Source organism: Oryza glaberrima, chromosome 2 (assembly GCF_000147395.1).
Source record: "Oryza glaberrima chromosome 2, OglaRS2, whole genome shotgun sequence".
Classification (NCBI taxonomy): Eukaryota; Viridiplantae; Streptophyta; class Magnoliopsida; order Poales; family Poaceae; genus Oryza; species Oryza glaberrima.
Window position 1 is genome coordinate 20962504 of NC_068327.1, and position 101220 is coordinate 21063723.

The 101220-nt window shown below is 42.1% G+C and overlaps 11 protein-coding genes across 16 annotated transcripts; 4 read left to right on the plus strand and 7 right to left on the minus strand.

Annotated features, from left to right (window-relative positions):
* Positions 1-1048: 1048 nt before the first annotated feature.
* Positions 1049-2186, minus strand: LOC127762584 (ethylene-responsive transcription factor ERF027-like). Its single transcript, XM_052287076.1, has one exon. The coding sequence runs from the start codon at positions 2184-2186 to the stop codon at positions 1674-1676; it is 513 nt and encodes a 170-aa protein (XP_052143036.1). The 3' UTR covers positions 1049-1673.
* A 23657-nt stretch (positions 2187-25843) lies between these two features.
* Positions 25844-29056, plus strand: LOC127763530 (probable serine/threonine-protein kinase At1g54610). 2 transcript variants are annotated; one of them, XR_008015726.1, is made up of 6 exons: positions 25844-26926; positions 27010-27237; positions 27329-27547; positions 27646-28089; positions 28532-28807; positions 28882-29056. XR_008015726.1 is itself a non-coding variant. In XM_052288263.1 (6 exons), the coding sequence occupies exons 1-6, from the start codon at positions 25844-25846 to the stop codon at positions 28910-28912; spliced, it is 2184 nt and encodes a 727-aa protein (XP_052144223.1). In that variant the 3' UTR covers positions 28913-29056. The 2 variants fall into 2 exon arrangements, 1 of the variants encoding a protein (XP_052144223.1); XM_052288263.1 differs by having other exon boundaries at positions 28532-28710.
* A 4-nt stretch (positions 29057-29060) lies between these two features.
* Positions 29061-31843, minus strand: LOC127763531 (putative 12-oxophytodienoate reductase 8). 2 transcript variants are annotated; one of them, XM_052288264.1, is made up of 4 exons: positions 31637-31843; positions 31034-31305; positions 30332-30505; positions 29063-30130 (listed from the first exon to the last, which is right to left on the minus strand). In XM_052288264.1, the coding sequence occupies exons 1-4, from the start codon at positions 31819-31821 to the stop codon at positions 29541-29543; spliced, it is 1221 nt and encodes a 406-aa protein (XP_052144224.1). In that variant the 5' UTR covers positions 31822-31843; the 3' UTR covers positions 29063-29540. The 2 variants fall into 2 exon arrangements, with proteins under 2 accessions (XP_052144225.1, XP_052144224.1); XM_052288265.1 differs by lacking the exon at positions 31637-31843 and having other exon boundaries at positions 29061-30130; positions 30332-30530; positions 31034-31152.
* Positions 31844-34860: 3017 nt separating this feature from the next.
* Positions 34861-36520, minus strand: LOC127763731 (uncharacterized). 2 transcript variants are annotated; one of them, XM_052288517.1, is made up of 4 exons: positions 36368-36520; positions 35614-35684; positions 35431-35535; positions 34861-35319 (listed from the first exon to the last, which is right to left on the minus strand). In XM_052288517.1, exons 2-4 carry the CDS (start codon positions 35656-35658, stop codon positions 35221-35223), a joined length of 249 nt encoding a protein of 82 aa, XP_052144477.1. In that variant the 5' UTR covers positions 35659-35684; positions 36368-36520; the 3' UTR covers positions 34861-35220. The 2 variants fall into 2 exon arrangements, with proteins under 2 accessions (XP_052144477.1, XP_052144475.1); XM_052288515.1 differs by having other exon boundaries at positions 36364-36520.
* Positions 36521-43600: 7080 nt separating this feature from the next.
* On the plus strand, positions 43601-47220 carry LOC127761872 (monooxygenase 1-like). The gene is made up of 6 exons (XM_052286208.1): positions 43601-43790; positions 43887-44033; positions 44136-44192; positions 44314-44479; positions 45681-45906; positions 46449-47220. Exons 1-6 carry the CDS (start codon positions 43681-43683, stop codon positions 46976-46978), a joined length of 1236 nt encoding a protein of 411 aa, XP_052142168.1. The 5' UTR covers positions 43601-43680; the 3' UTR covers positions 46979-47220.
* Positions 47221-50515: 3295 nt separating this feature from the next.
* On the minus strand, positions 50516-51651 carry LOC127763856 (E3 ubiquitin-protein ligase EL5). Its single transcript, XM_052288654.1, has one exon. It carries the CDS (start codon positions 51634-51636, stop codon positions 50650-50652), a length of 987 nt encoding a protein of 328 aa, XP_052144614.1. The 5' UTR covers positions 51637-51651; the 3' UTR covers positions 50516-50649.
* Positions 51652-59330: 7679 nt separating this feature from the next.
* On the minus strand, positions 59331-59915 carry LOC127764738 (E3 ubiquitin-protein ligase EL5-like). The gene has a single exon (XM_052289653.1). The coding sequence runs from the start codon at positions 59913-59915 to the stop codon at positions 59331-59333; it is 585 nt and encodes a 194-aa protein (XP_052145613.1).
* A 7434-nt stretch (positions 59916-67349) lies between these two features.
* LOC127764165 (DNA repair protein XRCC3 homolog) lies at positions 67350-71582 on the plus strand. Its single transcript, XM_052289002.1, has 2 exons — positions 67350-68259; positions 70870-71582. Exons 1-2 carry the CDS (start codon positions 67391-67393, stop codon positions 70877-70879), a joined length of 879 nt encoding a protein of 292 aa, XP_052144962.1. The 5' UTR covers positions 67350-67390; the 3' UTR covers positions 70880-71582.
* Positions 71583-75320: 3738 nt separating this feature from the next.
* On the plus strand, positions 75321-80514 carry LOC127764163 (calmodulin-binding protein 60 D-like). 3 transcript variants are annotated; one of them, XM_052289000.1, is made up of 9 exons: positions 75321-75499; positions 75606-75807; positions 76905-76980; positions 77085-77143; positions 77280-77773; positions 77861-78021; positions 78101-78304; positions 78736-78967; positions 79633-80514. In XM_052289000.1, the coding sequence occupies exons 2-9, from the start codon at positions 75683-75685 to the stop codon at positions 80238-80240; spliced, it is 1959 nt and encodes a 652-aa protein (XP_052144960.1). In that variant the 5' UTR covers positions 75321-75499; positions 75606-75682; the 3' UTR covers positions 80241-80514. The 3 variants fall into 3 exon arrangements, with proteins under 3 accessions (XP_052144960.1, XP_052144958.1, XP_052144959.1); XM_052288998.1 differs by having other exon boundaries at positions 75322-75499; positions 79630-80514; XM_052288999.1 differs by having other exon boundaries at positions 75322-75460; positions 79630-80514.
* Positions 80515-80841: 327 nt separating this feature from the next.
* On the minus strand, positions 80842-85125 carry LOC127764164 (ankyrin repeat protein SKIP35-like). Its single transcript, XM_052289001.1, has 4 exons — positions 84902-85125; positions 83603-84226; positions 83082-83517; positions 80842-81892 (listed from the first exon to the last, which is right to left on the minus strand). Exons 2-4 carry the CDS (start codon positions 84160-84162, stop codon positions 81101-81103), a joined length of 1788 nt encoding a protein of 595 aa, XP_052144961.1. The 5' UTR covers positions 84163-84226; positions 84902-85125; the 3' UTR covers positions 80842-81100.
* Positions 85126-85866: 741 nt separating this feature from the next.
* LOC127761459 (MLO-like protein 1) lies at positions 85867-90832 on the minus strand. Its single transcript, XM_052285751.1, has 14 exons — positions 90412-90832; positions 90239-90296; positions 89910-90127; positions 88848-88964; positions 88714-88765; positions 88533-88624; positions 88260-88334; positions 88080-88168; positions 87919-87968; positions 87680-87720; positions 87269-87478; positions 86829-86896; positions 86538-86598; positions 85867-86263 (listed from the first exon to the last, which is right to left on the minus strand). Exons 1-14 carry the CDS (start codon positions 90562-90564, stop codon positions 86054-86056), a joined length of 1494 nt encoding a protein of 497 aa, XP_052141711.1. The 5' UTR covers positions 90565-90832; the 3' UTR covers positions 85867-86053.
* Between the last annotated feature and the right edge of the window lie 10388 nt (positions 90833-101220).

Here is a 101220-nt window from a genome sequence, read left to right on the forward strand (position 1 = left end):
AAATGTAATAATTCAAGCAAAGTCCATCCAACATTATATTTACCCGTCCAAATCCAATCCATTTTCATCCTTTTTTAGGTGCTGCCATGGTACTTTACTTGGTTGTTTTCTACTAACGTATGCCATGTTGTTGTCTACTTTTATAATGTCAATCCTATTTCGTTGTTAAACAACACTACCTCTGTTCCCGAATAGGGCAAAGGATACGCAAACAAAAAGAACAATGTAAAATGGTGCAAACTATAAAAATGACGTATTTTCACAAATTATTTGGGTCTTCTCTCCTGAGAGCGGAAGGCCGCAGCGGCAGGGTACCCAAAGCCATCGAAATGTTCCCTTATTTGGACCGTTTTTTCTGCGAAGAACTTATTTGGACAAATATGACCAAACACTGTTCCGATATGTGGATTGAGATCAACAAGGACTAAAAATTAATCAGCACAAAAGAAAATAGTTCAATGGATGATAAAAATAAAAAATAAACAGTAGCTCATGACCCAACCTTTTATTCCCTCCATGTTTCGATTACAAGTTCAAAAGTAGCTTCTAATGATCCAATTAAAAAAATATTATTTTACATAGGCCATGGTTGAAATAACTAAAAATTTCTCATGGTTTTCCAAATGTTCCAAACGGGCCCTTTCATTTCTCCTCATTTTTCAATACCAACTTATGTTCTTATCAAAATTGCATGTCCGTACACCTAGTCTGAATTACTTTTACAACCACAATATCAAGAAAAAAGTATGAATTACCCCCTAACCACAAAATCAAATATCCATCACCCTTAACTATGGAACTGGACAAATACCCCCCCCCCAAAGCTCAATCTGTAGTGGTTTTGGTCTTACGTGGTAGTCCAGTCAATAATTTTTTTATTAAAAAAATCGATGGATCCTAATAATTTCTCACCCTCTCTATCTCTCTATTCTATCTCATTCTCCAATCCCTCCTCTCTCTCTCTCTCGTCCCTCCTCTCACCAGTTCACCTCCATCACTCATCGGCACCGAGGAGGGCGATGGAGAGGGAGCCAAGCACAATGGCGGGTGGGGGCGGCGGGGAGGCGGAGGTCGCTCCGGGGATAATTATTCATGCTTTTTTTTTCATATATGAACTCAATCAAGATCAATGGCGGAGTTTGATACTAATCGAATTATGCAAGTATGCATAGGCCATCTGATATCAACTTAATCAATATAGTAACATCTACTACCTCCATCTCAAAATGTTTGACGCCGTTGACTTTTTTAAAAATGTTTGACCGTTCGTCTTATTTAAAAAATTTAAGTAATTGTTAATTCTTTTTCTATCATTTGATTTATTGTTAAATATACTTTTATGTATACATATAGTTTTACACATATCACAGAAAGTTTTTAATAAAACGAACGGTCAAACATGTTTAAAAAAGTCAACGGTGTCAAATATTTAGGGAAGGAGGGAGTATATTGGTTTTAATTTGCATGTTGAAGGAGCTAAAGGGGGACCATATATATGCCCCGATTAAATATGTCATATTATTTTTAGGAAAAAACATGTCATATTAGTAGCTTTATATGCTTTCATCAAACTAATTAACCATCAAAATAATTAAAAACGAGAATTAGACGCATATAATAGTACTACGAGCTGGTTGATTAACCAGCCGTCTAATTAAGCTTAACATAATTAACTAGCATCCGTCCCAGAGTGAGCCGTGGGCCCAGCTCTGGGATGAGCCGTCGGCCCCGTCGCTGCCATCTGGGCCCCACTTCGGTGGGTCCAGCAGCATGGCCTCCGCCATCTCGGCCCACAGCCTCGGCGACTCCATCTCGTCGAACTCGCCGTCGCCGCCGCCCAGCTCCAGCCGCCGCGGCGCCGCGGAGGCGGCGGCGGACACAAGCGCCGGCTCGCGGCGCACCCGCTCGGCCGCCTCGGCGGCGGCGGCGCGGATGTCGACGGGGTCGGTGGTGGCCGGCTGGGGGAGCCAGCCGACGGAGCCCGGGAAGTTGAGCTGCGCGCCGTCCCTCCCGCGCAGCCGCAGCGCCGCGACGTCGTGCGCCACCGCCGCCATCTCCGCAGAGTCGAAGCTCCCCAGCCAGATGCGGACCTTGGTCCCGGGCTGCCTGATCTCCGACACCCACTTCCCCCACTTCCGCCGCCTCACCCCCCTGTACTGCGGCCCGCCGCCTCCGCCCGCCGCCATGGCCGGCGCCGCCGCTTGCTGCTGCTGCGGCTGCTGCTCCATGACCGATCGACCGATCAAGCTAGCTAGCTAGCAGCGTAGAAGCATGGTGCAATCAATGCGGATTAATTTCGGAGATGATCGATCTTGGTGTGTGGTTATATAGGCAATGGGTGGAGAGAGGTTGCTGTGCATGGAAGTGACAGATGACCATTTAGCCAATCAGCAATGGAGATAATGATGATAAAACAGACGTGATTAAGGTATACATTGTACTACTCCTACTAGTTAAGTACTATGAGTCAAATGACTGATCGATCGATCTCTGTTTATTTGGCTGTTTGTCACTAGCAAAATGATGCTGTAGTAGAAGCAAAACTGACTAGCTGAGACGATTTGACACTACATTGCTAATATAATTAAGATGAGAAGTGATTGATGATCACTCGTCACACGTGGTGACGTAATTGGTTTATGATTGGGTCCATGGAAGGCAGCAAAGCTATACGGAAAAGAGTTTGATTGCCAAGAAGAAGCAGTGGTGGAGATAGTGATGCATGCATCGTGAAGCCGCTCGGGTTGGTTCTTTGTGTGGTTAAATTACACTACTAGAAAAAGCATTTTTTCCCGATGTAGGGGTCTCATTTTCGCAGGCGGATATAACCCTTAGAGCCAAATAACCGCCTACAAAAATATAAATCGGGGTGAATGTGCCGGTCCGCCTGCGAAAATCGCAGGCGGGCCTGCGCCGCTTAAGAGGTCCGCCTGCGAAAATAGACTTGACTATAAATAGACTTTGGATAGACTTAGATTTTTTCTAAGTCTCAAAACGCACCCCTCCCTCTCACCTCTCCTCCCCTCGGCCGGCCTCTCCCACGGCGGCTACAGCGCGGGGCGGCGCAGAAGGCGGCAGGGCAGCGCGCGGCGTCCGGCGGTGCAGGGCGGCGGCGGCAGGGCAGCGCGCGGCGTTCGGCGGCGCAGGGCGGCGGCGGCAGCGGCGACGGTGCGGGGCCGCGGCGACGACGACGCGCGGGGGCCGCGGCGGCGGCTCCCCTCCCCCCTCCCTCCCAGATTTGGCCGGAGGAGGGAGGGGGGAGGCCGGCGGCAGCGGCGGCGGCTCCCCTCCCCCCTCCCTCCCAGATCTGGCTGGAGGAGGGAGGGGGAGGCCGCCGGCGGCGGCTACGGCGCGGGGCGGTGGCGGCGACGACGCGCGTGCGGGGGCCGCGGCGACAGCTCCCCTCCCCCCTCCCTCCCAGATCTGGCCGGAGGAGGGAGGGGGGAGGCCGGCGGCGGCGGCGACGACAACGGCGCGGGGCGGCGGCGGCGGCGACGACGACGACGACAACGCGGGGCGACGGCGACAACGACGCCTGGCGCGGCTCCCCTCCCCTCCCCTCCTGCCCGGCGCGCCGACGCCGGAGGTGGGCGGCGGCGGCGACCGCCACCCGTGATTTTTTTTTTGTTTTTTTGAATGTATTTTCGCAAGCGGGCTGTTGCCCCGACTACGAAAATAGATAATTTTCGCAGTCGTTGACCTACAGACGGTCCAACCCTCCGCCTGTAAAAATTACTTTTTGCCGCTTCCTTCTAGTCTAGCTCATCTACTAAGAGAATATATATGCACAGTTATTTGGTTGTTTGTTACCTGTACGAGAGAGATACAAATCAAAAGTGAATTTGTTTGGTTGGTTGTACAAACAGTAGGTACGAGGGCTTTTTTTTTTTCTCTACGGTGAGATTACCGATTACAACTCATTGAAGCAAATTCCTACTAGTATTTAAAGTTTAGGCAAACCTGACTTTTTTCTTTGTCATTTTTTTTCTGGTAAAACAATTCATTAATTGAACTAATATCGTATACAGTAAATAAATATTGTGTTTTTATTAGTATATTAGTGGCTAATTACCGGGGGAGAAAGGAAAGAGAAAGAAAACAAAAAAAAATTCGATTTCTCACCCCCTCGCACTCCTCATCGCCGAGCACAACCACTTGTCTCTAGCCACCAGCTCCGCCGCTCCTCTAGTTGCACTTCTCGTGCTCTCTCATCAGAGCTGCTAGATCCAACAATCACGGGCTCAAGGTTGTCGGATCTGGTGGCTTCAAGCCCATAGCCACCGGATCCGACGGTCCAACGGGTTGTGAGGGGGTTCATCGACGAGCTAGAGTTTGGTGAGGATGACGGGAACGATTGTGGCCACCGGCGAGCAAGGAAGACTACGACAATGATAGAAGACGATGATGTCGAGCTCGATCACTCCAACTTAGTCGCACATCAGATCTAGCGTCGATGAGCTCGGCTACTCCAACTGGTCACCATCCTGGATTTGAAGGCGGTGAGCTTGTCAGCAAAAAAAATCTAACAGCAGCAAACTTGCGGTCCTAGTTGTCACTGCTGAAGAAGGGGAGGAGACGGTAGCCGATCTTCGTCAAGCTTTTCTCTCCTTTCGTCGTGCCGCTAATGAGCAGAGGGGAAACCCTAGTTTAGGTCTTGTGGGGGAGAAATTAGGAGGTTGGGCAATGACCCATTGCCCGCCCTTGCATGCACTGCTGCCTAGTGGAGCGCACTGCATGTGTTGGACCTAGCCAAGATGCGAAGCTCGAATCGAGCTTTTCCCCTCGGCATAGTTGGGGGTCTGTTTTTGCACGGGCATGGCTAGGCTGGGAAAGCCACCCAAGCAACCAAATAAGGAGAAAATGTATTCATAGATGCCGGCCAAGCCGGCCGGATACAAGCAACCAAACACGTGTGTGTGTGTGTGTGTATATATATATATATATATATACATCGCCATACAGGACAGAACTTGAAGAACAATAAATGTTTTACGGTGTTTGCGAGGTACTTAGAGGTATTTGGAGGTGGAACAACGTGAACCATTGATCGAGAGAGGGGCAAGGTACGGATCAAAAAACTTGTAACATAATGGCAGTGGAGTAATTAACATGTAAAACATAGACATTATACGTTAATAGAATACTAACATCCATCTGTCAGTATTCAGATCGGTACGCCATCAGAAAAAAGAGTAAATCACGGAAATCAATCCGATCGATCTGTAACATATCGCATCTCTATTCTTCTTTCCCTTGGCTTCGTTCTTGTTCTAGGGTTTGGATGTTTCACCGGAAGGAAACAGAGGGTAAAGTGTTGGCATGGTTGAGGGTTGAAGAGGAGACTAGATCGCCTGGTCGACACCAACCTAGCACATCTGTAAGTTATCCTATCCTTATTTACACAGTTGATTAGTTATTTATGTAGTTCATAAACTCCTTATATAAGGGATTGGAATTTTTGCCAATTTGTGGTATAGTAAACGAGATCTTCTCGAATGGTGTTCTTCTAGTGTTTTAATGGGTGCACCCACGAGGAGACATGGTCGAGGAAGAAGCTCTAGCATGGTTGAGCGTTTGAACATAATGTAAATCTAGAGAAATCTACGCAAAAGAGAACATAAAAGAACACCGCGGTAAACGACTTAACTCGAATACAACGTAAATCTTCGAGAAACCACGCAAAAGAGACGTTGATACCGTGTACATGTTAATGCGTACGGTTGTACCTATGCGGTACCTATTATAATTTGAAGGACAATTGTACCATTTTCACTCTACTAACAAAATTATGTTTTTACCCTTAGTACCTAAATACCTGTATCAATACTTAAATACCTTTAACATGGTACCTGTGATTGAGGAGCGTTAGATCTTTACCCTTTTTGGAAAGCAAACACTGTACATAAAATCATCCCTGTGGAAGGTGAAGGTACTGAAGTCAACGAGCTATTCTTCAAAAGAAAGCATACAGTAGTAATATTTGACAACCGGATCGGAGGGAGTATCTGGTATCACTGCGCTTCTACTACCGAAGCAGTAATTTTTATGCGTCAATAGTTAAGAAACTTAATTTTGCATGTAACTCGATCAATTAATATATATAAATTGTGTGATCTGATAGATATTACTGATAATTTAGGGTAACAAACAACTTAATTAGGGCCGATCGAGTAGGGGAAAAAAATCAGGGAGAGGAACGTTTGCATATAGGTCCCCGTATTGGCGTATTACAACACGACACGCGTCCACTTGAAGACCGTACACCGGCGGACCATGCATGCATGAGAAGTCCCTCGCCCAACCATCCCCTGCCGTACAAATGTTCCATAGATTTTAATTTTAGAAATGGACGACAAATTGACAACCTAGTTCTTAGAAAAGGAAAGGGCAAATATATTCTCCCGCTTTAATATATGATTTTATAAGTGCATGCTCAAGTAACTTTTTTTTAAGGGACTACCTATTAATGTTTAGATAGATTTGGAAGTTCATCTTACAGAACTTTTAACCAATGGATATAGTTCGTTTTGAATGAAATAAAAAAAAGGAAAAGGAAGAAACATGTCAAAATCTTAAATATAGAGAAAAAGTTGTTGTAAAATATAATTTTGATGTATTATAGCTGAGTGCAAGTAAACTATAACTGAGTGCAAGTGCTCTTTAACCAAGTATAAGTACTCTGTTACTTAGTATAACTGAAAGTTGGATCTACTGGATCACGAATCTTGATACAAGATTCTATGAGCAAAGATCGAAAGACGGGAGCCCAAAAATTTATCGTGAGTGAAATAGCAAAACCGTTTTTTCAAATAAGAAATAAACCAGCCAAGTGTCAAAGACACACGAAATCTAAGTGGTTCTGATCAAGAAATTTCTTTCGTTTTGGAGGGTTCTTCCTTGTACAAAGACAGATGCTACGTATATTCATCCTACGAACATACACATGTACTTTCTCTATCTTTTTTGAAACAGAGAGAGTAGACCTATCTCTATAAGCATCTCCAGAAAACTAGGCTGGTGAACAAACATATCTTGAGTCCTGAGATTGACGAAGTCATTACGGGCATCCAACTGAGACAATATTTAGCAGTAAATGCGAGCACACGAGTTAAGTTTACAACTTGAATATGAGTAAACAAGTTTCTCTACAGGGAACCTAACCAATTTCACATCAATGGCAGTCGAAATTAAGATTAATTTTTGTCCTTTTAAGATCGAATTCTATTTTAGATTTCCCACACATTTCTTCCAAGTCAAATAATGGCCCAGAAGGTCGGTACGTTAAAACTATATATATCAGCTGCATATGACTAGAATGTAGTTGAGCAGTGCAGCAATCATATGAGTAGAATGTAGCTAGTTGGGCAGCTAGCTTGTGGCTCGGAGCGATCTTGCATGTTTGCCGACAACGAGATGTGATGCGTACACTGTGCCCAGCGTGAAAACGGCGGACGTGGTTACCTCTTGCAACAGATGATCAGAGAAAAAGCAACAGCAGGAGGAAGGCATCAAGGAGTGTCGCTCTCTCTCGATGCAAATTGTAATTAACTCCTATACATCTCAACATGAAGGGAAATTATAATAAGTAAGCTAGATCAGGATGAATAATGTATATGGTCAATGTGTCATCGTCGTCTCTCTGAAAATCAACGAATGTCGTTGTGGATCTGATCAAGATCAGGTTGGTGATGATGATGATGATTAGCCTGAATGCATGCATAATGCACGGACTTCACAAACAATGGTGGGCTACAAGTTTCCTGCATAATTGCAGGATTTAAGGCCTCAGTCACCTTCAACCCTCTATAGATCAGGCGAGGTAAGAAGAGAGGAGAAAAGAGGGAGGTGGCAGCTAGAGATTACCGATGACGATAATGGGTCGGTGCCTCAACAGTCTCTTCTTACTGGTGCGGATGGATTTAGAAGGGTGGTCGGGGAGGTGGAAGTGTAGTGGTAGATAGAAGAGACGAGCATGTCGGTGAGGGTGCTAATAGAACTACGGAGATGGAGGCCAGTGGTACGCGGGGTTGGTAGCGAGGTCAACAACGACAAGTGTGGTTAAGAGGAAGATCAGATGACACAAGCTACCGAAGACGAGGAAGGATCGATGGACCGAGGGCTTCACTTCGTCGGAGTTGGAGAGGAAGAAAGTGGAGGGTGGGGACTGAGGAGGCCAATCCAGCGGGGCTGGCATAGCCGAGGGAAGGGAAGGGGGTGCGTGCTAGGGCGCCACGGAGATGGCAGAACTCATGTTATGGGGAAGCAGAAGTGGAAGGGTTAAGATTCCTATTCCTCATGTAGCTGCACAAATCATGGCGCAATCAACAACCTAAAAATGACCGAAATTTATAGCTTTTTTCAAATGGCTAAGAAGATACATATTCTTATAATGGAAATTAATTAATCCCGTCTCTATATCAAGATGTTTCCAACCAACCGTGGGTTACATATTAGTAATTACTAATCAGTAATTCAATACTCTCTCCCTTTTAAATTTTATATCAAAATATATTATCAAAATATATTACTAATCAGTAATTCAATACTCGAATCAGTAATTCAATACTTGTCATTGTCACTCTAGCATTCAAATTTTATATCAAAATATTTATCGTTCTCATATTCCAAAGCACATTTAGAGATGATCTTTCCTTGCTACCATATATTCATCGATGCAATGATACATTAATAGAGTCAAAATTCTCACTGGCTTACCTGCTTTGAAAAAAAAATTATAATGTATTTAATGAGAGAAACCATGTAATCTACCACATCTTCTTAGTTAATTTGAGTGAGAACGGAAGGAGTGCGTGTATACGTGTGGGAGCTAGCACTGTACGGCAAACCCTTTTGACCTTTCTATCTACTATATATATGCAGTTTTGGAGCACGTAAGTAAATCAAGATCGCCGGATACTGTGTGTCGGCTGGATCATAGTACAGAGCACACGGCGCTACTCATCATTGATGATTGCATTGCCTTCGGATTTTTGTGGCCAGCAGCAACACACCCCAGTAGTGCTATATCGAAACAAGATTTCAGCAATATTAAAAGAGGGTGGCTATCAAGCTATAAAAGTAAATGGGTTTAAAGACAAGGAATTTTATACAGGTTTAGGCCTTCTTAATTAAGAAGTAATACCCTACTCCTGTCCGGGGATTGATCCGCCGAGTGTATTATTGATCATATGATCTGGAGAAAATCGTGCCCCTAAAGGCACCCGGACCCCTCCTTATATAGGGGAAGGGGTCCGTATTACAAAATACAGTCCATATCCCTAACGGAATAAGTAGTTACAAATAAAATACAATCGTAACCGACTAGGATCTTGGGTATTTCCTTGACATACAAGTCTTAGAATTTAACCCGAGTCCCTCTAAAGATATTCTATCTATACATGGCACCCCATACCCAGTCGGCCTATACATGCCGTGTAGGTATGGGGTATCCATAATCTCCACAGTAGCCCCTGAGACCTTTACAGTCGACGAAATAGCCTTCTCTCGGAGCACAAAATGACAATCCTAGTACTCCGACTTCTTCTGCCCTGATCTCCCGAGTACCAAAATCAAAGACTGTGAAGGTCTAAAAATAGAAAAAACCGGGTGCATCGACTAGATGCACCTAATTAGGTGTAGCCCCCGACTATATGATTAGTTAAAAAACTAAACATATAGTCAAGATGCAAACAACATCCAACCGAGTGGTTTGACAACCGAATATCATACAGCAAAGCATATGCGGCGTTCAATAAAACATCCAGCCGACTGCTTTTAGCCTTAATATACCAAAAACGAAGATATGAAGAGGCCTGAGTGAAAAACACTCTAAAGATCTATAAATCCACACATTTGATAAGAATCCGAGTAAAAACTCTCAAAAAGATCCATCAAACGTGATATAAATGTAATAACATAACAAGTGATGAGTCTAAATAACCTAGGCTATGACTCACACCAGAATCAAAATAAGCATATAACATGCCGAGTGAATAAATGTATTAAAACCAGTCATCTCAATAAAACCCAAACAGCCTTTGCAGCCTAAAAAGCCAACAAGATTAGTATAACAGTTTTCTGTTGGGCACCTTTTTATTTGCATCGTAGTAATTCCAAAGAATTATCTAACTGCGTCAAAAAGGATTTTAACAGCATTGGGCTATACTGTCGTGAGCGAGTATTGCCGAAGCAAAACGCCTAAGTCCCTAAGGATCACAACTTAGCCACGCTGATAGAAAGAAATGGGCTGAAGCACTGTTCCGGGTCTAGGCCCATTAGTACTCCCGATACCCTAACAATACTAAAAACCAAACGCTGCTTCGTCTTACCCGCCGAGACTCTCGCCACTTTCCCCATTCCCCGCTACAGTGCAAAACCGCACCGGCCGAACTAGGGTTCACCGATTCGCTCAAATCTGCCTTCCAAAACTCCACAGAAATCTTCCGCGCATCCACCGCACTGATCCCCCATCCATTCCCAGCCATTTCCAAAGCAAATCGCATCATCCAATTCACATCCATGGCGGAGGAGAGAGAAAGCTTCGAGAGCCAATGGGCGCCCTCCGACGTCACGGAGGAGAGCTTGAAGGAAATGGTAGTACATGGTGTTCTTCCGGCGAAGGAGATCATTGGATGGCGTCCGGCGTACGGCGAAGCATTTCCGACCCCGGACACACACGAGGTCGTGGTGTTCTCCCATTTCTTTTACGGTGGGTTCTCTCTTCCAACCTCAAGATTCTTTCAGGGGATTTTGGATTTCTGTGGGATTAGTTTGCATCACCTAAACCCGAATTCCATAGTTCATATCGCCAACTTCATACATGCCTGCGAAGCTTTTTTGGGCGTCAGGCCACATTTTGCCCTATTTCGCTGCATCTTCTTCCTCAAGCCCCAACCGAACAAGAGCAAACCATGTGTTGTCGGGGGGGAGGGGGGGCGGCTTCCAACTTAGGGGAACCTTGAGCCAGAAATATATTTCCATGCCCTTCAAAACCTCAAACAAGGGCTGGCATGCAAATTGGTTTTATGTACAAAACCCCGAGCCTGCACTCCCCGAGTACTCCTGTCTTCCTCCAGTTTATCAGGATACTTGGAACTCACTTCCAATGGGAGAGGAAGCCGCTCAGGCGCTTGCCCTGATGGACCATATGCTGAAACTGAAAGAGCAAGGTCTGCAAGGGGAACAGATCACCCGGCATTTTATCAAGAGCCGGCTGGCCCCAATCAAAGAAAGATCTCGCACAGCTTTTGAATTCGACGGCAAGCATGACCCTAACCGTGAAGATCCTGAATCTCTTGAATTCAAAGTTATGAAGGAGAGAATGTATAAAATCTTCTCAAATGCAATCGTAGTCAGCTATTCACACTTGCTGCCAGTGGTGCCGTACAACGCTTTCAACCCCCCTCCACCAGTATGTATTTAAAATCTCAGCCTTTCTCAAAAGCATGCTTTTAACATCTACAAAATTGATTGAAAACTTGAATCATCATGCCCAGGAATTCTCCTTGATGAAATCAGACCCTCCAACTGCTCAACGCCGCTCACCCCGTCGGCAAACTGGTCAAGCTGGCGGAGGACCAAAAATCCGGTGTGATTCTCAACCCAGCACCACTCAATCGGCCAACCAATCAGACTTCCGCAAGAGGAAATTGGTTCTGAGCGACAATGAAAATGATAACTCTGAAAAAGCTGGCAGCAAGGGGGTGACTGGAAAACCAGCAAGGCAAGCTAACCCGAAGAAGAAAACATCCAGTCGTCCCATGCCGAAAATCAGGAAATCCTCTAGGTACAAATCATTTAGCCATCTTCCTTGTATTGCTGCTTACTCACTATTGAAATAGCACTGATAGCATAACTTAAATTTGTAGGAAGCCATCTGACATAGATCCTTCTGGAAAAGACCCTGAGCCGACTAACATAGAGACGGGCCCTTCAAAGGAAACCGGGCCGACCGCCGAAGATCGCCCGAGTGATAATCAACCAACAACCGACAATGTAGAGACCAACGACGAGCCCCCGACTGGAAATCAGTTGACCGAAGCTGGAGTTGGTGCTAATCAGGAGCCCCCGACTGGAAATTAGTCGGGCACAAGGCAAAGTAATGACATCCCGGAGGTAGAGACCCAGGCTGATAGCCCTCCCAAGACAAGCGCTGGCGCCAACTCTGGAACTAATTCCCCTATTAGGGTGCAAGGTCCTTCTCGTCCCCGACCGGAAATCATAACAGGTAAGCAAATCCTCCAAATCTATTTTGATCCGACAGACTTTCTTCAATTGTTTCACCATTATTCATGAATGCCTAAGGCCCGATGATCGGCGACGAAGAAGAGGTCCTCCGGATACAATCAGCTGAAGATTCTCGCCCACCCATATTAGTCAAGTGGTGGGATGACGAAATGCAGCCACAGGGGATTGTAATAAATAAACAAAAAGAGGGCGAGGAATTATGTTTGCTGAAAAAGACACTCAGCCAAGCTACTCGCCTCGTAAATGTAAGTCTTCTTATACACAGCTTCAATCATCCTGTCTGCCACTTTGCTCAAATATGGATAAATTTGTGTCACAGAGAATCCATCTCAGGAATGAGGCGAAGACTGCAACTCTTGAAAAATTAGTTCCCCATCTTGGAACCCTTGAGGCCACTAGAAAACAGCTGCACGAAGCTAAAGAGCTCGCCAGGAAGACTGAGCATTATCAGAGAGACTGGATCGCCGAGCTCCAAGATTCTAACTTTGAGCTGAGCGGTTCGTCAAAAGGTAAATACCGTCTTTGTTTGACTTATTTATACTGCTATCCATGTGAAACCAACAAGAAGCAATACAGTGCAAGCTGCCAAGATATCTGAGCTGGAAAAGCGGATCCAAGCTCTAGAGAAAGACTCCTAGGGCTCAAATTAAAGGCTAATAACTATCCATATCAATTTGTACTTGGAAGTGCAGTACAAGTACGAAAAAAAATGCAAGACTGAAATACAATTTCTAAATATGCACCAAGTACAGTAAAAGTGTAGAAAAAGTACAAGACTAGACTAAAATTTTATTAGAATACCTAATGCGACGTATATTCATGATTTTCACTCTTCATCAACAGAAGGTAGAGAACCTGAAGCTGAATATAGAAAATGATATTACATAATGTAAGTGATGCAAATTATGAGAACTTAATTATTTGTAGACAAAGCAATGCATGACATACCTCTAGGTAATTTGTGCTTGCGCGTCCTCAAAGCACGATAATGTTGTATAATCTGACGATCTTCAATGCTAGTAAAAACATCCCGCTCAATATAGCATATCATGCAGTGATTCATCCATTCATCATTCATCTTGTTCCGCATGTCAGTTTTCATAATGTTCATAGCTGAGAAGGCTTTTTCAACAGGCAAAATTAAGGTTAATTCAATTAAGTGATACACCAATGGAAAAATTCTCTATCACTTTGAACCATCTTAACAGCAAGTTACCAAGGTCAGAGCAACTTGAGAAATCCAAATCAGATCTCACATCAGAGATAAATGTGTTAAGTTGGTCTCTAAGGACTATACAATCATATTCAAAGTAATGCCTAAGCATAAAAACGATGAAGATGTTCAATATTCCAAGAGTTGTCGATATGAGTACCGTCTTCACGCTTGAGTCGGTAAGAACCTAGCCGAGTGACTTCAGAAATTATGAACGGCCCTTCCTACAAGGGAGACAATTTGGGCTGATCCCGTGTAGTTTGAATTTTTCTCAGAACCAGGTCGCCGACTAAAAAAGCCCGAGATCGAACATTATGATTGTGATAACGGCGCATCCCTTGTAAGTACCGAGCCGACTGAATTAAGGCTGCTTCACGGGATTCTTCCAGTTGGTTGAGATCATCTACTCGGTCTTCTCCGTAGCGCTCCTCGCTGAAGTTACGAAATCGCAGAGATTCAAATTCCATCTCACTTGGCAACATCGCTTCCGCTCCATAGACTAGGAAAAAAGACGATTGGCCCGTAGCCCGACTGGGAGTGGTGCGCAAGGACCAAAGTACGGATGGCAGCAATTCTACCCACTTGCCGGCATAGGGATGCAGTCGGTCAAAAACTCGCGCTTTTATTCCTTGAAGTACCATGCCATTGGCACGTTCGACTTGTCCATTACTCATGGGGTGCGCTACTGAGGCATAACAAATTTTGATGCCGAAGTCCTCACAGAAATCTTTAAATACTCCGCCCGTGAATTGAGTGCCGTTATCAGTAATGATCCTGTTGGGTACCCCAAACCGGTGCACAATGTTGGTGAAGAAATCTCTAGCCTTGTCTGCCATGATTGTGATGACCGGTTTGGCTTCAATCCACTTGGAAAATTTGTCAACAACCACAAAGAAATGAGTATAACCACCGACTGCCTTTTTAAACGGGCCGACCATGTCGAGCCCCCAAACCGCAAACGGCCAAGACAACAGGATGGTTTGCAACTCCTGAGCTGGTAGATGAGTTTGTCGGGCGAAAAATTGACAACCCTCACATGTTCGCACAATTTTGTCAGCGTCGGACACGGCTGTAGGCCAGAAAAACCTTGCCGGTAAGCCTTTCCAATGATGGTTCGTGCGGCAGCGTGATTGCCACAGATACCTGAATGTATATCCTTTAGCAATTGTCTTCCTTCCTCCAAAGAAACACAGCGTTGCAGGATTCCCGATGGACTTCTCTTGTACAACTCAGTCTCATGAATGACATAAAGTCTGCAGGGCCTGGAGATCCGCTCGGCTTCATCTTTATCTTGAGGAAGTTCTTGTTTTGTCAAAAATCTTATGAGGCGCTCTCTCCAGTCGGCTTCAATCATGCTTACGTCTTGAGTGTCCGCGGCCTCGATTGTTTCTTTCCTTGGTACGGTTGGCTCGTAAAGATGTTCAACAAACACGTCGGAAGGGGCTGCTTCCCGTTTTGAACCAAAATTAGCCAATATGTCGGCTGCCTCATTGTTGTGTCGAAGAACATGGGTGAGCTCAAGTCCATCGAATTTGTCTTCCAACTTGCGCACCTCCTGTCGGTAAGCGGTCATGTTATCATCAAGGCAGGGCCATTCTTTCATAACATGATTAACAACCAACTGAGAATCTCCACGAACTATCAAACGCCGAATTCCCAAAGAGATTGCAATCCTTAGTCCGTGAAGAAGCGCTTCGTATTCTGCCACGTTGTGAGACGCAGAAAAATGTATCCACAATACGTAGCTCAGCCTCTCTCCAGTCGGGGAGATTAGAACAACTCCCGCTCTAGTGCCTGAAAGCCTCTTTGACCCGTCAAAATGCATAGTCCAATACTCCATCTTCTCTGCAGGCGTGTCTTCTTGGCACTCGGTCCACTCGGCGATGAAGTCGGCTAAAGCTTGGGACTTGATCGAAGTTCGCGGCTTGAAGGATATATCCAAAGACATCAACTCTAAGGCCCACTTTGCGATCAGCCCATTTGCTTCGCGATTATGAAGTATATCCCCGAGTGGGAACGATGTGACCACTGTGACCGAGTGTCCTTGGAAGTAGTGAGATAATTTCGTGACGGTAATTAAAACGCCATATAGTAGCTTTTGAACCTGAGGGTATCTTGTCTTGGAGTCAGCCAAAACCTTGCTAACGAAGTAGATTGGTCGTTGGACTTTTTGAACATGGCCTTCTTCTTCACGCTCAACAACCAGGACTGTGCTTACAACCTGGAAAGTTGCCCACACGTATAACAACAGCGGCTCTTGCGGATGTGGTGAAGCTAAAACTGGTGGAGTAGTGAAAAGTTTTTTGAAGTCTTCAAAGGCTTTTTGTGCTTCGGGTCCCCATTGGAAATTGTCAGTTTTCTTTAACAGCTTGAAAAAAGGCATCCCCCGCTCGCCGAGTCGTGAGACGAACCGGCTGAGCGCCGCCATGCAGCCAGTTAACTTTTGAACATCTTTCTAGGAGCTCGGCGGTTTCATGTTGAGGATGGCGTTGATTTTCTCTGGGTTGGCTTGTGTGCCTCTTTGGGACACCATAAATCCAAGCAGCTTCCCTGAAGGTACTCCGAAGATGCACTTTTCAGGGTTTAATTTCATCCTGAAAGCACGGATGCTCACAAAGGTCTCTTCTAGATCCATAATCAAATCATCCTTCTGCTTGGTCTTGATGACTACGTCATCCACGTAAGCTTCAACGTTGCGGCCGATCTGAGTTGAAAAACATCTCTGGATCATGCGTTGATAAGTTGTTCCTGCGTTCTTCAATCCAAAAGGCATGGTGATGTAGCAGTAGGCCCCGAAGGGTGTGATGAATGAAGTCTTCAAGTAGTCAGATTCCTTTAGTCGGATCTGATGATATCCTGAGTAGCAATCCAAAAAACTAAGTAGCTCGCAGCCGGCCGTTGAGTCAACTACCTGGTCAATGCAACGCAACCCAAAGGGGTCTTTAGGACAAGACTTGTTGAGGTCGGTATAATCGACACACATGCGCCATTGCCTCATCTTCTTCCGAACCAGGACTGGGTTGGCCATCCAGTTGGGATGAAGGACTTCCTTGATGAAGCCTGCTGCTAACAGCTTGGTCAATTCCTCCTTGATCGCATCCTTCCTATCCTGTGCGAAACGGCAGAGTCGTTGCTTGATTGGTTTAGCATCTTCCTTAACATATAAAGAGTGCTCAATCACCTCTCTAGGAATACCAGGCATATCAGATGGTTTCCACGCAAAGATATCTTTATTATTTTGAAGAAAGGTGATGAGCGCGCTTTCCTATTTACAATCTAACTCAGCGCCTATTACAGCTGTCTTAGTAGGATCAGAGGGATCTAGGGGGATCTTCTTGGTCTTGGCGTCACTTTCTCCGCACTTTGACATCTTGGTTGCAGGCACTTCTCCTTCGCTTGATGTGGACGCAGCCAGTCGGATTTTTTCTTGGGCGAGCGTGATCTCGCGGGTCTAGGCCATCTCGCAGCTTTCATTGTCGCATGTGACGGCTTGCTTGATGTCACTCCGTAGGGATATGACTCCTCGAGGACCAGGCATCTTCATCATCATGCAGGTATAGTGCGGGATAGCCATGAACTTGGCTAACGCCGGGTGTCCGAGTATGGCATGATATGCTGTCTCGAAATCAGCGACCTCAAAACAAATGTTCTCTGTACGGAAGTTCTCCCGAGTGCCGAAAGTAACCGGAAGAGTGATCTGGCCGAGTGGTGTAGCAGATAGCCCCAGGATGACTCCGTGAAAGGGCGCGTTACTCGGCTTTAATTCTGTCCGAGGGATCTGCATGTTGTCCAGAGTCTTAGCAAAAAGGATGTTGAGTGAACTGCCACCATCGATGAGGGATCTGCGAAGCTTGACGTTGCGAACCACTGGGTCTAGTACCAGGGGGTACCACCCCAGGTGGACCACTTAGTCAAGATGATCCGAGCGGTCAAACTTAATCGTTGTCTCTAACCACCGAAGATATTGGGGCGTGTCGGGCTGAACAATGTTGATCTCCCGTTCGGTCAGTTTTTGCTTTCTCTTGGATTCATAAGCCAGGGGTCCGCCAAAGATATGGTTGAGTTCCTTCTGGTGGTCTTGAAAACCAGTCGGGGCATCATCTTCGTCATCATTTTTCTTTGACGTGCTTTGATCTCCGTCAAAAGTTTTGCATGTGTTCTTGGCGTATTGTTCTGTAAACTGTTTGTAGACGAAGCAATCTTTGGCCGCGTGATTGGAATTGGGACGATGCGGACATTGGGAGTTCATGATTTTGTCAAAAGTGTTGACGCACGAACGTTGTCGGGAGGATAGTTTAGTAGTTGCCACAAGTTCCTCGGGCTTACGCTTGCGATCCTTGTGATTGGTACTTCCACTCCCCCCTGTAGTTGGCGTATCTTTCTTCGGCTTCTAAGTGGTGCCCGACTGCTTGGACGCGGTAATGGCATCTTCGGCTTTGGCATACTCATTGGCTTTTTCGAACATCTGCTTGACCGTCCTGGGGGGCTTGCGCCCGAACTTGCCGACTAGGTCATCGTGGCGAATTCCCTTGGTGAAGGCGGCAATGATGACGTCGTCGGTGATGTCGGAGATCTTGTTGTGTTGCTCGGAAAAGCGTCGGATGTAATCTCGAAGGGATTCTCCAGACTTCTGAATGACGTTGTAGAGATCAAACTGTGTACCAGGGCGTTCAAAGGTACCTTGGAAGTTGACGATGAAGTGGTCGCGAAGTTCCCCCCATGATCCGATTGTGCCACGAGGTAACCCGTGAAGCCAGGACCGGGCAGAATCCGCTAGGGCCACAGGCAAATAATTCGCCATGGCTTTGCTGTCTCCCCCCGCTGCGCGAATTGCGAGACCGTAGACGGTGAGCCAAGACTATGGGTTAATGGTGCCGTCATACTTCTTGATTCCAGTCGGCTTGAAGCCGGCCGGCCAATCCACTCGACGCAGGTCGCTTGTGAAGGCAGCAACTCCATCCACGTCGTCATCGTAGCGATCTGGTGAATGGTGGGGAGAGTAGCCTCTTGCCGCGAGGCGCTAGTTGATAGTATCGCGAAGATCGACGGGGCGCCTGCGATGTGGGGAGCGTGGTCGTTCAACTCGACGCTCCCTGTGTCGCTCCGGAGGCAAGTGGACAGATCGCTCGTCGTGACCCCTGCTCCTGCGACTAGATCCCGCGCCGACGACGCTGAGGCTTGGTTGGTGATAGTCTTGAGATCGAAGAGGGGGAACTCGGCTGCCAGTCGGCGTGCGGACGCTTGCAGAGTTAACCGGGACCGAGGCGGCGATCATGGTCTTGGTCTGGTTCAAGATGTTGACGACGTGATTGGCTTGATTGAGCGCATCTTCCTTGAGGAGGGTGTCGAGGAGGGTGATCGCTGCAACCGCGTTCTGTTGGGGGGTGTGGAAAACCGCTGTTCCCTCAACGTCTTGTTGCCCGATAAGTTCCCGTGCTCATCGCCCGGCATCCAAGGCACGTTGTCGCCGGTCCTCAGCCTCTTTTGCAGCCCATTCGCGTTCCTGTTGCCCACGCTGTAGCCATTCTTGCTCTTGTGCTTGGCGCTCCTCTTCCAGTCGGCGTCTTTCGGCTTCCTGTTGTACGTGTAATTCTTCTGCTTCTCGGGCTTTACGCTGTTCTTCCGTCTCGTTGTCAGCCATGAAGATGCCGAAGTAGAAAGGCGTGTAGTTGTCTTCAAAGCCTTCGTCGAAGTCGTCGAGGTTGCGGTAGTCGTAGAGATAGCCGAAGTCGTCATACTCCATGATCTCCGTTGGTCGTGAGTCGACGCCGGGGGAGCTGAGGTAGCCGTCCAGTTGTTCCGTCGAAACCATGCCGAGAGGCTGGAGTATGACGCCGACTTCCCTGGAGCTAGGCTGGGCCGGGGCTGAAGCCGGATCCCGCCTAGGCTTGCGGGGAAAAGATGCCCTTGTGGTGAAGACAGCAGCCAAATCATCGGGGAGTTTCATCAGGATTGGTGGATAGGCCCCATCGTCTTGATCGGGTCGTGTTGAAGTATATTGGATCTCGTCCGAGTGGTTTGAAGCCAACTCGGTGGAGATGATCTTGGGGTAGACCTCGGCCGAGTTCGGGATACCGAACGGGGCGGAGATCTGGCCTCTTCCCGACTGGTTCGAATCCGAGTCGAGGAGAGAAATCTTGCCGAAGTCGTTGGTGATGAAGTCGAGGCTGCCGAACCGGAACGCCTGCCCGGGAGGGAAGACGAAGTCGTCGATGCCGGAAACGAAACCCATCGCACTAGTCGGCGAAGAACTTGACGCTACTCCTACCTGGCGCGCCAACTGTCGAAACAAAATTTCGGCAATACTAAAAGAGGGTGGCTATCAAGCTGGAAAAGTGGATGAGTTTAAAGACAAGAAATTTTATACAGGTTCAGGCCTTCTTAATCAAGAAGTAATACCCTACTCTTGTCCGGGGATTGATCCGCCGAGTGTATTATTGATCGTATGATGTGGAGAAAATCGTGCCCCTAAAGGGACCCCTCCTTATATAGAGGAAGGGGTCCGTATTACAAAATACAGTTCATATCCTAACGGAATAAGTAGTTACAAATAAAATACAATCGTAACCGACTAGGATCTCGGGTATTTCCTTGACATACAAGTTTAGAATTTAACCCGAGTCCCTCTAAAGATATTCTATCTATACATGGCACCCCATACCCAGTTGGCCTATACATACCGTATAGGTATGGGGTATCCATAATCTCCACATGGTAGAAGAAGGCCACTGCATTTGCCTTGACGCACAGGTTAATCATCTGGACTACTACACTATCAATTTAACCGTCTCTCGCCATAGTACTAGCTAGCTACTCCCTTTTTCCATAAGCAACCAAATATTAATTGGATTGGACACACGAATATACTCCCTGATCCGTCTCGTAATATAAGTATTTGGGTGGGTGTGACATATCCTGTGTCTGTCCAAATTCATTGTACTAGGATATGTCACATCCACCAAATCCTTTAGGGTGTGTTTGGATAATGGGTTAGAAGAGGTGGGATTGGGAAATAGAAATGAATGGACGGATAGAATAAAATGGAGTGAGAAGAATGCATGACTAGGATTGAAACTTACCCTTTGAGGGGTGGGAAATTATATCCCAAACCCATTATCCAAATATAGCCTTATATTATGGGATGGAAGAAATAGATATGCTAGACCTTCTTTTGTGCGCCTATAGTTTATTATAACCATCTACTGACTTAGTCCTAAAATAAATAAATCTAGGATAGTAGGATAGTACGTGATATTACCTAGCACAATAAATTTGAATAAAAACCTATCCACATTCGTTGTACTATAAATAATACCCCATCGTATCTTAAATTGATTTATTTTGAGAAGGATGTGGAGTATACATATAAATATATGTATATGCACAGTAGCTAGCTTAGGCAGGGCGAGATGAGGCAAGTTAACTTACAAAATGCATGCATCGATCCCATCCATCAGCACATGCACATGTACCACTGCACTGCACAGCTCGCCCGCTCGCAGGCGACAGGTGAGTTTAATCAACACCAAGAATCGAAAGAGAGAATTTCATGAAGAAGTAATTCAGCGCAAGCGGCCGGCCAGGCTAGCTAGGCGTCCGTCCGGCCCTGCTTGAGCTGTCGTCCTTTGTGCGGTTCCAATCATTAGCGCTAGCTAGCTACTCCAGCTTGCAGCGACGGCGACGGCGATGGCCGGTGTACTACGTGCGGCCACCGAGGCTAGCAGCTGGGACGCTTGCAATGCACACATGTGGACGGTGGACCAGCCACAGCCGCGCTAGCTTGCTTTCGATCCGTACGCCGTCGGGTCAAATCCTGGAAAGGAAGACCACTACTGGAACATCTCCATCTCCATCGATCTCGATCGAGATGTGCAGGTGCAGGTGGGGGGTGGATCGATCGTATTCATGGATGGATCGATGAGCCGTGGGCGAATCGTGGGGGGGATGATTCGCCGTACGCTCGCTCGATTGACCGGATATCGACCGATCGATCGATGGGATGGATATTGGATCGACCTGACATGCATCATAGTATGCTGTTGTGCCGACACCTGATGAAGGACGGCGGCAAAGCAAGGAAGCTGACAGTGAAGGAGTACTCCTCACTATAGTACGCGTCGTGCTAAATTCAAATTGAAGACCAATCACGAGCTGTTACTGTACCCAATTAATCACCCGTGCTAAAATATACTACTTCCGGAGTAACTTTACTTCTCTCTTGGGTTGACATATTTTCAGACAAGAGAATACTTAGTTAATTACTCATCGATTCCTCCGGTAAAAACAAAAATGTAAGTTGCGAACTGCTCAATTTTCTATGCAAAAATGTATGTCCATTTACAACGCAAATACTCCCTCCAAACTCAATCTCTTTCCAGTTTCTAAACTAGATCAAGGTTGTCAACATCTCGATTATCATACGGTTTTACAACTTTACTATCTTAATTTACTATCCTAATTAAGATGCCTGATTCTACGATTTTACAATTTTATATATACAGTACTTATATTGTGATCCTACATAGAACTTCTGATTTTGATTTAGGATCATGAATTTAACAACATGTTGAAGGGTTAGACTGGAAAACGGTATTTTAGAAACATAGGGTCGAAGGGTTACATCATGATTTTAACAACATGTCGAAAGGAAGATATGTATTTTTATGCTGGTTCAGGCTCCCAAGCTAGATAATAGCCATTCTAATTTATATGTATATATGACTCTTAGGGCATCTACAATGTGTGCAAAAAGTAGTCCATAAGCAATACAATATTTCATTCAGCTACCTATCAACATTGTAGAACTAGTCCATAACAAAGAAATAACAAAAGCTACCCATAAGCATATGGGCTGCCCATAGAGAATAAAATATGTTATTTGTCTCTACTTCCTCTTTCCTCCTAATACTATTTGATATCTATATACATTGTGAAGGTTATAATAGTTAAAGCTCATATATGTGGGTCCCATCTATATAGACTAGTTTTACTATATACATTGGTGTTGCCCTTAGGGCAAGTCACACCCATTACAAAAGGGAGCAAGTTATGCTAGTCTAGCCTACCAAAACTAATCTCGATGAGAATTGATTCGGCAACTTGGAGTAGGTGGCTAGATATAGGGCTTCCTTGATCTCGATGAGGTTCTTTCTATGGCTTATGATTTGATGTCATTCCCTCTTGTATTTATACAGGTAGGTAACCCCTTTTGCAAGTAGAACTAGGGGAGTCCAAGTAAGCTATGAGCAGATAAGACCTTAGTATCCAGATCGAAGTTCAACATCTACAATAGCTGCCGCTAACATGTGGGATCAGGTCTACCTGTCAGCCACTGCTACTGCAAGTGTGGTATTGTAGAGGATATGTGTTCATGTGTAATGCTCATGTAAGGGAATGTATGGAAGGAGTGCAGACGTATATGACCTTATATATAAAACTGGATATAACGCCTTTTGTATAAAACTGGGTATACGGTATTCTCGACGGTTACGAATACAAGTATTGGAGATATATTGTATCCGTAACATTAACACAATCTTGGCTAGGATTGTGCTTTTATCCCGACGGAGGGTATACGTGTGTAGTTACACCCCTATAAGATTTGCTTTAAGATTCACTCGTCACACATATTTCTATAAATAATAATATTGTATTCCTCTTTAACTCAATAACTCCCTATTAAAAAATCAACTTACAGCTGGTTTTGGCCAACCAAACCAAACTGAGGCCTCCTAGAGAGGCTGCCACTAGTTCTCCCTGACGAGATATTTAAGTATTTGCCGCTCTTTGATGCGACGTTTAACAATCTCTGTTACTATGGTGTATTAGCAAACTAGAACCCACCTCACCTCTGCTAACTCCTAACCATTTTGCTCCCTTCTTGTGCTTCCCAACCCAATCCAGCATGGTTGTCCGACGCCCTTATTCTAAGGTTGAGATGGCACCATAGTTGATTCACGCCTTCACCACCCCTTGCGGTCGCTAAGTGAAGCCAACATCCTTCTAACCTTGATCCACTCAATCGAACCCTCTTTCTACCCTAACCACAAACCAACCTACATTTAGAATTCATCCAATCAGAAGAAACCCTTGAAGTGTCTATAAGTTTCTAAACAACTTATATTTAGAAAAAAAAAACTATCAGTATGCCAGGGTTATGACTAGTAATATGTATATGATTTACAGGACATGGCCCATATAATTGAGCATGGTTTTCTTTTTTTTTAATAATGAAATATAATCCTGGCCTTTGCTCAAAGAGCTGCAACCAATTATTATACCAATTCAATTATAATGGAATATAATTGAGGAGGGTTGTGTGATGGGTGGATTGATGATAAAGCGCGTGTTTAGGCCCATAAAATTGGGATTGGTTGGGTAAGGTGGATTGAAGAGAAAGTACACGATCTCTTTTAAAGTATAAGAGATTTACTGACACATAAATTGTTTGCATGCTTGAAAAAAGAGAGTAAATTTCACAAAACTACATATACTTTGACCAAATTATCACAAAACAACATATTTAAGGTCATATATCATAGAACTACAGATTTAACAACAAATTTATTACGAAACTACAGGTTTAAAACTTATAACAAAACTACATATTTAATAATAAAATAATCACAAAACTACAAATTTTGAGGTTTAAATCCTTTGCATTAATATTATGCTTGAGTTATAAATATCCTAGTTTTGTGATTAAATTAATATTAAACTTGTAGTTTTGTGATGTTTTATGATATTTTACCTTAAAAATGTAGTTTTGTGATAAAATTAGTGTTAAATCTGTAGTTTTGAGATACGTCGTGTTAAATATGTAGTTTTCTGATAATTTAACCGAAGTATATGTAGTTTTATGAAATTTGCTATAAAAGAATGACTCGAACTACTAGAAGCTAGCTGAGGCTGTTCTCGGGCAGGCACCCGGCAAATAATCACAAGAATCTCAAGTAGTCAGGTTTGATTAGGCTAGCATAGGCCTTATGGGCCTCGTCTGTTTATGTGGACATCAAGATGCGGGCCTGCTGGGCCTATACCAGAAGGTGTCTAAGTCCGGCCCGTGAGCCGGCACGTGTACCGTGTACGAGTACGTGACAACCAGATAATCTTGTGTTTTCCAGGTGATGGGCAGCATGTCTTCCCACCATTTTTTTATTGAAAAAATAATTAAAATTGGCTACAACTACTGGTGAACGTCATCATTGGTACCTTACGTCCTTGTTGCCATGTCAGTGCGAAGCTCCAGAAGCCATTGCTATATTTTTTTCTTAAAAAAAAATCACAAACCTATGCAAAATGTCAATCTTGTGTTTCTTTGCATGTTCTAGATGTACCATAAATAAATAGTACTGGTAATGTTTTATTTTCCTAATATTATAACACATTTATTTACATGGATCAATAGATAAGGTGAGTGTAGCTTAACTGGTGAAGTCCGCTGTGATAGAATCAACCTATATATCCAGATTAAATCCTAGAGTTAACACATATGCTTGTATTTTAACTAATTATTCTTGTAGTGGTCGGTGATGTACTCGCCAACATAGAGACCTATGGTGACTTCGTAAATTTCAAGATGTACAAATTCAGTCTTACAAAAATGCTCATATAGATAGGCTGTGTGTGTGCAGTGTGTTTATAAGAGGTGAGTATGTACACGTTGTAAACATCTATAACTCTACATTTATATTGTGTTTTTTTAAAGAAAAGATATTATTTCATCTCTATCATTATGCATTTTTTACACAGGTCAAAGAGAATCTCAGGATCTCAGGACAGGTGGGGGTCAAGCCTCACCATCCGGTTTTCTTCCTTGGTTCCCGCACGAAACGCTTGCGCATCGGGCGTCGACGTGTCGGCCAGGTTCCAGCGTGGCAGCCGTCTATACGTGCGCGCACGTTGAGCCAGTCGTGCGCGCCACTACTACTGTATATCTGCTACCTCAACATTTTTCTCACCCGCCGACCAGTGGGCCCCACCCCGTCCGAGTCAGCGGCAACGGCCGGCCCCGCGCGAAGCGCGCGCGCGCCAAAACCAAAAGAGAGACTCCTCGCCTCGCCTCGCCTCGCGCATGGCGAGCCGAGACCCCGCCGCCGCCTTCGTCTCTTCTCCTCCCGTTTGCTCCCCCGCCACCAACGGCCGACCTTAACCCCGCGCCCGCGCCCAACCACCCCGACCGCGTTCCGGCGGTTGCTGCAACCTCCCCGCCGCCGCCGCCGCCGCCGCCATTCCTCCCCCCGCCCGCCGGAACCACCGCCGCCGCGCCATGCCCATCTCCTCCTTGTTCATCTTCTTCCTCCTCCTGCAACAGGAGGACCCCTACTAGATTCTTCTTCTCCCTCTTTTGTCTTCTTTCTTGGTGCGGCGGCGGAGGAGGAGCCGATGGGCAGCCTTTGCTCCAAGGACAGCGTCGCCGAGGAGCTCACGCCGCAGCCGCCGCCGGCTGCGGCAGCGGCGGCGGCGCCCGTGGGGAGGCTGCAGAAGACGGAGAGCCAGTCGTTGAAGCAGCTCATCACGCTCACCGCCAAGGAGGACGCCGCGGTGGTCGCCCCCGTCGTGCACGCCGTCATCACCCGGGCGGAGTCCAACGCCAAGGCCAAGTCCGCCGCCGCCGCCGCCGTGCCGCCGGTCGTCGTGATCACGTCGCTCAACAAGTCGTACAGCACCGCGGGTGCGCCCGCACACCACCACCGGCTGTCGACCGTCGACGTCCCGCAGGTGGTCCCCGGCGGCGTGCCGCAGGGGTTCTCCGGCGAGCACGTGATCGCCGGGTGGCCGTCGTGGCTGACCTCCGTCGCCGGCGAGGTGGTGCAGGGGTGGCTGCCGCGGCGCGCCGACACGTTCGAGCGGCTGGACAAGATCGGGCAGGGCACGTACAGCAACGTGTACAAGGCCCGGGACCTGGAGACCGGCAAGGTCGTGGCGCTCAAGCGCGTCCGCTTCGTCAACATGGACCCGGAGAGCGTGCGGTTCATGGCGCGGGAGATCCACGTCCTCCGCCGCCTCGACGGCCACCCCAACGTCGTCCGCCTCGAGGGCATCGTCACGTCGCGCCTCTCCCACAGCCTCTACCTCGTCTTCGAGTACATGGACCACGACCTCGCCGGCCTCGCCGCCACGCCGGGGCTGCGCTTCACGGAGCCGCAGGTGAAGTGCCTCATGGCGCAGATCCTCGCCGGGCTGCGCCACTGCCACGACCGGGGCGTGCTCCACCGCGACATCAAGGGCGCCAACCTGCTGATCGGCGGCGACGGCGCGCTCAAGATCGCCGACTTCGGCCTCGCCACCTTCTTCGACGCCGCCAGGCCACAGCCGCTCACCAGCCGCGTCGTCACGCTCTGGTACCGGCCGCCGGAGCTCCTCCTCGGCGCCACCGAGTACGGCGTCGCCGTCGACCTCTGGAGCACCGGCTGCATCCTCGCCGAGCTTCTCGCCGGCAAGCCCATCTTGCCCGGCCAAACCGAGGTGAATATATATATCATCTATCTATGGATGGATGAAATGGGATCGGGCATCTGATTCGGCGCCATTGCTTATCATCGACGCAGATCGAGCAGCTGCACAAGATCTTCAAGCTGTGCGGGTCGCCGTCGGAGGAGTACTGGGCGAAGGCGAAGCTGCCGGACGTGACGCTGTTCAAGCCGCAGCGGCCGTACCGGCGGAAGATCGCCGAGACGTTCAGGGACTTCTCGCCGCCGGCGCTCGACCTCCTCGACACGCTGCTCGCCATCGAGCCGTCCGACCGGGGCACCGCCGCCGCCGCCCTCGACAGCGACGTAAGCATGCACCCCCTTCTCCTCCCCTCCCTCTCCTCTCCTCGCTCGCATGGATCTTTGACACGTACTCGTGTCCTCTGCTGCTGCTCAGTTCTTCAGGAGCAAGCCGCTGGCGTGCGACCCGGCGAGCTTGCCCAAGCTGCCGCCGAGCAAGGAGTACGACGCCAAGCTCCGCGGCAAGGAGGCCGCCATGAGGCAAAACGCGACGGCGGCCATCGGAGGCAAGGGCTCCATGTCCGTCAAGCCGGGGAGGAACGAGCAGTCCAAGGCGGCGGCGCCGGCGCAGGACGCCGTTGGAGGAGATCACCAGGTACGTAGCTCTTTCATTCCGAATTCATCGTCTTCTTCCCCTCCGGCGTCGTCGTCGTCGTCGTCGTCAAATTTCTTTGTGGGTGCGTACGTGTGCAGAGGAGGCAGGCGGCGGCGGCGGCGCGCGTGGTGAACCCGAGGAGCGCGAGCCACCACTACAGCTCGCTGGAGGACAGCGTGCCGGGGTTCCGCATGGAGCCGCCGGTGGCCGCGGGGCCGCCGGCGGCGATGCAGAGCGGCGGGTTTGGGTCGACGTGGTACAGGAAGGACCACGCCGCCGCCGGCGACCCGCGCGCCACAACGTCACGCGCGGCCAGCGCCTCCGTCAGGGTGTCCAACTCCGTCGCCGGCGGCGCGCAGCTAACGTCGCAGCGGTCGTACGCACATTCCCGTGGCACCGACCTCCACCCGAGCTCGTCGGCGGCGAGGCACGCCAACTCCCGCTACAACCGCCTCGACGTCGCCGAGCCCGCCAACGCGCTCGACCGGCCGGGCTCCAGCTCCACCCACCAAAAGGACCTCTCCGCCGCCGCTCCGGCCACCGTGAGTACCGTACCGTACCATCCACACCACCACCATTCTTACATTCTTGCCTGTTGCTGTTGCTGTTGCACCAGAGTAGTTTTCAAGGGGATGCTTACTTTTTTCTTTCATGTCGCTTAAAAAGTTATCAAAAATTTTGAAAAAAAAAAAGAGTAAGATATATCAATATGTGATATGTCACTTTATAAACATGCATGTTTAAATTTGACTCATACAAATAGAAAAGAAAAACAAATTTTTGTTTTGAATTGTATAAGTCAAAATTCAACTTGCATGTTTGTGGAAAGATATATCATATATTGATTTATCTTGATAAATTTTTTTTAATTTTTTATGACTTTTGAAACATCATGCACAAATCGAGGGATACCTCCTCGAGCGACAAAAATCCACTTACTAATCAAATTCTTGCTAACATGGTGATGAACTCTAACGCCATTAGGGGTTCGGAGGGAGGAACAAGAGGATCCACTACTCCGGCCCGCTGGTGCCGCCGGGCGGCAACATGGAGGACACGCTCCGGGAGCACGAGCGGCAGATCCAGCAGGCGGTGCGCAAGGCGCGGGTCGACAAGGAGAGGACGAATCACAACGGCAACAGCAGCAGCAGTAACAACAACAGGCAATACTACTGAGCTACTTGCTGACTACTTTGGCTGGCTCACACAAAGCTAAAGGAAGAAGACGATCGATCGAGCTGGTGGCCATGGCCATGGAAGGTGCAGATCATCTTCCATGGCCATCTCAGACCACGGGCCTGACTGTCTGATGAGAAGATTGCAATGCAATGCAGGGAGATGATCTTCATGGATGGAGGAGAGTAGAAAGAAGACCTGATGAGGTGAAGATCTCTGATGGAGGGTGCAGGCAGGCAGACGGCGACAGCGACGGCGGCGCGGAACTCGGGGTATAGATATCTGCAATTGAAGAGCTGGGGGGCTTTTCTTGATCCATGTGTATAAATAGCACACTGTTAGAGAGGGTTTTGGGAAGTCTGATGAGGAGGAACAAGCCCTGTAAAAACACGGATTGTAAAAGGCCAAATGGAAAACTGTGTATATCTTGCTGATCGAAGTGATGCAACAGACTTCAATGACCTAGTTTGAAAAACAAGAAAAAGGGATCATCCATGGCCGATTTTTTTTTCCCATAAAATGGAACAAAATGCAGTAACATAGCGATACTATGTTCAGAAGCTTCTGAACATATGAGAAAGGATTGACAAGGAAAGGTAAGCAACCGTAGGGGAGAAAGAATTGGATTCAGCACAATACTGATGCATGACATGAACAATAAAATTCTTGTAAACTCTTTCAGACCTATCAGTTGGTAGCAATTGAGGATAACTTACTATGTACTGTTACCAAATCAATTTAATTTTATTGTGATTCCAAGTCAAGAGCTCTGAGGAATGGATTGCAATTTCTCGCTTAATTAAAACAAATGCAATACTCACAGAGGACTGAGAAAAGGGTAATCGGTGTACCCGATAACTGGATCAGAAGTGTAGAATGTCGATCTGTCATACTTGTTCAGAGGTGCATTCAGCTCAAACCGCCTAGGCAGATCCGGGTTTGCCAAGAACCATTTACCATATGCTACCAGGTCTGTGTAACCCTGAGACACTGCTCTATTGCCTTCTTCTCTGTTGTATCCTCCAGCGACGATGAAAGTGCCAGCAAACACTTTCCTGAAGTGCCATAGCTTGTAAGGAATCTGCACCTTGCCGTCTACTTTGACCACCTCAGGCTCAACCATGCTGCAGTAGAGAACGCCCAGCTTGCTCATGGCTTGGATCATGTAGAGGCCAAGTGCATCTGGGTCTGAGTCCCAACAGTCCAGGCAGTTTGAGTATGGCGAGAGACGGACACCTACTCTGTCCGATCCGATCTCATCGATGGCTGCTTGGATTACCTCTAGAGCAAAGCGGCAACGGTTTGCGATGCTTCCTCCGTACTTGTCAGTTCTGTCGTTGACACCATCTTTCATGAACTGTTCAATTAGGTACCCAAATGCGCAGTGGATTTCAACTCCGTCAAAGCCTATAATATCATGGATGTAACAAATTAAAACTTCTAGTTGGATGGTACCGTGAAGTTCATCAAAAGGTAAATTACTGCTAGCCAAAAGCAGGATTTGGACTCCAAATTCTTGCAAGTTACAACTATGATGGTACAATGCTACAGTTTAGCCAACAAAATATTGGGAATGGTTATATGAAGATGCATAGATTATGGAAGTACCTGCTTCAATGCAATTCCTAGCAGCAATTCGGAAATCATCAACAATTTGGGGGATCTCATCTTCTCTTAGCCTCCTTGGGGCAGAGAATTCCTCGACAGTTCCATCTTTGAGAACTGTAGGAGTGATTTTCTTGTCTGTACAAGAAATTGGTGTTTGTCCATTGGGCTGATAATCTGCAAATGTTGCTGTCAGAGGAACCTGACAATCACGCAAAATGCAACTCATATGAAAGTTTGACTGTTTTGCTTCACATAAAAACATTACAGACCTTGATAGACTAAACTCAGAGAAAGAAGCACCATGCCGTAGTTTGATTTTTTTTTTTTTTGTGGAAACAGAGGGAATGGCTTCATATAAAGAAACCAGAATTCAGCCATGTCAATTTGATATGTGGTGTTTGATGATACTGTGACCTCTGTAACGATCCGATTCTAGACTTATTTGAACAGTTGACACTATTTTCACATGCAAACAACCTGATATTCTAAATATTCCAATGTCCTATCCTACAAGATGAAATGCCACAACTGCTTTTGAAAGGATTAAAGTCAAGCAGGCTCAGAAAACTTCAGTTTATTGATCCCATATGAAATTTACCATTGCAATAACCAAGTTAAGAGTGAAATTCATCAAGCAACCGCATTCATAAAAATTTCAATATATCCAAACTTGTAGGAAGATAATGATATGGATAATAATACCATTGGTAGATGCCCTCCCTACATGCCAGATTTGGCAGAAGAAAACACCACCCTTCTGATGCACTGCATCCACAACCGTCCTCCAAGCTTCCACCTGCTCCTTTGTCCATATACCCGGTGTGTTTGGATACCCTTGAGCAGTCTCCGAGACCCCGGTGGCTTCAGCAATCAGAAGGCCGCCATTTGTGGCCCTCTGCGAGTAGTACAGCTGAACATGTTCTTGAGGAAGATTATTGTAGCACCTCGATCTGGTCAGCGGCGCATGGACAACCCTAAGACCAAGAGGAACACACACACACACACACACACACAGAAATTTCTTGAGGTTAGCTAGCTCCAAACATCAAGATTCGCCCAGGCAGCCACCCCCCAGGCTCAGAGGCAATCCATCAAACACCTTGAGGGCACTAAACCTTAACAGCTGAAACCGCAGTGCAGTAGGCAGTAGCCAGACACTACCTTAACTATGAGGAAGAATTGTTATCTAGATAATCGATTGATCGATTAACGTCATCCAGTTCGAGGGCTGAAGAATCCTAGCAAGTAGGGAGCGATTGCTATTACAAAACCAAAGGCGATGGATGGACATATAGCAGCACATACCTGTGGGCGAGGTGGAATCTCCCCATGGTGTGAGGAGTGTGGAGGGGAATTTTCGCTTCCATGGGTAACAAACAGGGTACGGGAGCTGATTCCGGTCTTCTGCTCGAGTGGAGAAGAATCGAGAGGCGAGGGCAAGAACCGCTGACGTCATGTAGGCAGTGTGGGGAGGCTTTTTTGCGAATCATGCATTGCTGTGATTTGATTTGCACGACGAGTACACACCGAAAAATAAAAGAAAATAATAGTTGCAATGTACTATAGTACTCCATTTCCCTCCATTTCGGGATAGACGTTTTGCTTTTGGTCAACTACTTTAAATTTAACTAACTCTATATAGAAAAAATATAATATTTACAACAGCAGCATAGTTTCGTTAAATTAATAAATGAATAAATTTTCATAATATATTAGTCTTGAGTTAAAAATATTACTACTTTGTTCTACCAAATTAATTAAACTTAGAAGTCAAAACATTTAATAACCTGAAACGGAGGGAGTACTGTATTACTAATTACTAAGTATATATTGCTATCCTCCTTTATAAGTCGTTTTGATTTTTTTATCAAACTTATTTAAACTTGACTAAATTTATAGAAAAATTAAACAACATCTATAACATTTTATCAAATAAAACATTGAATATAATTTGACAATATATTTATTTGTGTTAAAAATGTTGGTATATCATTTTTTCTAAATTTGACTAGACAAAATTAAAACAACTAATAATATGAAACAGGAGAAGACTTTGATTTTTTTTCCAAACTTAAATAAGTATGATTAAATTTATAGAAAAATATAACAATATTATTAAAGATATATTCAATCAATGTTAGGTCTAATAAAACTTAATTTGACATTATAAAAGTGGTTATATTCCTCTATAAACCTCATTAAATTAATACAAGTTTAAATCTCTACTACTTAAAAAATAAGAGGTGCTTCCATCGTCCGTCAAAAAAATTGGACAAAAAAAACCAAATTTATCCGTAAAAAAACCAGGCGAAAAAAAAGAAAAAAACCAAACTGTCCAATAAAAAAGGGCGAAAAAACGAAAAACCAGCCTAAAAAACCAAATCTATCCGATCCAGAAAAAACCGAGGAAAAAAAACTAAACCTGTCCGATCAAAAAAAGAGGGGCGAAAAAAAAGAAAAAAAATCGGATCTGAAACGAATCCGACTCCGGGTAAAAAGAAGGACGAAAAAAATTAAAAAAAAAAAGAATCTGTCTGATTCTCTATCTCTAAAAAAAAATCCAACTCTACGTCCGATTCCCCCTTAAAAACGAAAAATAAAAGGCACCTCTCCTCCAGGCGGATTGGAGATCTGTTTGCAAAAACGGAACCTACATGTCGAGAGCATTATATTTTTATATGATTTTAATTTTTGGGTATGTACTTTTGCATTTGAGTCTCTGTAATTTTTATATTTACATTTAAGTCCCTATAATCTTGCAATAAGGTATTTGAGGTCATTTTTATTAAAAAAAATAATAATAAAAGGGAGATAACAAAGGCAGGAAAGTGCATAAAAAGAAAAAGAAAAGCCACAAAAAAATAAATGAAAAAAAGAGAAACAACAACAACAACAAAATGTCTGTTTCCCCTAAGTGGCCAAAAAACCATAGATCCGAAAAAAAAATAAAAAGCTGGTTCGTATGAATTAAAAAATGCACGCGAGAAAAAAAATAGAATGGGTGAAACAAAGTTAGAAATCAGTATATTCTCTTCTCTATCTCTAATCTAATCTAACTATTTAAAAGAGAAAATGCATGAGAAAATAAAAACGGTTCAAAAAAACGCGTGAGAAAAATGTCAGAAAAAAGCGCAAAAAAACACTCTAAAAAGGTTTTCCATCTTCCATAAAAAAATAAAAAAAAGTGCGAGAAAAGTTATTTCCATCGTCGGTAAACCTTTTTAAAAAAAAACATGCGAGGAAAAAACTGCCAAAAAAACGTGTCATTTCTAAAAAATGGTTTGAGAAAACCTCGCAAGAAAAAAACACCGTCTATTAAAAAACAAATCGCTCTGAAAAAACTATCAGAAAATGCTAAATTGATGGACGCTTGTGTCAGATATAATCCATCAAATTTTTGCCATCTACTACACGGCTTTTATTTCGTCATATATTCTCCTGTATTGGAAAAAAGAAAAAAGAACAATCAATTTGAAAACAATCATCCAAACAAAACTTGTAGCTGTTTTTTTTCCCTTCATTAACTTGTACAGTAATGTGATCCAGGTAAAAACATAATCATCCAAACAGAACAGAATGCAAGGAGATGATGATACTTTTTATTGTTATACTCTACTATGATTATATTGAATTTTTTTTGCCTCACCGTACGCTTTTGAAAGGCTTCAAAAATCGGCCGGTCATGTTGGAAACTCAAGCAAGACTAGCCATGCCAGTTTTGAAGTGTGGCCTCTGTGGTATAGACTTGTTTAAACAGTTTATCCCAATTTTCGCATGCCAACAAACATTCAATTCTGCACAATCCAATGGCCTATCCTGCAACAGTTCTGAACGATTGAAAGGCTCAGAAAACTTCAGTGAACCGGTCTGTATGAATTTTACTGATCATCATACGATAATTAGGTCATGTTTGGGGGAACTTCTAGGTGCTGCAGCTTCTCCCAGAATCTCCAGCTCTCCTAAATAGTACAGATTGTCACCCAGATTATGAGAATCTATAGTTGTAGAATCCAGAAAATGAACTAGAACCTATAAGCTGGAAAACCCAACTTCTCTAGATTCTCAGAAGCTGGCTACCAACCAGCAGATTCTCATAATCTTAAGCTCCCCCAAACAGGGCCTTAGCCAATTTAAGAGTGAGATCCATCGAGCATGGCACATGCATAACATTCTCAATACATCCAAACTATGATCAACTAATTAGTACTACCTCCGTTTTTTAATATATGACGTTGTTAACTTTTTGACAAGCATTTGACCATTCGCCTTATCAAAATTTTTGTACAAATATAAAAATATTTTAGTCATGCTTAAAGAACATTTGATGATAAATTAAGTCAAAATAAAATAAATGATAATTACATATATTTTTTGAATAAGAAGAATGGTCAAATGTATCTCAAAAAGTCAGCGACGCCATATATTAAAAAAAAGGATGGAGTATATCGTTTCTGGAGTTTTGAGACAATTTTGACCAGCAGCTATGGTTAGCAGCATTTCCAGGAAAGGAAGACTGGAAGAGGCACACAGCAGCAGAGAAGTATTTCACATTATTGGATTCATGTAAAGAGTTGTTATCTCAACAACAGATCACACAAGCACAGAACAATACTTGTATCTGTCTACAACTCTACAACCGGTTCAGAGCTTCAATTCTACAGAAGCATCATCCATGAACAATAGGGCAGCATAACCCAAGAATCCAAGATCAATAGAGAATTCAACAACTATTTAGCGCCGATCATTAGATGCCAATCGGCCAACTGTGCTCCTGAGTATTACTGTAGCATTTATAAGATCACATACAGAACCAAAAAAAGGGAACACTTCTTTTCTTTCACAAGATTGAGGTCATATTGTCACGAACAAGGAGCATAAGCGTTAAGAGCTCATTCCTGGTTTGTCTCTGCAATCTCCCTCTTGTAGGCAAGTAGCTGTTCTTTGAATTTCTTGCTCTCTTCGAAGTTAGCCTTCCTCTTCAAAGCTTTCTGAATTTCGTAAGTCCAAAATGCGGTATTCAGGAAAAGGATTTCATCTTAGAAAATCGCAAGTCGGTCATATGAATGAGTAAAAGAGGGCAAGCAGAGATAAGCTATAACCTCTTGTCGGAAACAGCGATCTAGCTTGATTTTAAGGTCTGTACACTCTCCGAAGAACTTCTTCACAGGGTGATCCAGATGGCACTTTTGGAACTCCTCGATAATCTGGAAGAACAAATTCTACAATTAGTTTTTGCCTACATAGTAACCACTAACCAGTTTCGAGAAAATTACACAAGGTACCTCAGCGCACATAGGATGCCTGTGCAATGTCAGAGGGGGATGCATTTCCAGAGATAGATGGAAAACTTAAACTGCAAAAATTGTCAAACGCATTAGTGGTGAAATGTCCCATAATTCTATATGCACCCAAATGGAATAAATACAGCAAAAGGCATTGCATTCATGACTTATACGCACGCTTATCAAGAAATTTCCATGGCACAACCATGGGCCTCTCTAATCAAGCTGAAAATCTCACAGCCACACGCCTCAAGCAAATTTCCCAGCTCCAGATGGCCGGTGACATACGGTTTTACAGTATAAATTAATGCCATCTGTTGCAGTGAACCATCTCATTAAACATCTGAAGAATCATTCTTCCCAACATGTGGACAGCTCTCTATTTGAAACAGAGAAGCATAAATCTCTCTACATAATTCACCTTAGATCAAATTGAATGGGCCCAAAAAAAAATGTTTCTCCCCTTTTGGTGTGGCAGTGCTACGAAGCATTTGATTGATTGACTGCGCAACTAATGAGGAATCTACAAGTGATCTTTGAGATAGCACAAGCAAGATTACACAAGCAAAGGGAAATTATTTGCTCTTTTGCCCCAAGCACAGCGCACAGATCCGGACCTTAGCCGCAATCAGACATCCCTCAAGAACGACCAAATCACCTCAACTAGTCAACTCAAGTACTCAGCACGCACATATGCAATCACGCGCTGGAAACGAACCGGATTTCGGAGAGAGGGAGAAAAGAAAGAACCTACTACGCGTCGTCGATGTCGTCGGTGGCAGCGGCGGGCGGCGGGCGCGGCGGCGGCGATGGGGGTGGGCAGGAGGCGGTGGGGAGCGGAAGAGAAGAGTGAAGCGCTGTGGGGTTTGGCTCGTCTCTCGGCGTCCAAATTGTCCTCCGTTGGGGAAAAAAAATGAAGGGTCTGTTTGGTTATTTACCCCACAAATTCATTGGTAATGCCAAATTCTAGATAAGCTTTAGCACTACTAAAATATTGGTAGAGTAAAATTATTTGGCTGACATTTGGATTGCTATTAATATAAAGTCAAATTATCATAATATAGTGAAGAAACTTATAGAATATAACCAAATAGGATAGGGGCATTACCAAATATTTGGTCTCAATTCAAATTAACACATAAACTACTGCATTTACTAATAAATTGGTAGGGCATGTTTTCTTAATCAAACCAAAACTGCCCGAAAATCCTGGCCCAGTTTATCCTGGCGGGGATTCTTGCACTTTCTTTTTGAACTCCCAGGCAAAATAACCTAACTTTTTTACACGGTTTTCTTTAAAATTTATAAATAGATGCATAAGGATTTTAAAAAATCAAACCTTCTCATCTTCATCTTCAGGTTTTTAATTTTATATTTTTAAAAATCACACCGGTCATCACTCATTACTTATTTGACGTGCTTTGTTTACTTCTCTGACCTGCCATGGTATCTTTTTATCCTCCTCAGGATTTTTAAAAATAAGATTAGAGTTTATTTCCTTATCGAATTATGTCTTTATAAATTTTAGAAATTTCATCAAAATGCTGTCACTATATTCATTCACGATCCTCCCGTTGCACTCCTCTTTATTATCATTTTAGGATTTTAAATATCAATGATCATTTTTTTTCTTTTTATACTTTCTAGAAATTCTGCCAACCATCGTGACCTTACTCCTTCACGGTCTGCATGCCCCCCTTTTCTTACTCGTCGTTAGGATTCTAAAAATCGAATCTAATCATCATTAGGGTTTCGTTTTATAGTTTTTGATACCCATCAACCGCTGTGGATTTTTCACATTCTAAACCTTTCTGAAAACTTATTTTATAAATAAACCCTAAAAAACTTATTTAAAAAATAGACCATTTTCACCGCGCCAACGTTATTGGCACCGTGGTCCAATGGGTGTCATCCTCCTACCCTCTCCGTGAAGGCTAAGTCACTGACGTGAAGGGAGACGACGCCAATGTAATTGCGCCGAAGACCTATATATTAAAAATAAATAAAAAGTACATGTTTATAATAAATAGGCCCTATGTATAATAAAACTATATTCACAAATAGGCCCTTGGTACAAATGGCGCTAGTGCCAAAGACCTATTTGTAAAAAAAAAATATTATAAGTCGTTATTTTTTGAAAAAAGATTACATATAGGTCCTTGGCGCCAATAACATAGACGTTGTTCCCCTTCACAAAAGTGACTTAGCTTATCCGAGGAGGCTAGGGAAATGGCGTTGGCGCCGGAAAAGGGTCCTTTGTAAGGGGTATATTTGTAAAAAAGAAAATCAAAAATGACAAAAAGTGAAAAATCAAGTCAACCGCTAGCATCATATATCTTTACTATTCGCCTAATGTCTTCCCCTCTCTTTATGTCATTTGCCGCTGGTATGTTCTAGATGAACTACTTTTAATATTTCTTTTTTATTCCATTTTTTCTATTATTTCTAAATTGTGTTTCCACTTGAACTCTTGTTTTTTAACTTCGCAATTTATTTTATTTTTTATTTATTTTATTTTATTTTTAAAATTTATTTTACTTTTATTTTTGAATTTTAATTAATTTTTCTAGTGCACATTTTAATTTTTCATGGATTTTTTAAATATTCCTTTCTTTATTTTAACTTTTAGTTATTTTATTAAATATTATTCATATAACACTTATCTTTATTTTTCAAATTTCTTATTTTTTTTATTTTATATTCCAAATTTTAATTGATTTTGTGTTGTGTTTTAGATGATCCTTCATTCAATATTCTTTTTTTATTCTAAATTTTAGTTATTCCTAAATTGTTTTTTCGCATGAACTATCATTTTTATTTTTCCAATTTTGGAATTCATTTAGTTTTTATTTCAAATTTAATCTCGTCCTATGTTATAGATCGACATATTTTCAATATTCCTTATTTTTATTCCGAATTTTGGTTATTTCTGAATTATATTCCTACCCCATTCATGTTTTGTCATCTAATAACAATAAAAAAAATTCAACTAATATGGGCGGTCAAATGTTGAACACAAAACCCACAACTTCACTTAAAATGCGATAGAAGGATAGTTTCTAGGTGGTTCAATGTGTGCACGAGACCTGTTGGCTAGCGCGTGGGCCATAAGACGGTAAGAGCACAGTGAGCAGCCACTATTTGGGACTATTTTATTTATATATTAATTTAGTTTTAAATTTAAAAATTATATTACTTTTTTGAACATTGATAAAAAAAATATACTCTTCTCGCCCTCTATTCGGACGAATTTTAAAAATTATTAGAGCGATTCATGTGATGTGGCAGTACGGGGTTCAGAAATATTTGCATTTAGGTCTAAATATAGTTTTTTTTTCTACACATAACACATAGTATTTGTACGATTTGTAAAATTCTCATATGATGTCGGATGAAGTTAAAGTCTATATGACAATTGTAGAGCTCGATGTGATCTGTAACTTTGTAGTTTTGTAGTTGATATCTTTTCTATTAAAATAATTTATGGGTCCAAATATTCCTTAGAATATCTCAGTTTTTTTTTTTGCAAATTATGAGATCTACATTTTTATTGACATCCTATGGAAACAATCTCTATATCAAAGTTGTAGATCTCGTTGAGATCTATAACCTTGTACTTGACCACTCATTCATCCAAAACTATTTAGAGTGTCAAATAATAAATAGTAATTTTCAGACTAGTGAAAACCAACGAGAGGGGGCTAAAGGAAAATATAAACATTTTTTGAAGAACACTATAAATATAAAATTAGTCATGCTTGTTTGACACTCTAAATAGTTTTTGGTCAACTTCTAAATAGTTTTTGGTCAACTACAGAGTTATAGATCATGTCGAACTATACAGTTTTGATATAGATTTTATCTTCATCGGAGGCCATTTCAAATGTATATCCGAGAATTTGTAAAAGTAGATCTGAGACATTCTAAGTAATATTTGGTCCCATAAATTATTTTGAATAGAAAAATTATGTAGATATCGTCGAGCTCTACAATTTTTATATAAACTTTAACTTTATCTAATATCATATGAGAATTTTACAAATCGTGCAAGTACTACGTGTTATGTGTTGCTCTAAATTTTACATTTAGAGAGTGAGAAGGACCTAAATGCAAATATTTCTGAACCCCGTGCTGCCACGTCACATAAATCGCTCTCTATTAGAGCAATTTTTAAAAATCATATATTTTTGTTAATGTTAAAAACAGTAATATAATTTTGTAAGTTACAAAATACAAAATATATAAATAAAAAATTCCCGTATTTGGTGCTCTATCTCGTTTCTCGTAGTATGTCTGCCCCCCCCCCCCCCCCCCCCCCCCACACCACCAAATCTTTCTTTCTGCGCATCTAGGAATGCAAGTGAATGAATCCAATCCCATTTCAGTGAATGAATCCAATCCCATTCCCTATGCCAGGTAATAACTTATTGAAGTAGGTGTGCTACGATAACACTGGACTGACACGGTGGGGGCAGGAGTAATGGCTGGCAGCGGCATTCACTCTATTGCTCTATGTGTATTCTCCGTCCTATTTTAAGTGTAATTGTGAGTTTACATATCTAATGTTTGACAATCCGTGTTATTTAAAAAATTTATAAAAAATAAGTCGCGCATAAAATATTGTTCATATTTTATCATCTAATAATAATAAAAATACTAATCATAAAAAATTTTAATAAAACGGACGATCAAACGTTAGGCACAGAAACCCATAAATGAGACGGAGAAAATACTTTTTTCATGTCTTTCTTCATCTTCTCCATAAGGACATGGAAAGTAAGCACGGAGTAGTAGAAGACATTTTTCCTCTGATTTTGAGCTTGGCAATATTGTTATAGTTGTACAGTGCACTACAATTGTCCGTGCATGGATATATTTTTCCTGACGAGCACGGACAATTTCTAGTGAGCAAAGTCTCGGAGCACAAGGTGGATAGAAATAACGTAACTATTATGGCTCTGTTTAGTTATAGGGGTGAAAAATTTTAGCGTGCCACATCAAATATACGGACACACATTTTACATTTTATCAGTGTTATGGATGCCACATACTTAATAGTAGTTGACTAAATTTCGGCAGGACCCACCACATACCATATTTTATACGGAAACAACCTTCGGATATAGGAGGAGTTCCGGATAAGGAAAAACAATTAGAGTTCTACATGGAAACGACAAGTACTACTCGGATTGTATCCATATTGGTTTCCATAGTTCTACTTGGACAAGGGGACACGATACCTATGGGTATAAATACAAAGCCCCTAGGAGAAGAGGGCACACGAAGCAACATACAAGCCAACATACGCCAAGACAAAACGCTAGATATCGACTTCAGAGATAAGCATGGCTAGTCCCCTACGGTGCCTACGGATACCGTCAGTAGAGATATAGCGCTGTCTTTTGATCTCGCCGGATGCGGATTCGAGAAGGAAGACTACCCGTCGTCGACTACGTGTCAATACTTCAGACCGCCAAGTCGACAACAGTTAGATAAACTACCCCAAATATTGTACTGGTATGATTATTGGATTCGAGAAGGAAGACTACCCTGTTGTCGACTACGTGTCAACACTTCAAACCGCCAAGTCGACAACAGTTAGATAAACTACCCCAAATATTGTACTAGTGTGATTATTGGATTCGAGAAGGAAGACTACCCTGTTGTCGACTACGTGTCAACACTTCAGACCGCCAAGTCGACAACAGTTAGATAGACTACCCCAAATATTGTACTGGTGTGATTATGGTGAATAAGAGCAACGACCGACTTCGGCCAACAGAATGTAGGGCTATTACCGGTAAGATAAGGGGTCCGAACCTATATAAAAATCATCGTCCCCATCTTTTTTACTACAATCTTGCATATACTCTGGTACCAACGATCACCATACTATGCAAATACCGGAATCACGACATCAAACATCGACACATTTAAAGTATTAAACACAGACTAATAACAAAATAAATTACAAATTTAGTTCCCAAAACAAAATCTTTTCACCCATCACATCGAATATTTGAACATATGCATGGAGTATTAAATGTCGGAAAAAAACCAATTACACAGTTCGTGTAAATTGCGAGACGAATCTTTTAAGCCTAATTGCGCCACGATTTGACAATGTGGTGCTACAATAAACATTTGCTAATAACAGATTAATTAGGCTTAATAAATTCGTCTCGCAGTTTTCTAACGGAATATAATTTATTTAGTTATTAGATTACTTTTAATACTCCAAATATCTGTCCGTATATTCGATGTGACATCCCAAAACAAAAATTTTCGCCATCTAAACCGGGCCACCGATCACACAATCCCTGCAATTTTGTCAACTCCTCTCGATCACACAATCCTCCTCTGACGTACGTCGTACTTGCACTACGGAGCCGAAATCCCAATTCGATCGCCGTACGCATGTACGTATACATGCGCGTACACCCTGGCTAGTCATTGCGGATGATGGATCAGGGTCATTGCGGATGAGACATAACTGCCGTACGTTGTGCATGCAGATGTGTGCATCCTCCTAGATCGACGACCCAGCCCTCTGCTTGCCAGCTAATTAAGCAAGCTAAAAGTAAGAATTACCCTTCTAAATTATTATGGTCGACTAAATTATCCCGCTGAACTCGAAAACCAAACATTACTCACACTAAACTTTTAATACCGAATGAATTACCCCTCTCGATCTAATCCAGAACGATTTTGTCCTGCATGTGTGCGCGTGACAATTCAATCGGTATTTTCTTTTAAAAAAAATTAGAGGGACAGACATGTCATACCTACTCTTCACATGTTCCTAATTAATCTTTCTATCGCGGCGCAGGTGCGCATGGCGGCGTGCAGAGGCGGGCGGTGGGCACACCGAATTCAAGTACTAGACTTAATACAAGTACTCACATTTATGGTTAGCAAGATGCTCGTGGTGACTTCATTAATTTCAAAATATGATAGTTTAGTTTTGTTTCATATATGCTCATAGAGTAGGGTATGCATGTGTGTCCATATGAAGGAATTTTTACGAGTTGTGAGTGCATGCGTTTTAAAAGAATATAACATTTAATTTACTTATTGTATCCTGGAATAATTATCGCACTACGTACAACCATTGAAATCACACCCTGAGACGGTGCTCTTTTGAGTGGTTCGGAATTTTTTTTCTTCTGCACGTATGAAAATCCTTACTAAAACGAGATATTAGAAGTTACGATCGAAAGTGTAACGAGATAAGTCAATTTGCAAACGGTGCTACACTGCCGTTTTGCCGCTTTGCCCTGTATCAAAGAGGGAAAATACTCCGTGAAAGAACGGAAGAAATTAGTAATGCGATCCACGATTTGTCCTATCCACCGTCGTCGAGGCGGCTAGTTCTAGTATAGCTAGCGACGTTAGAGTGCCATGACGTTTCTCATCGTGAGAGATGATCGGTACTGCGGTAGTATTATACTATCAATATTATTAAAAATAAATTAATAATATCATAATTAATTATAAGTAACTATTATTTATATTTTTTTCCCGGCTAAATTAGTAGTTCATTATTCATTGCACTGGCATAGTTCAAATTCCATGAAAAAAATAAAAAAGAAGAAAAAATTTTATTCACTATTAAATTTGAACGACTTAGTCACTACTAAATGACGATTATATTCCTCCGCACTTTTTTTTGTTGCAATAATGCTCTTTCATTTTTCTACTACTGCTAACTGAGGTAATATTATAAATAAATCTAAACCATTCGATCAAATAAGATGAATAATTCAGATTACTTTCTACTACCACTAGAATGAGATAAATGATTCAGGCTACTTTCTACTAATTACAAAACACCATAGTGGGGCTCATCGTGAGCACAATTTCGTGTAGAACCTATGAGTCGAGTAAATATTATATATTTATTTATTTATTTATTTGTCACTGGCCTAGTGGCCTCTCCGGCTATCGCACTACTAGCAGCCACAGCCATATATAGCTCGCAAAGAAGAAATCCAGTGGCTGTGTACATGTTCCGTGGCTAACTGACGACCAAACCACTGCCTTACTGTCTTACTCCCTTCCTCGTCGATGGATGTCGTCAAGAAGGCGACGGCGGCGGCGGAAGAGGAGGAGGTCCACGGCGTGGTCATCGTCGGCGGCGGCCTCTGCGGCCTCGCCACCGCGCTCGCCCTCCACCGGTACGCCGTCGTTTCATGCTTGTTCTGGAATTAATTAACTCTGAACACGCCGTATATATAGAAATAAATTGTGTATCTGCTGTTAATTGGATGCAGCAAAGGGATGGGGAGCCTCGTGGTGGAGAGGTCGGAGGCGCTGCGTGTCGGCGGCGTGGCGCTCAACGTCCACGCCAACGGGTGGCGCGCCCTCGAGGAGCTCGGCCTCGCCGACGGCCTCCGGAAAACCGCCAACCTCATCACCTCGTAAGCATAAATCGATCACTTCTTACGGTGGCCTCTATGGCGAGGACGGTGCAATTCATCTGTGTGTGTCGTTTCTTCTTCGCTGGGGCTTTTATTTCTCAGGGTTCGCATGGTGCGGCAGATCCAGGGCAAGAACCAGACCACCGTCTCATCTCCCAGGTGACGCGTGATCATCGATCAGTTCTGCCATATCATCCATCAGTTTATTACTAGTTCCATTTTGTTGTTTTTTTATATTAAAAAAAAACTAGCTTATCAGTTACAACTATGCGAGATGTAGGAAGGAGATCCGATGCTTGAGAAGGAAGGACGTGATGGAGGCACTGGCCAAGAGCGTCCCCGCGCACACGATCCGCTACGGCTGCCGCATCGTGGCCGTCGATGAAGACCCCGGCACCGACTGCACCGTCCTCACCATGGCCGACGGCAGCACCATCAAGGCCAAGGTCAACAAATGCTACTAGCTCTGTCCTGAAATATACTTTCTCCGTCTTAAAATATAAGCATTTTAAGATCCTGACACAGTTTATGAGATACTACTTTGACAAACAATATTTATAAAAGTAAGATGATTTAAATAAAAAAGAGTTACATATTATGATAGTTTGTTTAATGATAAATCTAGCAACATCAATTTTACATGATTGATCTTTTTTTCTATTAATGGTCAAAGTTAAAAATATTTGATTTATCACTGTACTAAATATAAATATTTATATTTTAGGATGGAGAAAATAGTAACTTACTCTATTTATATTCGTAGTAATAGAATGTGTATATATTTTAAAACGATCCATCATCGGTCGATTAATTAGAAGTGGATTAATAAGTGTGATTAATCGATTCTATGGGTTAATAATGAGGACTTTTACGGTACATTCTACTGTTAGTATATACTACCATAATATTTGATCTAATGGTGTAAATTTATCTGATCTTCCTCCCAAATATCATGCAGTATAAATTGTTTAGGGTATATTTATCTTTTTATCTATTTGCGTAGGGGTAATTTTTAAAATTCGCGTTTCCTCATTTGGTCAGATCCGATCGATAGCTGCCCACCCAGTCGAAGCCCTTTTTTTTCTCGATGCTGCGCGCATGGGCGATCGTCGCCGCTAATTTCTTCTGCGAGCTGCCGACGACCACAATCGGTGCCGCCGCGCCGCCGTTCTTTCTTAATTAAGTTCAATGAATTAAGGACTTGGTATGTGTTAGGGATTCAGACACTTAGAAACTGATCGAACCAAGAATGTATGAGATAATCCACTTCATTGCTGAGAACATATCAAATCTATTTACACTATTATGTGGTTTTATCCCTGACCAGTTTTTCCCTAGTGTTTTTATGCAAATCATGCCCATTGCAAACTCAATCTACTAGATTAAATCCAATCGTCGAAGGAATCGCTACGCCTCCACTCACGCCGTCGCCACGCGCGATGGGAGCGCTACAACGCCCGGACGACGAGATTCAGGAACTCCCGATTGAATTAAATCACAAGAAATAAATCTCAATTTCAAATTACTAAACAACCCTTTTCAGAGTTTTAACAGATACCAAATCTACCCTTTCACATACTGCTAATACCAAATCTACCATTTCACATACTAGCTGTACTGTAAAAGTCCTCAAATAATGTTATACAGGTGGTGATTGGTTGCGACGGGTGGAACTCGGTGGTGGCCAGGTACGTGGGGCTAGGCGCGCCGTCGCAGCTCCCTCGTTTCATCGTCCTCGGCTTCGCGAGCTACCCAGAGGGGCACCCGTTTGGGACCGAGTTCTCGCAAATCATAGCGGATGATTTTGCCGTCGGACGGGTGCCCATTAACGAAAATCTGTTGCATTTCTTCGTAAGCAGGAGTCCCTCACCAGGTATAATTAATTAACCTATCGTTTAATAATGGCATTGGCAGGTAATTTAATTTTAAGCATTAATTAATTTATAAAGTACACATGTGTCCTGTAATATTTTGATTCGGATTTACGGTTCCTTGATAGTCGACGTTTTGATAAAGATGAAGGCAAACTTTTAAAAAAATTTAACTATTAATAACTTTTAAAAATATTTAGTTTGATGATACTAAAGCAAACATATATAAATTTATCAAACAAAGTACTGTAATAAAAATAAAAATTTGTTTATTTATTTATTGTATATTACTTCCTCCGTTTCACAATGTAAGTCATCCTAACATTTTCCACATTTATATTGATGATATATATATATATGTATATATATTCATTAACATTAATATAAATATGGGAAATACTATAATGTGTTACATTGTGAAACGGAGGGAGTACAATAGAAAAATATGATAAAAGATAGGAGTAATATCACTGTCCAAAATTAAGAATTACGGAGATGAGTGACTAATTAATTAACTTTGTCAAGAACGTGTTTATCGATCCAGGACGTACGGACGTTGATGAGGACGCGGCGAGGAAGTACGTGCTGGAGAAGGTCGACGAGCTCCCCGGCGAGGTCGCCGACATGGTGCGTCGGTGCGACGCGGCGTCGAGCTGGACGCTGACGAAGGTGTGGTACCGGCCGCCGTGGCAGGTGGCGCTCGCCGGGTTCCGGCGCGGCGCGGTGACGGTCGCCGGCGACGCGATGCACGCCATGGGGCCCTTCATCGGCCAGGGCGGCTCCGCGGGGCTGGAGGACGCCGTCGTGCTCGCCCGCTCGCTGTCGTCGGCGGCGGCCGGCGATGGCCGGGCGCCGCCGCGTCAGCAGCTGCGCGACGACGCCGTCGGCGCGGCGATAGACGAGTACGTCGCGGAGAGGCGGCGGAGGGCGACGACGCTGTGCCTGCACAGCTTCGCCATCGGGACGTTGCTGACGACGAGGTGGCTCGCCGTGAAGCTCGCGTGCGTCGCCGTCCTGGCGCTCCTCGGCGGCGACTCGCGCCGTGATGCGGACTACGACTGCGGCCGCCTCTAGCGGACCATCCGTTTCGTTTATTCGCGAAACAAGTGAAACGATATATTTATAAACTAAAAGTAATTTATTTTTATATGCGTGTTCTTAACGATCAAAAAGCAAATGCTAAAAATAAACTTCGATGAAGAAACCTCAAAATCAGCTTTAAATTTAATGTTGCAAATTCAAAATTTAGGTTACACACAAGGAAAAAAAATGCACTATGACGAGAATAGCATCTATAAACACACCTTGTTAATTTAGTCATTAGATCCTCTGGGTGGTTAATCAGTGAGTATCATGTTGATTGTTGAGGTAGGAGTGCAACAGTGAGTATCAGTACTTATTAGTATGCAAATCACATTACTAGATTTATTATAATCCGATGATAATCTTATTTCAAAAGCTGAACAAAAGGTTGTGAACATCACTTTGATTTAGGAAGTCCCCGTTCCCCACCCCCCACCCCCCGCGTCGCCCACGCGCTAGCAACACGGGGGGTGAAAACCCTAGCAGCGCCGCCACCTTCCCTCTCCCCCCTCCCCCACCTCATTGCCGCTGGAAAGCCGGCGGGCGAGCTATGATGGCGGCGGCGGGGCTTCCTCCATGGCGGCGACCACTATCAGGCATGGGAGAGGCGGCGAACGGCGGCGGCCCATCCCGGCGAGGAGACGGTGGATTCGGCGCTGCCTTCGCCGGATCTGGCCATCCCTTGGCTCAGGGGTGGAACTGGGCCTAGGGCAGCTTGGGCCCGGACCCTACTCATAGCAAAATCGTTAGTGAATTAGTACCCATATATTTCTCAAATTTTTACAAATCCTCATGGTCCAGCCCTACTCGTCTGGCCTAGCCCCACATGGCCTTTCCCAGGCCCCAGGTGTCCCAGTCTTCCCAGCCCAGTAGACAGCCCAGTAGAAAAGCCAACCCTAGTCCCCACCTCCTCAGCTCCTCTCGTCTTGCTCTCGGCTCTCCCCATCACGCAGACGTAGCAGCGCCGCCGCATCCCGCTTGTCCTCGATTCCTCGGCATCAGCGCTGCGCATCGGGGCGGAAGGGAGCGGCGCACCTGTGCCACAGCGGCGCGAATCGATGGAAGGAGGCAGCGCGCATAGGAGGCGTGTCTCGGCAGCGGCACGTGCATTGGCGTCGAGCCAGCGACGGGCCGACGGCAGCGGGCTAGCAACGCTTCCGTAGTTCCCCTTTCTCATCCACCTCGCCTCAAAGCTTGGTTCACCAAATCTAGGTCAATGTCCTCTCTAATCTTTGATGTTCGATCTGCATCCAACATCCTTATTCTTCTTTTGATAGCAATTAGTCTCAATTAGAAATTGGTTTGATTTTTTAGATGAAGAGGAATAGAACCTTAAAATCATTCTACCAAGTCCCAATCCAGTGAGTCCACTTCAACCCAGAAACATGAGAAACAATTTGTAACTTGCATCATTTCAGCAATGAAATATTTAATTTGGTACTTGATGAAATTATTGTTGAGTTAAACAATCGCTTTGCTGAAAGGTCTACTCGGCTATTGAGATGCATTGCTTGTCTTGATCCAAGGAATTCTTTTACCAATTATGATGAAGATAAGGTCATTGAACTTGCTAAGATATATGTGGCTAACTTTTTAAATATTATTGTATAGTGCTTAGAGATCAACTTGACACATTTAGTTCAACTTGACATATTTAGTTTAATCTTGTTTTTTTCTATACTTTTACTGTACTTCATTGTATGATTAGAAATTGTATTTCAGTCTTGCATTTTTTTTCAACAGTGTATGCATTGTATGGTCCTCATGGATAGTTTTAGCCTTTAATTTGAGCCCTAGGCGTGTAGAGATCCTGGCTCCGCCACTGCATTGGCTAGATCCGGCCGGAGCGTGGGAGCTGGCGGTGGTGACAGCGCGGCGTTGGCAGCAGAGGCCGCCGCGGCACGGCGGGGTGCGAGGCCAGCGCGGTGGCGTAACAAGGGTAGCGGCTACGACATGATGACGCGCCAGCAACGGCGTGATGAGGCGGCGGCGACGATGCGATGACACGCCGGCGACGGCGCTTGCACTGCTGGCGGCGCCCGCCGCGGCGAGGCGGTCGGCCACTGCAGAGGACGGCAAGGCGTAGTGGTGGGAGCCCCTGGTGCCCGACGGTGGTCGGCCGTTGGGGACGACGGCGACGGCGTCGGTGGCAACCGTGGCAACACCCGTGGTGGTAGCGGCAGTGGCTGACGGTGCGGAGGCAGAGCTCGTCGCAGCGGCGATTGCAAGCACGGAGCTCATCGTGGCGGTTGCGTCAGCGGCTGGCAGGCGACAACAGGTGGCTGGACGACGGTAGCAGCGGCTGTTGTAGCGATTGTGGTTGCGGTGGGAGGATGCACTGTGGTGGCGATCGTGGCTGAGGTGGGAGGAGGCATGGCGTCCTCGGACGGCTAGCCGAGGGCGTGGAAGACGGCTGCATCTGGCTGGCGCGACAGCGTTTGGAGGAGGGTCGAAGATTGGCTTGGCGCAGAGAGAAGCAGCTGATGGCAGCGGAGGCTGGCTCGACGCGAGATGGCGCGGGCGGCGGAGATGGAGGACGGCTTGGCGCGAGAGGCGCATCAGGTGGAGGAGGCTAGCTTGGCATAAGAAGCGCGGCCGGCGGTGGAAGAGGCGACCTCGGTGCGAGGAGAAGCTGCCAGTGGGTGTGGCGCGGCCTACAGCACACGAATGCTGGTCGGCAGGGGGCGCCGGTGCAGGGGTCCCACATGTCGTCAGAGGTTGAGTGGTGGTGGAGCATCGGTGCGTCAGCCGTGGATTCGCAGGTGGTGAGCGGTGGGTGAAAACCCAGCCCGGCCTTGGCCGAACTGACAAGGATGGTTAACTCCCCCTTCTGAGGGCGTTGTCGTGCTGTCTCACCCCTAAAGGTTGGTTGCCGGGCGAAAGCCAAGTCTTGGCTCCTTTGAGCCCCGACGGACGGTGGCGGCGGTTTTCCGTCGCTTCTCTTCTTGAAGATTTCGTTATGGCATCCCCTAGCTATGGGGCGATCTCGTCTGTGTTCCTTTGTTGGTCTAGCGGCGATCGGTCACGCTTAGCGGCAGCCGGTCCGGTGCTAGCCTTCTCCCGGATTTGTGTGTTGGCGCTGTTGGTGTGTGGGTGGTGATATATTTTTTCCTTTTTCCGGGTTACAACCCTCCATAGGGTTGTAATCTTATAATTTTTTCCTACTCTATCAATAGAACTTTGCACCGTCTCATGCGAGTCGTTCAAAAAATAATAAAATACGTTGAAGGTTGAGGAGGCCATCGGTGTGAGGGTGTCCAGTGTTATCCCAGGAGTGGCCCAAATAGCTGGGCCATCAGTGTCCTTGTAGGCTTCAATTCTTGTAGGCCTTCCTTTGTTCGTGGGCCTATTTTGGAGTGGGCTGTAGCTGTCCGTGTAGGGAGTGAGTGGACAGAAATCTGATAGCCAAGATTTGGCTGAAATTCATATTCGGCTCACAATTCATGGAACATACGGAGAGGGATGCTTCTCACTTCTCACTGCCATCCATACATTTCTCTTCGCTACTTGACTGATGAACAAATAATTTCTACTTAAATGTTTCTAATCTTAAAAATGAAATTGATATTTTCTAAAATCGTAGGAATTAATGGCGATTCCAGTTCGGTTCTACCGATATGTACAGGGAGATCGCCTTATAATACTTGATGACCTCGCCGCCGTCAATTCCGGACATGCGCGGCGGCGGTTCTTGCACCGGCCTCGGCCTCCGGTGGCCGTGCCGGCGTTGCCGCCTCCACGGCGCGGATGGCGACGGTGACGCTGACACCGTGCTCGACGTCGCCGTCGTCGTTGTCTCCTCCGGTGGCGCAGGAGCATGACGACGTCGACCCCGCCGCCCCTTGCCGCCCGAAGCTCCAGAGCCTTCTCAGTGACCTCAGCCGCGCCAAGCTCGGCGACGACCTCGCCGCCGCGTCGCGCGGGGTCGTCGAAGCCGCGGATTCGGGGATCTCGATCACCAGCGTGCTGCGGCCCTCCGCTGTCATGGTCACCGCGCCGGCGCCATGGTCGGACAGGCCGAGCAGGACGCTCGCCGGGAGGCTCACGGTGTAGCTCGCCGGCGGCTCCGGCTGGACGGGAGGAAGAGGCGGCGGCGGCGGCGGCGGCACGACGACGGTGAGGCGGCAGAGCGGGCAGGTGGAGTGGGAGCCGAGCCACATGTCGACGCACTCGGCGTGGAAGCCGTGGCCGCACCGGGGGAGGAACCTGGCCTCCTCGCCGTCCTCGAGCTCCGCGAGGCACACCGCGCACTCGACGCCGTCGTCGTCGTCCTCCTCCTCCTTCGCCGCCGCCGCCGCCGCCGTGCTGCGGCTGTACACCGTGACCGGCAGCGACCGGAGCACCTCCGGGTCGACCCCTCCTCCCGTTCCACCGTCCCCGCCGCTCCCAGAGCGCCGCCGCGGCCGTGGCCGCCGCCCGCGCCCGCTCGTCGACGTCGTCGTCACGGCGCGGCGCCGCTCGTCGCAGTAGCACTGGAGCAGGACGAAGGCGAGCGTGAGCGCCGCGAAGACGATGAGCACGGCCGCCACGGTGGCGATGCCGCCGGCCGTCATGGCTGCCTGCCCTGCAGGCGCGGACACCGGCGACGGCGACGACGACGACGAAGACTCGTCCATGGCGGGGCCGCCCTGCTCGACACCCCGCACCATAATAATCGACCGTCACATGCATATGTGACCGCGCACTCGAGCTCGCGTCGCATATTTATATACACACACACACACATAGCGGAGTAGTAAGCTAGAGTGGTAGATGGAATGAGACGTGGTGAGATGCGAGCGCAAGCAGAGGCTTCCTGGAAGGGGGATGCGCGCCTGCGGGGCTTGGGCGGCAAGTACTTGTGTTGGTGTTTGCTAGCGCGCGCGCATTCGTCTTCGTCCTCGTCTTCCAAACGAGCTATCAACGTCGTCCGGTGTTGATGTTGATGCAGGCAAAGTGGTGTTTGTGCGTGGGCAACTTCCATTTGGTTTCGGTACCACTACTACAGAACCCAAATAGATGTGCTGGTTCATAACAAACCGGCCCTAATTATTAATTATAAGTACCGGTTACGCGTATAAACCGGCACCGATATGTGCCGGTTATTTTAAAAAAACAATATACACCAACCGGTTCTATTTATTAAAAAAACAAGGGCAACTATATTCATCCGGCCGCCACTTCAGTACCTATGAATCCTCCTATATGTGCTTGTTTATTTGAAAAAAATGGTACCTATAGTTCTAAAACCCACACCTATACTAATAGGGATTGGTACCTATAAATTGGTTCCGGCTGAGAAACCGACACCTATAGTTAGTTCCCAACTAGCACCAATATGAATTTCTCCAGCAGTGTATGGTGAGATCGAGTTAAATCAGTTTCGGATCAACGGATGCAATGTCCTCTACTCCTCTCGTTCATTTGCATATCGTTTAAATAGTATGAAAAGAAATAAGATATATTAATATGTGATATATCATTTTAGGAACATATAACTTAGAAAAATATGATTGTGAGTACATATATACCGGTTAAAGTTAGGTTTTGTTGTTCTAAACTTTAACATGTATGTTTGTCTAGTGGGTATATCACATATCAATATATCTTGTTAATCTTTTTAAGAACTTTTTTTAAAAAAATGGGACTATATAGTGCATGTGCACTAATTAGGGCAAACTAGTTGTCATCCTGACTAAATGATGGAATTAACATGTAGCTATTTTATTTAAAGCTTAGGTGGTAGGAATATATTTTCTACTTATTTGCTAGATGAACTAGTACAAATTAGATTTTTCTGAACATCACATATGCAGACAACATCAAATGACCTGCACTAATTAGATCACATATTTAATTTCAAACTACTCTCTTCATCCAAAAATAAGTTTATTTTTTACTTACTCCACACATAACAATACAAAAGCTAATCCTATTCACTTTATCAAATCCTAAATATTATTGTAATTGTTTTTTCACTTTATCTACTTCCAATATCGTATATATCCTCTACTTTTACAAATTCTAGTATAACGATTGCTTAAAGATAAACTCATTTCGGAACGGATGTGGCATTATTTCGATGATACGCAATATGGAGCAAAACATCCCCGGCTATAATCCACACTTCCGATGGCAATATGAGCAGTTTTTAAGTTTTTCTTTTGGACTGATTGGGACCGGACCGCCGCGGGTAACGACCGAAGAAGAGCAGAAAACAGCAGGTGGCCGCGCGCATGCAAACAAACTCCAGCCTCCAGGTTACCAAGATGACGCTTAAAACACGCACGAGGAAGCCATGCGTGAGGCAGCAGGAACGCCCGGGCTTCGTCGCGAGCTCGCCCAGTCCAGCTGCCGACACGGACATCTGCGGTCAAAAGGACAAATTAACTTAGACACGTGAAGTACTTCCTCCATCTTAAAATGTATCTAGCTAGGACTTCCTCCGTTTCATATTATAAGACTTTCTAGCATTGCTGACATTCATATGTATGTTAATAAATCTAACATATATGTGTGCCTAGATTCATTAACATCTATATGAATATAGGCAATGCTAGAAAATCTTATAAACTAAAACGGAGGTAGTACTAGATATGTATCTACCTAGTACTATGAATCTGAACAGCCTCCTATTCAAATTTGTAGTACTAGATAATGTCACATCTAATCTAGTACTTAGATACTATCTTGAAATGGAGGTAGTAATAATTAAGGCAAAATCTAAATCAAGAGGCCTCTCGTTTTAGTGCTAACGAGACCCTATTTGCCTTAGTACTAGTTCCCATCAAGTAAGTAGAAAATATAATCCTATCACCTATGTTTCAAATAAAATTTTCTCTTAAACTACTCATCCGATTTATGATCCGATTACACGGTTGTGTTCGTAAAAATTAAATCTTTACAATAAGATCTCACATGATTATATTTTGATGAAAAACTACAAATTACTTTTATAGTATATCTAAATTACTTTTAGATTTCACTAAATTACTTCTTACACATATAAAAGTAATTTCAGTAGAGCTTAAAAGTAATTTACATATATTATAGAAGTAACTTAAGACAAAAAAGGAAGTAACTTTGTCATGACATTAAAAGTAGATCCGTTATGGAGGTAAAAACGTGAGTCTATCTAAAAATTAAATTTAATCAGCACAAATTATAGAATTGACTAAAAAGGATAATAGAATAAACAACTCACAACATTATGATTGTATAATAAGTAATTTAATCAAATCGAAAAGTAATTTATATATATGATAAAAGTAACTTACATATATAATAAAATTAATTTACAATATAGATATTTCTTTTATCAAAATATAGTCATGTAAGATCTTGTTGTAAAGATTTAATTAAAACGAACACAATGGTGTAATCGGATTATAAATCGGATAAATAATTTAAAAGAAAAATCTATAAGAAGAAAAAAAATGTATCATTTGGTGTACTAGTATGCAACCAGGTCTAAGATGAGTCTCTGGTTAAGACAATATAGAGTGCGGTCTCTATCTAGTCATGTCCAATAATTAACTGTAACAAGCATCATTTTCCTTTGCCAGATGATAATTAAATAAATACATGAACCTTATAAAAGTTCTATCAAGACCACAAATACTGTAACTGTATCTTCACTATATATAACACACACACACACAAAAAAAACCTTAATTTGGCCCGGACATGCCCGTTTTGGTAGGTTTAGCGACAAATAAAACCAAACAGAGTCCATAACCTTGGTCAGCAGTGCCGAAAGAAACTGGATTAGCGTTAATTAGGAAAAGCTTTTGGTTTTGGGGTCACGTAAGCAGCGAAGCCTAACCTGTACTTCCCTCTCTGTTTTTAAATATATAATGCTGTTGACATCTAGACATCATCTTATTAAAAGAATTTAGTGCAAAATATGCAAATAATTAAGTTAAACCTAAAGTACTTTTAGTGATAAAATAAATTACAATGGAATAATTTATATTTACAAGTCTTTCGAATGGTTGTTAAAAAAAATCAACCACGACATATATTATTTAAAACGTAAGAAGCATATCAGGTTCATGTAGCAGGGGGGAAAAAACACCAACATGCTTACTCAGATTTTTGCCCATTCATCAAGTAATACAGACACCTCAAGTTGTTGAGAAAGATATTACTCCCTCCGTATTTTAATATATGATGTCATTGACTTTTAACCAACGTTTGACCACTCGTTTTATTCAAAATTTTTATACAAATATAAAAATACTTATATCATGCTTAAAGAACATTTGATGATAAATCAAGCCACAATAAAATAAATTATAATTACATAAATTTTTTGAATAAGACGAAAGGTCAAACGCTTATAAAAAAAGTCAACGGCGTCATACATTAAAATAGGGAGAGAGTACTAATTAAGAATCTAGGATGAAGTCCAGGCTTTTTGGACAAGTCATTGAAATTTTGGAAGGTGACAATTAATCATGCTGGCTTCTCGTCCTACACCATGCATATTCTCTGAAAAAAAAAAGGGGGAAAATAACAGAACAGCATTCAATAATACCAGACATGTCACTGTTGTGGACTTAACTAATAATGTGCCACAACGTAGCAAATTTCTCGTTGCCACGCTTGAATCGACCATCTTTTTTTGTTTCTTCAGTTTGACTATTATACTTTTATTTTTCTCACAGGCGGCTTCACTACCCCATGATTGGTCTGCTGTCACAATCCGACCTCCCATCTTTTTAACCCTAACACTAATCTATAAACTATATTTGTTTATTTTATTTTATTTTCAAAACATAGTATCGACGCAAAGCACCCATGTATACACGTGCACACACTCACTCATATAGACATGGAAAAAAGATCTTACGAAATGAGCTACTTCCACTAGTATATCTAATTCATACCGGTACTCGTTAGGTACTTGGTTGGAGAAAATTCTACATCAATAAAAAAAGATCTGGGCATTGGTAATTATGTTGTTTATAGATTGTATTAAAAGTTTGCAATAAATAAAATATTATATTGCAATAACATGTACTTCCTCCGTTCCCAAATAAACTAACCTCGTACTAGGATGTGACACATATTAGTACAACGAGTATATGTCTAGATTTATGGATACATCACATCTTAGTACAAGGTTGACTTATTTTTGTATGGAGGGAGTACTCTTTAGGCCCATTATCTACTCAAGATCTGTAAATCTGCTTGCTGATATTAGATGATTTTTACTGGGCCGAATTTGTAGAACTAGCTTTTAAACGGAATAAGTCTATTTTCCTCCCTCATCTCTTACTCGATCGATTTGTCTGCCTCGACCTAAAACCGGGTATAACACCTCCTACATATTTGAAACCAATGAAAATCGACTCCTTCGATGATTTCAGAAGCGGTTTCTTTAGGTGAGACCCACATGTCAATGAGATATGGCAAAAAGATATGGCAGCCCCACATGTCAGGTCATCACCCTCCAGCTCATCACCCCAAAGGTCCCCACCCCCATGGCTGAGCCAAGAACCCACAGCCACCCCCTCCCTCCCCATGCGGCGGTGGCACCGGAAACATCGTGGAGTGGCTGCCCCAGAAGCTAGTGCTACCATCGATCTGACCCGGCGTCATCGGCCCCGCTTCGCCTTTCCTGGCTCGACCACTACCCGGCCCAGATGGCACTCATCGAGTCGCTTCACATCTTCAAGCCCAATTTGGTGAGGGACGGGGTCAGCCCGGTGAGGCCCATCGAGAGAGCTCTCGCGAGGGCGCTAGTGGAGAATTACCCGCTCACCGGGAGGCTGACCGTCTCGGAGGATTTCTGATGAGCTACATGTGGAGTGCGATGGCGATGGGGGTGTAGTTCAATGAGGCTGCCGTTCGGTGCTGGCTCAAGAACATGGATTATTGGGAGGGTGGCCGTCTCTGAGGATTCCACATGTTCCCCCAAAGGTTTGCCACTTTGTTTAGGGAACTATCATCGTACTCCATATCGCGAGAGATTTGATAATTTAACACTCTTTTCAATGGGTTTCGATTATTTGACATCCTGGCCCACTTTCATTCACTCAGATGGTCCCATATGTCATCCCAAATGTCAATTAAAGTAATTGGACAACGAAAAAAGTGTCAAATTATCAAATTTTTCCCATATCGCAGTCTTTAAAACTGTTACAAAGATGTCATAAACAGTTTACAAGGTGAGTATGCAAATGCCCTTTTATTGCTCGATATTAGAAAATCCCAGAAAAATATACAAACCATGAAAGGCTCCTCGATTGAAGCTCCAAGTTCCTCTCTACACCAATGAAAGATTTGGTTAAAAAAGAAAAAGAAAACCTACCAGAAGGTCGCCTAAAAAAAATGTAAAAAAATATAGAGGACCATAGATCGATCACTTGCTTTTTCATTTTGCCACCAAAATTGGCACTCCCACCAATAAAATGCATCAGATGCAAATATTTCCCCCAATCACCGTGCCTCAGAATGTGTGTAAAAAAAAACCCTAATCTCAATGGGGAAATCACTCCCTCACCAAAGGGGAACCAGTCCGAAATTTGTGCTTCCCTTCGCAATGCCTCCACACCCGACCGCCATTGCGAAGGAAGCACGAGCACGCACACAGCAGAGGGAAAGAGAGAAGGGGGGGCAGGGGGTAGGAGGATTGTGCCGGACATGCATACCTGTTACCCGCGGCGAGCCGGCTTCTGTGAGACCTTTATGGTGCTTGGGAGGTACCCAGGTTACCTCTCAAACTATTGAGTATCAACCGTTGATTGCTAAAGGGTAGATTTGGGATAGAAATAGTTTGGGATAGAAATAATTTAATTTGCGCAAACTGTTTTAAGTCATAAGAACTGTGACTTTTTCCTGATTGTTTGCTGCTAGCCCCGAACTTTCTTGTCTGCCATTGATATGCTCGTCTTATACTTCACTAATTCATTAATTTGCATCTTCTACTGCTTAATTACAACACAATTAATAGTTATTCTTTACGTATTTCATTGTCATTTGTAGCGTATCACATCTCTGTTGCCTAGCCTTTCAAAGGCATGTTTGTTCTCTGTTCTCTCCGGCTGACCATGGCGGTGGCTCGCATTTTATAATTGATTTATCGATGAACTCTCAAGCATCAAAGTTTAAAATAGTAGTACTCCGTATTACACTACCTATCATATAAAATAATAACTCAGTAGCCTGTCACAGATTACATGTAATCTGTATTAGGATCTTCATACTACGAACAATTTTTGAAAAAGAATTGTACTACGAGCAGCTTGATGGAGAAGAACCAGAACTTTCTTTACCGATTTGCCTTATCTGATAGTAGATTGATATAATTTGCCAAGGATAAAATTACCTAACCTCCCGCTTAATCTTTAAGTTGATACCTGCCCACATTTTAAGTACCTTTTCAGAGGTACCATTTGATGTAAACCATTAGATTGGGGTGGATCAACGAATGTTATGGTTTCAAAGTACCGGAGAAAGTCTCTCCGCACATATACATATAGCATGGAGTAGAGCGCACGTGACTAGGCGTGGATGCACACAAAACCCCTCACCGGCTTCGATTATTTGACATCCTAACTCACTTTCATTCACTCAGATAGTCCCATATATCATCTTTACAAGTGTTAATTAAAGCAATTGAGCAACGAAAAAGTGTTAAATTATCAAATTCTCCACCCCCAACCCAGCCCATACACACTAGTGTCCAGTGTTATGCCAGGCCAGGAGTGGCCCAAATAGCTGGAGGATACACATAGGCTTCAAATCTTGTAGGCCTTTCTTTGTTCGCGGCCCTATTTTGGTGGGCCATGTGTTTTTTTAGGCTGATTCGTCCATGTGGAGAGTGAGAGGACAGAATTCTGATAACCCAGATTTGGCTGAAATTCATAATTGGCTGACAAATCGTGGAGCATTCTGAGATGGACTGATGAACAAATATTTTCTACATAAATGTTTCTAATCTTAAAATGAAGTTGATATTTTCTATGTGATACATAAAAAAAAAACAGTAGGAATTAATGGTGATTCCAATTGGGTTCTACCAATATGTACAGGGAGATCGCCTTGAAATACTTGGTCTCTGGCTGGACGACCTCGCCGCGGCGGTTCTTGCACCGGCCTAAGCCTCCGGTGGCCGTGCCGGCGTTGCCGCCTCCACGGCGCGGATGCCTACGGTGACGCTGATGCGATGCTCGACGTCATCGTCGTCGTCTCCTCCGGCGGCGCAGGAGCATGACGATGTCCAGACTCCAGAGCCTTCTCAGTGACCTCAGCCGCGCCAAGCTCGGCCACGACCTCGGCGCCGCGTCGCGCGGGGTCGAAGCCGCGGATTCGGGGATCTCGATCACCAGCGAGCTGCTGCCCTCCGCTGTCATGGTCACCGCGCCGGCGCGCCCTGGTCGGACAGGCCGAGCAGGACGGTCGCCGGGAGGTTCACGGTGTAGCTCGCCGGCGGCTCCGGCGGGACGGGAGGAAGAAGAGGCGGCGGCGGCACGACGACGGTGAGGCGGCAGAGCGGGCAGGTGGAGTGGGAGCCGAGCCACATGTCGACGCACTCGGCGTGGAAGCCGTGGCCGCACCGGGGGAGGAACCTGGCCTCCTCGCCGTCCTCGAGCTTCGCGAGGCACACCGCGCACTCCACGCCGTCCTCCTTCGCCGCCGCCGCCGCCGCAGCGCGGCTGTACACCGTGACCGGCAGCACCTCCGGGTCGACCCCTCCTCCCCTTCCACCGTCTCCGCCGCTCCCAGAGCGCCGCCGCCGCCCACGCCCGCTCGCCGACGTCGTCACGGCGCCGCGGCGCCACTCGTCGCGGTAGCAATGGAGCAGGACGATGAGCGTGAGCGCCGCGAAGGTGATGAGCACGCCCGCCACAGCGGCGATGCCGCGGAACGTGATGGTGGTCTGCCCTGCAGGCGCGGACACCGGCGACGGTGACAATGACGACGACGACGACGACGACATGGCGGCGCTTCCCTGCTCGACACCCCGCACCATACTCTCGATCGTCACTCGTCCGGGCACTCGATCGAGCTCGCATAAACTTATATATACACTCAATCGAATGGCACGCAGAGGGGCTTTCCTGGAAGGTTGGAAGGGGATGCTTATACTTGTAAGATGGATTAATACGTGACAAATCATTTCACAATTACATAAGTTTAAGTTTGATTCTTGTGAAATTAATAAAAAATAGTACTCCCTCCGTCCCTAAATATTTGACGCCGTTGATTTTTTAAAACATGTTTGACCGTTCGTTTTATTCAAAAACTTTTGTAAATATTATTAAAAATCTTTAGTAGTAGTAGTATATTTAACAATGAATTAAATGATAGGAAAATAATTAATAATTACTTAAATTTTTTGAATAAGACAAACGATCAAACATATTTTAAAAAAAAAATCAATGGTGCCAAATATTTAGGGACGGAGGGCGTATGTCTATAAGCACATGTATACTAGTTAAAGGTAAATTTGTTGTTTTTATTAAAACTTATGGAAATTGAATTTGTGCTTCCATGTTTGCGTCTTATAATATACTAGCAAAAATGTCCGTGCGTTACAACGGGTGAAACAATTCTAATGATAATATACGTTTTTCATGCATAAACATATTGATGATAATGTTTGTATGGATTGTTTGTAGATAAAACAATCAGAAAATTAGAACATCTTCAATGTAATGGGCCAACCTCGACAATGGCAAGCTTACTGATGCTGCTTTACCTAAAATAATTGGATTATTTATGTGACACCATGCATATAATTTAAAATACTTTTCCATTGTCATTCTTGCAACCAATAATATGATCAATCAAATCCTACACCGCCTTGCATGGTCAAGTCTACATAAAATAGAGTCATTATGCACTCTTCTCTAAATAACAATTAAAATATTATTTTTGAATATTATTTCCATATAGTATGTTATCAAAAATAGTAGCTATACTTAAAAAAATAGTCTGATAATTATATACAGAATATGTAGGGTCTTTAATAACGAGAATAGATGACGAAACAAAAGCCGTGGAGATGGAAAAAAAAAGTCGATGAATCATATCCGACCCAAGCGTCCATCAATTTAGCGTCTTTTTACAGTTTTTTTAGAGCGGCTTATTTTTTTATAAAAGATTTTTTTTGCTTGCGCAGTATTTTCAAACCATTTTCTAGAAATAGCGCGTTTTTTATGATAGTTTTTTCCTCACAAGTTTTTTTTTGCTTTTTTACATACGATGAAATCCTTTTTTTCTAGCGTGTTTTCTTTTGCTCTTTTTTTTGACTTCTTTTTTAAATAGTTAGATTAGATTAGAGATTCCTTCTTAAATAGTTAGATTAGAGATAGAGAAGAGATGTATAAGGACTAATAAAACGAATAGAAATCGGACCTTTTTTTGCCGCACCTTTTTACTTCTTTTTTTTCTTGCTGAAAGGTTTTTCTTTGCCATTTCCTTAAGGAGTCCGACCTTTTTTAGATTTTTTTTATTTTTTACGGTTTTTTCTTTTTCCTTTTATAGGAATCGGATTTTTTTTATTGTTTTCCCCATTTTAGGGAAAATCAGATCTATGTTTTTTTTCTTTTTCGCCACTTCTTTTCCCCTTTTATAGGAATTATTTTTTTTGTTTTTCGCCGTTTTAGGAGGAATTGGATCTACATCGTGTTTTTTTTTCTTTTTCGCCACTTTGGGAATCGAATATTTTTTTCGCTGTTTTTTTTATTTTGACGGACGACGGAAACACTTTTTATTTTTTAAGTAGTAGAGGTAGAGATAGAGATAGAGATAGAGATATAACGTAGTATCAATCTATTTTATTAAATTTGTTTGAAACTATTTATAATCCACAAGCGATGTCACTGTCAATTTTATAGTTTTTCTCTTGGACCGACTGGGACCAGACCGCGCGCACGGGTAACAATATGTAAACAACGGGTGAGCGTGCACATATGCATGCCTTACAGCAAGTACTATAAAGTACTATAAAGACTCATGTGTTATTCCCTCCGTCCTATAATACAACAGATTTTGAGTTTTTTTTAATGTTTGACCATTCGTCTTATTAAAAAAATTGTGTAAATATAAAAAACGAAAAGTTGTGCTTAAAATACTTTGGATAATAAAGTAAGTCAAAAAAAAATTCTAAATTTTTTTGAATAAGACGAGTGGTCAAACAATGTAAGAAAAACTCAAAATCCCTTATATTATGGAACGGAGGGAGTACTACTAAAAGGTGGAGGAGAGAAATAAACAGAAAATATTAAGCACCGTTTTATACTCAACTTTACCTCGATCACGCGATGTCCACCATTTTCTTTACCAAGGATATATAGATAAATAAATATACACGATCCTTATAGAAATATTACTAAGGGTGTGTTTGAGGATAGGGAAAAGAAGATTGAGGAGATGTTCACTACAATTTTATTTTAGCATTGTCAAAATATTTGGTAAGGTTTGAGAAGTACAAATCATGTTTAGTTTCTTACCTTTGCCAGAGTTTAGATTGCTACTTTGTCAAATTTTGGTAAATACTAAAATTTGGTAGGATTAATTTTGACAGTAAAGTAAACAACCCCTAAGTAGATACACAAAACGAGATAAGCCATTAACGTATAAATAATTAAGTATTAATCTTTTAAATCTTAAGAGATAGATTAATATAATTTTTTAAAACAATCTTTATATAGAAAATGTTTATAAATAATATATCGTTTAGTAGGTTAGGAAGTGTGCGTGAAAAATGAGAGAATTTTCCTCTCCTTATATGCTGCTACCCAAGTTGGCCTATATATGATTGCGTTCGGCACAGTTATTTGGCCAGGCTAAACAAATAAACATGTGTCTCATACATATATAAAATTTTATGTATAAAAGATTTTTTTTAATGTTCGGATTGGCCTGGATATACCCGTTTTGGTCGGTTTAGCACCAAATTAAACCAAACAGAATCCATAACCATAAACCATCCATAAGGTCAGCTGGTCAGCAGTGCCAAAACTGGATTTAGCGTTAGCAAAAGCCGTTGGTTTTGGGGTCACGTAAGAGCAAAAGCATAACCAAGGTCTTCCCTTCGTTTTTAAATATCTATAACTAATATAAATATTCATATTTTTTCGGTCGTCACCTCATAGGTGCGGTGTTTTTTTTCGTCCCCCTCGCCTCCCCCCAAATCCCAGTCGGAATTGCATCGCCCCCACCCAAAAAGATTCCCAATCGGAATTCAATCAAATCTTCACAATGGGAATTCAATGAAACCCCCCGAATCCCAATTGCACTAAGAATCGGATAAGGGAAACACCTTCCAAAATCGGCACAACCAAATCGGATGAACACACCGCAAGAAAAATTCAACCAATCTTTGTCCCAAAAAAATCATCCCACATACATACATCACAAAACTACACACCCTCGGCCGTCGCCGCTGCCGGCGGATCCATCCGCGGCCGCCGCCGACGCCGCCACCGCCGGCGGATCCATCGCCGCCGGATCTAGGGCAGGAGGGAGGCGACAGGGGAGGAGGGAGCCACCGCCGGCCCGCGGCCGCCGCCACCCCGACAGACCCACCCGCCGACGCCGTCGACACCGCCATCGCCGCCGGATCTGGGGCAAGAGGGAGTCGAGAGGTGAGAAGGGAGCCGCCGCTGCCGCCGTATCCGCCCGCCGCCGCCGCTGCCACCGCCGGATCCACCCGCGGCTACCGCCGCCGCCGCCACCACCGGCGGATCTGCCGCAGGAGGGAGGCTAGAGGGGGTGGAGGGAACCGCCGCCGACGCCGCCCCCACCCTCGGATCCGCCGCAGCCGCCACCAACCCGCCGCCGCCGACCCGAGAGGGAGAGGAGGAGGGGGGCGCCGCCGCCGTCGCTTTGAGAGAGGGGATCGGGGGCGCCGCTCACCGGTCGCTGCTCCACGCCGCCGCAGCCGCTCGGGGGAAGAAGGGGGGGCGGCGGCGCCGCTGTCGTCGCTCGGCGAGGGGGGGAGGGGCGGGGGGAGGGGGGAAATGAATCCTAGGGTTAGGGTTAGGGTTTGGGTATTTTTATTTAGGTTAGGATTAATCTGGACCGTCCATTCGATCGGACGGCTCCAGCTGCTCCCACGTCGGGCCGCTGGCCTATTGGGCCACCGAATGGAGGACGCAAAATAGACTTCAAAGGAGAAAGAAAACAGGCCAGACACATAGAATAGACAAAAGGGAGGGAATATAAACTTTGCTATATTCGGCCCAAACATAAAAAGGAGGATTTTGATTTTTTTTTCCAATTAAATAATTGTTAAATGATTTTTGTATTATTAAAAATTAGCAATTAAGCCCTGATAATTCCAATAAACTCCAAAGAGCGTAACTAATCATGGAGAATTTAATAAAATTAAATTTAACCATGTCATTTTATTTTTCACACTTGCTTTACTTGTAAATTGATTTAATTATACACCTACCTACTTAAAAATACCAAATATTTTAATGAATTACATAATGTAAATTTTTTTTAACTTTTTCTCAAATTTTTGTTCTGTACACTTCCCGTTGCAACGCACGGGCACCTTTGCTAGTATAATATTATTTATGTTTGCTCATTCATATTATTTATGTTTGCTCATTCACTGATTATATAGCCAAATACTCCCTCCGTTTTAGGTTATAAGACGTTTTGACTTTGGTCAAAGTCAAACTACTCTAAGTTTAATTAATTTTATAGAAAAATATTTTTAACCCAAGACAAATATATTATAAAAATTTATTCAATTATAGATTTAACGAAACTATACTGGCGTTGTAAATATTACTACTTTTTTCTGCAAAGTTAGTCAAACTTAGAGTAGTTTGACTTTGACCAAAGTCAAAACGACCTATAACCTGAGACGGGGGAGTAGCAAGTAAAATATACAAAATATAAATCATACCTAATTAAACTAACTTTATTGATAAAACAAGTTGCAATAAAATAATTTACATTTAACATTTTTTTGGTCAAATGTCGTATGTAAAACTCAAGAACAAGATTTTTACTCAGATTTTTTGCTTCTTCATAAAATAATACTGACATCCAGTTGTTGAGAAAGACACTTATTAAGAATCTAGGATGAAGTGATCCAGTCTTCTAGCTTGGACAAGTCATTGGAAATTTGGAATTTAGGTTGGTGACAATTGTTAATCCTGCTGGCTTCTCGTCCTATACACACCAAGTCTCCTGAAAGAGAGAGAGAGAGAGGAAAATAACAGAAGAACATTCAATGATAACAGACATATATAATTAAGCCAATAAAAAGACACACGTATATTAAAAATTTTGCGCTAAGATATTTGTTCGCTGATAAGGGCTACAGCTTATATACTCTTCTTTCTCACAACCTAGGCGGCTCACTGTCCCCTGATTGTCTGCTATCACAATCCTAATTTTATACCAGTACTCATTATAGTTTTTTTTTTTGTTTTGCGAGAGAACTCATTACAGTTTGGTCCTTTGGGTCAACAAAACTCCTACACCCTCAATCTAAGTGGGTGTTTAGATTCAAGGGTGTAAAGTTTTGACGTGTCACATCGGATACTCCCTTCATTCCTTGATCTACATATTTCATAGGTATACCAAGACCAAAAAAAGCTAATAACTCTCTCATACTATATTTACTCTAGCAACAAACTCGATGCATGCACCATCTCCACTATTTTCTAGCCAATAGCAAATCAAGATATTGCATGTGGGTTATAAATACTTGTGTGCATGGATGCATGTATCAATGTCCATTTACTCCAATGCACAAATAACGAATAGACTTAATGAACGATCACAAATATGTAGATCAATTAGGAATAACCTCAAAAAAAATATGTAGATCAATTTAGAATGGAGGGAGTATTATATATGGTGTCGCATGGGGTGTTCGGGCACTAATAAAAAATAATTACAAAATCAGTCAGTAAACCACGAGACGAATTTATTAAGCCTAATTAATCCGTTATTAGCAAATGTTTACTGTAGCATCACATTGTCAAATCATATAACAATTAGGCTTAAAAGATTCATCTTGCAAATTAGTCGCAATCTGTGCAATTAGTTATTTTTTAGCCTATATTTAATACTACATACAGGTGTTTAAATGTTCAATGTGACAGGGTGAAAAATTTTAAGGTGGGATCTAAACAGGGCCTAAAAACGAATAGCGGAATAGCTTCTGGCTATGAATCTTATACATAAAATAACAATTTCATAACCAACATTTGATTATTTTTTTTACGAAGGGGTACATAATAAAAATGATACAGCGGCCAGTAGTTAGTAAATTTCACTTTAGGCTATATCTTATTACTAATGTTTCGTTTTAAATCATCCAATAACTATTTTTTTATTTTGAACCAAGTAATCTTACCTTTGTTGCACTTTAGACCATTCAACTATCTTTCGGAGCATGTTGGAAAGGTCGACTCCTACTCATAAATAAAATCCCACAGCTATATGTAGAGCATTTCATTGACATATTACAAGTTGGATGTAGATGGATAAAAGAGTTGAATAACCTGAAGTGCCACAAAGATTAAAAAAAATTACCCAGTTTAAAGTGAAAACATTGGTTAAATAGTGGTACAAAGTAAAACATCGGTAATAAAAAGTAGCCAAAATGAGATCCACTCTTTAACAAAAAAATTGATTGAGGGAATTAAATAATTAGGATATGTTTGGGGAGTTTCTAACAGTTACAACTTCTCATCACACTATATCCAATTCCCTAAAAAGCCCATATTTTCATCCATTTTATGAAAATCTATAGTGACATAATTCAGAAAATGAACCAACTTCTCCAGATTCTTAGAACTTACTCCCTCCGTCCCAAAAAGACTTAATTCCTAGGTTTTCGTGTCCTACGTTTGACTATCCGTCTTATATGAAACTTTTTTATGATTAGTATTTTCATTGTTGTTAAATGATAAAACATAAATAATACTTTATACGTGATTTATCTTTTTAAATTTTTTCATATTTTTTTCAAATAAGACGGACGGTCAAATGTTGGACACGAAAACTCAGGAATTAAGTTATTTTAGGACGGAGTGAGTAGTTAACAACCAGCAGATTCCCAGAATTTTAAACTCCCCTAGACAGGTCTTGGACTCAGGCTATAGTTGACGCAGGCAAATAGACTTCTTCCAACCATTTATATTGGTAACATATTATTTGGCCCATATGGAAAACAGGCTTTTCAAGACGACACAAAGATGGGTTTTACGGCCTTTTTATATTGGGGCTACATTAGGCCCACGACCGGTTAAGAAGACCCAATGTTCGTGACGGGATTAAAAAAGGCCCATCATGGTAAGGCCCGTTCATATTCATCCCAAGCCCAAAGGTGAGCCCATTACTCCGCAACCCAAATTCACGTGGAAATTAGCCGCGCCAATTTGAAACCAAACCCAAATTGTGAAACCCAAACCCTCGGCGAGCTCGCCGGCGATGCGGCCGGCGGCGCCGGCAAGGCATCCGTCCGCCGCCGCCTCCTCCTCCTCCTCCACCAACAGCCAGCAAGAGCCGCGCCCGGAGAACCCCCTCCTCCTCCTCCCCTCCTCCCGCGCCGGCAAGCTCTCCCTCGGCTGCCCCGTCCTCGACCGCCTCCTCTCCGGCGGCCTCCCGCCGGCCTCCGTCACCGAGATCGCCGGCGAGTCCGCCTCCGGGAAGACCCAGCTCTGCCTTCAGCTCGCCCTCCTCGCCCCGCTCTCCCCGCTCTCCGCCTCCTGCCTCTTCCTCCACTCCGACCTCCCCTTCCCCCTCCGCCGCCTCCGCGGCCTCGCCCCCAAATCCCGCCCCGATCTCCTCGACCACGTCCTCGTCGCCGCCGCCCACTCCCCGTCCGACCTCATCTCCCTCCTCTCCCGCGCCCAGCGCCTCCTCGCCCACCCCGGGCGCCTACCCCCCGTCCGCCTCATCCTCGTCGACTCCATCGCCTCCCTTTTCCGCGCCGACTTCGACGCCTCGCCCGCCGACCTCAAGCGCCGCTCCGCGCTCTTCTTCCGGATATCCGCGAAGCTGAAGGAGCTGGCGCACAGGCACCGGTGCGTGGTGGTGGTGACCAACCAGGTGGTGGACGTGGTGGAGGGGGAGGCCGGGAACACCGTGGCGTGGTCGTCGGGGCGCCGGGTGAGCCCCGCGCTGGGGATCGCCTGGGCCAACTGCGTCAACACCCGGCTGTTCCTGACCCGGGACGCGGATGGCCGCGGCTGTGCAAGGAGGCGGATGAAGGTGGCATTCGCGCCGCACCTGCCGGAGCGGGCGTGCGAGTTTGTGATACGGAGGGACGGCGTGTTCGGCGTCGAGCCGTCGGGAAGGTAAGGAGAGTTCTCGGTCCTTTTGGGCGTTCATGTAATGGTCGTGATATGTTCGACGAAATGTCTGCATGGTTGATTGGATCTAGTAGCGTTTTTACTTGAACTATGCAATTCATGAAATGGCTGGAAAGGCATGTAAATTAATTAACCTCATTGCAATACAATGTCCAGCTAGTTAAGGTTTTTTGGGGGGCCTAGGTACTCTTCTGGGAGAAAAATATTTTGTCTACGTCTAGAAGTCTGGAGACAGACTACTAGGTTCTTGTCTACTTGTCTTATTGCATGGTTGGTTGAACTTTCAACGGTACTTGTTATGTACTTTGGTGAAAGATTAATGTTTTCTGTGTAATTTGTCAAAAGTTAACCATAAAAAGATAATAATGAGAAAGCTGATGTTTCCAAAGGTTGTTATTGTTGTACATCACACTTTTGAATCAGCAACCATCAGAAGTTGTGAACTCTCTTTCAATTGTGACATTAGCCGCCTAAAGTAATTAAATTACTGTGCTCATGTGTGATTACTGGTGCGTTGTGGGTATAAAAGGTCAAAATATGAGATATCATGTTAAGAATATAACAAAGATTCAAAGAAAGCATTTAGTTCTAGATTTGCTAATTGTGTAACTTTGGTAGCATGCATGTTCCATTTATAAATATACCAACATTTTAATGCAAATAACCAATTTGCGCTGTTCCATTTTTTTGCATTGTGAAAAAAAAAATCTGCACATGAAACATATTTTGACAAGTTTAGCATTGAGTTGGCTAATTGAGCAAAAATGCACTACTTGCATATATGAATTGAAGTGGCCCCATTGACCAAACTAAAATGTGTTGCAGCTACACTTATGTGTTGCTCTAATCTTATCTTGCTTTCTTCAACGATGAACTACATACTAAAAACTAGGTTACGTTCACTCTAATTATTCAAATCGGGTCAAATAATTATAATAATCATAATTCTACTAAGTTTCATCATGCAGTTTCTTCTTTTGAACCTGTCATTTGACAGTATAAATTATCCTTGAATTGAGGTGCTCTTTATCAAGAGGATGAGCTGTACTTTCATTTTTTTTTTTCAATTTGACGAGTTAGCTGAGTGCTTAGGCCTAGTGGAGCAGCTTTAAGGGGTAAATATTTTAAAGTAGAAGACAAAGCTAATCCATTATTGATGTAAAATAATATTCCAGTTTGAACTGGATGCTTCACTCTCCATTTTAATGAATACGCTTGATAATTTTTGACGTTGTCTTGTGATTGTGCCACTATGCGTTGCTTTGGTATTGTGATGACTAAAGCATTATTGCATCACACTCACACACTCGTGCTGTATTCTGTTTCTATACTCTTCCTTTTTTTAGATAATGTTCTATACTCTTCCTACTAGAGACAAACTTCATTTGTGTCTGACACTTCGTTATTGCCTAATTCTGTATCCACATAAGGATATTTTACATTCATTTTACCTGGATCAGATTGGGCAAAATTTCCCCCTATAATCAATCCTTTGATTTGGACTGGTGAAATGTCCTCTTCAAACAGTCCATGAAGCAATTCAATGGACCAGTACCTCCTGTGACCATAACTCAAGGCTCCAGTGCCACCGCGTAATAGGGAAGGAACCAATTGTCCTTTACCTCTCTTGGATTCTCTCAGGAGGGACTTCTAGAGTTGCACTGATGAACACATATTTGTTGATGGATAGTTTACTTCATGTACTATGTGTGTCGGGTTGGATTGTCGTACTGGTACATGAAGACTTGGAAGAGGCCCGATGTATCAATTTTGATTGTTTGCATCTAGGTTCTTCATTTGTTTCTTTCTTGAACATCCTATAGTCTGGTTTACAAATAGGTGTTTAACCTCCCTATCGCAGAATTAATAGCACAAGCCTTTCGTCTATTAATAGATTCCTAATCACGTTCTGTGTTGTGAATCTGATATGCTATATATCTAAAGCAGAGTTTGCTACAATAGTAGTTCTCTCAGATCCCTAAATTTTCTTACCTGATTGTTGTAACTCTTGGAAAATAATATAAGATCGATCCTAGCAGTCGATTCACCGAACTGGATAGTTCATTGTCGCCATTCCAGAACTGAAAAAATATATCAGCTCTATATCTATTTATAGTTCAAGCCTTTTTTAGTCAGATCAGGCATAACAATGGGTTAACAGCCTACCATGTGCATATGGGGACCAGATAATTTATACACATTTGGGCTTCTTAGATTTAAATCTGTTCTAGTGGGACATCGTCCATGTTTAGCCTGTAAAGAATTCCCGGTACAATGCCAAGTTAGCCCTGTGTTTAATTTGGCCTTGTGCCCCTGTCCCCTCTCTTCCTTACAAACACAGTACCATGCACAGCACATCAAACAACAATCCAGATGTGAAAGCTCATAGAATTGTCTACAGAACGGACTAGAAAGGCTCAAAGCAACCAACATAAGCAATGCATGCCATACATATCTAGAAGCATAATTACAACTATGTTAGGTAAGTTCTCTGCAAGACACACCTCTCCTGCTTATATCCAGATGAGTCCAGCGAGAAACAACCACTTGCTAGTCTCCTCCTACCCTCAGATCATTTTTTCATACCATTTGTAGGTGCACCTGAATTCATGGGTGAGCAGATGGACAACGAGGAGCTCAACCTAAGTTTGTCGCTCCAGCCATCATATCCTTCAAGGTTTCAGACAGAGTTTTCGTGTTGCTACTGTCCTAAGAGGTTCCAGAGCTCTCAGGCATTAGGTGGCCACCAGAATGCACACAAGCTCCAGCGTAACCTTGCGAAGAGGAATCGAGAGGCTTTTCTATCAATAAGCCAAAGGAAGGGTGCAAATGCTGGGATAAAGGATGGAAGCTCTGCACTCTCTGCTGAGTCTATCTGCAAAATTTCAAGTGGAAAGAAGCATCATAAAGAGGCCTGGCAGGTGATGCAGGGATCATGTGGTTCATCATCATCTGGTACAGTGATGCACAAATCTATCGAACAGGATGTAGAAGACGAAGATCTATCAAATGGGACGATTGATCTGTCCTTAAAGTTATGATATGTTATTTGTTTCTTATTTGCATCATCATCTGAATTTTTGTGGGCTACTTTTATGTGTACCATCACCTGCAATTGTTTGGGATCATCCTATGATGGGTATCTTTATGGATCCAGTAGTTTCATATACAAGGAGGGTCGTTGGTTAGAAAAAGTGATCTTTCCTTGGTTCCATACTTGTAGATACATTTTGAATAAACTATCCCGACCTGTAGCTTTGCAGAACATTTGAGTTATGTCCTTGTATTGCCAGTTATTGGTTTATGAACATGTTCGAGTGCTCTGATTAACGTGCTGAAAGGATCAACGAAATTTATGTGCATGTTCCTAGTTACAGGAACTACTAACTAGCATCTTGCTTCAATCTGGCTGTTCCATGAAGGGGTCCAGATGATTCCATATTCCAAAGGTAAGGCATCATTTTTTTTTTTGTCAAAGAACACACTCAAGACTTTGCATGTCATTCCATGGCTTCTTAAGGTCTAATGATGATCTCTTCATGTTCCAATTTTGACTCGGAAACTCCTACTATGCCCTGTTATTTTTTTCCAAGAAATATTAAACATTCCTTCAGTCATTTGAAATAACTTTTCTGATCTGGGAATTTAACGCAGTACATTGTCTGATGCACATTCTTCTTGAGAAAGGCACCATTATTTTCTTCACTACCAGATCAGGTAGGTTTTGTAGTCACCATTGTTTCTTTATCACCAGAAAAATGATGCGCATGTTAAGAATGGAATTTTCGCAGTACTTGATGAGTGCAAGATCGGAGCATTCAGATGATTGTTGCAGCACTCTTTGCAATCAGATCAATTTAAAAGTTGCTTGTCTTCTGTATGCGGTCCCAAAGTTGTTCTGAGATGAAGTTTCTCACATATTGTATCAGAACATGGAAGCCTACATAGATTGAAACTGCAGCACCTGTGGTTTCTTTGACAGTAAGATGCTCTTATCCTGCTATACCCTTTCAGGCAAGTTGTGCTTGCAGACATGGAGGTACTACTAGTTTACTAGCACCACATGATTCCATCCAGATTCACATGTCTAGAGTAACTATTTTTTGCTACATGGGCTCAAAGATTTGTGGCATATATGCCACCTAATTTGAACACAAAAGGAGGTCAGTTAAAGTTTCCCAATCTTTCTTATCTAGTGAACTTGTTTATGCAATAGTATCTTGGTACAACTGGAATCAGTGCACTGTCCTGAATGGCTTCTCAACATGCTATTTCTGCACCGCATTTTTTTTTGTCCTAGCTAGATTGATTTCAGCATTTTCTAGTAACAGTTTTTCTTTTATATATATGTCTGGTTTTGGGGCATTGAATTTTATGCTCTGGGTGGTCTACGGTCCAAATGCAAGAAATGAGCTTTTGCTCCTGCTGATCTTCCCTATCGATTTTCTCTTGTCACCTTCTGTGCGAATAGGTGGTGCCTTTTGTCTGCTTTATGGGTTGTGCTTATCAGCTTGTGTGTAAAAGTAAAACATGTCTGAGGCAACTGACGGTTTTCTTGTGTATTTTGCAGCTGTGGCGCGCTTGGCTGTGAACTTTGTGGCAATCGCTGCTTGACAGCTTTGGTTCGTGTATCTCTGCACATTACTGCTACTGTATCATTTATTTTGCACCAATCATTCATCCTGTTGTTCGCATCTCTACAAAAAGTTAAGATAAAATTGCCCGGCTAATTATTTTTATTCTGATTCTGGAGCACATTTTGAATATGTGCAAAGTACAGACTAGAAGCGGTTGTGGATTTGCAGTGACTGTATGGCAGAAATTCTTAAGCAAACATATGCCACAGTATCTTATCTGGGACTGGATGAATCTATATTACCAATAGAAATCCAGGCATAGGTATGGGTGCTTTCTCTTTAGCAGATTTGCATGTCCTCTTTTGGAGTGCCACTTGCGTTCGTTCCCCTGGGTTGGGAACCAACCCTCCGACACGGAAAATGGAGCGGTCCATTAGCATGTGATTAATTAAATATTTGCTAATTTTTTTAAAAAAATGGATCAATATAATTTTTTAAGCAAATTTTATATAAAATTTTTTTTTTAGAAAAACATACCGTTTAGTAGTTTGAAAAGCGTGCGCGCGGAAAACGAAGTAGACGGGCTGGGAAACCTTACTATCGAACAGAAGCATGTCCCGTGGGGTGGTTGCTTGGGCCAACAAATCCATATCACCATGTGTCATAATGTCAAGCATCTCAACTCCCCTTTTAGGCGCTACACCCATCATATACCAATCAAAACTTTGTGGCCTTCCCCATGATAGCAACACACATTTATCATTCATGTTCTTTGACAAACCAAATTTATGTTACGGATTTGCTAAACAATACTCCCTCCATCCCAAATTGATAATCATATATGTTTATGCGCCAAGACCAAGGATGATTTGTATCGCATCGATCAAAAACACTATGTGCACATTCTCCCATAATGCATGCATTGATTAAAACACTATGCCGATTACTCCCTTAACATGCACACATTCTTCCTTGCTACATTAATTGTGTTTCGATAAAATCCGTATCCATGTGGTTATATGATGATCAATTTGAGAAATTTTGGATTTTTTTTATATGATGATCAATTTGGAAAGGAGAGAGTATTTGACAAAAATAGTAAAAAGATCTTTCAAACTTATGACCTTCAGAGTTTAGACCCCCTCCACAATTTGAGCTCAACTACCTCCCTCTGAATTTGTTAAGAAAAAAAAACTACCTCCACTAGCTCTGATGAACTTTGCAAGTAGAGGAGGTAGCATTCGACCTTGGGGATAAAGATAGGGAAGTCCATTATAGCATCAGTTTGACGATGGATAGCGGTATTTAAAGCTTTGATCGTTTGAGCTATAGTTTATAGCTGATAAGTCATAGAAAGAAACCAAAATTAATCTGTAGATAAAAACTTTTATATCGTTGTTATTAATGATTTAAAACCTATTACTGAAAAAAATAGAATGCAATAAAAAATTTGAATCTTAAAATGAAGTTAACAAGCATATGATATAAGAGGATCATGACTAAAAAGATTCCTGTTCTGATTAAAATACATATTTTACCTTTGTTTCCGTTAGCACGTTTTTCAAGCTACTAAATATTTTGTTTAAAAACTTTCTATATTGAAGTTGTTTTAGAATATCAGATAAATCCATTTTTCAAGCTTGTAATAAATTAGAACTTAATTAATCACATGCTAATAGTTTTTTTTCTACCCTAACTTCATCGAGAATTCGATAGGTTATATGATCTTTGTAATCTAGATTTCGACCAGATACTCTAGGTTACTGACCGATGCCCAAAAAAAAAAAAAAAATCCAAATCCTATCAACCATGCCACAATCTAAACATCAAATTTGCTTTAAAATCAATTGCTCTGCCCCACAACACGGCCAGCGTGACATAGACACACGGGCGCTCTCGCTCTCGCTCTCCTATCTCCTTCTCCTCACGAGTCCACACCAACCAATCGCAAATCACGCCGACGTGGAGCGCTAATCCCCACGCCCGCAGAAGATCCCCCCTGCCACCTTGACTAGCTACAGTCCCCGCTGCCACCTGTATGCCTACTACTTTTGTCACCAACCCAATCCCCTCCGAGCGGTGGGGCCACCACCCTCACCTGGCCCACCTGTCAGCCACGTCGGGGTATCCGCCAGCTGTCCCCCCCACGACAGGTGGGCCGGCAGCGGCGGGGTGGCCCACCGACCAGCGAGAGGCCCATGACGAGCGGCAGTACACGACGACGAGGAGAAAAATAAAAAGAAAATATCCCATCATATATGGTCCGGAACCTTTTCCCCTCGTAGCCGCCATCCCATTTTTTTTCTCCTCGCCGACCCGCGCCGTCTCGCCCGCCACTGACCACCGGGCCCCACGTCCGTGGGACCCACATGTCAGCGGGCGCGCGGTGCGCTGGGCTCGCGTAGGGTGAGGTGAGCGAGGGTAGCGCGCGACAAGTACTGGTACAGTAAACAAAACACAACGAGGAGTCGTAAACAAAGCGCTGCACAAGGAGCGAGGCGGAGGAGGAGGCGCTCACTCTCGCGCGCGCGCACACACTCGCATCGTCGCACCGATCGCGGCGGCGGCGGCGCAGATCTCCTCCGCGGCGGCGTCTCCGGCTTGCGCTGGTTCGTCGTCGTCTCTCCGGCTCGGTGACGCGCGCGCGGGTCGCTCTCTGTTGTGCTGTGATTTTTTTATTTTTTATTTTTTTTGGTGGTGTGTGTGGCGTTCATTTTTTTTGGGGATTTTTTTTGACCTGGATTTGTGGCGCAGATCTGAGGAGCGGCGGCGGAGGAGGAGGAGGAGGAGACGGAGGGGGAGGGTAGGGTTAGGGTTAGGGTTTAGGGGCGATGCAGCGGCAGGGGAGGAGCCTGCAGAGGTCGGGCTCGAAGCGTGTGCTCGACCCCACCGGCGGCGGCGGCGGCGACGACGACGACCATGCGGCCAAGCGGCCTCGCGTGCCCGCTCTCGCAAGGTGATACTATGATACTACTATAAGGTGGTGGTGGTGTGTGATCCGGTAGCAGCTTTTGCTTGGATGTGGTGGTTGGGTAGGGGTTGGTGGGTTAGGCTGTAGGCGGCTACAATTGGGAGGGAATTTTGGGCACTTTGCTTTGCTCCATTCTCCATTCGGACTACGGTCGGAATGTTAAATGCTGTTGTGAAACCTCCCATCCCACCAGCTTAACATCAAATAGAGCTCTTGAATTAAGCTTAATCCTTTCATTAGCTCAGCAGGTTAAGTGTGTACTTGGAACCCCAACTCAAATGATTCTGTGAGAACACATGCACTCACTAATGGGAGCTAAAAGAGTGTGTCAGCGTACTCAGGGTAGTACTGTGGTCCATACCGTTGGGTGGGGCTTGGGGCTTGAGTGCTCGGTTTGTGTCACTGCCCCAACTGATAGCAAAAACTTTCAGCTCCCTGCATTCGTGTCTCTGACTCTTTGTTATGTGATACACGATGGCAATTTTCCGATTTCGTTTGGGCACCTTTAAGCTCCATATGCATTAAAGTGTCTTGGCCTAACTTATTTTTACAACTGATGCTAAGCACTGTATGAGGCATTGGGGTTGTAGATATAATTTCTCCCAAAATCAAGAGAACATAGATGTAGCCATGGGTTATTTGTATCATAAAATGGCATTAACGAACTACAATTTTGTTGCATTGAGCCATCTTGAAGTTCAATTAGTCTGTATCTGTCATATTGCTGCCATGATCTATTGTTGATCTGTCCTAATCCATTTGTTTGGTATGCTGAATTAGAACTTGAAAAATGTGAAATCTTTATATGGTAGGAGTGAGTGCAGGCTGCCTCAGAAATGCTATGCAAAATTTTCCAAGGTTAACCATCAACATTTTGTTGAATTAAAAGGCAATGATCTCACAACCATGTAAGATACTAAAAGAGTAAATGTAATGATTGCTGAGTGGTTGGGATTTGGGGAAAAAAAACTATAACAGACGCTAAATTTTTTTTGTGTATATCCTTGAAATTGCAAAAATATGTTTGTATCTTAGTTGCTCGATTTAGAGGTTGCTCACTTAACAAATGACACATATTGCAGTGTCATTGTGGAAGCTCTTAAGGTGGATAGTTTGCAGAAGCTTTGTTCATCACTGGAGCCAATTCTTCGTAGAGTTGTGAGTAAAAGAACTCATAGCATTGGATGTTAGACATTTCTTTTCTATAGAGATCAAACATTATTTCTTTGTTGATCAATCTAATTCATTATATTCTGGAATAGGTAAGCGAAGAGGTAGAGCGTGCTTTAGCCAAGTTGGGTCCTGCCAGAATTCAGGGAAGGTACAAGATCACTGTAAAACTTGCTTGTTGTGGTGATACTTTTGGATGTGTCTATGTGAATTTCAGTTTTTTCTACAGTTATGGTTTGAGCACAACGAAAAACTTAATACAGTAACATTATACCTATTGGAAACAGGTCCTCTCCAAAAAGAATTGAAGGACCTGATGGGAGAAATCTTCAGCTTAAATTTACAACTAGATTATCTCTACCACTGTTTACTGGTGGAAAAGTAGAAGGTGAGCAGGGGGCAGCAATACATGTTGTTCTGCTAGATGCGAACACTGGGGTTGCTGTTACTTCAGGGCCTGAATCGTGTGCAAAACTGGATGTTCTTGTGCTTGAGGGTGACTTCAACAACGAGGAAGATGAGGATTGGACGGAAGAGGAGTTTGAGAGTCACATTGTCAAGGAGCGTGAAGGGAAGAGACCTCTTTTGACAGGTGACCTTCAGGTGACCCTTAAAGAAGGTGTTGGAACCATAGGGGAGCTTATTTTCACTGACAACTCCAGCTGGATAAGAAGCAGAAAATTCAGGCTTGGGCTGAGGGTTGCCCCAGGGTCTTTTGAAGGTATTCGTGTTAGGGAGGCGAAGACAGAAGCTTTTACTGTTAAGGATCACAGAGGGGAATGTATGTTTGCAATGCGTTATTGTTTTACTCATACTGCTAGATGATTTGAATGTTACTCGTTAACCATATTTCTATTGTATCTTGCAGTGTACAAAAAGCACTATCCACCTACCCTAAAGGATGATGTTTGGAGATTAGAAAAGATTGGCAAGGATGGTGCATTCCACAAGAAGTTAAATGCAAGTGGGATTTATACAGTTGAAGATTTTCTCCAGCTTCTTGTCAAGGATCAGCAGAGGTTACGGAGTGTAAGTTCTACAATTGTTGTTAATAGGTTGTAATTAATGTAGTTTAATTGATGATCAAATACCTCTTTTTTTCTTTTAGATTCTTGGCAGTGGAATGTCAAATAAGATGTGGGAAAGCCTTGTTGAGCATGCAAAGACTTGTGTCTTAAGTGGAAAGCACTATGTATATTATGCTATTGACTCAAGAAATGTCGGTGCAATATTCAATAACATCTATGAGTTCACTGGTTTGATTGCTGACGACCAGTTCATTTCAGCAGAAAATCTCACTGACAACCAGAAGGTTGGCATCTTACTTATCTCTTTCTTTGTTTTAAAGTTAAAAATGCAGTATCTTATAAATTTATAATTTTGAAGTGTTGTATAGCTGATTTTTGGCATATTAGGCATGTTGCCACATGACACTGTAAACTTATGTTGCTGTGCTGTTGGCAGTAATGTATCAATGCACAGGTCTGCGTCCTGCATGTTCACCTTGCATTCAGAGCCCTATAGTAATATACATAAATCTGTGGTGCTTCATAACTAGTTTTTGATATCACGTTTCCAGTGGTTGCCACAATAGAATATGCAATTTGTTATAAATTATGTGCCTCTTGAAGGAAATGTCTTCCTGACACCGATATGTTTCTTTTGAATTCAACTGTTGTGTACCCAAGAGCTGAAAATATAAATACCCTATTGAGTGCATAACCTGGCTGAACTCTATTGCAGATCTATGCAGATGGATTGGTTAAGAAAGCATATGAGGATTGGATGCATGTTGTAGAATATGATGGCAAGGCACTCCTGAGCTTCAAGCAGAAAAAGAAATCTGTCACAACAAGAAGTGACACGGCTGCAGCAGCAACAAACAGCCCTGTTTCCTATGATTCATCCAACACACACAAACAATTGTCTCAACCAGCAAAAGCAGGGCAAACTTCTACAGGCACTACAAGTGAAGGTAATATGATGTTCAGCTCAAAATCCCGGTACATCTATGTATGTTGACAATTTTTATGGTGGTCTCTGCTGTTACTATGTTCCCTGTTATGTTTTTGTTTAGCAGCTACATTTTCTTTGTTATGTTGGGCTCTATTTATCTTACCTAATGCGAGCCAAGTGATTTCGGTTTGTCTTTTTATCCATATGCTCGCTGACCCATCCCTGGAACGTAATGTTGCTGAGCTCCTACTTAATTTATTTATATGGAATTATCCATCTCATCTGGAGTCACTCTCTTGTCTTCAAATTTCATAATCACTAATTCACTGCAATCTTCCTAGTGAGAATAGAAAGATGGGTAGAAAGTGGTCTATGCAATTATGACAAGCACATGCAGAGTAGGGCAGTAGGCCCATTGAGAATGCTAAAACTGGAACATGACAAACTGTAGCAGCACTGGAAGATGTGCGTACGGCCGTACGTCATGACTACAAACTGCTTTAACTACTACCATTCAATACTTTTGTTTTACTTATTGGAACTCAGCCATTGTTGGTTGGAATTGATGTATGCATTTGGAAACATGTTGATGCTTCTGATCATGTTCAGGTCAGATTATCTGTGAACATATTATTGCCATTACTAATACATTGCGCTACTGAATTCCTTTGGTCTTTTCAGCAGATGGATCTAGAAGTGCATACAATGGAAATCAGGCAGGACGATATGCAGTCAATTCTCAAAGCATACCTGCAAACGTCACTACACAATATGAGCGGAGTTCACTGACACCTGAAAGCCAGTTCAATGGTTCCGCACTGCAGAATCAAGTTTCTAGGGGCTCCAATATGCTGGCATTGGGACCACCACAGCAACAACATCAGCAAAATTTTGAATTCTCAGCACTAGGTGGCCAGTCCATGCATCCCACCGGCTTGAATCCTTTCGATGACTGGTCGCAACCGCAGGAGAACCGGAGTGGGGTTGACGACTACCTGATGGAGGAGATCAGGATGCGGAGCCACGAGATATTGGAGAACGAAGAGATGCAACAGATGTTGCGGATTTTGAGCATGGGTGGCGCGTCAACCAACCTGACGGAAGACGGCTTCGCATTTCCTAACTACATGCCATCAACTCCCCCCAACTTCAACTTTGGGGATGACCGTGCCCGCCCACCTGGGAAAGCCGTCGTCGGGTGGCTCAAGATCAAGGCAGCTATGCGCTGGGGCATCTTTGTCAGGAAGAAAGCTGCCGAGAGAAGAGCTCAGCTTGTTGAGCTCGAGGACTAGCAAACATCCTAACTGCTGGTCTAACAAAGCTCCATTGGTGTTGCTGCTGCTGCTGTTTTAAGGATCTGAAAAATGGGCTTAGCAGCTCCTGTTTGGAGGACGCTTCCTTGAGGCCCTGGGCTCTTAATTATGGACTCGGATTCTCGTCTACTCTTTTTTTGTATAGTTGTTTCATCATTGTTTGTTTTAGTGTGATGCTTAGTTGAATCCTGTACGAACCTTAACCAGAACTGTGTACATTTAATTGTTTCAAAATTCACACAAGCATTCGACACTCCGTTTGGTTGTAGTTTAGTTTTGAATTATACCAATATAAAAGAAGGAAACATATAATAGAAACAATATAAAAGAAACACGGATTCATTTTTATTTTTTTAAAAAGAAGGAAACATATAATAGAAACAATATAAAAGAAACACGTAGTGCAGTGGGGGTTTGAGTTGAGGGACATATCTATCTTTTTCCCTCGGTTTCAGGCATGTTTCAGCCAACAATTCCTTTACGTAATGCCAAAGTTGCGCATACCGTGCATTACAGGAAAACAAAGGGTCCTGTTCTATATACAGTTGTGGAGAAATGACAGTATACCATCACAAGCAACTGAAAAACATACCATCACATTTTATGGTGCAGTTGTAGTGCCAACGCTGACCTATGACAGCAACAAAAAAAAAACAAAAAAAAAAGTTTCCAAGCATTTATGTCTTCTCACATCGCAACCGCAAAATGCTCTATACAATCTCGACAACAAACTCCTCTCTCTGACATAGTGAACTAACACAGTGAAGGCTCATTTGGCTCCATTCTACTGTGTCAACAGCTAAACCATTTGGGTTCTGGGTAAAATTCCATGAGGTTTCTCAAGCTCCAGTTATGAATGATGGGAAGTAATGCTCCAAAACCGCCAGGAAATCTCTCCTGTTGTTTTCCATGTTGACCGGAACGCCGAGCCGGCCAACCGCCTCGACCAGTTCCCCCCTCAGTCTCTGCGGCAGCAGCTGCCCTCTTGCACTCGCGCATGCCCGGTACAGTGGCAGGTACGCGATAGCGAGTGCCATGGGCTCCGGGAGGTCATGCAGGCGGATCGGAGACGCCCCTCTCCTCAGAACCCTGGTGATGTTCACAAAATGATCTTCCCCAGCCTCTACTCCTTCAGCAAATGCGGCCTGAGACCACTGCTCTTTCAGAAAATCAACCAGGTCTTGGGGAATATCCATCGTACTCGTGGTCGCAATGCTGTCTGCAACTGCATACGTAGCGGCGGCATCGTTGAGGAAGTTTGAACGGAGAAGGAAGGAAACACCTTCAAAAGACCCACTACCCTGTCCCCTCGCAGCTTTGAGAATCTGTGGGCTGAGGGCTTCGAGGACATGCCGGGGGATATGCGCAAGCAGGTAGGTGGCAACTGCGAAGTGGCCACAAGAGGCAGCGGTTGTTACAGCAAGGCACATCTCAATGTCTGAAACATGCCGGTTGACAAACCACTGGACAACCTGCAAGCAACCACGCTCAGAAGCTTTTACTAAGGGACAAAGGAAAGATGTGGCATGCCCTTCATCCACCAAGCATGCCATCGTTTCAAATTTGCAGTAGTGAGAAGCATAGACTAGAGCAAGATCGACATCGACAGCCAAGCTGTTCTGATGAGCAATCTGCAAAAAATAGGCAAAAGTTATATAGTTGCATACCATGCTTCTACAAAAATTCTTATTCACACATGCCAAGGACTATATAATAAAGCAGATAGTAAGAAAGTATATTCTGCTATAATATAATCAGTACTGAAGAGCAAAGAACAGCACAACCACAGATACAGCTTTTTTGATAGAAACATAGATGTCAAGATCCTACAAAAATTCGATAATCCAACAAATGCATCATAATCTTTTTGTTCATAAAAATCCAGCTACCTTCCAAAATCTAGCTAAAGTCGTACCAAAATTGTTGCCCCGATTTGATTGCTTATTCTTATTGAATATCTCTATGTGCAAGCAGCGAATGCAAGGGAGGAATCAACAACAAGGTACCCATATTAATGATGCCATCATGGGGTATAATAGATAAGAGAGAAGAGTCAATGATAGTTTGACAAACTGACAGCACTAGCATAACAGGGCAAAGCATTGCGTTAGTAGCATATATGAGTTATGATAATGCTTATTACTTCCTCCATTCCAAATTGATCTACATATAGTTTTTTTGAGGTTATTCCTAAATGATCTACATATTTGTGTTTATTCATTAGGTCTATTCGTTATTTGTGCATTGGAGTAAATGGACATTGATGCATGCATCCATGCACATAAGTATTTATAACCCACATGCAATATCTTGATTTGCTATTGGCTAGGAAATAGTGGGGATGGTGCATGCATCAAGTTTGTTGCTAGAGTAAATATAGTATAAGAGAGTTATTAGCTTTTTTTGGTCTTGGTGTACCTATGAAATATATAGATCAATTTGGAATGGAGGGAGTATGTGGCAACGTTTCAGGGACCTGGGGACTTTCCAATGTCATACAAAAGAAGTAAATAACTGACCCAATATTTGCAGTGGCACTATAATCATGTCTAAATACAATGAACAAAAAATATTATCTCCAACTATTTGCCCATGGTAAAAGCGCACTAGTTTGAATGCTCGGATATATTTCCCACTGTAACGAGAGACCAGAATTAGAAAACACTAGTGCATAGATGGATATGTTGGCCACAATTGCAAACCAAGGGCTTCTAGAATAGCAAAAATAAAATGCCACTAATGTGCTCATTTACCGCAATATGAAATAAAACAGTTTTAAGTCTTCAGATCACCGAAAACAATACAAACAATTGCAATTACCTTTAGCAGAATGCGTACAAGCTCAGTACTTCCAAAACGTGAAGCTTCTAGAAAACACTGATTTACATTCTCAGCACCTCCTTCCACCAGCAATGACAAAAGCCCTTGTATGGCAACTGCTGAACTCCCAGAAGACCATCCAGGTTCAAATAAAGTTGAGAATAGTGTAAGTGGGAAGCAGGCCGCATCGAATGCCTCAGTGAAAATCTTGCCACTGAGATTGTCACCAGCTATGTCCAAGAAGGCTTTAAACGCTGATAGATGGAACTGTACCTCTTGGTGAGTGCTGCAGTTTGCTTTGTAACACTCTGTATCTTCAGAACAACGATGCAGATGAATGCACTGCAATGCCCATTCTATAAACTTCTGCACTTTGGCACCTGCCTCAATTTGTAAACGTTCACCACCAGGACAATCTTGTAGACGATCATGTAATCTAAATTTGAAAACCAAAAGAACTAACATCAACAATGATGGTAAACAGAATATCGTGGAAGAAACAGTATGCAATTTGTGGTTACCTCTGAGCTATGATTTCCTTGCTATCACCTAAAGTAAGCGCCTTGCTTTGGCAGGCAACGACACAAGATGCGAGCAATGAAGTCCTGAGGATTGCCCTGGCAAAATCCTTCGCCCCTGATTCTACAATCTTACCTATCAGATGGTTGAGACCTTGAAGATCCTGCTCCGTCCGCAAGAACCAAATGGCATCAAGAGCAACGGACAAACCATAATCCAGCATTAACTGATGGTCTGCTAGAGCAACAAGGCTTTCAGCGAGACCCCACTGCCGCGAGAACAAAACCAACTGCAGCGAATGCCCAAAATCAATCTGTCCATGCTCATCTATCCTCCGGTTTGGCATGCAACCATTTGATTCTTCAACAGGGCCATTGCCATGAACATGGCTGGCACTGCATTCCTGGTCATCCTTGAGCACAAGGCTAGCCTGGCCATGCTCTGCACAGTGTGCCGGAGTGCCATGGCAGCTAAGTTCATCAGCTTCTACTTCAGTGAACACTGCATTGTCCAAAGGCATCACCTTTGCAGGGATAGCTAGTTGCTTGCCATGCTCTACCATTTTCTAATTTGCTTCTCCAATCAAACCATTATATTATGTCCTAGCAAGAATATTCGGATACTCCCTAAAGATCAAGCAGAAAAACACCGATTTAACAACCAATCTATTAGCTTGAAGAATCACTTAATCCAAGATGCTAAACAGGGGGACAAAAGGATCCAAAATTTAGCGTTTACTGCACATCACATATAACCATAAAACTAATAAACTTCTAGTGGAGGCTGGAAATACGAACAAAAAGATTTCAAGGATTAGAGCTACAGATAAATCAAAATCCGATTGACAAGCAATTTGTGGGGGGTCACCATATGAGATCAAATGTTGCATTTGGTATTTGGTAAGATCATCAGACCACACGGATACCGACGAAGCAACAGCCAACCAAGAGATGATATCCCCACAGGTACGAAAACTTGAAAATTTGTATTTCCAGAAGAGTTTTAATAAGAAAAGAAACTCGAAAGACCAACTCTCAACTAGGAACCCAACCTTTTTAACTCAGAAAATTTACGGATTCCTACTCGGCCTTTACAAGGGGCTCTTATGAATTCAAGCAATAAATAAATATCTACCTCCAGATCGAATATCCTAATAATCTCAATATGTGGAAACTAAATTCAATCTAAAATTCCTTTAAAAGTAGAAGCTCAACCTAACAACCCTCTTAAGATTTTCAGATGATTAACAAGAATAAAAAAACTCAGGACTATGCACTATTGGATGGATCAAGACCCTTCACCTGGGCGTTCCAAAACCGCGCCTCACCGCGCTCGCCGCCGTCGAGACGACGGGCGGAGGCGCCGGTGCCGGCGCGACCCGGGGAATCGGCGGCCGGGCAGGACCGCGGGTGAAGTGGAATCCCGGGCCGCCGCCGCCGCCGCCGCCGCGTGGAATCGGGGAAAGGATTTGGCTCGGATTTTGGGGGAGAAACGGAGGAGGAGGGGGAGGAGGGTTGGGTGGGTGCGCCGCACGTGCGGCGAGCGGAGGAAGAAGAAGACGACGCACGCGAGGGAGAGGGAGGAGGGGAGACGAGACGATCTCCAATTCTGCAGCGAGAGAGAGAGAGAGATCGGACGGCCCTGGTCGATTTCCACGGGAATCGTACGGCGGCGGTGGCCAAGTGGGTTGCGGAGACGCGGCAGTACATTCGGATGCGATCGTTTCTTTCTGAGATGCTTATACCCAACTACTACGTCTGTCCTAAAATAAGTGTAGCCGTGGATATCCGTGTCCAACGTTTGATTGTTCGTTTTATTTAAAAAATTTATAAATTTTTTTTTAAAAAAATTAGTCATACATAAAGTATTATTCATGTTTTATTATCATCTAATAACAACAAAAATACTAATCATAAAAAAATTTCAAATAAGACGAAACGATCAAATGTTGGATATGAACAGTATAAAACTACACTTATTTTGGGACGGAGGGAGTACTAGTTTACTCATTTCATCTTTCTTCTACCAACAGAGCTCCTACTCCCAGTTAACCAGAGAAATTTGGCTGATGAATAGATGTATATGATATAAATTTAAATTTCTAGTATCCTTTTTGTTGTTAAACTATACATTGTTCAATTCTATTAGAGAGGTTGCAGAAATTTTGGTATACCCGAGTTATAGAACAATGTCTGTTAGAATCATTTTGGACTCAACATTGGCCTCAATAGTTCATGTAGTACAATGTTTATGAGTTGTTTCCAAGTTAATAGTCATTTTAGATAGGTATTATCATTTATAATAGATCGTGGAATAACATACATGCATAAGCAAAATCATTTACAAACAACATGAAAACTAATGTGGAAATTGACATACTTATCATAATTCCCACCGAAAGAAAGAAAAAACAACTAGCAAAAATGTTAGTATTGGCATTGTCATCAATATGCTTAGATTAGTCTTGCAGTCCCTTGCTGAACTGACTTTGTTGGTGGGCTTGTCATTTGAACTTCACCAACATTCGATTCGTCAACCGGTGAGTCACCAACATTTTGTGTTCTTGCTGCTCTTGCATTACGCCTTCTAGCATTTTGAGCCCAATTGGCAAGTCCTTCGGCCACATTCTCATCAAATATTACTTTTTTGAATGAAGTTCCCATCTTCAAGTTGGACAAAAGAAATTAGTACCATGAAACATTAAGAAAAATAGCTAGATAAATATCGTGTAAAGGATATGATGTCATTAATATGTGAGAAGATCACAATTTGAAAAGGACAATTTATATCATTGATATAGTTTATTAATGTTTCATTACCAGCTTTCATGTCCATCAAGAGAAATAGTTTACTTTCTAGGAAAATTAGTTTTAACATTTAATCTACTAATTGAAGAATCTAATCATATTATCAAAATATGTTTCTTAAAAAACTCACATGAGAGACAATAGCGTAGAGAGGGAGGGTGCTGTAGCCGCATAGAAGTTGACTGATGACACTGAAAGCATAGAAACAATTGTGAGTTTTCCAAATGAAAAAAAAATGATTTTCCTAGAACAAAATCTAAATATGGCAATAAGTTTCATCTATACCCACAATATGCCACTCTTTGTGAGGATGGCATGTGGGCATTAGCCCACCTATTGATAGGATATCGATGGCATATTGTACACATCAATGAAACTAAATGTTGCACATCCTACTAGGATAGTTATTTTTTTTTCTTACCTTATGACCAATCGAGCAATAACATATCCTTTATTTCCCATAATGCATGATTTGAATCCATATGTAACCTGAATGTGTTGACAGATTTTTAGATTTCATCTCACCTCACCTCACACACTTGATAAAAAAAAGATAGTAGGCTAAATAAACGTAGGATTCACAAATTTTATAAATTTGAATCAAATATAAAGTATCATGTGATAGTTTTCAAACAGCTAAAATTTGAAATTTTGAACGAGTGGAATTTTGTGCAAATTGTATTAGACATGTAATTAGCTTGCGTACTATGCTATTAATCATGTAAATGTTTACTATTATTTAATAAAAATAGTTAATATTTTTACAAGCTAGCAATGGACATCTAAGGATATGTTTTATGCATGGAATTCATTTGCCAAGATATTTCCCTAAAACTTTGAGTCATTTTATGTTGTTCTTACCAGAAGCCAGAAGAAAAATGCAATTTCAAATGCATTTTGGAACAAGACAATGTGGATCAACAAGAGGACTATTTTTGGTCGGTGGAACCAAAATAGCTCATCTGATGGGGATACTACGAGCTCCCCTTCAATCGCTGTATGTTTTTCAGCAACCTGATGGGCTAGCTCAGTAATAATGTGCTCCAATTTAGTCCCAACCACAAGTAGCATCTGAAAAAAAAAACAAATCTAATGTTTATTTTTACTAAAACAATCCTGCTTTGTAAACATGGAAAATCATATGTATGCCTATAATCAATATTTCTACTAAACATAGGTAGCAACATAATTCGTAGGAATGCTTGCATTTAATCTAGGGATAACATAAATGTTAATGTGCGGATGAATTGTTATAATAAATGTTGTACTTACAACAAATGGGACTGCCGATATCCAGATATAGACATACCATCCTAGACATATCCATATGTAACAAAAGAATATTGTCAGTTTTTTCACATAGTACAAATATTTAAAGCATAAAAGAATTGAGCAAATTACATAAAGAAGCTTGACTAGTGTTTTACACAAATGTAAAAGATCAATGGTTTGAGCCATGACAGAACAAAAGAAGATGCCTGAGTTTGAAAAGTTTTGTGTAGAAACCATACCTTGAACATTAAGCAGCAAGAATATTATCAACATAGCCCAAAGGTACCAACTGCATTTAATTAGCATATATGTTAATTAGTTTCTACATAAAATTCTATCGAAGGATTATAAATAACTAGTACTTGTGTGCAACCTAAATCTTTATCCATTAGTTACTTACCTAATGCCTACAACTTTCTTGAAATCATCCTCCAGTGCTCTAATCATGTATTTGTAAAAGTTGAATTTAGGATTGCCCCTGCAATGTTTCTATTATATAAAAAAAATTACTGATGTAAGACAATATGCCTAAAGAAACAAATTTGATATCCCACTTTTCAAACGTAAAAGTTCGAATTACCATAATGAAGCCAAGCCGCATGGTTACATAGTCCTCCTCAGTAACCGACCCATAGAATTGTTTTAAGAACGAGCGCTATATGATGGAAAATAAATTAGTTTGTTCTCTATCACAATTCACACAATAATACATATCAAACTATTTCTAAAAATCTACTTCTAAGTTTTTAATATTGTTTTTGTGAATTGTATGTTAGTGATTCATACACCAAAAATTTGTATTGTATACTAAGTTGTCCATTAATTAGTATTGGCATTTAAAAAAAAATCTTACCAGCCAACCAAATGTTTTCCACCTTTTGCCGTGTCCTTTAAAATGATTTTTGATAAATGGGAATTCTTGCACATGTTTGATCATTTGGGGACCTGAAAGTTTCATTCCAATAATCCATCTGTAAGCAAATGGTAATGGATCGATCTTTACTTGCCCAATGGAGAATGTTCTTTCATCATACCATTTTCATCACTTGCTTGGATCTTGTTCTCCCAATGTTGCCATTTCCTTGTCTAGATGATAATGCACAAAATGTTTAGCAAAAGCATGACACCTATTAACAAAAAGATGTAAGTATAACTTGATTTCCAATACCTGTGCGATTCCTAGAAGAACTGTAACAGCACTTAGAACCACATGGGAGACCGCTAATACGAAGATAAATATGTGTAATTGATGAATGGCTTCAACTGAAAGTATTGGAACTAAACCCTGTGTAATATAGTAATAATTAGTTTCGGCAAGAAGGTAACATGAATGTGCAAAATAGATAGAAGATAAGCACAACAAAATGCAGCATGATAGTGTGTTACTAAGATGAGAGGGGAGTAGCATATTGAAATGTGTTGTGGTTTGCTTTCATTTTATACAATGGAACACAAAGTAAAAGAAGCATAACTACATAAACTTGGTACTCCCTCATTCCCAAATTCATCATTATAAAATACAATTCAAAACTTCTCAAATTAATCATCATATAACCGCATGGACACGGATTTCATCAGAATTTAATTAATGCAACATGGGAGAATGTGTGAATGCTAAAGTGTACTAATTGGTAGGATGTTTTAATCGATGCATGCATTGTGAGAGAATGTGTGTATGATGTCTTGATTGATGTGATTTAAATTATCCTTGGTCTTGGTGCATAAACATATATATATATATATATATATATATATATATATATATATATATATATATATATATATATATATATATATATATGATCATTTTGAGAAGGAGAGAGTACTAATTAAAAAAAATAACAATATGTATGATGGATGCACCATGGTACTTGTTCTAAGTTGTAACAACAATATTGTGCACAGCTCGGCGTCCTACAAACAATAGAGTAAAAAAGGACACCTCCAGTCCTCGTTCCTTGTGTTTGGTTAATGAACTTGAAACGCTGGACACGATGTATAGATGCAACCCTCCCTCGTTTACCGTTTACCCATTCTTCATGATAATTTGTTCGGATATTGTACTTGAACGAAAAAGAAAAAGAGAAGAAAATTTTATCCATTCGCTGATTTGTGTAAGTCTCAACAGTTTCGAGTTAATTAATTTGTGGCATTTCTAGGAAAGCGGCATGATGAGAGTCAAACAAATTAAAGGCAAATCAAATTAAATAGTCCTAACTACTACTAGTACCTTTTTCTCGCAGTAGTCAGACTTGGCCCCTCCTCCGGCGAGGAGCCTCCTCACGCCGGCGGCGGCCAAGTGCGCGGTGGTCTTGGCCGTCTTGGCGCCGCTGAAGTCGAGCTTGCACGGCTGCAGGTGGTCCATGACGCTCGCCTTCACGCATATCTTCTGCGTCAGCCCCTGGAACACGTTCAGCAGCAGCGAGATGAACCCCAGCAGCATCAGCTCTGCACACATCAGCCGCGGTTAATTTTCAGTCGATTTCATCCTTAATTCGCTTGCTAGACAATTCTTGTTTTCTTTTCTCATGGAGATGATGAGATTAGTTTTGAGCTCACCTTCTTTGACCTTGAGGAGTCCCTCGTAGAGCGGCTTCTTGCGGCTCTTCTTCAACCTCTGCTCAGAGACGGAGACAGAGATTATTTATTAGCTCGTGTCGGATCGATCGCCATGGCCGCATTAGCTCGAACACACTAGCTACGTACGACGAAGAGCAGCGACGTATATATACCTTGCCCAGGCGGTGGAGCAGGCGCTCGAAGAGCAGCGAGATGATGACGATGACGAAGCAGACGGCGGAGACGATCCACGTCGGCGTGTGCTCCAGCGTTATCGCCGGCGCTTCGCCGCCCGCCGCCGCCGCCTTCCCTCCCCCTCCGGCCATGGCCGCCGCAGACTCACCTACTACTTCTTCTTCTTCCCGCGAGAATGTGAAACTCAAAACTGTGGAGGAGAACGTGCACGCCGCCGCGTACAGAGTGCGGGGAGAGAGAAATTTTTATAGCGGAGTGAGAGATTGACCAAGCGCGTTGGCGTTGGTGGAGGAAGAAGAAGGAGAAGTGGACTGACGGGTTAATTAGGACAAATTATAGCGGGGAAATTTAATTAATTACTAGGTGCAGCAGAAGCGATCAAAAAACTGTTGCGACGGCGAAGAGAGCTTTGGACACGCTCCTTGTCCTTGGAACCAAGTAGCTGGGTCAGCAGCTCAGCGTAGCAGCTTATAATTCATTGTGTTCAACAAACAACCCCCCGTCTGAATTGGGAATTTCAACAAATGGCAGCTTCATGTTTTCTGGGACAGAGGGAGTATCTTTTTATGTTATTTTGATTTTATGACAATTATTCAACACCGAATGTAATTAAAGTTACAAATTTGACAAGTTTTTTTTTAAAAAAAGTATTATATAAAATGTTGATAAAGAAAGTTGTTAGAGAAATCGTACCACTTAAACAGTTTAGAAAGTGCACGCGGGATAATCTTATAATCCGTAAGCCGTATCGTGCGCACTCTTAATCAATTATATGCCATTGTTTTTGTTGTTTTTTTAATTAAAGAACTGGAATAAAATGTGTGACAGTTATACGTGCGCCACTGCATTGTTATTCAATTCAGGGATATGTGATTTCAAAAAAAGAAAATCAGGGATATGTGGCATTATATCTTGGGTAGTAGCTAGGCTACGTCTGGTAGTAACATGACTTCGCTTTCTTCTTGTTGTTCTCTTGTTAATTTCCACATGATAGGAGACAGATTTCAGATGGTGAGATGGACGTACAAGTGTACAGGAAATAGGATTATCTGCGTACCGTGCTGTGCAGGTCCCATTTGATCAGCGTAGCGTGAGCTGACAGCAGAGACCACGACACACGGCACGTATACTGCCGTCGAAGATGAAACGTGGATTTAATGTTGAGAGGGATTTGAATGATATTTTTCCTTAAAAAAAGAATACTAACTTTGTTTCAAATATACAATGATAGTAACGTTCGACAATTCGGCTTATTAAAAATTTAGCATAAATATATATAGAAAAATAAGTCATGCATACTTAAAGTACCTTTCATGACAAAACATATCAAAATGAAATAAATGATACTTGCGTAGTTTTTTTAATAAGATAAATAGTTTGACGTATATAAAAAAACAATATTATATATTTAAAGCGAAGATAGTATATATTTTTTTAAGTATTACGTACAACTCTGTGAATACCCAACAGCTTTTGACAGATACAGTCAATTCAAGTTAGCCTTATCCATAGATTAAAGTGTAGTTTTTCATTTCTCACAAAAAAAAAGTAGTTTTCAGTATATGAAAATGACATAGCAGACTTTTTTTTTGGAGCCCAAAATATATCAGGTTAATTAGATCATGTCATTATAATCTTTAGTTCTTTGAAATGTACCATTATTTATCTATTTCAGACATGTTATTATAATTTACGGTTTTGAAATACTCCCTTGGTCTCATAATATAACAACCTAGATTATGATGAGACACCACGTAGTACAACGTATTAAGACAAGTACTCCTATCCTATCTAGATACTCCCTCCGTCCCATAAAAAACCAATCTAGCATTGGATGAGACATTTCCTATTACAACGAAACTGGACACGCTATATTCTAGATTGATTTTTTATAGGACGGAGGGAGTACGTAGTACTAATACTACTAGGTGGTGGTGGTGGTGTCTCATATAATCTTAGGTTGCTAACTTGCTATACTTTGAAACAAATGGAGTATATTACTTATATTTAAATTAAAGATGTGCTATTATAATTTCATAAAGCCAAAATTATAATGGTACAAATCTAATTAACCCAAAGATATTCAGCAAGAGATATATATGTCACATATCTAAGAGTCCAAATACGGTGTTAAGTACGTATATATACCTTTCCATTTTTTTCGTCGAGATTTAGTACTCCATTAAATTGGAGGAATTTTAAAAACATTTTACAAAATTTGAACTGATTAATATGAAATACCTACAAAATTCTTGCGTTCCAAATTAAAGAAATCCAGATCACCATGTGGGTACCTCGTGCAGTAATTAATCGATCAGTTCAGGGTCAGCTTTGCTGTTAGGTCTCAAACCATGTAAAATGCTTGTCTGCATGCATCGATAGATTAGCAACCGCAAGAACACGTTTTTGCCATCGAATTCATATTAATTAGATTCTAGTGGTTTTAAACATTGACTTGATCGACCACATCACAGCAAAAGTACACATACACATGGTCGCTCGCCCAAAAAGAGATCTAGAGAGAGAAGAAATTAAGAAGCATCTCGAGGGCTTCGTGCTACGATCCATATATCCACTGGGACACTAGCTAGCTAATTGCAAAAACGTGGGTCACCATCTCTTCATGCAGGTGTGCAGCTAGCTAGCCTCCTGCTAATTGTCCCTTTTTTTTTTGAAAGGACTAATTGTCCTTTTTAATAAAGCAGCTAATTAAGGTTGAATGTTATTGGAGTTGGTTAGAGTGTCTACGGTCCTTGTTTGAATTATTTTTCTAGCTTATCATCTCTAACATCACCTTGTTGTGATTATTATTAATTATTCCCTTTGTTTTTGTTATCTTCCTTTTCTGCCCATGCATGTGAGCATTCAGAAGGCATCGATCGAGGACTACACCGATTATTACTATCAAGAAATCTATCTGAAGCTGAGCTTGTAAATATATATGAGTATGTAGGAGCTTATTTATTAGCTTTGGGTGACAGCACAGATGGTGAAATATATTGTTTGGATAATAGAAGTACTATTGTTTAAAAAAATTACTTATCACTTTAGGTTTATCCTAAGTCAAGCATTATTTGATCATTGGTTTATATAAACTCATATAACTAGCTTAATTAACATTATAAGATACCACCATAAGAAATATTTTCATAATATAATTAATATGTTGTTAAACTACATGGATTTTTAAAATAGTGGTTGAAGAGAAATATGTTTGGTTTAAGATAAATTTAGAATAATAAGTAATTTAAAATAGATAAAGCATAACTTTTGACTTTTACACAGTAATAAGCCAATTAGTGGACGGAGTTGCACATAGGCCCTGTTTGGATGCTTCATGCTATTAAATAGCCCTATAGAATCTTGCTATTTAGGAGTATTAAACGTAGATTACTGACAAAACCCATTCCATAACCCCTAGGCTATTTTGTGAGACGAATCTAACGATGTATATTAATCTATGATTAGCGGTCGCTAATCATAGATTAATATACATTGTTAGATTCGTCTCGCAAAATAGACTAGGGGTTATGGAATTGATTTTGTCAGTAATCTACGTTTAATACTTCTAAATAGCAAGATTCTGGATGGCTATTTAATAGCCCGAAGGATCCAAACAAGACCATATACACAGTAATAAGCCGGGGCAACTGACGGAAGTGAAACATGCATTTTAAATTTTAATAGCAACTTGGCGCAAAACAGATAATTCAAAGTTTCTACCGGATTGATCGATGGCGCAATCGATCGAGTTATCCATATCTTTGATCATCTAATCCATGCATGTGAAATGAATTAAGAAGAAGAAGATATAGCCACTTATTTAACCTATAAATCGATTCATGGACCAACCCACTTGTGGAAGGAGAAGAAGATATTATTGGGTTCAACGATTGACTAGGCTAGTGAAGTCTGAAGACTACTAGCAAATGAAACGGATTGCGATCAATCGAGCTGCCTAGTAGGCTGAGGCTGCTTTCTTTCAAAGGCGATTGGGGAGAGATTGAGGAGATTTGTCAATTGTTTTCCGCGCGCATGCTTCCCAAATTACTAAACGATGTATTTTTACAAAAAAATTTCTATATGAAAGTTGCTTTAAAAAATCATATTAGTCCATTTTTAAAATTTAAAATAGTTAATACTCAATTAATCATGTGCTAATGGCTTATCTCGTACGTATCTTCCCAATCTTATTAATCCCCTCTCCCTCAAATCCAGCCTTAAAACTAGTATGTACTGTAATATATCTACGCAACTAGCACCTTGTTGGATTCGGTTTAATTTCTTGTTGATTAGCGAGCGGATTCGCGGAAAATGCACACGCGGTGGAAGGGGAAAATGGGAATCAATCAGGACTATACATCGGAGACTTGTTGCCCCTTCCTCTGGACCATATGGCAGCATGCAGCAGCTACAGCATCCTTAATCGATAAGAAATCCTATAATATAATTTCACACTAGTAATTTGGATTTGTTCTATGAAATAATTGACCGAAGATGAGCCATCATACAAGATTTTTTTTTATTACACTAGTTACATGTTTGTACGTTAATTATGATGGGTCATACCTAATACAAATAGGGATATATAGACCGGAAGCCCATACATTATTACAGAGCATACCCATATAATTAGGAAGGGATTGGAAGGATAATTGAGGACAAAACATTAAAATTAGTGGTTACTTTGACGTATGGATGCACTGCACACGTTGGAAGGAGGGGATAGAAGGAAGACGAATCAGTTTTTTCTTTCTACGACAGATATTTATTGATTCCAATCATAATACCCTAAATAATCTACCTAGGGCTTAAGCCCTGGATAAGATAGCTGAAATTACTAGATAATTAATTCATGTGATGGATATTTAAAGATACAAATAAATAAAGTAAAAAAGTTAAAAAAATGTTTTAGTAAAAAAATTTGAACAATGTAGTCCAAAAACAATAATTGTGTGAACCGCTCTGTGTCATAATAAATACTCCATCCGTTCCATTTTAAGTGCAGCAATGATTTTTCCTGCCCAACTTTAATCGTTCGTCTTATTTGATTTTTTTTAAAAAAATTAAAAACATAAAGTATTATTCATATTTTTTTTAGAGAAGGGTTTTTTTACCCGGCCTCTATATCCAACCGGATATATGCAGTCTTTTTTTAATAGGAACTTAGCCTACCGTTCCATTTTAAGTGCAGCAATGATTTTTCCTGCCCAACTTTAATCGTTCGTCTTATTTGATTTTTTTAAAAAAAATTAAAAACATAAAGTATTATTCATATTTTTTTAGAGAAGGGTTTTTTTACCCGGCCTCTATATCCAACCGGATATATGCAGTCTTTTTTTAATAGGAACTTAGCCTATTGAACAGGCAATTAGCTCTCAAATAACCCAATCTGAAATTCGCTCATACGGAGATTTGAACTTAGGACCTTGGGTGCTACTCAAGTCACTGCAACCACTATGCTACATGCCCTTTCATAAGTATTATTCATATTTATCATCTAATAACAATAAAAATACTAATAAGACAAACAATCAAAGTTGAACATGAAGACGGACGATCAAAGTTGAACAAAAAAAATCATTGCTGCACTTAAAATAAAAATGGGACGGAGGGAGTATATATACATGTAAGTCCTTAACGAAACAACCAACGAAACAAAGGAACACAATGCGTTGCTGTAAACTAATTTTTAAAAGACTCAAGAGGCCAAGACCATAATGGCCCGTTTTTATATTGAAAGCCATTGAAGTCAAACAAGGTATTAAGCCATAAAGTAAACCCACCACAATAAATTTAAGAGCAAGTTTAATAGCAGCAAAAAAAAATAGTGGGCTATAAACTAGCTAATCTCTTCTTAAAATTGGACAAGGTTTAGATAATTTTTTATAACTTTGACTAACAATAAATTTAAAAATATTTAGTTTAAAGGCACTATATATATATATAACAAAAGTAAAAAAAATATTTATTGTATTATAATATTAAAAAATATAGTCAAAGATATATTTTGGAGACCATGTTATTGTCTAAAACGTGAATTATAAACCTGACGGGGTATAAGTTTACTTTGAGGAGAAAGACAATCAAAAGGAATTAGGATGTTGACTCTCATGCAAAACCTAGCTCTACACATGCTCCAAGATAAATATATTGGATGCATAAGTAAGAGAAAGATAGGAGAGAAGGAAAAAAAAAAGCTACCTTGTAGCTAATCTATTATATATGTTGGTTATAATACTAGCTTATACTTATAAACTTGATCTAAGATAGATTTGTCTATTTTATTTATATTGACAGCTCATCAATTAAAAGATAGCGAGGGAGCATTATACCTCCAGGTTTGCTAATTAGCGCAGACGCGCTAGCTAGCTAACTCGCGCGCGTTTCGGCCCACGGCGACTGTTCCGGGCCTTCCAACCCACTTTTGTTTTCTTTCCGTAGGAAACGACACAGACATGCACGTGCACGACACAGTAACGTAATTAGTTTCTAATAATCATCGTTCTAATTATCATGCTAATTATTTTTTTCTTTTTTATAGGTTGTTTCTTGTACTAAGATTTAAAATATCCTTACGTGAAATTTGAACATTTTTCAGTTCAAATTTTGAAAACTTTCAACTTAAATTTTAAAACTTTCATCCCGAATTTTAAAAACTTTCAACTCGAATTTGAAAACTTTCAACTCGAATTTGAAAACATTCGACCCGAATCTTGAAAACTTTCGACTTGAATTTGAAAACTTTCGATTCGAATCTTGAAAACTTTCAAATCAAAATTTGAAAACTTTCAACTTAGATTTAAAATGTTCAATCCAAATTTGAAAACTTTCAACCTAGATTTGAAAACTTTCAAGTCAAATTTGAAAACTTTCAACTCAAAATTTGAAAACTTTCAAGTCAAAATAAAAAAACTTTCAATTCTGCATTTGTAAATAGATATGCAAAATATTGAAAAAATTTTGGAAAGAAACAGAAAAAAAGTGTTGGAGGAGTCAAAATCAGAAAGAAAGTGCGAAAAAACAAAAAACAAAAAACAAAAAAGGAATCGAAAAAAAGTGCTAAAAAAAGAAAAAAAAATCAAAAATAAAAAAGGACGCGTGGGGACGGCCCAGCTGACGCGCGCGCCAGCAATTTTGCTGGCGCGTAAGCGCGCACTAGGACACCCCCCCCCCATACCTCTATATTAGCTTTAGTACTCTTTGAGTAAATTTCATAAAAGCTCAGGTTTGAGGCGTATATAACACAAAGCCCTGGATATTATAATTTGTTTCAAGGAATCCATGTTTTAGGGCAACATATTTCAAGAAACCCTATGTTTACGTCAAATACTCATAATTTCATTATTATATATGATACTTTTAGTATATGTTCATATTAGTAGACTCAAAATATGTATCCCTCGCATATACATATACTCTATCTTATTCCTTACTCTCGCATTATATGGTTGAAAAAACAAAACACAATCCCACTACTAATGACACATTAATCGAACATTTGCACATATGAACAATCATACTACCAGTAACCAATTTTTACTAAATGAGACTAACATGTATATATACTCACGAATATCTTACATTTTTTTTACAATTATTATGCATAAATATATTATAAAAGTAGTAATATACGCTTAAAGATGGGGTTTCTTGAAACATTTTGCCCCAAAACCCAGGGTTCTTTGAAACAGATCGTGATACATGAAATTTTGTGTTACGGGTGCCCTAAAATCTGGGGTTTAATTTTGTGAAATTTACTCGTACTCTTATCCCAATAATCGAAAGTGATATTTTTCTAATTCAATCTTTAACCTTTTCTCATGGAGCTTGTGTCGAGATTGATTATTTCTTTCATTCTTTCCTTCTCTTCTCCGCTCCAACATTTAATCACGTGTGACAACTTATGACTAGTGCTTAGCAGTTTATTGTATTTGCTTAAAAACAAGTTTAATAGTAGAGACAACAACCAACACCTCTAATTTTATTCACACGCTACTTCTGTTACACCTGCTTCAATATACTACAACAATTTTACTTTATTTGTTTAGTCTCAATCTACTGGCCGGCTCTCTTTCTTTTTCCCTGTTGAAGTGTGTGTAAATATTATCTATTATATGAGGGGTAGCTCATTCGCCCTTTTTCCTTCCTTCATTCACATCACCATGTGAATCTATGCTGTATATTTTTAAGGTGGCACTTTAAGTTATGTATCCTACCTCACGCGACTCCCTTATTTCAAAATATAAGCGTAACTACCACTAACATAAAAACCAAGAAACTATTATTATCATCAACTTGTTTGGATCACCCTAATAAATACATTATTATATATCCAATAAAATTAAAAATATTAGAGGTGGAGAGTTTTTTTTAAAAAAAATTAAGGATATAATGCTTAATTGCATGCTCATATACGTGTCTTGTATATATACTCATTTAAAAAAATGGAGAGGTGATGGCGGTGAATCTACCACTTCACCTACTTTCATTATAAACTTTACAAAATACCCCTTGAATCTCTTAATATTAATAAATATCAAACTTAAATAGATATAAAAAGACGAATATCCGTAGAAAAAATATGATAACATATTAATATAATTTTCTTTTATCGTATAAAAGCATGAGCATTTAGCTATGAAATATAAGAAAGTAATTGCGCCTTTTAGAAAGGATAGTTACTTCAAAAGCTTTGTTCGACGAGAGTTGCGGAGGTCAACATAATTGGAGCAAAATCTCTCATGAGCACACACATTGGTTGACCAAATTAACCGCTATAATTAAGTTGCCCGAGCTTGGTCAGGCAAATTAAAGAAGAAGTAAAATATATAAAGCGCTCTACTTTGTGTGATTATTTCCTTATCATTTTTACTGGGAAGTAGTCAATCACACCTTATAATTTCTCCAGGCAACTGGTTTCAGACTTGAAAGTTTGCATTGCTAGAAAGAGATCGACCGCGATTCTACTATATCTGTATTGTCATGTTTTTCCCATGAAAGAAACATTACCTGCTTCGTCGTTAAGGAATCGAAGCGTCGCCGTTGTCGATCGGTCACAGCCCAGGTGCTACTAGCGAAGAACACATCGAGACAAAAACTCACCTCTGCTATACTAGCTCCCTGCACGTCATGGAGAACAATTCAACTGCTAGATCAGCTTAATTATTTAGAGCAAGTTTAATAGCATAATCAACTATTAACTCTAAATCATCTATAATCAATTTAATAGCCAACTTATACGATAGTTACCATAAACATATACTACATTATTAATATATAATCCCACCTGTCATGTACACATTATATTTTAGAGTCTATACTGCAGCTGGCTACAAATCTGTAGTCCGCTGCTTTTCTATCTTCTCTTTTATCTCCTCTAAACGTGTTTGTAGCTGGCTTACTGTACCTGCTGTTAGCCACACATCATCGGCAGTGTGTATATCCACTCCAGTAGCCCAGTTGGCTGATTAGTAGAACTATAGTAAATCTGTTGGCTTAAGTAATTAGCTGACGTAAAGGTTGGATCGAGAGGTAACTGCTTCAATAATGAGGAAAAGAAAATGGTTTGGTGTAGCATCGTATGCGAAATCAATGTCGTCGTCCCCATGCATGCAGTGTATATGCATGCCTTCCACCAGGTCATTAACAGTGACATGCCTGCAGGATAAATAAATCCTGGTTTAATTTTCATAAGCCAGGTGCATATACAACCAATATGTGAACAATCTGAATACTATCTGATTAACTTAGTGCAGTTCATCACCACGTCACTTGACCACATCGTTGCAATTTATTGTTTACTTTGGTTACAAAAAAAAACATGATATTCTGGACATCGATGTGGCATTTAAAATATTTGTCCATTAGTTTTTAAATATTCTGGACATAGCTACTTTTCATAATATTATAATTCATGGGACGAATTTTGCAAATTTCCCTAGTAAAATCAATGGTTTATACATTTTTATTGTATATACCATTGATTTGAAAACCTAGAAAAAATATAGCATTATGAAAAGTATTGTTCATAGTAGATCTTCACATGGTTTCTATATATCCAACCTTAAGTAGCCAGATACATCTTGGTTATAGAGACTGGATTAATCCCATTAAAAATATATCCAATCGTAAGGCCTCATTCGGTTCAAAGGATTTCCAAAAAATTATTGTAGGAATCGAAACCATATGATTTTTTCCTCTATGCATCATTCGTTTCATAGGAATAGATCCTACCAAATTACTGAGGATTGTAGTTTTACAATCATACGATTCTTAGCATGAGGTAAAACCTCTTGGAAGAATTTCCTATGGATTGAAGTGTGCATGTAACATCATAATTCTTTACTTTTTCATATTCCTATTATTTGAAAAATCCTTTGAACCGAATAAGCCCTAAATATTTTTAAAAATGAAATATATTAAGCGATAAGGTTTCCGGATCAGTATGCCAAACAAATGAACAGTCAAGTTGAATTGGTCGTCATCTCAAGTTCTCAACCACCGAGGTTGGCAGCTACCCGATTGTTGGGATCAAACAACCTAAGCTATACAGAGCTACCCGGCGAGGGTGCATCTATCCCATAACACCTGCAAAAAAACTCATTTCTAGTGCCCTGCCAGTTGCATATTGCAGCAGTATAAAATTGACCCTTGACTGACTAAAAACAGGAGGAATCCATAATAGCCATACCAGCTGCTATATACTATATAGTAGTGTCATATATTCTTGTGTCATATGGGGAATCAGCACTAGTATTCTGAAGACCAGTATGGTCAGTCATGCC

Bases quoted from the DNA above. Each gene is read 5' to 3' on its own strand.
- LOC127763531 (XM_052288264.1), bottom strand. From the start codon at position 31,821: ATGATTCGCAAAAAAGCCTCCCCACACTGCCTACATGACGTCAGCGGT. The intron at 31,306-31,636 runs GTATGTGCTGCT...TCTTGGTCTTAG, and splicing joins AGATTCCACCTCGCCCACAG to GGTTGTCCATGCGCCGCTGA. The intron at 30,506-31,033 runs GTATTATTATCC...CAACATTTGCAG, and splicing joins AGGGAGGGCATCTACCAATG to ATTATCAGCCCAATGGACAA.
- LOC127764163 (XM_052288998.1), top strand. From the start codon at position 75,683: ATGCAGCGGCAGGGGAGGAGCCTGCAGAGGTCGGGCTCGAAGCGTGTG. The intron at 77,774-77,860 runs GTATGTTTGCAA...TGTATCTTGCAG, and splicing joins TAAGGATCACAGAGGGGAAT to TGTACAAAAAGCACTATCCA. The intron at 78,022-78,100 runs GTAAGTTCTACA...TTTTTCTTTTAG, and splicing joins ATCAGCAGAGGTTACGGAGT to ATTCTTGGCAGTGGAATGTC.
- LOC127764165 (XM_052289002.1), top strand. From the start codon at position 67,391: ATGCGGCCGGCGGCGCCGGCAAGGCATCCGTCCGCCGCCGCCTCCTCC.
- LOC127764738 (XM_052289653.1), bottom strand. From the start codon at position 59,915: ATGTCGTCGTCGTCGTCGTCGTCATTGTCACCGTCGCCGGTGTCCGCG.
- LOC127763530 (XM_052288263.1), top strand. From the start codon at position 25,844: ATGGGCAGCCTTTGCTCCAAGGACAGCGTCGCCGAGGAGCTCACGCCG. The intron at 26,927-27,009 runs GTGAATATATAT...TCATCGACGCAG, and splicing joins TCTTGCCCGGCCAAACCGAG to ATCGAGCAGCTGCACAAGAT. The intron at 27,548-27,645 runs GTACGTAGCTCT...GTACGTGTGCAG, and splicing joins CCGTTGGAGGAGATCACCAG to AGGAGGCAGGCGGCGGCGGC.
- LOC127763856 (XM_052288654.1), bottom strand. From the start codon at position 51,636: ATGGTGCGGGGTGTCGAGCAGGGCGGCCCCGCCATGGACGAGTCTTCG.
- LOC127761872 (XM_052286208.1), top strand. From the start codon at position 43,681: ATGGATGTCGTCAAGAAGGCGACGGCGGCGGCGGAAGAGGAGGAGGTC. The intron at 44,034-44,135 runs GTAAGCATAAAT...TTTATTTCTCAG, and splicing joins ACCGCCAACCTCATCACCTC to GGTTCGCATGGTGCGGCAGA. The intron at 44,480-45,680 runs GTCAACAAATGC...AATGTTATACAG, and splicing joins GCAGCACCATCAAGGCCAAG to GTGGTGATTGGTTGCGACGG.
- LOC127763731 (XM_052288517.1), bottom strand. From the start codon at position 35,658: ATGCATCCCCCTCTGACATTGCACAGGCATCCTATGTGCGCTGAG. The intron at 35,536-35,613 runs GTACCTTGTGTA...TTGTTCTTCCAG, and splicing joins GGCATCCTATGTGCGCTGAG to ATTATCGAGGAGTTCCAAAA. The intron at 35,320-35,430 runs GTTATAGCTTAT...TACGAAATTCAG, and splicing joins ATCGCTGTTTCCGACAAGAG to AAAGCTTTGAAGAGGAAGGC.
- LOC127761459 (XM_052285751.1), bottom strand. From the start codon at position 90,564: ATGGCCGGAGGGGGAGGGAAGGCGGCGGCGGCGGGCGGCGAAGCGCCG. The intron at 88,169-88,259 runs GTAATTCGAACT...TTTATATAATAG, and splicing joins TGCGGCTTGGCTTCATTATG to AAACATTGCAGGGGCAATCC. The intron at 86,897-87,268 runs GTAAGAACAACA...CAACACATTCAG, and splicing joins CATTTTTCTTCTGGCTTCTG to GTTACATATGGATTCAAATC.
- LOC127764164 (XM_052289001.1), bottom strand. From the start codon at position 84,162: ATGGTAGAGCATGGCAAGCAACTAGCTATCCCTGCAAAGGTGATGCCT. The intron at 83,518-83,602 runs GTAACCACAAAT...TTTCAAATTTAG, and splicing joins AAGGAAATCATAGCTCAGAG to ATTACATGATCGTCTACAAG. The intron at 81,893-83,081 runs GTAATTGCAATT...TATTTTTTGCAG, and splicing joins TTGTACGCATTCTGCTAAAG to ATTGCTCATCAGAACAGCTT.
- LOC127762584 (XM_052287076.1), bottom strand. From the start codon at position 2,186: ATGGCGGCGGGCGGAGGCGGCGGGCCGCAGTACAGGGGGGTGAGGCGG.